The sequence below is a fragment of the Melospiza georgiana genome, chromosome 5 (genome assembly GCF_028018845.1).
Source record: "Melospiza georgiana isolate bMelGeo1 chromosome 5, bMelGeo1.pri, whole genome shotgun sequence".
NCBI classification, from domain to species: Eukaryota; Metazoa; Chordata; class Aves; order Passeriformes; family Passerellidae; genus Melospiza; species Melospiza georgiana.
The window spans coordinates 71,872,823-72,015,753 of NC_080434.1; the positions used below are offsets into that span (position 1 = coordinate 71,872,823).

At 46.0% G+C, this 142,931-nt stretch overlaps 4 protein-coding genes across 5 annotated transcripts in view; 1 reads left to right on the forward strand and 3 right to left on the reverse strand.

The window, feature by feature from the left end:
• The window catches only part of SUCLG1 (succinate-CoA ligase GDP/ADP-forming subunit alpha), a 16,823-nt gene extending 11,190 nt beyond the window's left edge, over nucleotides 1-5,633 (reverse strand). The window contains exon 1 of the mRNA XM_058024653.1: nucleotides 5,542-5,633. Within this exon, the coding sequence (XP_057880636.1) occupies nucleotides 5,542-5,593 (52 nt within the window). The 5' untranslated portion in view covers nucleotides 5,594-5,633. The remainder of the gene's footprint in view (nucleotides 1-5,541) is intronic.
• Nucleotides 5,634-24,187: 18,554 nt separating this feature from the next.
• RPIA (ribose 5-phosphate isomerase A) lies at nucleotides 24,188-43,836 on the reverse strand. Its single transcript, XM_058024308.1, has 9 exons — nucleotides 43,654-43,836; nucleotides 38,036-38,096; nucleotides 36,013-36,068; nucleotides 31,152-31,211; nucleotides 29,859-29,923; nucleotides 29,477-29,545; nucleotides 28,841-28,982; nucleotides 28,275-28,374; nucleotides 24,188-25,378 (listed from the first exon to the last, which is right to left on the reverse strand). Exons 1-9 carry the CDS (start codon nucleotides 43,834-43,836, stop codon nucleotides 25,281-25,283), a joined length of 834 nt encoding a protein of 277 aa, XP_057880291.1. The 3' UTR covers nucleotides 24,188-25,280.
• Nucleotides 43,837-50,616: 6,780 nt separating this feature from the next.
• On the forward strand, nucleotides 50,617-94,274 carry EIF2AK3 (eukaryotic translation initiation factor 2 alpha kinase 3). The gene is made up of 17 exons (XM_058024008.1): nucleotides 50,617-50,879; nucleotides 57,916-58,045; nucleotides 73,255-73,449; nucleotides 75,071-75,201; nucleotides 77,177-77,411; nucleotides 77,663-77,825; nucleotides 78,700-78,837; nucleotides 79,379-79,501; nucleotides 80,027-80,247; nucleotides 80,614-80,726; nucleotides 81,793-81,915; nucleotides 83,116-83,265; nucleotides 84,291-85,059; nucleotides 88,947-89,114; nucleotides 89,649-89,750; nucleotides 92,005-92,067; nucleotides 93,091-94,274. Exons 1-17 carry the CDS (start codon nucleotides 50,617-50,619, stop codon nucleotides 93,265-93,267), a joined length of 3,264 nt encoding a protein of 1,087 aa, XP_057879991.1. The 3' UTR covers nucleotides 93,268-94,274.
• On the reverse strand, nucleotides 93,520-110,474 carry LOC131083367 (octopamine receptor-like). 2 transcript variants are annotated; one of them, XM_058024010.1, is made up of 5 exons: nucleotides 110,083-110,474; nucleotides 103,490-103,988; nucleotides 99,010-99,186; nucleotides 95,613-97,338; nucleotides 93,520-93,606 (listed from the first exon to the last, which is right to left on the reverse strand). In XM_058024010.1, the coding sequence occupies exons 2-4, from the start codon at nucleotides 103,744-103,746 to the stop codon at nucleotides 96,666-96,668; spliced, it is 1,107 nt and encodes a 368-aa protein (XP_057879993.1). In that variant the 5' UTR covers nucleotides 103,747-103,988; nucleotides 110,083-110,474; the 3' UTR covers nucleotides 93,520-93,606; nucleotides 95,613-96,665. The 2 variants fall into 2 exon arrangements, with proteins under 2 accessions (XP_057879993.1, XP_057879992.1); XM_058024009.1 differs by having other exon boundaries at nucleotides 103,490-105,104.
• Between the last annotated feature and the right edge of the window lie 32,457 nt (nucleotides 110,475-142,931).

The window sequence follows — 142,931 nt, forward strand, 5'->3', positions numbered from 1 at the left end:
ACAGCACACTGCACAGGATTGTCCAGATGGTTCCTCAGTACCCCCAGGGAGGGAGACTCCACAGTCTCTTTGTGTGTGCTGACAAACTAACAAATATTTCTCTAGACCTTACAGCAGTTGCACACTCCCAGTTCAACTGCTCATTCCAGATCTATTCTCAGATATTTGTAACATTGCACAAGAATGTTTCTGAAAGCTCAAGTTTGCCAATCCTCCATTTTCAGAAGGCAGCATTAATATATTTTTAAAGGATGAAAAGCTTTTGAGCATTTTCTAAATAATAATAAAAAAAAAACTTTAGGCACTGATATCTACACAGCAGCTTAAAGTTTAAGCTTTGTATGGATTTACCCTTGAAAACCATATTACTGCATGGCCTTCCTTCAGAGAAAGGTTCCAAAATCCTGGCTATGGATTTGAGCCCTCTGCTGTCTCCACAGGCAGGCAGCTTGGCATAGCAGGTGTCTGCAGAGCAATATATTTCTGAAGCGATTTATGGACAAAAACCCTAAAAATCACCTGGCAGTCTCTGGGCTGGATAAGTCTGAGTTTCTGGGGTTTTTCAAATGGCTTCATACGGCTCTGTGCTTGTGCTCCTGCCCTGCCTGCTGCAGCAAGGCGTGCCCCAGTTATCAGCAGAGGGGGAGCAGCAGGGCCATGGGTCAGGATGAGCTCCTGCCCCACGTGGCACAAACAGCAAGCCCTGGGTGCCAGCAGCTGGCAATCCCAAGAGTTGAGACAGATACAAGATGAGAAGGAAACAGGTGGAAAGTGGGAATGGCATGCCCAAGTTCACAGCAGGTATGAGTCAGAAATAGAAGCCAAGTCTCAACTTCCACCCAGGACCTGCTTCACAACTTCCAAACCAGTCCAGACAATTGATTTTACTACCAAAACTACTGGGTGCTTAGGTGGAAATGCATGCTGCTTCATGAAGACTGGAGGAAAAAAAAAAATTAAAAATGCTCTTCAGCTGTGAACTAGCAAGGCCAAACCCATTGGTGATGCTATTTTAATGCTCACATCTAAATTACAGGCCAAAGGTGAAGGCTGCAGATGAAGTCCTAGAGCATGAGGACAATTCTTATCAAATCCAACTCTTCCCAAAGGCACAGGGAAAATGTTACATTTTGTCAAGTCAGAGTTCTAAGATAACATCAGAACTCCATGTCCAACAAAGGCCTGTAACAGACCTTTAACAAAATGTATTAAAAATAAAAAAAGAGACTGGATGATCTTTTCCAGGCACAATGTTCATTTCTGCCCCACCCCTGCTCAGTTTGTGGTTTAAAATAAAGTTATACAAATAACAAGATTATTTGTTTTGGCTTTTCAGTACTTTAATTTCTAGTTAGCTAAAAAGTGAGATGTGAGTACTGTGGCAAGAGCCTACTTTGGTCCATTGTACAGAAACACAGTTATGAAAAGTGCTCAAGTACCCAACCCCTGCTGTCTCAGGGGAGATTTGAATAGCAGTATCTAAATTTAGCAGTGGGGCATAAGCCTGTATGTGGAACACCAGCTGTTTTAGAGTCAAGAAACCTCATTACAAACTCAGGGACAAGGTCCCTCCAACACCACACACTGCTGCTGGCTCCTCTGGCCAGCAGGCAACGAGGCCCCAGCCAAGAGCAGAACTCCCTGCAGTACAAATAACTGGAAAAGCCACCTCATTTACCTCTCAGGAAAAAAATCTCACAATCCCAAGGCTCTAGCAGGACTTAAAGCTCACATGTGCATTACAGTTAACAAGGCTTTCTAGAAAAATACTCTTATTATTTATCATGGAGTCCAAACAGGAATTTACATGTTAAAAAGAAAAGTGATCCATTTACAAGGTATGTTAAAGCACACAGGGTATTTAAATACCATTTACACTGAACTCTCAGGCCCTCCTTGAGCAGCAACACAGTGCACAAATGGCATTTGTCTCAGGCACAAATGTAATTTAAAACAATGCAACCCAAGCTGGATTTCATGGAATCACACAATGGTTTGGGTTGGAAGGGACCTTTAGAGGTCATCCAGTCCAAGCCCTTCTCTATTTGGGTTGTGCAAAGCAGGTGACAGCACAGAAACTAAAGGCTGAATCTCTTCTTCACCCAAAACATACAAAACTCAAAACTTCCTGTTATCAGGACTTCTTGTAAGATTTCCTATGGACACAAATCCAATCAAAGTGTCTCCTTCTTACCCATATTTACCCCAAACAAAAAAAAAAGGAAATCTGGAAGCTGAGATAGCATCTGAGGCTGCTCATGAAACAAGCCCAGTATAAGAGGAAGGTGAAACAGCAGATTCCTCTCCACAAAGGCCTGAGCTGACACCTACATTGCCAGAAGACTGAAATTCCTCCTCTTTTACTCCTTGAAATACCCACAGAACTTGGAGATGAAGGAAGAGATTCCCTTTCTTTTCTATTACCTATTTAAGGAAAGAAGAATAAGTGAAATTCTTCCTCTACTGCTCCTTGAAATAGCCACAGAACTTGGAGATGATGGAAGATACTCCTTTTCTTTTCTATAACCTATGTAGGGAAAGAAGAAAGCCTTAGAAATCACATTGGAGCTCCAATGTACGTGAGGAAAATGGAGGTCAGCGCAGGGGAAGCTCAGGGAAGAAGAGAAAAGGGAGAAAAGGAAAGAGGAAAAAAAAAAGAGGGAGAAAAGCACTTTATTTTCCATTGTATGAGGAGTGCTACTTAAATTGCTGTGTCTTTTTTCCACACACACATCCCAACCCCCCCTCTTTATCTCCCATCAGTTATGGGCCTTCAGCTTGCTCCTCAGAGTTCCTTCCAATGTTTTCTGTAAGTTTAATTTACATTTTTATGACCATCTCTCCTTCCTCTGCCAACAAATGCAAGGCCTGAGGAAGACACAGGAGGAACAGCTCTGGGGAGCTCCTGGCAGTGCAGAGGAGCAGCATAGCCCCGTTCCCAGAGCTCACCCCTCAAGTTTTCAGTTACACCAGCAGAAGGTGCTCCTGGATGACAAAGGAGCCTTCATGCTGTTGAGGGATTGTTCCAAATATCCTTTGTGTAAGGGGATTGTGCACTCCAGGATTCCTGTTTATCAGCCCCCAGGTTCTCTTCTCTCACCCTCCCCTTGCCAAATTCCCGCTAATGATGGAAACCCAGATCTGTGACCGTGAAATAGGAGTTGAGGAATGAAGTAAATGAATCAGGCTGCAAAGGGCAGATGCAATGCCTCCACTACAGCCATCACGTTAAAACAAATCTACAACCAGTGGGAAATGACATCCAGAGAAATTTCAGTTCTTTCAACAAATCTCTCTCTCCTAATCAGTCTCTCCTCAGCACAAATCCAGTACTTCCTGCAAGCCAAGCTGCTTTTCCCCAGGTATCCTCCCCCAAGAATGCGAGCAGGTAAAGCTTTCTGAGCTTTCCTCCCGCCACACTGTTGATACAAAAACAATTAAGGAATTCTTCAGTTTGGGTCGTTATTTCTGCAGCAATCCTTTGCCAGGATTACTCACATAATTACTGTAATCTTTTAATCTGAGAGCTCTCCAAAGCTCTCTCTCTAACACATCCAGGACATGGAACCCCTAATCCTGACTCTCCAGTCAGTTCAGATGCCTACAAAAACTCTCCAAGGGTACGGACAAGCACAGGTCTCTCCTGATCCTGCCCATACACCAGCTCTGAGCTGACCTTTGAACAGCACTCACCATTTATTGACAGATTTCATACTGCATTTCCACAGCTTCCCCATCTCAGCCTTAGGGATACACACCCTGCATGTTTCCCTCAGCAATGCACCAACAAAAACAAGGTTTGCATCTCTTTTGCAACAGAACACACTGGACGCTCAGGATATCAAATCACGCAGAGAAGCAGATGTTAATTGTTAGTGAAAATGTACATACAAAACCCAAATTTAAGGTTTCAGCAGTCTTTAAAGGGTAAAGAGCATCAAACCAATGATTTCCAATGAAGAACTATTTCATCTTGCAGGAGTTTCTGTAAAAGACTTCAGCAACAGCTGCCAAAGGACACTTCTTGAGCCACTTCCTCTTTTTTTTCACTTTTCCCTTTCTATCCCTCAAAATTACTATTTTAATAACTATTCCCTGAATCTCTTACTGCTATTTGTAAAGGGAACAATGTGGAGTTTTAACACATAAAACTGCACTCAAGAGAAGCTTTGCTGGGTGTATAAATTAAACTAAATTGGAAGGTGCTACATTCCCATCTGTTCTACTCCATCAGAACCAATTCTTATTGGGCCCAGGGGAGCCAATTCAAAAAGCTGAAGTGGCAGAAATTAAGAGCATAAATAGTTTTCCATTATCCTGCTTGTGGAGAACAAGAGGCAGGAATGGATACCCACCTGGACAGGAGGTGTGCCACAGGAACCACTCAGACCAGCCTGGGGTTGTAAGATCACATTACCTGACCTGTAAATCACCACCTCACTGGACAAAAACACACTGTGTGCAGTCAAATGAGGAACGTTTGAGTTTGTTCATTCATTTTCAGCTACAAGAACCACATTAATGCACAAATTTCTCTGTTTGCATTCCTAGTATCTTCTTTGTGCCTGGGCATACCCACACTGATCTCACAGGGTGGTTTGGGTTGGAAAAGACCTTAAAGATCATCTCGGTCCAACCCCTTGCCATAGGCAGGGACACTTTCCACTAGCTCAGGCTGCTCCAAGCCCCATCAACCTGGCCTTGAATGTGTCCAGGGATGGGGCAGCCACAGCTCCTCTGGGAAACCTGTTCCAGTTTCCTCACCGTAAAGCATTTCTTCCTAATATCCAATCTAAACTTACTCTCTTTCACTTTGAGGCCACTATCCTTTTTCTATCACTATAAGTCTCCTTTTCAAGAGGATGCAGCCAAAGAAAAAGCACACTGGAAAAAAAGAAGAAAAAAAAAAAAGGAGGGAGAAAAGCATTTTATTTTCCATTGTGATGTTCAGAACAACACACATTACATGTTTCGAGCTGAAGTACCAGTCTCAGACTGCTCGAAATCTCCAAAAAGGGAAATTACAACCTTTATCTTGGCAACAGAAGGAACTTTAGCACGCTGTGCTGAAACCACAGGGTAATTCAAGGCCCTCCAGAGGGCCTCCAGCCCCAGCTCAAGGGGCTCCCTCCGGCCCTTGCCCTTTGGAGCCTTTCCGGGGCTACAAGGCCGAGAAAACCAGAAACCCTCCCGGTGCCCCACACGTGCGGCCGCCCACCCGGCACGGGAAACTTCCTATCCCATTTACAAACAGCTCCCTCGCAGCCAGGCGTGCCCCTGCCCCGAGCGGGGCGATCCTGCCCCGCTCGCAGCGCGCAGCAATGCCGGAGCAGCGGCGGCAGCAGCACCGGGAGCAGCGGCGGCGGCAGCGCGGGTTCCCCCGGGCACAGCCCCAGTCCCGCCCCGCTGCCCGCGGGCCGAGCGCGCCCGGCCGCGCTCCGCCGTGACCTTGCCCGGCCCCTGCCCTGCCCGGCCCGGCCGGGCCCCGGCGCTGCCCGCGGCCCCCGCGGCGGGGCCGAGAGGGCTCGTCCCGGTACTCACGGCGGAGGAAGCGGCCGAGCAGGCGGGCGGCGGCGGGGCTGCAGCGAGACATCGTCCCCTCCGCAATGACGGCGGCGGCGGCCCCGAGCTCGGCCCGCCCCGGCGGCGGAAGCGGCTCCGCGGGGCCTTCTGGGTGTTGTAGGCACGGGGGCCACGAGGGTGGGGAAGGACTCCGGGATTAGGGAGTCCCAGCCGCCACCTGGCACCGGTACGGACGCGGCAGTCTGGCCTCAAACACCGCCAGGGACGGTGACTGCGGGGAGCTGTGGACTCCATTAAAGGCAGGGAGGCCCTGCAGAGAGACCTCAGCAAATGTGAGGGCTGGGCAATCACCAACCATGTGAGGGTCAGCAGGGAAAGTGCCGCATTCTGCCCCTGGGATGGAGCAGCCCTGGGTGTACGGACAGCCTGGGGAGTGCGGGGCTGGAGGGCAGTGCCAGGGAAAGGGACCTGGGGCTCTGGGCAGGGGAAAGCTGAAGGAGAGCCAGCAGGGCCCTGGCAGCCAGGAGGGACAGCCCTGTGCTGGGGACATCAGGCCCAGCACGGCCGGCCGGGCAAGGCAGGGATTGTCCCGCTCTGCTGGGGCTGGGGCGGCCTCACCTCCAGTGCTGGGGCAGCTCTGGGTGCCACAAGGTAACAAAAACATCAAACTGTCAGAGAGTGCCCAAAGGAGGGCACGGGGAGGGTGAAGGGCCCTGAGGGGAAGCCGTGTGAGGAGAGGCTGAGGGCACTGGGGCTGCTCAGCCTGGAGGGGCAGAGAGGAGACCTCAGTGCAGTCACAAATTCCTCCTGAGGGGAACGGGAGGGACAGACGCTGATCCCTGCTCTGTGGTGACAGTGCCAGCACTGAGGGAACGGCCTGAAGCTGTGCCAGGGGAGGTTTGTGTGGGATATCAGGAAAAGGTTCTGCCCCAGAGGGTGGCTGGGCCCTGCCCAGGCTCCCCAGGGCCGTGGGCACAGCACCAGCCTGGCAGAGCTCAGGGGGTGTTTGGACAATGCTCTGGGCACAGGGGGTGACTCTGGGCATGGGGCTGGGCAGGGCCAGAGCTGCACTGGATGATCCTTGGGGGTCCCTTCCAAGTCAGCTTGTTGTGTGATTCTGTGACTCCATCACCTCACAGGATGGGTCAGGTTGGGAGGAACCACAGTGTGTTACCTGATCCAACCCATGCCATCAGCTGCCTCCAGAAACATTCCTGTAAATATAACCAGTACAAATAATTGTGTATTTATGGGCATAGATGGGGTGGGGAGGGCTATGGGAGTGGCTGGGAAGAGACAAAGTATTGCTTCAGAGCAAAAATAAACAAGCAAAAATAAACAAACAATCTGATTTCTTCCTGATTTATTCATTAATTGTGTCCCTAAAAGTGAGGCTGGAAGGAGGCTGTAATGAATGAAGCATCCAAATGTTAAGCTTCTCATGAAGTATCCCCTTAGGAGGACACACACACACTGATTTTATAAGGAACATCTTCACTACTAAAAGATTCATACCTGGATCCATTTCCAAATCAATTTTTCCTTGAGGCTTTCACTAAGACTCTCGGAGAGATTATGGAATTTGAGTTTGCAATGCATCGCCATTCTGTATAGAGAAACATATCACTTTTTTAGTGTTTTTAGTAGGATCATGTCAGATGAGGGTAGGAGTTGTTGGTTTGATGGCTTGGTTTTTTTAAACCTCAGTAGCAGAAACATTTCTTCAATCCTTTGCATTCAAAACCTTTCAAAACCGATTGTGTATAGAGTCTTGATTCTGTAATTAATATCAATGCAAGGCATCGTCACTGTAACTGTTGAAGTTTCAGGGTATGGAAACAAGCTGTACAATATCTAATTGGCCAGACATACATGGAATTGAGGAAAAATAAACTTATTTTCAATTTTTTTAATGCTGTGGTTTGGTTCCTGTCAGAGAACACTCTGTCCCACCAACATTAATTTTGCTGATTTATTCAGCTGCCTAGAAAGAAACCATTCAGCCCAGGGAGAAACAATGCAGCAATTATCAACACTCAGGTAGCAGTGACAGGGGCTGCCTCACAAAGCTCAGGTCAGACCCAGTTCTAGTGGCCCAAGGACTGCTCAGTGTCCTAGGACTGCAGCCCCTTATGCCACAAACATTGTGGTGAGTTTCCCTCCAGGCAGAAATCCTTCAGGATAATCTCGTTGCCCAAAAAGCTGTGAATTCCCCATCCCTGGAAGTGTTTGAGACCAGACTTGATGGGGCTCTGAGGTCTAGTGGGAGGTGTCCCCACCCATGGCAGGGGTTGGACCTAGGTGGTTTTTAATGTCCCTTCCAACCCAAACCAATCGATAACTGTGTGGCAGGAGTCACCCACTTGATCCATAACATATTAAAAAACTTCAGGTTGTGTTCAGCCTGGCATCTGTACAAACTACACAGTCAGTACAGGCACAAAATTGGCTTTGTGGGCAGGTATTTAACAGCATCAAAAACACCCCTGAGTTTCCATTCAGAATCTGAAGCAGGTTTCTCTCCTGGTGCTGGCCAGAGCTAAAAGACATCCCATTGACCAATGCAGGTTCCACAGGGAGGGTTTAGCAGGAAGGCCATCCTTGGAGGGGAAACCTGTATTTAGGGAATTGCTAAACCAGGGACAAGTTCTTGAGCTGCTTTAGCCCTTACTCACCTCAGTGATGACTCTGGACCTACATTTCTGGCATCAGCTGATGTCTGATTGCTGTCTGACGTCTGATCTGAGCTGATGTCCAATCTTACCCCCAATAAAACATCCCAGCAGCCTGAAATCCTCATTGTGGAGAGTTTAGTTCAAGCATGGCTTAAAGAAAAAGGCCATGAAGGCATACAGTTGAGAGAACAGTAAAAGGTAGTTGTAAAGCAGTTCCAAAAGCAGTTCCTAGGCTGATTTCTATAAACAATTAGGCTCTCTCAGGCATCACTTTATAAACAATAAGGTTCTCAGACAGTCTTCCCATAACAAGCAAAACACCCTCTCTGGGAAAAGATGGCACCCTGGGAACAGATATGGAAGTTTTGGGAACCTTTCATATCACAGTGGGAACACTGGTTCTGTTTTTAATAAACAATTATAGGTATTGTAAAACAAAAGGAGTGGTTAGAGTTTTCTCTGTTAGCCTATTGTGAGCTTGGATTTTGTAATATGCATGAAGTTAATTAACACTGTTATATAAAGTGGCTGATCGATCAATAAATAGGAGTTCGATGCATTAAAGGATGGTCAGCTCCCCTTCACTTCAATACCTCATGAGTCTTGTTAACTGTTAACTTCACCACCTCCTATCACTGGAACTTAGGGATGTGCAAACAAATTGGTCATTCCCCACCATCTCCCTGGAATTAAGGCAGGAACCCAAGTGTGAAGCTAAGCCCTGGCCTCATATCTATCCAGCTTGCAGCAGCTGAGGGGAACTGACCTTTCTAAAAACAGACAAGTTTGTGGGTTTCTATACTTTAACTTATAGGCTGTAAGTAAAAATAATCCCAACATCTCAGCCCTGGAAAGTGACTGGGAGGAGCTGGACCACTGCTCTCCTTTCCTTTGAAAAGGGCACAGAGAAATTCAGAGCTGAGGATTCCCTCTGGAGGGATTAGCCACACTTGTGCTTTAACCTGCTTTATTTTTAACCTGCAGCCTGTGGTTTTCAGTAACAGAGCTATGGCTGAGAGCATCTGCTAAGGAATTGGTTAGAAATTAACTTTGCAGGGACTTCTGTAACTCCAGAGAGCAGAGATAAGGACCAGTGGAGAGTTATAGCAGGGAGGGTGTAGGTGGAGCCAGAAAAGGATCATCCAGCTCGCTCTGTTCTGTGCAGTCCCCATTATGCTTTCAGCAAACAAATTCTATATTTCGCTTCTGAAAAATCCTGCAAACTTTTGTGCTACTATTAGTATAGTTTGGAGGGCTCAATATTATTAATGCCAAATGAAAATAAAGAAGCACCCAAACCCTACCCCTCATCCCCTGAGCTGTGGCTTGGTATTTCTAAAGAGGCTGACATTTCTACAGTGCTTCACAAACAGGAGATGAGATTTCAGCTTGGCACCAACTGTGGTCACAACATCAACATCGGAAGCACTTCAGTGAGAAGTCCCAAGGATGGACACCTGCAGCCTGTCAGCCCCAAAATGATCCTTTCAGGTCCATCATGGCTTGGATTTCTCCTGGAAGGGAGATGCTGCCGAAGACTTGTGGTGATCTTCATCTAAATGAGTTTTGTTTCCTTTGCTCTGTGATTTGAACCAAGTCTGGCTCTGTCACATATCAGAGGCTTATCAGAGCTTACTCATTTTATTCAGTAAATTCTGCCAGAAATGCTTCAGCAGCTCCAGGTCTTAGAGAAATACTTGACATTTGATGGGTTTTCGTGGCAGTTCACTGGGCTGCAGCCATTCACCTCTCACTGCCTGTGTCCCTGCTGGAGGCAGGGCAGCCAAGCACAGCGATGTGGTTTATTGAAAACAGGGGTGTCAGACCTGGGGCTGCCCCACAGCGCTGGGAAAGGTCACACCCTGCAGACCTGCACGTCCAGATCATCAGGTTGCACTGCTGGTAACGAGGAGTGAAGCAGACCTGAAGATGGGAGGGGTTCACAAAGGGAAAACAGCAGATTGGGACAAATTCTGATCTCAGAGACCCTGCATGGGGTTTTCCTGGTGTTGGAGCAGGATACAGGATCCTGCACAGCCTCTGCCACTCTGGAAGAAGCAGGAGCAGAATGGGATGCAAGTGCCTTGAAATGCACCTGCCAGAAAAGCCTCTGGCCATGGCTTGTCCCCCTGCTCTCAGGAAATGAGTTTGGCTGTTAATTATTTCATAGAATCATGGAATGGTTTGAGTTGGAAGGGACCTTAAAGGCCATTTAATTCCAACCCTACCTCTTTGCCCTGAAAAAGACTCCACTGAATACCATTGAATCTCTGTGTGATAAATAAACTCAAGTCTTCTTCCCAGGAGGCCACATTGGTTTTTAAGGTTTTGGGATTGTGGGGTGCATCTCAGCAGGAGTTAAGCTGAAAGCTGATAAATCCCTGACATCTAAGGGCCAGTGGAAATCAGAACATTCCTTTTGACCTCAGCATCCCTTAAATGCTGTGGTTCATGTGTCTGTACATAATTAGTCATGGAGAAAGGATTTTTTTTACCCCTGTGGGTTTTAAGAAAGCCATAATTGTGAACACGAGCATCAGAAAATAATAGAGTGGTGAGGACTGGGAGTACCTAAAAGCCACAGCCAAGAGGAAGGTCTCAAGCTGGCTAAATGTAGCACAGCCTACAACAGATCAGGTCTGGTCTGGTCTGGTGTCCCCAGAAGTCACAAACACATGGAACAATGTGTTCACCTTCAGCAGGGAGAGCAGTAAATCCAGCTCCTTCCCTTCTGCCCTGTTTCCCCATCACTGTCATCAGCCATTTCATGGGGAGATTGGTTGGGCCACTGCAGGACAGCTGGGCTGGGCAGGGCAGGGCTCTGGGCTCCTGCAGCAGGAACTGTGGCTTTTCTTATCCCCAGGTGACGAACTTGTCCCTCCAGCAGTCTCCTGGGGCTGTTCCCTGAGTTCCAGTGATGTTCACCCACCTCTCCTGGAGATGCACAAAAGCACAAAGAGAAGCTCGGCTGCAGCTCTTATTTAATTCTGCATCATGGAGCCACAGAATGCTTTGGGTTGGAAGGAACATTTAAAGGCACTCTAGGCCAATTCCCTGTCATGAGCACGGACAGCTTGCACTAGACCAAGTTGCTCAGAGCTCTGCCCAATCTATGTCAACACCTACAGAAATGCTGAGCTGATAAATTACACATTTTTACTCCCTTTTACTGGATGCCATCAGCTTATTTTCATGGTCAGACAGGTCATGTGCAGTCTGGAAATCCCAGCTTCACAAACACATCTGTTGGAATTTTTTACACTAAAATTTCTTTTCCTTTCAGGCACTGTGGGATTGATGAAGAGTAGAAGCTCTCTAGAATCCACGATTTCTCTGGAGGCTCAACAGCCCCAGAATAAAATATGAATATAGGTTTATTCCATGGCAGGATTTGTCTTGCACCTAAAGAAAAAAAATATATTTACTCTAATTTATTGTTACACCAAAGCCAGCTTTGTCCTTGCAAAAGTAACTGACAACATTAAAAAAACCCAGACATTTTCTAAAGAGAAGACTTTTATTTGAGGTTTTTAATTTTGCAGAAATTGCAGAAATTTTGCTGACACAGCAATGTCAGGGTGCAAAGTTCTGCAGGACCAAGTTAATGTTCCACTGAAATCCTTTGCTTCAGGACTAGTTCTTGAATGTCTACAAAATGTATCCAAATGTCTAAACTAAATCCACAGGGGCTAATCCTCATTTCACATCCTCGCAGTTAAAGTTGGAGCAGGAGGGGTGAAGGCGCTGCAGTGGCAGCACTTGGGAGCTTTGTGAGATCCCTCTGGCTGTTTATCCTTTAAAGCACAACATCAGTTTTCACTAAGTATACCTATTTTTCATTTTTAGTATTATTTAGTGTATATTTTCCATTGGCCAGAGAAGCTGTGCTTGCCCCGTCCCTGGAATTGTTCAAGGACGAGGCTTTGACCAGCCTGGTTTAGTGGGAGGTGTCCCTGCCCTTAGCAGGGGTTAGAACAAGGTGATCTTTAAGGTCCCTTCCAAGCCAAACCATTGCACGATTCCCGGGTTTTTCCGTGCATTGTAACAGCCACAAACACCACTAGATGTCACAGCTGCTTCACTGTTTGCTCCCTCCTGAACAGCCTCGGCTGAAGAACAACTTTTACAGGTTTAACTAAGGAGCAAAATACAAAGACAACTAAGCAAAACCAAGGTTTTGTCCTCAGGAAGTGCAGGGTGCTATAGGACACACTTTGCTTAAAAATAAAAAAAGTCATGTGTTTCTCAAATCCTCTGATTTTGGGCACAAAAAGGCTCTGCAGTTTGTTCAGTAGGAAGGAAATTAGTGTGCAGGACCACCCAGACCCTTTGAAACCACAACAGAAAGCTGTGGAGAAGAAGTGGATGTGGGACACAAACAACTGTGCTGGAGGCAGGAAAGCAAAGTGACCACAGGATATTATTTTTGCCTTTATTCTGATAATTTTGGTGCTGGCAGTGACTTTCCTGCACTTTCCCTGGGTGTAGCATATGGCATTTGTGTTGTCACTGTGGCTGTTGATGCTTGATGGTCCTGGAACACACAAGCAGCCACCCACCTCCTCCTCCTGAAATACTGAAGAAATAGCAATAACATCAACTGAACTTAATCAGGCCAAACTCGAGGTGTTTTCTGTTGCAGGAGCTAATTTTAGATGCCAAACTGCCACAGAGGCTGGCTCTATCTCTGCCCTATTTTAGCTGCTCGTGGCAGAGAGGCAAATGATTGGGAGGTGAAGGAGCAAGCACAGTTCCTTCAGCCCATGTGAAGGTCAGGGAAGATTATTCTTCCTCTGTTCCCAAGGCAATCTGATTTCTGTCTCTGCTGGTGTCATCCACAGGAATCTGTTCATCCTCAGGTCTTGGCACTGAGGTTGCCACAAAAGAAAAATGCATTGTTTTCAGGGGGAGGTTCGGACTCATTATCTCCCACAGGCTTTTGGAGAATTTTTTTCCCTCCCCTAAACACACTGTAGTCAGTGCACCAGCCTGTGCCATCATTATGTGCATGAAAATAATAGCAAAGCTGAAGAAAATTAATTCATTTATTCACTCTCTCATGACCAGTAATTGCTCCTGTGGATTCCTTTTTCACTCCAGTGACAACAATTATTGCAAACAAAACCAAAACTGAATTCCTGTGAAATTGCTGTTAAAGCATTCCCTGAAGATGAAAAAACAAAAACCAAAACTTAAAAACCAATAAAAAAGTAAAAAGAAAAAGAAAGCAAAAGTGATTGTCAGATCAACAGCACCTTACAAGAAGCAGTGAGTATCTTGGTGGGAGTGTTCTCACTGTGCTGAATTGTGGAAAAACTTCTTTTTGAGGGGACACCACTTCAGTGGGTGCCACAGAGGAGTGTTAGCTGTCTGCTCTCACACTCTACTGGAACACCCAGGCATGTTTACCCTCAAACTGAAATATTTGCAGTGTTTAAATTCACTGGGATTATTGACAGGTGCCCAGGTCCTGCAGGAGACCACAGTGAAGCACCACTCATACACCTGTGTGTGACAAAATATGATTTTTATTAGATTTGCCTGCGAGAAATATTTGAAAGGTGAGGTTTTAAGTGGCTGATTCTGGCTGTGCTTCCTCCAGGTTGGGGTGGACTGCAGAGGAGGAGGTGGATCACAGAGCAGGGGTGGGCCATGGGTTAGGGCCCACATCTCTCCACTGTAACAGGAACCCAGAGTGGCACAAAGGTGTGTGAGCTGCCTCAGGCCTGGGCAGAGGGTTCCCAGCCTCTCTACTTTCACCTAATTTGCATGACTTGCCCATCACAGGATTAATTATTACAGTGGCTTTAGTCAAATTCCTCTTCCTCACTTGAAAGCAATGTTTTGTTCATGTGATTCAGATGCAGCCTAAAACCAGCTGAGGCCAGTGAGTCTGTTCAAGCTGACAGGCTTTGCTAAATGAGCTTCTCTGCTGGACTCAGTGGTGCTTGCTTTTGAGATGCCACCAAACCACAGCTCTCCCAAGCCTGATGCCAGCTCCCTTTGTGACTGGAGGGAAGAGAAACTTTGCCCACAGTTTGCCTGGGAGAAAAGAGGGGAGAAAAGGGAGTAGAGAAATATTTTCAACCACGCCCCCCATCCTCAATACATAGCTCAGCTTTTTCTAAATCAATCCAACAAATCCTAGATGAAAACATTAATCATAGATATGATAGATATATATAGATAGATATAGATATATTAGATGCAGATAGATATAGATATATAGATATAGATATAGATATAGATATAGATATAGATATAGATATATAGCTATAGATAGATATAGAAGATATAGATATAGATTAGATGTAGATATATAGATCAGATATAGATATAGATTAGACATAGATATAGAGATAGATTTGATGTAGAGATATAGATATAGATATAGATAGATATAGATATATAGCTATAGATATAAAAGACATATATATAGATTAGATGTAGATATAGATTAGATATAGATATAGCGATAGAGAGAGAGATAAGATGGATGGATGGATGGATGGATGGATAGATAGATAGATAGATAGATAGATAGATAGATAGATAGATAGATAGATAGATAGATAGATATAGCCCCTCCTCTGCCCCATGTCAGCACCCTGTGAGACCCATGGAGGTTTCCTCCCTTTGGTGAATTCCCAAGCTGTGCCCATTGGACCAGCCCATCCTCAGGGCTTGGAGCAGAATCAGAGATGCCCCAAGTGATCATCCTCAAGACACCAAAGGTTCCTTGTGTGTTTTGCCTTGACTGTTTGGGCTGACCTCCCCCAGCATTGCATATGTTTGTGTGGAGAGGCCTTGCCTGTTTCCAGAAAAACAGGATGGTTTCAAACCATCTGTTTATCAGCAGGGGTGACAGCTACTATTGCCAGGTGAAAACTGAGACGCTCATCTCTTTTGTCTTCTTGGAACTGTATTGAAAAACAAACAGCCCCATGGCTGGTCAGGTTTGGTCACAGCCCAGAAATTCTCTTCAGCAACCTGGCTGCTGGCACCTGGGTGTGTTAAATCAGACCTTTGTGGGTGATGAAGGCAATGACAGGGCTGATATTGGATGTAGGGAGTGACTGGCAAACAGCCCCATCCCCAGCACAGCCACTGTCACCATCCCTGTGATGAGGAGATAAACAACACAAATTTGAGTGTTTTTGCTTCATCTCACTCTTCAAAAATCACCTGCTGTGTTTCTGCAGTGACCTGGCTGGTTCCCAGAAAGCATCCCCCACTCCCACACATTTCCATGGAATTTTTCAGCACATTAATCTCCATTTCCTTCCCCTGATCACACCTCTGCACAGAACAAGCTCAGTGAATGTGTTCCATCAGGGATCCTTCTGTGAAACACCTGGATTTTTAAAGCTGCATTTCACTCAGTCTTTCAAAACATCCTTCCTCTCCATCTGGGAATCCATCTGCAGCTGACAGTGATTTCTGGTCCATCAGCTCCACCCTTTCACTGGAGCTGTTCCTGCTTGGTGAGGAACCCTCACCATGGGTTGTCACCCTCTGATGAGAAGCCTTTCACTAGACCACATTTTCCTAGCAAGTAAGCAACAGCTTGAGCCAAGGTACTTTGTATGCTTGAGCAGATCTGAAAAAATCTCTCTGCATCTTCCACTGAATATTCTGAATTCAGGAAAATCTTGTAGCCATCCTTTCCACTTCTACACATTCCTCCTAGAATCACATTTTCTCCTCTAAGCAATGCAACACTTTGCTCAAATGTTATTACAGTTCTCTGGTGTTGAGAGACTTGTAGGCAGGAGGGGATGTGGGTTGCTTTTGTCTGGGGTGGGCTGCCCCAGGAGGTGAGGGGTTCTGCCTAAAATAGATGGGGTGAATCCATTTTGCTCTTTCCATAAGACTTCAGGTTTGTCCAAGCTCGTGTAGCTTTTGAGTGGGAAGTTATATGAGATAAATCCTATTACTGATGTGGGAAAAGTAGGAATAAGTTGTTCCTGGTCCTGCTCTATCCATCTGTTTGATCAGCAAAATGGGTGCAGAGATGGATCAATAGACAAATAAACAAATTATAGCAGACAGCATTTGTCTGTGTTTGGCCAGCCATCTGGCTAAACAGCAATATTGCTCCTGTAAATAATGACATCCCTGAAATACCTCACTTATTCCTCAAGCAATAAATACAGGCCTTAGGGTGTGAATTTCTCCAGTGAATTTTTCTTGGGGAAGGCAGCTATCCAACACAGAGTAACTGCAACATGTGGATTCTCTCTCACACATTGCTTTTATCTTATCTATTTCTCTTAGATTAGTCAAATGAAGACTAGAAAGCATCAGGCTTTTTTTCTGCCTCATTTACTGAATATTTGGTAAAGAAAAAGCACCAGCTTTTCTTTCTGTCTCATTTACTGAATATTTGGTTTGGAGCTCCGAGTATTATTACTTATTACCCAATATTCGGTTTGGAGCTCCGAGTATTATTATTAGTACTCAATAAATGTTTGAGTTTTCTAAGCATTCATCAACTAAACAAAGCTTATTTTCCCCTTTGTAACCAAAATATTCCCAAACTGGATGACCAAAATAAGCTTCAAGAGCTCACATTAGGCACTTGGTGACTGCACCACTTTTGGGCAGCTGAGTGGGAGAGCTGAGTTAAAACACAGAACACCTGCAGGAATGATCCCCTATGTGAGCTGCCCCCATCAAGGCTTGCAGAGGAAACAGGCTCAAGGCCGAGTCAGTCCTGATCCAGAGGGATCCAGGAGTCCAGCGGGAGGGTCTGGTGGGATCAGACCGGCCAGGGGCTCTGAGGGGAGAGCAGGGGCTGGCCTGTGCTGGGTGGTTCTGTGGTTGCTGGGGTGTCCCTTTGTGACAGGGTGTCCTTTGTGTCCCTCTGTGACAGAGGCATGTTCCAGGGCTCTTTGTGACACAGGGGCCCTGCTGTGCCCAGAGGCCATTGTGACCTCTGGCGGGTTTGTGGGCACGGAGGCCTGGGGCGCCACTGCCCCAGAGCGCCTTTCTCAGGAGGCAGAGAAAGGTTCTCAGCCTGAGAACCTCTGCAGGACAGCACGACAGACACACCCAGCAGGGAGAAGGTGAATCCCAAATCCTTGCCCACCCAGGGGCTGCTGAGCCTGAAGAGGGGAGGAATGAGCCTTGGGTAGGATGGAGAGGCTGGTGGTAGCACAAGGCTGGGCTGGAGCTGTGCCGAGACAGCCCCTCCATGCCATGCCTCCTCTGTCCCACAGATGGAGTTCAGGCAGCCCCAGAACGAGCCTAGAACGAGTGTCCCTTTGTGACAGTGTCCTTTGTGTCCCTCTGTGACAGAGGCATGCTCCAGGGCTCTGTGTGACACAGGGGCCCTGCTGTGCCCAGAGGCCATTGTGACCTCTGGCGGGTTTTTGGGCACAGAGGCCTAGGGTGCCACTGCCCCAGAGCGCCTTTCTCAGGAGGCAGAGAAAGGTTCTCAGCCTGAGAACCTCTGCAGGACAGCACGACAGACACACCCAGCAGGGAGAAGGTGAATCCCAAATCCTTGCCCACCCAGGGGCTGCTGAGCCTGAAGAGGGGAAGGATGAGCAATGGGGCAGGATGGAGAGGCTGGTGGTGGCACAAGGCTGTGCCAAGACAGCCCCTCCATGCCACGCCTCCTCTGTCCCACAGATGGAGTCCAGGCAGCCCCAGGACGAGCAGCACTCCCCAGATGCCCCTCCTGAGGCAGCAGCCCTGGGCGAGCAGGAGTGCTCGGCAGGGGCACAGAGCCGTGTCCCGCCCCTGCAGAGCTCCTGCTCTGCCCCAGGCCCCTCGTCTGCCCCGGCCCTCAGCGGGCCCGGCTCATGGCTGGAAGCGCCAGAGCCCGGGGAGGGCTCCTGGTCCAGCGAGGAGGAGCAGAGGGAGGTCTGCTATCCTCTCCGGCCGTGCCCGGGGTTAAACTACATCGAGCAAGAGCTTTCCCAAGGGGAAGTCAGCAGATCATGCCAGGGGGAAAACAACAGCAACAGAACATCCCCGCAGGAAAACCTGCGCCGGATCACGATCAGGACGGTCTGGGTGAACCCCGACTACCCGGAGCTCCTGCGGGACTCCTTCCAGGAGGAGGACGAGGAGGCGACTCCTTCTACCTCCGACGAGCAGGTGCCATCGGCAGGGACACGGAGCCCTGGCCCGGGCAGCCCCTGCTGCTCTCCCTGTTCCTCGGGGAGCCAGCTGGCGGCCCAGAGCCTGGGGCAGCTGCGGGGCACGGACAGGCAGCCCTCCCGGCGGGCTCTGCAGGCTCTCTGCACCCTGCTCTGGTGCTCCTGCCTGGAGCTGCAGCTGCATTATTAGTGCCCGCTGCCAGACTCAAAGCGGTTCACTTGGGATACTTTGGTGGTCAATAAATTTTTTAATATTTGCAAAGGGCTCTGGAGAATTGTCACTGTCTGTGGGATTCACACCTGAGAGAGGCAGTGAGAGAAGCGGAGAAAAGAACGATCAAAACAATTCTTATCTCATTCGCTGCTCCTGTGTTGTGCCAAAGTGGAATGCAATATGGAGATTGTTTACCCAGAGTGATGGTGTTTTGTTTCCTTGGCCTGTCAGGGCCAAGCACGTGTCCAAACTGTCTGTCAGCAGACAGTCACAAGATTCTGTGCAGTTGAGTTGGGTGCTTTGTGCAGACTCAGTTTAGATGTAATGTAATACAGTGTAATATAATATAGAATAATATAGTACAATAAAGTAATTAATTAGCCTTCTGATAATATGGAGTCCTCCTCATAATTTCTCCCTGCCACAGGGTCACCTTGTTTACTATAATTGTCCCTGGTTACTGCACAGAGACTCAAAGCACCCAACACCTTTCCTGCAGGAGGACGTGCCAAGAGAAGATGCTGATTTGCCAGCAGTGCTCAGTGAGCCACCTCCGGACCCAGATGGGTTCCAGCAGCACCAGAGATTTGAAAATCAGTGTTTTCATGATTTTGTAGCCAAGACAGCCACCAGTCACCACCTCACCCATGAGAGCCTCTCTGGGAGCAAGTAGCAAAGCACAGAGGGCACCTCTCCACATTACCTCCCCGAGATCCTCTGCCAAGAAGTTGTCATGCAGGTGTCTTGGGAATCTCCTGGACCTGTCTTTTCCCAGTTAACATATGCCCAGTGGAATTGCTCCACAAGGACAAGGGTGGTTGTGTTGGCAGTGTCCTGAGAGTCCTTACAGAATAATTCCAATATGCCATGTCCTGGATGGAACAATAATGAACAATATCCCCTGACTGGTGTCCAGGATTCTGGGCACTTGAAGTGAAGAAATGTCACTCTGAGATAAAGGAGCTTGGATGAAATATACCCTCCTGACCTGGAATATGGGAGATGTAATCAACTTTACTTTCAGTTCACTGTCTCTAGATCATCCATGATTTTTAAGGCTCAGGTATTAGATTTACTCCAGGGAAAAACATCTCAGCTAAGTAACCAGATGGGTTTTCCTCTTCACAACTCAACACAGGCCAAGCTCAGCTGTGGAGAGGGAACATGGAACTGTGCCTGCCTGCCTGCCTGGGAGCTTAAAAACATGTCCATCTGATTTTCAAAAAAAAAAAAAAAAAAAAAAAAAAAAAAAAATCCTACCTTTTTTATCCTTTATACATGGCCCAAAACTGATTTAGTTGAAAAACAGAAAAGGCAAAAAAAAAAAAGGAAATTGCCCAGGCAGGATGGATGAAATGACACTGAACCTCTGAGTAATATTTAGATGTGACAAAACTCCAGCTGTACAATCCAATGAGCAGAGAAGATTTTTTTTCAAATTATTCCACAGCTGAGGCTGTTCAATCTGTTACAAGTTTCTTGCTGATTTGCTTTAGAAGTGATAAAAGCTCTTGGCCAGCCTTGCTGCTGCTGAGGCCACGGTGTTGGTGGGGCAGAGCATCCCAGGAACTGGAAATGAAGCCCACTGAGCATTTGTGGGCATCAGAGATGTGAATTCCAGCACAGCAACTCCTTGAGCAGCTTCCAGGGATGCGATGAGGGAGCAGCAATGGCCCTGGGCTGCTGGGCAGCCTCTGGAAGGAGGCTGGAAAAGGCTGTTGATATCCAGGGCTGTCAGCAGCACGTCCACAGGAAAAACACAGAGCCTGAGCAGGAACCCCCAGTGCAGCCCCAAAGCCCAGCCAGGGTCAGCAGGTGCCGCTTGAGCTCTCAAATAGGCATGAAAGAAATGTTTCATGAATGATAAACCACAGCCCAGCTGCAGAGAAAGCTGCAAGGGCCCTGTCCAAGAAGGGGTGGGCTGTGGCAAAGAGGCTGAGTTTGCCCAAAGTGCTCATATGCAGTGGATCACACCCCAAAAACCCTCTCAGGAGAAAGTGTGATTATCTGCTTGCTCTTCAATTAAACAAGGTTTTGGTACATTACTTATGAGCTGTCGGATTCGACTCTTCACTCTTCCACCCCTCACTAAATTACACATAAAAGTCAAGGAAAGAATTATAATCTCTTCAAAAACTAATACTCATTTAAGGGTTAAAGGGTGGCAGGACTTTCTTTTTTTCCATGCAATAAATTAAGATAGTAAGAAAAGCATTCCAGTGTATCATCTAGATTTACAGCAGGGTTTTTCAGTTTCATTTGTCATTGCCAAATACATTACATTGGGATTAAACTGTACAGGTTATTAAATACTGATTACAAGAAGCCAGCGTGCTGTGGCAGGCAAATAAAACTTGCAAGTTACTGAAATTAAGGCATTGAAAATGTTTTAAGGGAATTAATGTTTAATTAGAGATTTTGATCTATAAGGCATTCTAGTAATAGCTTCAGTAGGAGATTACACAAACCTGTGAGACATTTCTAAGTAGAAAGGATACTTGATGTAGTATTTTCTTTAATTAATCCTGCACTGGAAGACCACCATGAGGGAATTTGGAGTTTGGTGTACAATAAAAAAGATTCCAGTCAGCAGGCACTTCAGCTTCTGTAGGGTTTTTTTGCATGATCAGATTCATGTGCACATAATTTTAACAATACAGCATGAGATGAACTTTGAATTTAGTGTGATTAAGAATATTTTTAACTCTACATCCCCAAGGGAACTTGGATATTTATGTGTTAGGAGGTTTAAGATCTGAGCTATTTGGCTTAATAGTCACTTTTTTCTCCTGCTGAATTTCATCTTTCTGTTAGTGACTTCCAGAAACAACATAAATCATCAAAAGCATTTTGCTTTCCAACATGATTGATGGTTTTATCTTTCACTCAGACATTCTTGTACAAAGTCTTCTGTTTCCACTAAAGAAAACAGTTTGTTATTTCCTCTAGTCAAACCCAGTGACTGATCCTTTTCTGTTTTGCTCACTGCATTTGATGTTGATGGTCTGACATGACTTTCACAAGGCTGGAAGTGTCATTAAGGAAGTGTAAGAGGTGTTTGTGTTGGTAGGTGTAAAAATACAAACAGAAAAGTCTCATGCTCTGAAAAAACATTCCTGGTCCCAGCTGCCAAGGTTATGGAGTTACAGGGATGATAAAACTCCCATTAAAGTTCCTGGAAGGGGAAGTGAATAAACTTCACAAGTTTTCAGTACAAAACCCCAAAATCCCAGTTTTAGGTCTTTAAGTTCATCTTTAATCTGAAATGCATCACCTTTCTGCTGATGAACTGAGTGAAATAAAGCTGCAAAGACATTTTTGAGGATTCAAAAAGCTTGACAAATTGGAATAATCACTTTGAAAATGAGGACATCTTTCCTTTTCCTCCTCCTTTCCGGGTGCAGCTGAACCACACACAGTGTCATTACACCATTTTTTGTTAAATCCATACAGTTAAAAAATGGATCAGGCTTTATGTTTAAAATATATTAATACATATTACAGCTTACTAATATTCCTCACAGCTAATTTTTATCACTGGTTATGCTATGCTGATTTTCTCCTCATCACTTTAGCTGTAATTGTTTGGTTTAATACCCAGAGCACACATCCTCTATGCTGCCCGCTTAATTATTTTCACCTTTTTGTGTCACATTTCTCAGATCAGTAATCATGTCAGATCATAAACCCCATCCTACACTGACTATAACAACTTGACAAATAGTAATACTTTCTATGTAACATGGAATAAGGTGAGTTGGTTTAACAAAACACATAATTTCTTTCTAGTTAGTTTAATTAATTTATCTTAATTATTTAACCTATTAACCACAGGTTAATGAAATCGAATCTGATGCACTCTCTTACTATATTTATATTGCTTTTTTTTTTTCCCTGAGTGGAACTAGTGTTTCATTACCTCAGTTGCTCATTAATTTTAGTGCTGCTGTTGCTCTTTCTTGAAACGTTTGTTTCCTCCAGGGCCAAGTTAATCCATAATTCAGAGTTAATGGTAAATCTCCCTGCATTATCCACCATGCACAGCCCAAAAGGCAGTAATGGGAGGGTGGGCTGGATCACATCAGGTAACAGAACCCACTGCAGGAATGCACCCTGAATAGCCACCACCAGCCTGCCTTGGCTGTAAAAGGACACCTCCTCCCAGCTGCTTTTGATAGCAATTTTTATCCCAATGCCATCTTCTAAAAATATATCCCTGCTTTTCCACCCAAGGTGCAAGGGAGCAGGGTGGGAGAGAAGTGTGAGCCTGTTCCTAAAGGCTTCTGAAGGCTCTTCTGAGGAGCACCTTGAAAACGAAATTCCAGAGCAAATGCCACAGTGAAACCAGCCAAGGTGGTAAAATCAAATTCAGCAAACTCAGGTGCAGGAGCTCTCAGGAGCAGCTGCACTGCTTCCACCCAAGGAGGTGACAGGGAGCTGCAGTGCCTGCCCTCAGCTGGAGATCCACCACAGCATGCCCATCCATGAACTGTTACCTCTCCAGAAACATATTTAATAATGGTGACAGCCTGGAAAAGCAAGGACCAGGGACTGGAAACACTCTGCTGCCTGTACACTTCACCTTCTTCAAACAGGCTTGTGGCAAGGCAGTGAGCATCAGTGTAAGCAGGCTGTGCTGGTGGCAGGGCAGAGCCAGGGCACAAAGCCACCCCAGGAGGGCATGGATGGACTCCCTGCACCACACCTGGGTGTGCTGGCAGGTGAAGATGAGGATGGCCATGACAGATGAGGGAGCCTGGCAGCCTCCAAGGGAAAGGACACGACCATTCCCAAGGGCCCCTTAAGTCAAACCCCATCTACTGACTCTGCAAATGTCAGCTGGGGGAGCTTGCACAAGGATTCAGACTCTGAATTTTCCCCAGGGGTTTTTATTGCCCACAGACATTTTAATTCCAGCTGTGTAGTGCCCATAACCCACAGCCCAAGTCCCACCCCAGCAGGGAAATCTGCTGCAAAAGCCCCCCCAGGATCCACCCCAGCACCCAGAGCAGCCCAAGAATCAGAGCTGCCCATCTCCAGGCCATGGAGCCCCTGCTAAGCACAAAGCTGAATGAGATCACAGCTGGTGCAGGGCCAGAAGTGTTGGTGCAGTAATGGGTTTATTGGCTTTTTGAGAAGGAGCTGTTTGATTTCAGGCAGAGGAGAGTCAACAGCAGCGTTCACTCCTGCTAATCTCATTTCCAGCAGCACACTGAGTGAGAAGGCACTTGGGCACAAAGCTGTGCTCGATTGCTCTCTGTTTATCCAGGATTACATTAGGAGCCCAAGAGCATCTGAAAACAGCCCCTAGCCAGAGCCAGGGCTTTGCAAATGGCTTCTGGCTCGTGGGAAAAGAAATCCCAGTGTTTCCAGCAAGCTGCTGGCAGTTTGCTCAGTACAAGAGCTGGATTTAGATGCACAGGTTTTAGGTGTGCAAATTGAAGACAGTGTCTGTTGAGGAAAGTACAGCAGATAAGAAGTGTTGACCAGATAATTTGGTTCATTTTAAATAATTCATTTACCTTAAGAAAATTCAAATGCAGAAAGGGTGGATTTGGCCAGGGTGAGGGATTCTTGCAAGGGGGAAGCTAGCAGACCTTGGTCTGACCACGATCTGCCCCATTATCCACAAAATAAGTTACTTTGAGAACAAAATTACCACCAAGTCTGGTATAAGAGCTCTTTATTTCAGTGTCTAAAACACAAAGAGAGGGCTTGCATTTCGACATCAGAACCATGCAAAGCACCTACACACCAAAAATTAGATACTGAACGCGTGTCTCTCTCCTGCTACATGTGGAAAATTTAGGCAGGAAGACTCCATTTTCCTGTGCGTTCTGCTCTATCCTTCCACAAATCAACCAGCTGAGGGGTGATAATTAACCTTCATTGCAAACCAGATCATTTGCCACTGAACACTGTTCCATGCTGCCCTAAGCTGCTAAAATATGCTCCTGTAAGTTCATCAAGCACCCAGTTCTGCTCTTTGTCTAAAAGGACAAAGTCCCAAACGTCTCCAGCTACAGGACAGACTTTAATCAGAGGTACTGAATTAAATGACAGCAGAGTTTGGCTCAAAGGATGAATGTCTCCTCCACACAGAAGCCCAGAAAAGGCCCTTAGAAGTTTCCCAGAGAGGGGATGTAGAGACCACCCTAGGCTCAGAGAATTGTCATGTACACAGAGGACAACCAGACATCCCGAACTATTATAAAACAGTGGTATAGAAAAATAAAAGGCATAAAATACTGAACCAAAAAGGTTCCAAATAAGGCATCAGCAGGTCCCAACTGGATGTGCTCCTGTTACATACATCACCCTCCCAGCCAGGATAGTTAGGAACGATGCATTAGGATTGTATTTCTGACTTCCACCATTAAGTGCTATGAGCAACCAGAAGGGTTCAAGTTCTCTTTGAAAAAAAAGAAAATAAAACCAACCAAACCTCCAAACACAAAACCAGGGAGAGTAATGTTTTTGGTTAAGTATTTCTTAGAAAAGAAAATAAAAACGTTAAAGCAATTCATTGAAACGACTCATTAAAAAAAGACAACATTCCTGTAAAGTAAAAATATATATATATATAAATAGAATCTATTTTTTGTTTGTTTGTTTTTCTTTAAAAAAAGAGACATTCAGTATCACATCAGCGGATCCTGATGGGCTTCCCCGCGGGTCTCCTGCGACAGCCGCCGCTCCTTAAGGCAAACGTGGGCTTGGCACGGGTGGGACAGCCTGGTCCCCGTGTGGCAGGGGCTGTCAGCAGGGCGGCTTCTCCCTCACGCTCACCGAGCCGTCCTCCATGCCAAAGTACACCCGCTGTGCCATGTCGATGAACAGCCCCGTCTCCACCACGCCTGGGGAACGAGAGATCATTTTACTGCCAGAGTCACCAGTACAGCACTGATATCCTGCACAGTTACTGCCAGAGTCACCTGTACAGCACTGATATCCTGTACAGTTACTGCCAGAGTCACCATTCCTGCATCCTGTACCTGTACAGCTCTGATATCCTGTACAGTTACTGCCAGAGTCACCATTCCTGTACCTGTACAGCACTGATATCCTGTACAGTTACTGCCAGAGCCACCAGTACAACTCTGATATCCTGTACAGTTACTGCCAGTCACCATTCCTGCATCCTGCACAGCACTGATATCCTGTACAGTTACTGCCAGAGTCACCATTCCTGCATCCTGTACCTGTACAGCTCTGATATCCTGTACAGTTACTGCCAGAGTCACCATTCCTGTACCTGTACAGCACTGATATCCTGTACAGTTACTGCCAGAGCCACCAGTACAACTCTGATATCCTGTACAGTTACTGCCAGTCACCATTCCTGCATCCTGCACAGCACTGATATCCTGTACAGTTACTGCCAGAGTCACCATTCCTGCACCCTGTACCTGTACAGCTCTGATATCCTGTACAGTTACTGCCAGAGTCACCATTCCTGCACCCTGTACCTGTACAGCTCTGATATCCTGTACAGTTACTGCCAGAGTCACCAGTACAGCTCTGATATCCTGTACAGCTCTGATATCCTGTATTGTTACTGCCAGAGCCACCATTCCTGCACCCTGTACCTGTACAGCTCTGATATCCTGTACAGTTACTGCCAGAGTCACCATTCCTGCACTGTGTACCTGTACAGCACTGACATCCTGTATTGTTACTGCCAGAGCCACCATTCCTGCACCCTGTACCTGTACAGCACTGACATCCTGTATTGTTACTGCCAGAGCCACCATTCCTGCACCCTGTACCTGTACAGCACTGATATCCTGTATTGTTACTGCCAGAGTCACCATTCGTGCACCCTGTACCTGTACAGCTCTGATATCCTGTACAGTTACTGCCAGAGTCACCTGTACAGCACTGATATCCTGCACAGCATTGATATCCTGTACAGTTACTGCCAGAGTCACCATTCCTGCACCCTGTACCTGTACAGCTCTGATATCCTGCACAGTTACTGCCAGAGTCACCATTCCTGCATCCTGTACCTACAGTACTGATATCCTGCACAGTTACTGCCACAGGCACCACCCCTGCCTTTACACTCACCTGAAAGACTTCCCTGTAAGAGATCACCTGCCTGACATTTGTTCAAATGTTAAAACTCAGCAGCTCTGGTGCTACCTCTGCAATTTGTAGCCCATTTGTAAATGTGCTTTTGATTGATTGCATTTGATTGTGGGGTGCTCTGCCACCCTGTTCTTCTAAGCCTCCTGATGTTTATATTTTTGTAAGGGAGTTTCTCACGCACTTTTCATGTAAATAATGATTGCTTTGCAGTCCTTTCTGGAGGAGGAGAGAATTGATGGATTGCTGGTTTGACCAGTGTGGTTGGAGAGGTGGCAATTTCATCCTCCAATCCACGGTCACTTTTGAAAGTCTATAAATATTGGAGTTTGGAAATAAACTGCTCTCTTTTTACCTTGGACATCCTAGCTTGTGTGTGTTATTCATTTTGTGTCCTATTGTGACAGTGCTCCTAACTTCACAGTGATCACTGAGACACAGCCAGAGGCCAGGAAGGTAGATAGAAATGGAGACAAGGGCTACCACAATCACAAGGTGGCCAAAACCCTTCTCCCAGCACTGCATTTAGGCTTTAACAGCCACACATTTAGGCTCATCCACTTCTGCGTAGAGAAGAAGCTCTTCTTCCCTGAGCAGGTCCATTTCTGAGCAGGAAACAGGTGCCATTATTCACTATTCCTTTCTCAAACAACAGGAGATGCAGGGAAGAAGCTCCTGCTGTGCACAGCAAGCAGGCACTGTCTGCCTCTTGCACAGGCACAGCTTTAATGGTACAGAGATTTGTACAGGCATGAGCAGCAACTGGGTTAGGATATGGAGCACTGCACTGGGGCAGCCCAGAGCACCAGAGATCCCTTCCAACCCCAACAATTCTGTGATTCTGTGATAAGCACTACTGAGGGAAGCAAAACCACTGACGAGAGCCTCTGCCTGGCCTGGGGTTTCAGTTGTGGAGCCAGGACAATACATGGCTGCTTTGTGGGGATGTTGGCAACTCAGTTTGTGCAACAAGATCCCTGTTCCTGCATGTTCTGTGAGGGCAGGACTTGAGGGACAGGCTTTGCCAAGATAACCAGAAAGGCACCCAGCTGCTGCTTCCCTGAAGCTCAGAGAGTGCCAGTGCCCTGGGTGGTGCAGAGGCAGCTCTGGCCTGGGCAGCAGGTCTCATGCCAGGCAGGGGTCCTTGCAAAGAGGCTGCTTTGTTTGCAAACAGAGCACTCAGCCACTGCTGCTCGAGCCCAGCAAGAGCTTGAGTGCACTTCATCCTCACAGCAAGGCCAGCAGGGAGGGCTTCCCAATGGGAATGGGATGCAGAGCTGTAAGCTGCTCCTGGAAAATACAGTGCAAACCTTCCCTCCAGAGTGCACTGGTGTTTCACCAAAGTCTCTCTCTAAAGGGGCACAAGGAGAGTAGGGAAGAGAACAGGACTGTTGTGCCTTATGGGAAACAGTGTCAACATCAGCCAGCATCACCCCAGGTTTTCACCACCATGTGGGAAAACCCCATGGGCACAATTGTACCAACTGAGCTGACTGCTCTCTTGAGTACAAACAAATGCAGGGACCTGCAGGAGGGCAGCAAACACACACACACACACACACACACACATTCCCTCCTATCCAGGAGAGAGCTGCCACAGTCCAGGTTACTATCACACACCAAGCCTCAGCCAGCTTTTGTGGCTTTTAAAAAATGAGACATCACCTGGTATCATTTTGATGGCAGAGTTCACTTCACGCCACTCGTGAACCTTGTCAAACTTCCAGTCCAGGATGAAGTTCCCATTGTCTGTCACCACAGGGCCCTGGAAGCAAACCCAGCTGTCATGGCATGAGCTCTGTGTCTCCTGATGCCAGCCAGGGACTGTCACAGCCCTCACAGTGTCCCCACTGCAGTGCTTTAGAGTCGTCATTCACATAAATTGTGAGTGAAACAATAAACCTGTCAGTGAAACCATCACCCCCAACCTGAGACCCTCTCTGGCAGCTCAGGCTGCCCTGCAGCCCCCCAACACCCCCAGAGCCAGGCTGGCAATCCCTCTGCTCCCTGCTCCACGAGGCTTCTTTAGGAGTCACAGCCAGAGAGGCTTTCAATGAGCAGCCTGAACACATAAATAGCCAATCCAGTAACCAAAGTACAGTAAGGAGGGATTACATGAGAAGTCACTTGTGGGAGTGAAAGCCCAGGTGTCACCAGATGAAATCTGGTCCTCCCTTTGCCCCTTTGCTCAGGAGGGTCCCCAGGGAAGCAGGGCTCACAGGGACACTCACTGCTTTGTTAACAGCCATCCGCAGCTCCACGACTCCGCCAAACTTTTTGGTCAGGGCTTTGGTGACAGGGACATAAGCCATGGGGATGACCTCGATAGGAACTCCCTTCTTCCACTGCTCCCCAAGGCTGTCAGATTTTTTCCTGAGGGCACAGTTTGAGGTGGGATTAGTGCTGGACATTACACTGCTGACACCATTAACATCACCCCAGGCCTTGGCAAACCCCTCAGGCACAAGGCTCGGGAGCACACAGGCTCAGTCCATGTGGCAAGAGCCAGTCTAATGCACAGTGCTCCATCCCCTCAAAAGCCCTGTTCTGACATGCTTTGGACAAGCAGAACAGGAGTTGTTTTCTCCACAGCCCCATGGCTGGAAAATTTATCCCATGCTGACAATCAGGGAGCTCAGAGAGCAGAACTGCCACTTCCCCACAAGCTCTGCTGACTCCCAAGCAGGCCTGCTGAGTTGAAAATTAAGAAAAAAAGATAAATTGAATTGCTGAAATACTGGGAGCCAGGCTCATTTCCACCCATTCCTGCTCTCCTGTAACCATTGGAATGACAATGAGGGCCTAGCACAGCACCATCTGAAACCTCCCATGGAGGGGAAAGGGATTATGAACAGCAATATCTTCACCTGTAATCAGCAATAACAATGAAGCACTTTGCAAATCCTGCCACTATCTTCTCCTGTGTCAAGCAGCCACTGCAAGGGGGAAAAAATAAAAACAAAACCAGAAAACATCAGACTGCTCCTCACTGTGCCTAATGGCCTTGAAACCCAGTGCCCTCTAATATGTTCTGGGTGGTTTTGGTGCTGCCATTGCCCCACAGCCATCCCTCACTTTGTGCCCCTTGTCCCTGGCCAGGAGCCATCTCCCACTGTGGGTGCACACACAGCCCTGCACAGGATCCCCTCCAGCCCAGCCCAGACACACCCAGAGCCACACAGGCATGCTCAGAGCCCCCACCAGCCCTGGGACAGACAGACAGACAGACAGACGGACAGCAAGGCTCACCCGCCACCTTTGATAAGGTTGAGGTCAGAGTCCACCTCATCTGCTCCATCGATGGCAACATCAAGCTGTGGGGAGAGCAGCAAATGGCTGTGGGAACCCCTCTGTCACAGACATCTTTTCATTAAAATCCTTTCCTTAGGACTTTTCCCCCTTCTGAGAAGCTGAGAGGCCTCAGGAACAAAATGTAAACAATGGCTATCTGCTGCTGTGGGATGCAGCAGGTGCATCTGTGATTGGTCTCATGTGGATGTTTGGATTTACTGACCACTCATGGCAGAGCTGTTCTTGCTTTCTGCCTGGACACAGAACTTTGCTATTCATTCCTTTTTTATTCTTAGCTTAGCTAGCTTCTGAGAACTTTCTCTCTATTCTTTGTAGTATAGTCATAATGTAATATATATCATAAAATAATAAAATCAAGCCTTGTGAACATGAGGTCAAGATTCTCTCTCTTCACCCTGAAGGCCCTTGCAAGCCCTGTACCACCCCTCCCCTCACCCAGGCCCTGCTCCTGCTCAGCTCCAGGGCTGGGGTGTCCCAGGCAGCAGTGGCAAATGTCACCAGAGCTGGCACCACCTTGGTGCAGCCTGAGCAGACACAAGTGTGTGCTGGGCCAGCCAAGGACACCCTGAGAGCACCCAAGCCCCTCCAACAACCCCAGGCATGTGAGAGGAACAGAAACCCAAACCCACTGCTGGCCTGCAAGGCACATCTCTTGAGCCTCTGGTGTTCTTTAAGGACCAGCATGAAAGATTTTACCAGGAAAAATCTTTGACAGTTCAGCACCACTCCTGTCTCAAGCCTCATCTTAATAGACATGCCAAGCACCTGGAGGCAACACAACCCAGCAGCCTTCTGTCATCTAAAGGGACAAGAACCAAGAAACAACTTGGGGGAAAAATAAACTAAACCTGTTCAAATCATTAAGGTTAGAAAAGACCTTTAAGATCACTGAGTCCAGCCATTCAACAAACCCTGCCAGGTCCCCACTAAACCATGTCCCTGAGCATCAAATCTACATGTTTTTTAACAATTCCAGTGATGCTGATTCCACCACTGCCCTGGGCAGCCTGTTCCAGTGCTTGACCAACCTTTCAGTGCAGAATTTTTCCCTAATATCCAATCTGAGCCTCCTGTGGCACAGCTTGAGGCTGTTTCCTGTTGTCCCAGCTCAAGTTCTGCAGTGTGGCTGCCCAAACTCAGCCTCAGGGAGGACTAAGGAGCCTGGACACTTTCTGAAGCACCAGGTGAGAGGAAGGTGAGCTGAGGTCTCACCTCTGTGGTCCCACTCACCTCTGGATTTCGGTCCAAGTCACTCAGGGTTAAGCCATTCTGCAGGATCAGCTGACGAGCCTGTGCACCAAGAAGAGAACAAACAGCATTTACCAGTGGCAGGACAGGAAAACAGACTCCTGGTGTCCTTCCCTGGCTGCAGCAGGAACACACAGCAAGGAGAAAATGATGCTTCCACACCAGAGCTGTTTAATCAAAAGAAAATCCTGCTGCTGATCTGAACTAAAATGCTCAGGTGGTGCAACAGAACTCCTGGGTTTGGGTGTCTCCATACCAAACTGCAGGAGGCCTCATGAGCTTGGTGGGAATCACCTGTATCTAAGCACTAAAGCAGATTTGGAATTTTGAAACCCTGTGTTGTTTCAGCTTGGACATCATTCTCCCTCACACCCATCCAGCCCTTCTTATCTCCTCCAGCTGAAAAATGGGACCAAGAAAATTAAGTATTTACACCACAGCAATGTGGAACTAACAGAGAAAACATTTTTCATATTGGAAATAAGCTAAAAAGTAAATAACAAATGCACAGCTCGTGGTAAAGCGTGGGAAGCCGCTGACACAGCTGCTGGGTGGCTCTGACCTGCAGTGGCCACGTGTTTCCCTCTAGTGGCAACACAACACAGGGCACCCAGAGCTGCCCTTGGCTCAATCCCTCAGCTTGAACAGGCACCCACAGAATTGTTCAGCCAGGTTTGCTGACACCGAGTGCAGCCCTTAACCCAGCACTGCCCAGGCCACTGCTAAACATGTCCCCAAGTGTCACATGTACATGGCTTTTACCTCCCTCCAGGGGTGGTGGCTCCACCACTGCCCTGGGCAGCCTGCTCAGTGCCTGCCCACCTTTCCAGTGAATAAACTTTCCCTGATATCCAACCAAAACCTCTCCTGGCACAGCCTGGGGCCGTTTCCTCTTGTCCTGTTATTGTCACTTGGGAGAAGAGGCCAAGGGGCTGCCCCTCCTGTCAGGGGGCTGTGGAGAGTGAGGAGATTGCTTTTCTCCACCCCTCAGCTGCCCCTCATCACACCTGAGCTCCAGACCCTTCCCCAGCTCCACTCCCTGCTCTAGACACCCTCCAGCCCCTCAGTGCCTTCCTTGCATGAGGCACAAAACTGAACACAGGATCCAGCGTGGCCTCACCAGTGCCCAGTGCCCAGGGACAATCCCTGCCCTGCTCCTGCTGCCACTATTGCTGCCACAGGCCAGGAGCCCCTGGCCTCCCTGGCCACCTGGGCACACCCTGGCTCATGGCACCAGCCCCCCAGGGCCTGTCCTGCTGGGCCACTCTCCACCCACTCTGCCCCAGCCTGCAGCTCTGCACGACATTGCTGTGGCCTAAGAGCAGACCCAGCACCTGGCCTTGCTGAAGCTCAGACCCTTGGCCTTGGTGTGTCCGTCCATCCATCCATCCATCCATCCATCCATCCATCATCCATCCATCCATCCATCCATCCATCATCCATCCATCCATCCATCCATCCATCCATCCATCCATCATCCATCCATCCATCCGTCCATCCATCATCCATCCATCATCCATCCATCCATCCGTCCATCCATCCATCATCCATCATCCATCCATCATCCATCCATCCATCCATCCATCCATCCATCCATCCATCCATCCATCCATCATCCATCCATCCATCCATCCATCCATCCATCCATCCATCCATCATCCATCATCCATCCATCATCCATCCATCCATCCATCCATCCATCATCCATCCATCATCCATCCATCATCCATCCATCCATCCATCATCCATCCATCCATCATCCATCCATTCATCCATCATCCATCCATCCATCATCCATCCATCCATCATCCATCCATCCATCACCCATCCATCCATCATCCAACCATCATCCATCCATCCATCCATCATCCATCCATCCATCATCCATCATCCATCCATCATCCATCCATCCATCATCCATCCATCCATCCATCCATCCATCATCCATCCATCCATCCATCATCCATCCATCCATCATCCATCCATCCATCCATCATCCATCCATCCATCATCCATCCATCATCCATCCATCCATCATCCATCCATCCATCCATCATCCATCCATCCATCCATCATCCATCATCCATCATCCATCATCCATCCATCCATCATCCAACCATCATCCATCCATCCATCCATCCATCATCCATCCATCCATCCATCATCCATCCATCCATCCATCATCCATCATCCATCCATCCATCATCCATCCATCCATCACCCATCCATCCATCATCCAACCATCATCCATCCATCCATCCATCCATCATCCATCATCCATCCATCATCCATCCATCCATCCATCATCCATCCATCCATCCATCATCCATCATCCATCCACCATCCATCCATCATCCATCCATCCATCATCCATCCATCCATCCATCCATCCATCCATCCATCCATCCATCCATCCATCATCCATCCATCATCCATCCATCCATCCATCATCCATCCATCCATCCATCCATCCATCCATCCATCATCCATCCATCCATCTATCCATCTCCATCCATCCCCTGCAGACCCTTCCTGCCCTCCTGCGGATCAACATTCCCACCCAGCTTGGTGTCATCTGCACAATCTCTAACTGGTTGAACTTTCCATGTTACAAATCTTCATTCAAGTGAGATTCCCTCCTTGCACAGACTCTGCTCAGTCTGAACTTGCCACCACGCTGCAGCTGGACCAAGAAACCCCATTTCAGGAGCCTGGATCAGCTGATTCCCCTGAATTCCACCCACTGACACTAACAAAGTGCATCAGTCACAGGTACTGCCATCCCAGAAATATTAGAATTAGTAGGTGGCACTCCTGGCAATGAGATTAGAATGGTTTATCATGGCATTTCATAGCATGCAGTTTTAACACCCATGGGCTGTGGGGCCCTAAGGACTCACAAAATGATAGGAATAAAAATCAGTGGGTTGGCATTCATCACGTGGTGTCCACAAAAGGAGATTTCAGGGATCTGGGAAACTCAAAGCATTGAAAACACCGTGCTGCACATGCAGGCCAGACCCTGAAGAGGCTCAGTCAGCAGTGTGGCAATGAGGTGGCTTGGCTCCCTCCAGCTCTGCCTGCCAGGCACGGGGAGCAGTGGCAATCAGCAGCAGAGCTCCCATCACTGAGGGAGGAGTGAGGAACTGCCCAGCCTGGGCAGGAGCAGTCCCAGGGAGCACACTGAGTCCCGGTGAGCAGAGACAACGCAAGGCCAGGGACAGATACTGATACTTACCCTGCTCTAGCTTTACTGCTGGAGATGGATTAGTGCCCTGACAACAGGGGAGGGAGGAGTATAAAAGCTCACTGAAACCAACTCTTCCTTGCCATGACCTCAGGCAGCCATCTACACCTGTACACAGTGAAAATAAAATGCTGTTTTGCTGAGCTGGGAACGCTCCACTCGGCAGTGGTTGAGGTCTAAGGGACTGCAAGAGATACAAGGCAGCCCCACGTTGGGAATTTGGCTCCTGCAGGTGTACAATCCCTCTCTTCCCTTTAACAGCAACTTTTTGTTTTACTGGTAAGAAACTCCATGGTGTTAAATGAACTATGACAACATTTCAGGGCAGGACAGGCTCCAGCCCACGCTCACTACAAGAACTTAATCAATATTTTGTTTAAGAACTAATGACTGAATTCAGAGTACTTTTCCTAAATTCCAAGGGGACATGGCATTTCAGGGTGGGAATCATTTGAGACAGATCAAAGACAGACTCTCACCACAGCCTATATAATCAACAGAAGTACCAATATAGGTTAATTTTCTTTTTTTTCACTTTCTGGCCTTTGAAGGGCCTTGCACCATACCCCAGCCACCTGCAACAGCTGGGAAGAGAGAGCCCTGTCACCCCCACACCTAAACAACTGCAGGATAGGAGGATGTTAGGTTTTCCTAAGATTCTAGGCTAATTCAGGTTGGTCTCCATTCATCCCACCTCCAGGTGAAGGCAGGGTCAGCTCCCAGGTTGCTCAGGGCTGTCTCCAGCCAGTCCCTGCACACCTCACAGGACAGGCTCTGCCCCGCCTGCCACACTGCCTGACTGCCCTCACGGTGACAGGAGTGTGACAAAAGCACAGCCCCCAGGCCCGTGGGAAGGACATATGCCCAATTCCTTGCCTGGGGTAGGTGGCAATCCACCTAGCCTTGAGGACCCTTCAGGTGGTCCCCACTGTGTCACCTCTGCCTGCCCAAAAGGAGGTTCCCACCTCAGGGAGCAGAGGCAAAGAGACCAAAGCCAGTTGCCAAGGGCATGGGAGATGCTCAGAGGCTTCCCCAGCACATCTGTATTCCACCACCAAGCCAGGCTCTCCCTCTCCCTCCAGCCCTCTCAACATCCAGCTTGGTATGAACCAATTCCTGCAAACAAGAGGTTAAGCCAATTTCTCTTCTGCAGTTTCTTATCAAATCCAGCTGATGCATGTGAAGCTCCTGCTGAAAACACAAGAGTTTCCCATTATTCTTTACAGCTGTCAGGGCTGATACAGACTCAAAGGAGACAAAGTGCCTCCAGTGAGCTTTGCACTAGGAGCCTGGTTCACCACTGAGCAGCATTTTCCTGCAGGTGGGATCCAGAGGAAGCCACACACCAACCCTGGCACAACCAGCCTCACCACACAGGCTCCAAATACAGCTCCCAGCCCCGGCTCAGGTCAGGGTAACACAGCACCTTCACCCTCTTTCTGCAGGCTGCACCACGAGTGCTCTCTCTGGTGCTTTTGGCTCACTCACAGCACTGTGACCCAGAGAGGGGCAGGGTGGCTCCCACAGCCCAGGGGGAGATGCCCTGCAGGAGTGTTTGGAGTGGCAGGAAGCAAAGGAGGAAAGCAAAGCACTCACCTGAAAGGATGTAGGGATGCAAACAATGGTCAGGTTCTCCTCCTTGACTCGCTCAGCTGCAGGCAAAAAGCAGAAGCCTTGGTTAGTTCATTGCACAAGGCAAAACCACAGCAACTTTCTCTTTAAGAAAGCTCAGTTTTCAGCCTCCCTGATCCACTGCAATTACTTGCTTGGCTTGCAAATAACTCAGTCACGCTCAAAATGCAAACAGGTGCCCCCTCCATAGGCTGAGGCTCAGTTTCAACACAAATGTTTCAACACCAGCCCAAGCCACCATGAGCCATTAACCTTTATGTCTCCAGCAAGAGAGGAGCCCCAGCAGCAAATCCTCACCTGGGAAAGGGGCCCCATCCCCTCTCTCACTCCACTGGACAGGTTTTTGCTGCTCTCCATGTAAACACAGAGCTCCAGCAGCTGTCTGAAAGGTTTGCTGGCTTGTTGCCCTGGGGACATCACATTAATTTATTATAGAACATTTAAATATATAGCAGGGAAAGAACTAATAAAGTACAGTATTCCATTAAATGGAAGGAAATATTTCCTCCCCCAGGCTAACCTCAAATGACTAAAATCTATTACTAAGATATCATTATGGATAAAATGTTATTTTAGTAATTACAATACCAGGCACAAGCCAACAGCCTAGGAGCCAGCAAGAGCTCATGCACCAGAGCAAGCACAGGAGCTACATGCTCCAAGGTAGTGCTGCTGCTGGAAGGATTGAACATCCAGCTCATGAGGCTGATGTTCTTACAAGCCACATCCCAGTTCTAAAGCAATCAGGAGACATGGAAAGCCAGAATCTGCAGCCTGGAACAGCCACTCCTCTTCAAATACAATAGGCATTTATTTAGAGACTGATTCTGTGCTCAAGGAGGGAGTGGTTGCAGTACTGAGCCAAGCCCAGGAGGCTGAACAGCAGCTCCCAGACAATGAAGTGATCACACACAGAGTGGGGAAATGGTGACAAGGGACAGCCCCAGCCCTGCTGTGCCCCTGTGCTCAGAACTCAGCTTGCTCTGGGCTGCAGGACAGCTCTGCCCAAGGGAGCTGAACAGGCAGAGCCACCCAGGTGGGACACACTGAACGGTGCTGCCCAGAGAAGTGGTGCAATCTTCACACCTGCAAGTGTGGATGTAACACCTGGGAGTATGGTTTGGTGGTGACACAGTGGTGCTGTGTGGGGTTTGAGGATCTGGGAGGTGTTTTCCAACCTTGATGATTCTGTGGTTCCCCCTCTGTACCCAAGCAAGACCCCAAGAGCAACAGGGCTGATCCTGCACTCCCAACCCACCATGGCCCCACAGCTGCTCTGCTCTGCACCCAAGGACATCCAAAGTTCAGCACCTCCACAAGAAGGGCTGGGACTGCCCTGCAGAGGAACTCTAAACCTCTGCACCCTCTGTAATGAGCCATAATTACCCTCACACTCACTCTGCAAAGCTGCATTTGCCTCACTTGAATATTTTGCTGAATTTTTCTGAATCACTCCCTGAGCAAAGCCCTGCACCTGGAGCAAGCAGGTAAACCTGGCTGCAGGGTGCATACATAAAACACAGCAGGATTTCACATTCCTCATTTTCATTACACCTCAGCAGGGCCCTCAGTGTGAATCCTGTGGATGTGGGGAGCAAAAGGAGCCCCAGGCACACGGGTTAAAGGAAGCAGAGCAGCTGCATGGCCCCGAGCCACACAGCAAGCCAGCACTGGGCAGAGCTGGCAAAGCTGGAACCAGACCAAGGAGCTCAGCTCCAGTTTGTGGTGGGTGCCAGTGCAGAGCTTTTCCTGGCTGTCAGGAACAGCTGGCAAATCATTACCTCCTCAGGACTCCCAGGCTATAAACTTGGAGCCCAAGGCTCAGTTTTAACCTTCAGCTTCAAGCAGGACACAGCAGCCAGTGAGCAGACCCAAGGCATCAGCTCTAAGTCAGCACACAGGTGATTCTGGGGTGTTTTTGAAGTAGTTGGGGCAGAAGGAAAGGGGGATTTTTGTGGTGGGAGGGACAGGAAGGGGAGCATCCTACCTAATCGCTGCACCGCGTGTACAATCGTAGATCCGCTCCCGATCCCAAGAACTTGATTGTTCTGCAAATCAAAGACAGAGGAATGCTGTCACTGATCAAAGACAGAGGAATGCTGTCACTGGAGGCTCCAGACTCCACTTCCCCAGCAAAACCGGCATCATGAGCACATGCAAGAGGAGCCCTGTCCAGGGATGCCCGTGGACACAGCATCTCAGCACTGTGCAGGCAAGGCAGGGAACGCGCTGTGCCAGCGAGGGCACGGCCGTGGTCTGCGGCCAGGGGATCTTAATCAACTCTGCCTCTCATTAAGGACATGTGCTTGCTAATTACCAGCACGGCCCCATCTCAGGGCGTTCAATGCACACTCACTGGCGGTTGCTGGCATTCCATGAAAGCTCTCCTGCCGGAAAGCTGTGAATTTCAGACAATACCACAGAGGAAGAAGGGGAAACAACCTCAAGATAAAATCTTCCCAAGGAAGCCACACAGTAAAAGGCTGCATTTGCTGCCAACCATATCATTAGTAAACAGCACAGATGCACCAGCAGCCAAAGCAGAGAGCACAGCAGCTGTTCCTGTGAATAATAAAGAATGTTTTCCAAAACAAGAGTGTAAAGCTGCCTATAGGAGAGTCCAGCAAAACTTGGAATGCGGGTGAGCCTGGCAGCATGTGCCAGGAAGAGGATGAAATTTTGTGAAGAGGATGAAATTTTAACCACAGCTCCATCCTGGCCTTTCTGTGTGTACTGCCTGATTCAAAGATCACTGCCTGTCACCTGCAACACAGATACACCCCTAAAAGGTGCTGCAGGCTGAGGGTGGCTGGGTGCTCTCGTGTTACTTGTGCAAGACATGTTCTCTGCCACGTCAGTCTCTGTTTATCATCAACTCAGTTTCCCATCCCCTGTAAGTGACCTGCAGCCTTCTGCACTTCCCATTTTCAGTGTATTTCATTTTCTTTGGATGGGATCCAAAGCTTAAATTGACTTAAAGAGGCCCAGTATCACCACAGAGACTTCAGATGAGGAACATATGCAGACAAGCAGAGACGCAGGCACAGGGCTGTTGTGCATTATCTCTCGGACATTAGACAGATCTGGAGCTCTTTCCTCGTGTGCAGCACATCCAGAGCTGGGCAGCTGTGGGAAAAGCCACACCTGCAGCACTCCAACCAGCTAAAATCCTGCTGTCACTCAAGTTTACCTGGAAAGGTGGAGTTCAAGACAGGTCACACTCCCCTAGGATTAGTCATTTCTCTTGCTTCTGCAAGTTAAAAGCTCAAAGAAAACAGAAGTTCTCCAAAACCAGAGGCCCAGCTTCCATCCCAGCCCTCACTAAGCACTGTGACTCTGCAGAAGCTGGGCACAGCAACAGGTCCCTGCAGCGTGGCCAGCAGGCACCCAGAGCTCCTGGTGCCCCCCAGGCAGCGGCAGAGCCAGGCAAGGCCAGCCAAGGCCGGGGCAAGCCAAGCTGTGCACAGGGGGCAGGACATGGGCAGTACCAGCGCTCCCAAAGGACTTGTTCTGACCCAGGAGAGGCAGTTCCTTCTCTTTGCCCTCATTTCTGTAGGGTGGGACAGCTTCTTGCAGCAGCTGGGTACCCTAGAGGGATGGGGAAAGCTTCAGCATGGGCAACTCCACTGTAACGAAGCAGGAAGAGCTCACAAGGGTCCCAGCCCATCCATTTATCAGTGGTTAGAGGTGAAGCAGCACTTTTAACCAGCCTAAACTGTGCTGCCACAGCCCCTGCCTTACATGACTCCCACCTCTCCCTCCTCAGCTCCAACCCCAGCCAGACCAAGGGCAAAACCAACCACAAAACATTTTAAAACCAGGGGCAGGGCAAACACTGGTGAGAAGCAGAGCACCCAGGAGCAGCACCTCATGCAAAAAAAATATTACATTTCATGTTGTTTACCATAAACCCACCAAACAAAACCCAGGCACTGAGCCACAGCACAGCTGAGGACCCTTTTGGGTGAAGTGGGCAGTGTTTTAACATTTTAGTAATTAATTACAGCATTTTCCCTGCCAACCCAAGGGCCTAAAGACACTGCCCAGCACCACAGGAGCCAGCAAGGCAACACACACAGAGCAGCACCAGCAGCACAAGGCACTGGCCAGTCCCACCTGAGCTTCCAAGGTCAGAGAGCAAAGACCTTGCTAAAAGCAGCAGATAAACACAGAGCAAAGCCCAAAGTTTGCTCAGTCCCCTCTGGGGCAGTAGGACATGGGGCAGTAGCTGTATTTTCATTTCTAACAGAGTGCTCACGGGGCCTGCCCTCAGAGGTGTTGTATAAAGGCAAAGCCTGCTCTCCCCAAGTAGCTTACAGCTCTAAAGCCCCAGCCTGTGCCAGCCCCACTCCCCCAGGCTGGCACAGCCCCACAGCCATAAAATAAAATAAAATAAACTAAACTAAACTAAAATAAAATAAACTAAACTAAAATAAAATAAAATAAAAATTAAAATAAAATAAAAATTAAAATAAACTAAACTAAAATAAAATAAAATAAAAATTAAAATAAAATAAAATAAAATAAAATAAAAATTAAAATAAAATAAAATAAAATAAAATAAAATAAAATAAAATAAAATAAAAAATAAAATAAAATAAAAATTAAAATAAAATAAAATAAAATAAAAATTAAAATAAAATAAAATAAAACCAGAAAAATTATCCTGTCCTAATCCCCCCTCGCACAGCCAGGTTTACATGTGGCACACAAGGAGCTGCTGTCCTGGCAAGGCAGGGATGGGGGTGAAGGTGGATCCAGTGCCAAGCTCCCGGTGCCACAGATTTATGGCACAGTTGTTAAGCAAGAGAGATTTGTCCAGCAGAACCAAGCCCTGGTGTCTCCCACACATCCCTGATGTGCAGGGGAAGCCCCAGCTTTGCTTTCAGAGGCAGCATTGCCCCCCTTGAGAGCTCTAAGAAGCAAACACAAACCTGTCCATTGCCAACAGCAGCTGCCCCCTGCCAGTGCAAACTGAGAGCTGAGACCATCCCGCTCCTGGGCAGTGACCCTGAGCTCCTGCTCCATTATTTCCTGGAGCTTGCACAACCATTGGGGTGTTACCCCAGACACTGCTCATTTACTTAACTGGCATCACAAGCTGGACATTGAACTTTCATTAGCTGGGAGACAGCCAGAAACATTATCCTAAATTTGCCTGGCGATAAAACAGCACAAAGGGCAGTGATTTCACTAATAAAGTCCAAAAGTACTGGTTTTACCCCTAATCAAAGGAGCCCCCATTTATGACATCTCACAGCAACAGTGGTGTCTTGGGTCATCCTTGTGAGATGGGTCCTTCCTCCCATGACTGCTCAATGCACAATTTGGGGCTTCCCTTGGGTAAGAAAATGGATTTTTATCAACTGCCAGAGCCCCCAGGCTCCCCCATCCCACAGACTGGTCACTTTTGATGGTGTTGGCCTGGCAGGGCTGGGTCTCACACACATGTGGCAGAACTTCCACGGGACACAAGGGAAGCCATCAGCAGCTGAACCTCAAAACACTACTCCAGCAAGGGGGGAGCAGGAAGGAAAAGGGATTTTTTTTCTCTCCCCTAACTGCCAATACCTACACTCTTAGCAGGAGCTCCTCGGCCCGATTTCGGCAGTGCCATTGCGAAAGGGCTGGCACAGAAGCGATAAAGCCCTGCGTGACTGCAACCGTTGATCCTGAGCCCCCCAAGCGGGCGGTGCCAAACCTCAGGCAGCTCCAGCCCTCGCTGACATTCACGGGGCTGACTCAAGCCCCGGCTGCACTGCCCTCCCTGCAGAGGACAAGGCAGAATCCCCTGCTCAGGGACCGTCGCTCCTTGCCTGGGTGCTCACAAATGGGGTGTAGCAGCAGTGCATCCTGGATTTGGAGAAAGGAGCAGCACCTGGCATTAGCCCGAACTCCCACCACAGCCCAGCTCGCAGGAGGGTGCACAGTGAAAGTTTGGAGGTGCAAGACATTACCCCAATACACAGTGCTGAGCTGGATCAGGCATGAAGCTGCTGCTGGGGAGGCACACACTGGGGAAGGAAAAGCAGTTTTCTTCCTTTGCCTCAGCTAAAAGGAGTGAAGTCCGAAGCAAAGGAGAAAGAGGCTCAGCAGGACCCATCCATGCACCCCAGGGTCCCTCTTTGCACCCAGGACTGTTCATGCTCCAAGTCGGGGGATATTCTCAATGCCCCCCACTGCATCCATGAACCTCGGCGCTGCTCTGTGCACTGCAGGAGTCCGTGCCCATCCGTGCCCTGGGAAGTTCAATACATTCCATGGCCATTCCGTACACTGGGGAGTGCCGGCACTGCACAGCCTGTCCCGCACCTGCAGCTGCCTCACACAGCCCCGGGTCTGCCCGTGCACTGGAAGGCTCCGTGCACCCCTGTTTTGCGGCCACTCTGTGTTTTGTGTGGTCACGGCAAAACCCCAGAGTTGCTCTGTGCACCCCAGGGTCCATCCAGAGATTCTGTGCATTCCACGGCCCCTCTGTGCATTGCGGGGTGCCAGCACCCTAAAACCCGTCCCTGTCCCCAGAGCCGCTCCATGAACCCAGGGCCCTCTGTGCTCGGGGAGAGTCCGTGGCTGCTCTGTGCTTTGGGGTGTCCCTGCACCCCAGAGTCGCTCCATGCGTCCCAAGGTCCGTCCGTGCACCGTGGGACTCTGCACTCCCTGTGGCCGCTTCGTGCCTTGGGGAGTGCCGGCACCCCAGAGCCTCTCTGTGTGCTGGGGGATCCCGCAGCCCGTCCATGCACTGGGAAGCTCCGTGCACTTCACTGCCATTCGGTGTACCAGGGGGTCCCGGCACCCCAGAGCCTGTCCCTGCAATCCAGAGCCACTCCATGCGCTGCAAAAATCCGCGTACCCCGCGGCCGCTCTGTGCTTTGTGGAGTCCTGACACCCCGGAGTTGCTCCGTGCAACTCTCGGCCCCTTCGTGCATTCCGAGCCCCAGCACCCCAGAGCCTGTCCCCGCTCCCGGAGCCGCTCCACGCAGCCCGGGACCCGTCCGTCCCTCCAGACACCCCGTGCACCACGCGGCCGCTCCGCGCATTAGGGGTCCTGACACCCCGGATTCGCTCCGTGCACCCCGAGCTCCGTCCGGGGATTACGGAGAGGTCTCTGCACCCCAGAGTTGCTCTGTGCACCCCGAGCTCCGTCCTGCACTGGGAGCCTCCACGCACCCCGTGGCCCCTCGTGCACTGGGGAGTCCCGGTACCCCGGAGCCTGTCCCTGCACTCCGGGATCTCTCAGTGTACTGGGGGCTCCGTGCACCCCAGAGCCTCTCCATGCACTGGGAAGCTCCCTGCACCCCATAGCCGCCCGGTGCACTGAGGGGTCCCGGTACACCAGATCCTGTCCCGGCACCCCGGAGCCGCTCCGTGTACTGGGGGTCCCGGCAGCCCAGAGTTTGTCCCGGCACCCCGAAACCGCTCCATGCACTCCACGGCCACTGCATGCATTGGGGAACCCCTGCACCCTGCAGCCACTCTGTGCTTTGGGGGGTCCCTGCAGCCCGGAGCCCCTCCCGGAGGTTCCGCGCACCCCGCGGCCGCCCCGCGCCCCGGGGCTCCGAGCCCCCCGCGCCCCGCAGCGCCCCGCAGCACCCCGGGCTGCCTCACCTGGACGTGCTTGTCCACGGCGGCGAAGGCGGCCCGCTTCTTGGCCTCCTCTGCCATGGTGCCGCCGAGCCGCCCGCGGGAGAAGCCGCGCCGCGCCGCCGCCCGCCCCGTTCGGACCCTCCCTGGCGGCCGGGCAGCCAGGGGCGTGCTCCGCAGCAGGGCGAGCCGGCCGGGGAGCCGCATGCCGGCGCGGCCCGCCCCCGGGGGGCTCTTCCTCACGGGCTGCAGGCCTGGGCCGTGCCGGCTCCTCTCCTCCTCCGCCTCCACCTCCTCCACCTCTTTCTCCTCCGCCGGCAGGCTGGGACTTGTAGTGCAGCGAGAGGCGAACTACAGCTCCCACAATGCCAGACAGTGCCGGAGCCACTTGTTGCATCGATGTGTAAGTACTGAGTACTCGCTAAGTCCCGAGAAACCCATTTCCAGAGGCTGGAAAGGTTCAGGCATTTCCACCAAGAGCAGAGGGATGCGGGGTGTCCCGCCGGGAAGTGCTGGGGAGGAGGAAGGATGGTGGCGGGGAGAGCCCCTGCAGGAGGCCAGGCAATGCACTGAGCTCAGGGAGTTACTGCAACTCTGGCCGGGCTGTCACAGCTTTTGAGGAAGAGCCTTTCTTGGACTTTCACTCAAACTTTAGCACGATCTCCCTCGAAATTAGCAAGATGGACATGAAAAATGCCAGGGGTCCTCTGGGCACATGGTATCAACCAGCACTTAGTCCTTACTCCACCCTGCAGGAGGGTCAGGACAAAACCCCTCGGAGATCTCCCGTCCTGAAGCACACAGAGCCGTTTTTTATTTACCATCTTTTTCCCCTCTAGCCTGGGCTGACCTTTGATTAAGTCGCTTCTGAAACATACTAGAGAGGCACAGCAACCTTGAAGTCCCTCTACAGCAGCATTTTCACTCCTGTGAGCGACATTAGGACCGTTCACAAGCACCTCAGTCTCTCTCCAGCTGCAATCCCACAAAGAGGGATGAGAATTGCAGGTATTTACCCCTTCACTACTCACTCCAAGGCCAGGCCACAATTCGTAGAGAATAATCTTTTTATTTGCTCAACAGAAAAGCTGCCGCTGACTTCTCTTTTTTAATTCTGTGTATGACTGGCTCGCTTTTGCTGCCAACCTCTGATTCTGCTGTGATTTTCAAGGACTAGAAACATTTCCTTTTGTTCTCCCTGGGCCGGCTCATCAGCCCCTGAACAATGGGGTGGGATTTCAACAAAGGCTCTATTATCATTGCCCGGGCTTATCTCATCTCGGTGAGGCCTTACCTTTCTGTACGGAGCAGGTGACTCGATTTTAAGAGCTGCACGTGGTTCTGTGCAGTGGTTCAGTGTTTTTCTGCCAGCTGGCAACGATTTTTCCTGCAAGTTACCCATTTGAAAGGGTGAAAACACACATCTAGTGGGATATATATTCAGAGGGAATCAGACCCAAGCACTGTGCTCTTCCACGATGCAAGAAGGGTAAAACTGAAGGAGCAGCTGACTGAGCTTGGGGAGACATTGCAAGAGCAGGTAGTGACAGGACAAGGGGGAATGGCTTTAATCTGAGAGGAGGTTTAGATTAAATATTAGGGGAGGAAATTTACTGTGAGGGGGTGAAGCACTGGAACAGGTTGCCCAGAGAAACTGTGGCTGCCCCAGTGTTTAAGGCCAGATTGGAAGGAGCTCTGGGCAACTTAGTGAAGTGGAAGGTGTCTGCCCACAGCAGGGGTTTAAACGAGAGGATCTTCAAGGTGTTTTCCAACCCAGGCCACTCCATGATCCTATGATGATTCTGTCCAGTATCCTAAGTATTTGACTGAAATGAAGAACAGTCACTAGGGTTTTGTGTTGACTCAGGAACCCCATCCTGGGAAATCCCACTGTTGTGGGCAGTGTCAGTGCACAAGTGTGGGGTGATAAACCTGTTGTACCCTCAGAGCAATGGCTGATGGCTTTGGCTTGAAAAACATCTTGCAGTGCCTGGGGAAACACAAACATTTCCACTTCTAGATAATGACCTTTCTGTTAGCAATTTATCTGAATCTGTTGGTGAGTTACAGCTCCAGTGAAAGCAGAAAATCTTTCATTTATGCTGTGCTGAGCCTTGCCTGTGCACTAAAAATTGGTATTGGGCAGTTTAGAAACGTATTTTCTGTGAATTTCAGCAATGACCAGCTCTGTTTGCAAACAGCTCAAAGTCCTTTTGTACAAGCCTGGTTTTGTCCCATGTCAAAGCTTCTCCAGGAGCCAACTCACCCTGTGTGCTTCAGTGCCAGGAGCAGTTTGAAGCTGCTTTGAACAGACATTCCACCTGTCAAACAGCAGCTAGGAGGTGTTAACCCTGACCAGAACCACGCTGAGGAACTGAGGAAAGGAGCAGCTCAGCCCTTCCAGGCTGCCAGGGCGACTGCGTGACTGCGGGCGCTGGATTCTGCATCTGAGGCTGAAATTACATGCTAGGGAAATTACATGGTAGCTGAGATAACAGCTTGCTGTTGACAAAAAGGGAAGAGCCTGCTCTTCACTGCTTTCACCATCCACACGCAGCCTGGCTGCAGTTTGTGCTGCTGCTGGCATTGCCACCACCCTGTGCTGATTCACCTTGCCACGAAGGCAAGAACAGGCAGCTTCTTCTTGCCAGGTGAGTGAGGTTGAATTGGGTCAGCCAAACTTAATATATCTCTCTGAAAGGGAGTTCTGTAACTGGCTTAAGCTGCCCTGGTCTAAGACAGGAAAAAAAAAGGAGCATTCCCACCTTATGGTCCATCACTTGCCAAGTTTTCCTGCTACTTCCATGTGTTGGCAGAGAGCTGCTCTTTCTGAAAGGTAAAGCAACCAAAAAATCAAGGTCAGTTTTCCTTGACCTTTCCTGAGGAAGGCAGCAAGATTGATCAGTTGGGAGAGGGAAGGCTGTGGGACCATCTCCCATGGCAGGCTTGACCCAGCCTAAACCAGCTGGAAAAGTGCATTCTAACCCGAGTGAAATCCTGGTGAAGGCACAGCCCCCTGCGTGGCAGATGGGTTGATCCAATTAACTACTCCTCTCTCACTGATTGGGCATGAAACAGCTAAAATCCAACACCCATGAAAGTAAAACTTCACCAACACACTAGTGGAACCAAGTGGGAGATGGAGATTTCCCAGACAAACTCTGGTTGGCAGCAGCACTCCAAGCCTGTCACATCCCTGCAATCTAATTTTTTATCCTGCAAACTCCAGTTCAGTGACATTTCCTCTGAATGACACCTGCCTGTCGCCGGTTTGATCCGTCGGGTGGAGAATTACTCGGTTTTATTCTGCTTGGACACGGCATCAGCAGGGGTGCCGGTGTGCTAATTACAACACGGGCAGATTTTGGGAGGTCTGCATTCTCCTGGCAAAGGGAGGCGCTGGGAACGGCCCTGGGCACAGGGCAGCCGCGAGGTGGCACGCTGGGCTTTCACTGCCGCGCCTCGCTCTTCCAGGAGCGAGTCATTCGGGAAAAGCAGGCAGCTCTTCAGTGCAGTTATGTAAAACATCATTCCTGCAAGAACAGGCTTTGATTTCCACACAAGTGGCTAGTTAGATCCGAAGTTATTGTCATATGACTGAAATAGATCTCTTATGTCAGTCAAAACAGAATGGAGGATGTGAGTCATGCTTTGCAAAAAGCAGGAAGTTTGGTTTTGTTGGCAAAAAATTTTTAATACAGAGAGAAAATTATAGGGCTGCATCGCCACGTTTGTCATAAGGATTCGAGAATAACGTTGTCCATCCTTTGGAGCAATGTTTCCAAAACAAGAAAAAATAATAGCTTCTTTGCATTCTGATGATTATTCATTATTCCTCGGTGCCACGGAAGGGAGGAGGAGTCTAGAAGGAAACGTGTGCTCTGGTGAGAAGCGCCAGATCCTCCCCAGAAGGAAAGGCTGCGATTGGGAGGCTGCTCCTGCTCGGGGCGGGGGTGGGAGGGAACGCCAGGGAATGAGGTCATGCTGTGGCGTTTGTTCTCCTCAAGGGAGAGAAACCTTCCTCACCCAGCACAGGTGCCACTCTAGTCATGAATATCCCGATATTCTGGAAGTTTCTGGGGTCTGTGGTTGTGTCTCTGAGTCCCTCAAATGACTGGTGGGACAAGAGATGAGTTACTGTAAAAATGGCATGGAATCAGCTTTTCTTCATTGTCCAGGAATATAATGGAGTTTAAAATGTAACTAAATTTACCCTTCAGTGTGACTGTTCCAAACATCACCATGCAAAAAAAAAAAAAAAAAGAATTTAAATGGAGACAGGTGCAAGGGTGGGCAAGTCAGAGCAGAGAGCCAAATGTGTAAGAGAAGAATTTTCTTTGGCTTGGTTTGCCCAGAGAAACAAGGAATTTGATTGCTCTTTATAAACATTTGAACGGGTAGACACTCAAGAGAGAGGAGTTACCTAATTAAGAAAATAGTAGCACAAGAACATATGGGTACAGTAATAAAATGTCATTTAAGTTACTAAAAATGACATGTGCCATTTGGCAGGTGGCACAGGGTAAGTTCTTTTGGACTTTGTTATAATGAGGGAAGTAAAAAAACCCAAACAAAGATCCCTGGATTGCAATTCAGTGGTTGGCTGGGGTGCAGTGTTTGTGACCTGGGTTTGCATACACCTGGTGCTCTAAAAGACATGTATTTCCAAATCATCAGAAAATAGGAGTGCAAGCAGGAAGAAAAAAAATAGGTAGAAGTCTAAAAATTACAATTATGAGCTCTTTTTAAAGAATTCTTTGGGCAATCAAAGAGCCACAACTTCAAGAGAGAAAAAACATTGACAACTCTTGTTTTATTAATGGACTGGAGAGTGTGAGTAAAATTAAAAAAAGAAATAGCCAAAATGGAGAAAGCAGGAAATAAGGAAGTGTTGGTATAAATGAGAAACTGAGTAGTTATTGGAAGTGAAGCACATCAAAGGAAATCCATAGCTGGCAAGGCTAAATCCCAGAAAACTACAAGTGAATGGTACAGGCCCATTACTAGATGGACATGATTAAAATGTCAATAACAATGCAGAAGTGTTCATGGAACATTTATGATCTGTGTTTGTAAAGAAGCAGGAGGATCCCTGTGTGGGGGTCACCTGACAGGGCTGTGATTCATTTCAGTGCATTAGTGACCAGTGGAGCTCTTGTCTTCCAGGGATAACTGTGGCCCAGGAGGCTGGAAACAGCTGACTGCAGACTTGTGTGTTGACATTCCTCCTTAGTGAGCCCTGATTGACCAGGGCAATTCTAGGGGGCTGAAAAAGTGCCAGGGTGGTGCCTGTCTTCAGGAGAGGAGGCTGCATGATATGGAGGAAATGTAGCTTTAATAACATCATATCTGTGGATAATGTTCTGGATAAACAGCAGAAAAGGGTGTTATGTCACTCATTAAAGAATTAGTAATGCCAGTCAGAGTCTAATAGAAATCTCATTTCATGCTTCTAAAAGACAACAAACAATTCAATTTCCTCCGAAAGGAAGGAAAGCTGTAATAAACTTTTAAAGGCAATTTTACTTAGAACTGCACAATGTTTTAATTAAACAGGGTAATAAAGCATCAGTGAAGAATACATTAAACACTGGTCACAGAGATTATTTTTTTATAAGTGGTTATAAATCACTATTGAATAAGGCTATGTCTGATAGGACCCTCCAGGATCATATGTGCTGTACTGCACACATACGTAATCAATATTTTCATTAGTCATTTGGAAGTAAATACAAAATCAGCCCTAATGCAATTTGCAGATGACATCCTCATCAGTCGGGTGCTGCCATCAGGATGACAAAGGACTGTTCTTCAAAATATGGTAAACTGATCTGGAAAAAACTGGGGGAAAACTAACCCTGAAGGGGGCAATTATATATCATATATATTGTTTATATCAAGTATACAATGAACAGAGACTCACAGAATGATTCGGGCTGGAAGGGACCTCAAAGACCATCTCGTCCCAGCCCCTGCCATGGGCAGGGACACCTTCCATAGCCCGGGTTCCTCAGAGCCCCATCCAGCCTGGCCTGCAACACTTCCAGGGATGGGCCATTCACAATTTCCCACGACAGATCTGTGAACACATGGAGGGAACAGGAGTTCAAGGTACCCAGGGGCTTTCTGGGGCTGCTACCACACCTGGGCTGTGTGTGCTGGGGTTGGGGGGCACAGAAAGCACTCACAAACCTGGGCTCACCTGGGGTGAGGTCACCTGGGGTCAGCAAAGGGCCCATTTCGGTACCAGGGTTAGGGTTACGTGTACCGCCCAAACAGCCGGGGGGGCACCACCGAATGATAGAATCAATTCGGCTGGACAAGACCGGTAAGCCGAGCGAGTCCCCGGTGTGTCCCACGGCCCCGGGGCACTCAGCGCCGTGTCTGCTCCGCCCTGGCCGCCCCGGGCGCTCCCTCCCTCACGGCCCGTTTCCCGCCCGACGGTTCCATTCCGCTCCGGTCTGGGGGGAGGCGCTTTCTGCACCGCTCCCCCCGCGCCGGGTGGTGCGCGCCGCTGGCCCCGCCCTGCCGGCGCCGAGGAACAGCCACGTCTCCAGCCCGGCCGAGGAAGGGGCGGGGCCGCGCCGCCCGCGCGCCAGCCGGCGGCCAATCGGCGGGCGGGCCGGTGAATCATGCGCTCGGCGATTGGCCGGCGCGGCGGTAGAGGAGGGGGGAGAGAGCGGCGTGGCTCCGATTGGCCCGGCGGGCTCTGTTGACAAACACCCCGCTCCTCCCCGCCTCCGGCCGCCGAACGCACCAATCAGAAGGGAGCGGCGGGCTGAGCGGCGTGGCGGCCGACCAATGGGGTGCGTGTCCGCCTCGCAGGGGCGGGTGCGCGCGGGGTGCCGGTACGTGGCGGGCGGGCGTGGCGCGGCGGGCAGGGCTGCGCGCGCGGCGGGCGCCCATTCTGTGGCGGCGACAGCGGTGACAGCGACAGCGGCGTTCATGTCCTAACGGGTGGCGGCGGCGGGCGAGCCGGGCCCCTCCATGCGGGGGCCGCGGGGCCGCAGCGCTCTGGCCGCCTTTGCGTTGCTGGTGCTGCTCGGGGTAGCGGCGGGCGGCCCGGAGCCGCCGCCGAGCGATGCCGCGGCTGTGGAGGCCGCGTTCGGGCTGGGGGCGGCCGCCGCTCCCGCCGCTCTGCCCGCTGGTTCTGCGGACGTGACAGTGGAGGACGATGAGGGCGGTGTGGCCCCTGCAGGGCCCGGAGAGCCGGACGCTGAGGGCAGCGGAGAGGCCCGGACCGGCAGCAGGTGAGCGGGGCAGGGCGGTGACTGGGATGGGGAGCGGTGACTGGGATGGGGAGCAGTACCTGGGGCTGAGGGGGGGGGTTCAGTGCCCGGGTGAGAGTGCGGGGTCGCTGTCTGAGGTGAGGGTCATGCCTGGGGTTGGCTGGGGAGAGTGTCGGTGCCTGGGGTGGCTGTCGGGGACTGCGGTTCCTCAGGGGGGTCAGTGGCTGGCTGGGGGTCAGTAACTGGATGGGGGTCGGTGTGGGGCGGCTGAGGTGCGGTCAGTGCCTGGGGAGGCTGAGGAGTGTCGGGAGTCAGTGCCTGGCTCTAGTTCGGGGGAGTATCAGTGGATACAGGGATGGGGGTCAGTGTCCGGACTGTTGAAGGATGTCTGTGACTGGGGTGGGGGTCAGTGGTCCCGGCGGGGAAGTGCTGGGGAGGGGATCGGCTCCGGTGTGGGGGTCAGCGCCTCAGGATAAGGGTGCAGTGTCCAGGGGGGACACCCTTGTGTCTGGGCTGGGAATCAGCAGCTGGCGGTGTTGGGGAGGGGGCAGTGCGTGGGGAAAGGGCTGCAGCGTCCCGGGGGTCGTGTGTGGGGAAGGGCCCGTGCAGGAGCGGCCTTGGACGGGGAGGGCGCTGGGATGGCTCGGGAGTGTTGGAGCGGGAAGAGGGGAGGAGGCAGAGTTGTGCTTGCAGGGTTATCGCAGATGGATTCGTGCTTGGGAAAGCGGTGAAATGCGGGTGTCGCAGGCTGGTGCGTGGGGCTGGGCTGTGGGACGCGCAGGACAGTGTCCCCGGGCCGGAGGAGGGCTGGAGGGGATGAGTCCCGTGCTGGCGCTGCAGGGGTGGATGGACGGGCTGGACCGAGGGCGAGGCAGTGACAGTGAGCAAAAGGAGCTTCGGGACCTCACCAGCGCTGAGGTGCTCGTTCTTTGCGCCGTTGTTAGCAAGGAGAAAGGGTGTCTTAGTTCTTAGACAAACAAGCTGCCGGATGTCACGCTATGCGACATCTGGCCCGCCTGCTTACCCTGCTATTACCACGTTCGATCCCTTCCTTGCCTTGCTCCCATTCTGTGCCTGCGGGAAGGAGACCCTAAAGCATCTGCAGTGTAAACTCTGCCCAATGCCCGCAGCTCGCAGCTGTTCAGAGCACGCTGTCCTTTTCTGTCATCGTTTTGTTTTAAAGAAAACGCAGTTCCCCCGAGTACTTAATTGTCTGTTCAGCGCAGCCACTGGGGTGTGCCTGAGGGGGAGCCAAACATGCCAGGCAAATTGATGAACAAGTTTCAGAATATAAGAAAGGGAAATAAAATCCTTAATAACTGCGTGTGGCGAGAAGCTCCGGCAGAAGGAAGACTTAGATGAATGACTCAAGTGCAGAAATGTTAGTGAGCTGATTCCAGTCTGCTTCTGAATTGGCTGGTAACGAAGAGATGACAAGCCACAGCCAGAGTGTAAAGGAAGAACAGCATGACTGAATGCCTGCTGTATTTGAAAACATGAAAATGAATAGCCCAAAGCTGGTTCTTAGTATGCCCAAGCATTCACTTCAAACAAGAAACCGGCTGATAACTTGGCACCCTGTTTTCTTGGAGGACAGTCTCACCAGTTAGCAACAGGATCATTCTTTTGTGTATGAGGTGATCAAAATACCACCTGCTTTATTGCAATTCTGCTGTATGCAGTTTTTGATAGGACCCTTGTTTGTTTAGCCTAGGAAAATTTTAAAAATATATTTTCTGTTTGTCTTCCAGAGCTAAGTAGAATACACTAAAGATGTTCAATGTAGTAAATTAAGCCTGAGATTAAATGTAGCTGCTCTGTAATTGATTAGCATGTAGGAACAGATTTGCTGTCATCAAATAAAAATAGAATGGCTGCCTGGCCATAGTGTTTGTGTGCATTTATTTTTTAATCTCTGTTTCTGAGATTTCCACTCATCTCAGCTAATTGTTCTTCAGCAATACACAGGCAATACAGAGGTCAGTATAATCTGGAAAAAAAAAAGAACAAAATCAAAACCCCAACTGTCTCTGCTGTGGGCAGATGAACATCATCATCTTGGTTTGAAGATTTCTTTTGTTTTTCTAAAAGAAAAGAGGAGGATTAGTGACTTACTGTGCTCTTTGCATACAGACATGCAGGGTTTGCTGTTGGAATGGCTGCTCAGAGTGCAAGTTTAACATATTTGCAATGGCCCAATGGACTTCTGAGGCTTTGATGATCCTTTTAAACTGAAACAGGAACAGTGGTAAATGTACCACGATGACCATGAGTTCTGCTTTGTTTTTCTAACAAAAACAACTGACTTGAATAAATGCAAAGTTTGGTGCAGTGAAAGGGTGTGGGTGAACTGAAGAATTGCTCCTCCTCTGTCCTGCTCACAACTCTCCTTGCTGTCTTGGCCCTTTTGTTGGTGGGTAAATCACACCTTCACTTCTTTGAGGTAGAGCAGTGCTGTGCTCAGGCCTCCTGATCTCCCAGAGTGGGCTGTGGTCACTGTGGGCACCAACAAAGGTTCCAAGGCCCAGGGCTGGCCTTTTGCCAGTGTCTGTGGAAGTTTGCAGTAGATATTTTGCATCGTTTAAAGGGGGAGACATTATCACTGCCCTGGAACAACAAGTTGCTGTCTGTGAGCACAAGAGGATAGGAAGTGGTAAGAAAACATTTTAAACATTTTCCTTCAGGCACAGAGCTGGTTTTGGGTGGTTGGGGTCAGGGAGATGTGTCCAGATGTGCTTTCATGGTGACAGAGTGCACATAAACCCTCACTGCACAGCACTGGCTTGTTCTGTGCCAGCTGCTCTGATCTCTGGATCTCTGCATGCTGCATCAACTGGCCCCTTGCTTTAGTCCTGCTGTTGGCCATCTGTAAGGGCCCAGAAGGATTTTCTTTTTCTCCATCACAAAACATTCTGCACCAGCAGCTCAAGGCAAGGAGAAGTGCAGGTTTTAATTTAATGATGTTTACTTTTCAGGTGTGGGATCATCCCAGGATTTAAGTGACTGCCTCATTTTGAGTAATTTCTTTTTGTATCTTTTTTGTTCTGGTCCAGGCTTGTGGAGACTACTGAAATATAATTTTGTGGTATTGGTCATAGGTTTGTTTTTGTCCTTTCTTTAGTATGCCTGTGATGTGATTCACTCCCTGATATAGTCTGAGACTTACTGTCAGCAAGGATTGACACAGCCTTGATGCTGTCTGTCTCTATCCTTTGTGTTAAAATTGTGATTTTTGACCTGGAGCTGGGTAATATTTTGTGTTTTCCCTTCTCAGAAGGGAAGGGTTAGGGTTAAGTAGTGTTCTCAGAAAAGCTGTGTGTTCTGAAGATGCCATCTTGGGTCCTTCAGCTTCACCCCAGTCAGGAAGTGATGTAAACAGAGCCAGCAATAGGTGCTGTTTTTCAGAGAATAAGAGTTTATCAGGCCCAACCACAATAGAAACTGAGTCAGGAGTTCCTTTTGCTTTCTGTTTGTCCATCAGTTGGCCCAAGGACACATCAAATACACACTTTTTGATGTAATGGAATTACAGGAGTTGCAGCCCTGACAAAGGCTGGCAGACAGGTGGCTGAAAGGACTCTGTTCTGCAACTGTGGCTGTATTCACCTCATGTTTGTAAGATTTTGATGTAAGAATTGCCATAACACACTGCAGTAAGCCACAGTGGCACCGTGGGGTGACAAAAAGCAAGCCATCAGCCTGTTTTAAAGCTCTGAAATATTTTCTTGAAGTAGTTGCCTAAATTGCTTTTATCATAGTGTGTTCATTTAGTGCTTGACTAGACTACCTGAGCAGGAGAAAGATCTCTGGTCACCACTTCGTGCTCCCAGTACACAAAGCTGCGAGCACTGGAAGCTCACAGAGAAAGGGAAGGGAAAATGTGACAGTGAGAAACACTAGAGAGAGTGTTGGGCACAAATTTCAGCTCTTGCACCAATCAGAGTTCAAGGGATGGGGTTTAACTTCCTGCAGTCCATCAGAGAAGAGGAAAACAGGTACTGAGATTTTAACTCACACAAACAGAGTAAGGAATGAAGGATTTTATCAGAAAAGTGAAGAGTTTTAGCTCTTTTTTCCTGGTGTGTGGTATCACTGAAGAGCAAGATGAAGCTGGAACTGTTGCCCAATTGATAAATGACACAAAACTCGGATAAGTTTTGTGGGTGCTTTATTAAGGGCTCACGTCCCTAAAACCCAAGCCCCCAAATTCACGTATGGATGCTTCCCTCTTATCCATGCAATTCACAACAAAGTCTCCAAGAAACAGTTCCCCATTCCCCTTGCCTGGTCACAGACCCCTTGTGATACATTCCTTGGTTCACAAACAAGATCAATAATCCTCTGCTTATCTTATTCTAAGAGCATTGTATGCTGCCTCCAGACAGGTTAGCATTCTTACTTTCCTGCACTAGTTTAAATATTTATTAAATCCCTAAGACTGCCTGCTGGGTTACACACAAAACCCAACACACTTTCAACGGCTACAAAACTACTTTTTAACAAACCAGTTCACACACAACTCACTATAATTAAACATTTTGCTAAATTTCATTTCTTTTCCAACAGAACCAGAAATGTGGCTATTTAGTTGAAAATGAATCAGTTATTTAAAAAGCAGAGAGAAAGGGATGTTTTTCTTACACCTAGTTCCAGTTCTAAAGGTAGCCACACCTAAGATTTAGGTACAGCTGGGCTGGATCTGTTCCTGTGTGCTCAGTGAGTGAAACAAAGTCCATTCCCCAGCTGGGACTGACCCTGAGTGCCCCTGCACCCAAGCACAGCCAGGATTTTTACATGTGCACAATTGGTTAAACCAGTTCCTCCAAGGTGTGCTGCTGGCACCAGGGTTCCCCACACTCCCTCCTCCTTCCCAATCAGCTGAACCTCAACTGAAGAGTGCTCACAGCACCCTTTGTGTGGCTGGAGGTCAGGGGGCAGCACAGATCCCAAAACCACTGTCTGGGTGGTGCTGGAGAGCCTTAAACAGCGAGGGAACTCCAAGGGAAGGCTGAGGTTTGTGTCTGCTGGGGGAAGATAACACAGAACTGTGAGATACAAAGGCATGAAACATTTGGTACTTGAGGGAGAAGTCAAAGAGGAAGAGTTAGATAAAGGAAAACAATGGGAGCACAAGGGAAGAAAACATTTCACAGTGATTTCAGGATTTGTCTTCTCTGCCAAAATTCCCTTCATTCTAGCTGCATTTCTACCTCTTTTTATAACCTAGTTGTCAGGAGGATCAACATAAAATTTAAGTAGACCCCCTTGGAATAATATTTTCTTATGCAGTGCTAGAGGGTTTCAGATAAATTGCTTTACCATAAAGCAAACAGATTGTGTTAAATATGTGTCCAAGGCCTTCAGTGTGTGAGCACTTGTTTACAGTACTTGAAAATAGTCAATCTCCTGCAATCTGGTTTATTATTAACCCAGTCTACGTTTCCATGCAGTTGGAAAAAGCGTTTGCAATCAGCTTATAAAAACTTATGTCTCCTACTGAGCAAATATTTGCACAATTGGGATTTTTCTAACAGTCTCTTAAACTTAGCTTTTTGAGGAATGGGATGTTTGGCCACCTTCAGAAGTAGGAGCTGCTCTGGCATTTTTGGAACAGGTTAAAGACCTCTTTATTTTTCTCTTTATCAGTAGTGTAGTGCTCTAAGCATTATAAAATCTATAAATGCTGTGGGTTACTTTAACATGTAAACCAGCCATGTTTTACATGACCTTAGCTGGAGCTGATGTCATGAGCCACTCTCTCTGAACATGATTCTAGATCATGATTTCAGTTTTTTCCATCCTTAAAGCAAACTAATAACCCCCATCATTCCTTCCCTAAATTCTGTGTTACTACACCATTAACTTTGGACAAGTGAAAATATTTGGCCAGAGCTCTAGACAATAATTTATTGTCCCTTATTGTTTAAAGTAAAGATTAATACACATGTCTGTGTGTGCACCACCAGCCCCCTGCCCTTTCACCCTCACCTGAAAGTGGTTAATCTCCCATCACTTTATTTGCACAGTTTCTTATTCTCATTGAAATCAGTGACTATAAAGGTCCTTCTGGGTCACTGGATCCAGCCCCCCTCAGTGCAGGCAGCCTGAAAAGTGATCAAGTTCTACTCCCTCAGCCTTTGAAGACTGAGCTGCTGCAAGCCAAACTGACACCACAATCTCAGCTTTTTCAGGTCAGAGAGAAACAATCTTCAAAGAAAAAAAAAAAAAAAAGCCCTTCAGAAATGCCTTGTCAGTGCTTTGTCTCTGATGTGTTGTTTATTTTCTTTGTTTGTTTATTTTAATGCTGGGGCTCTAGCCCAACCAGAAATGCTTATTCTAATTGTACAGCTCTGTAAGGAACAAGATTTACTGAACCTGAGGAGCTTCAGGCACTGTGGAAATCAGCAGCCAGCCTGCCATGGCCCTGTATCCCAGACACCAGGCTACTTAAAGCCAAAGCTGCAAAACCCACTTTCATTTCTTCATGGTCTGCAGGTGCTGGAAGTTTTTTGTAGTGCCCTGTGTGTGCCTTTGGAGGGACTTTTTTATTCAGAGACTTACAGAATGTCCTAGAAATTTGATGTTTAATCCAGAATTATTGAAAACTTAGTTGCAACTTCATATTTCTTACATCCTGGTCGGTTGGATTAATAGATTTGGGTTTAGGTTGCTTTGAAAGCTCAGTTTGGAAGGGAGTGGAAGAAGTGAGATCCATACTGTTTGTATAAATATCTCCAAAAAGATGATCTCATTCAGTATTTTAGTGGTAACATTTGCATGCAGGAGCAAAAAGTCAACTGCAAAAGTCAACTGCAAAAAGTCAAACTCCCCTGAATGTGAGCTCTGAAAGTGTCTTACAGCATGGAAATTGGTGTATGACATCCAGCTCTTCTACTCCATTCTTGGTCTGGGTAGAGCTACCCAGCTGAATTGCTTTTCTGCAGAATACAGAGACTTAACTTAAGGGTTGGGGTTGGTTTTTACTGAGCATAAAAGGCAGCTAAAAGGGGAAATCCACCCTGCTGCAGTTCTGACTGTGACTGTTTCCCCCTTGCAGGTCTCTGGTGATCATCAGCACTTTGGATGGACGGATTGCTGCACTGGATCCAGAGAACAGTGGCAGAAAACAGTGGGATCTGGATGTGGGATCAGGTTCTCTTGTGTCATCCAGCCTCAGTAAACCAGAGGTAAGGCTTAATTTCCTTCCTGACTAAATATTCAAAAGTACAGTTGTCTATAAGAAAAGAAATGCAGTTTTCTCCCTGTTTGGTAGCTGTTAGATAATGGAACAAACACTTACAAAACTTTGTCAGTACTATTCTCAAACTTTTTTGTTTTGAGTGCTTACATCATGTAGCCATTTCAAACTGGAGTGTGTCAGCATTTCAGCCTTGGGACTGATGTATTTGATAACTATCAAACCAGATGATGTAACTGAGTTGGGGAATTGTGTGTAATTGCTGATTGAAAACAAGTTACTTGTAATTTCAAGCAAATGAAAGGATCATCTGCCATGTATTACTAGGCTGTGTCTTGGCAAGTACTGGCTTTTTTTTCCCCTCTAGAAAAGCAAAAGTCCTTGTGACTTAATAAATGAACAAAGGATTGTTTTGGGTGTTTTATACTAGATAAGCAGGCTGCCTGTGAAATAGAATGTGTTAGCAATTAAACAGAGTGCTGAAGGTCACCCTGAAGTACTGAGTGCTGGAGGGTTGCATCACTTCTTTCTGATGAACTGTAAGAAGAAAATGTAGTTCAGTTTCTTGTTTGGTGCCATTGGCCAACATCAGTTTCAATAAACTAGGCTAAAAATTAGAAGGAAGTTTGTTTTTTTTTTCCCTTTTTTACCTTTTCCTGCACTGGGGAGATCTCTGATTCACTCTCCCCTAGAATTAGGAGGAACAAAAACCCCAGGAGTTAATTTGGGATGATAACACACCACAGAAGTACACAGTCCTTCCCTGCCAGGGATGGTTGGGTTTGATGAGCCATCCTGCATCATCCTTTGCACAGTGAGCATGAGAGAATGAGAGCTGACTTCAGGATTATTCAGGCTGCTTGTGGATTATTCATTCCTGCTTTTGTGGTTCTCTGTTGCTCTCTGTGGCCATGACCTCTCTTCTGGTGTCAAGAAGGCAAAGGAAAGACGTGGACTGTTGCTGTGAGAGCTGCTGATGAATATCTCAGGTTGCAGAAGTAATACAAATTCTTACTCACATTCCTTTGTTTCTGAGAGAGAATTTTATTTATGGATGCAGCTTTGTGAGATTCGTTCAGGTGTATTTTTGTGGTTTAGGAAAAACCCCGTAGGAAAGAAGAACTTTCCCCCCAAAATACATTTAAGAGCACTGAATTAAGAGAATCTAAAAGAATACAGGAGAGCTGTGAAGAGTAAGAGTTCTGTGAGGTGGAGGGTGTCAGTGATTGTGTGATCCTTCACAAGTGTTCTCAGCAGTAGATACATGAAATACTGGCCTGTCACCCGTTGCTGCAGGTAGTTTCTGCTGACCACATGAAAATGGAACCAGTGGTTATGAAAAGCACACGTTTGAAATCTGTGCAAATATAACTTTGTTTTTACACTACAAGTTAAGTCACAAGCCCATGTTTTTAAAGATTTTGGGAGTGCAAGCATTTCTAATGATAGAAGTGTTTTTGCAAGTATAGATTCTGTCACTCAACTGTCTGTCCAGGGTTTTGATATTTTTCCAACATGGTATGACTGTAGAAATGAAAGGTTGGGGCTTAGACAACAAAAAAATGCAGTTTGTCCATGTGGTGTTTAATTCCCTTGTGTGATTACAGGTCAGTAGGGTGTAATTTCTTTAAAAATTACATTTTTAAAGAGCACTTAAAATGGATGGAGGAAGTTGGGCTTTCAGATGGGCTTTCAAATAGTTTCATTTCTACAGCTGTGGCCAAAGACACTGAGGGATTTTGGCAGAGCCCATGAGAGAACTAATTTTGGAAGGAAAAGGTCATTTTGGCCTTTCAGAAGCTGTGAAGTGTTATGAATATGGGCCTTTTTAGACTTCTTACTGTCATGTAAACAAATGCTGTTAAGACAGAATTTAACAAGAAACATGATGAAAAGTGATGAATACTCTGAATAAACTGCATTTAAATATTTAAATATTTAATCTGCTGTCAGTAATCAGCTGAAAGACTTCATGCAGTGAATCTAAATACTTACTTGAGTAATTCACCTCATTAAAATTGCTGTGAAAATTCTGGTTTGGGTCAAAATACTGATGTGAGTATGTCACCTGTTGAGTTTTAGTCTCTCAAACTGAGTCTTGAGACTTTTCCCTCCTCTTCCAGCATTTCTGAAGTAACAAAGGTTTCTGTGCTAGCAACCACAGTGTTCATCATAAAGCAGTAACATTATGTAAGCTGTTAAATTACATCTTCTTGCAAGAAATGGCAGATGAGAAACTCTGCGTTACACTTGCAGAGACAAAGATCTGTGTTCTTTCAGAGCAAGGAAAGTGTGCTGCTGGCTCTGAATTGTTTTGATGAGGTTTTTTTAACTATCTCAAGTGTGACTACAATGAACTGTAGTTCCAAGTCCTGGTGCAAAAGCATGAATTTAATTCCCAAGTGCCTTTTAAGAATAGACCTTAGATCTTCAAACTTTCAGTGTTTAACAGAACTGTATTAACTTCCTTTACCTAACTGTAAAATGTCAACCTGGCTGTCTGGAGCTCGTGTGTTAATTAGGAAAGTGAGGCAGTGAAATTTCAAATGTTCCAGCAGCTCTGTCAAACACTTCAGATCTTGAAACTACTGCTTAAGACACTGACAAGTGAGATGTTCATCATTTGTCATATGAACCAGATCAATTAGAAAGGAAAGGCTGCTCAAGTATTAATTGTGTGTCTGGGTAACTAAAATGCTAAAATTCTTTCCTTGGCTCTAAACTCCAGCATAAACAAATCATGGTCAGGGTGTCAATGCTGAGAAGTTGACTCTGCAGTTCAGGCTTGTGTGTGAGAATTTAAAAACTTTCCCTGTCCATTGTTTTAAAATGGAAAACCTTTTTTTATATAAGCCTGGTTACAAGTCCAAGTTTTCCTGTTACCTGCACACAAAGATTGCCTGATGAAATTCACAGTAAAGTCATGGAATCACAACTTTTCTAAAAGGGGGCTTAATTTTAATAAAACCACTTTGCTCTTTAAAATCTGGGTTTGTAATTAATACACTGTCCATACTTAGACAAGAATACTTTGGGGAGAAGCAGCGTGTTGAAATAACGATGGTTAATTATAGTGAGAGAGAGATCTGCTGCAGAAGCAGTGGGAAAGGTTCACAGCACAGTTTGTTGACGAGGATGATTAATTCTTTTACCTGCAAGCTTTATACTAAATTACTTAATGAGCACCAATCAGAGTTGTCTCAGTGCTCTGGGCAGAGGCTGCACTGGGATGGACTCAATGATCACTGGTAGGCTTGGGCTGTTCCAGACTAATCCCTAAGTAAGCACCTTATTTCCTTATTTGAGCCATTGAAGATCATGGGACAAAATCAGTTTCAGCTCCCAAGGCTGACATTTATAGCAGAGTAAACATACCACTGTATCCTGGAAAAATGGAATCATTTGATTATGCCATGTCACCAAATCTGTCAACATCCTTGTTCCAATAAAGACTCTCGTGACCTTTGTATTTCATTATGTGTATGCATGAATATAGAGATGTACATATAAATATATCTTTTTATTGTGATAGCCACATAAAACCAACTTTTCTACAAGCCTAGACATCTGTGTCATCTTTTTTGGACATAGAAGTGGCATATTTTTATGGAAAGCCTTGTATTATGTTTTTTTTCTCCAGAGAAATATGGAGAGGTGAAGAAGTTTTATACTGAAGTCATCTGAAAACTCACTGCATTGTTGTTGAAGTGAACCCATAGAGACTTGGAGCAGATTGTTCCTTTTTTGCTTAGAGCAGTGAGTTGGAAAAGGATTTTGAAACCTCAAAAAACTCCACTAGTGACTGAATTTAATGTACAGTATGAGTGTATCTTCCTTCTTTTTCCCTCCCTTTATCTGCATCATTAACTCTTCCCAATATTCAGTGCTTTGATTTCCCAAAAGAAATACAGAATTCTGCTGTGAGGTGTCCAGACACCTGGGATTCACTTTGAGGTACAGACTTGCCTGCACTTTGGATAAGGAGCCTCTGTGCCCAGACAAGGCAGAGAGGAGCCCAGATCTGTCCTGGGTTGCTTTGGGAGCACAACAGGAAACTCAGCAATTCCCATCCTTTGACCTCTTACACTCTGGAATAGAAGAAAATGCAAAATCCACATTGAAATGGGTCAGGGCAAGGCAAGAGGTCAGAATGCCCTTTGAGGGGCTTGAATTGTGAGTTCTGTTGTGTGCCCTCCCAGAGGTTCAGGGAGAGTAAATAACTGAACAGTGGCTTTGAAAGAATTAGCAAAGTTTCACCAACCACTTAGAGCAGGATTTTATTAGTTTGAATAAAACTTACATGTTTGTTTGGCTCATGGCTTTCTATTATAGTTATTTTTCAGTTGAGTCACTGTCTGTAAATACCATCCAAGGAAAAGCTGATAGTGTTTGTCTTGGATATGGGTGGGGAACACTTCAGACTGTCAGACACTTGAGTGCTTTCACTGAAGAGGTTATTACAGCAGCTGTTAAATGCAGTGATGAATATTAGGAATTTATATTAATCCTGGATAAAAGTGTTCTGACTCTGCTAACATTCACTGGCCAAACAAAAAGGAGATGCTTTTCAAACTACACAGACATTCTGAGAAAATGTCTTTGTTCTGAATTCTGCTTAAACATGCATGCCTCTATCCAGTTCACATAGTGATTTGAACTCTTAATTTTGGGTGCATCTTGAAAGATCTGGAATGGGACACACCAGCAAAGGAAAGAGTATTTCCTGCTCAGTACTTGGAACAGTCTCTGTGCACCATCCAGGAGAGTCAGACTTCCATGTACACAGAATAGCAGGTTGGTTCTCTGAGGTGTTTGAGTGGGTACAAAAGGGTTTTAAAGGACAGTTTTACTCAGGAAAGAATAAAAATTTCTAAAATATATATCTGTGCTGTAAAATCACTTTCTGGCTGTGATATGTTCTGAGCAGATGTAAAGCACTGAATTGCCACTGTTCTCCAGCAGGCAGAGTGTAAATCAGTGGTCTGGTTATTGAGGTGACTAAAGTGGGGAAAATGCATTTCCTTGTAGGTAAACTGGTATCATTTTAGTTGTCTGGAAGAGCATTCTGGTGTCCTGTAGTGACCTTTATTTTTCTGTACTGCTGAGACCTGCAGAACCACCAGATGCTTAGATAGTTGGAGGTGTCATTCCTGCAGAGAAAGACTGGCACATCAGCTGGCTCTCAGTCATACAGGTTTTCTATAACAGACACGAAATTAAACTGTGCTAAATGAAATACAAGATGTGGGGATTGATAACAGTGGTTTTGTTGTTGAAGGCTGGAGGTGAGCAGTTTAAAGCTGAGAAAACTGTGCACTGAGCTATCCCGTGACAGGGAATCAGCTGCCATCTCCGTTCCACTGCAGGGGAAGGAAATGTGATTCCCTGTTGCCTGCGGGTAGAGAGAGACAGATCAGTGTCTTAAATGGTCCTGGAAAAGCTCATCATGAATAAGAAGTGAATGTCCAGAATTGTACTTCAAAGGAAGATAAATTCTAATTGCAATTGAGGCAGAGAAGGCTCAGAGCCATCACGGGGAGTGGAGCCTGTGTTTGCAGGAAGGAATGGATGTGACTGTGGGATCTCAGCAGCTCAGGACTGATGTGCAGAGTCACCAAGACCACCCTTGGGGGGCTCGGAGGTCCTGGGATGTTGCCAGAAGTGTCTGGTGGCTGGACTTTGATCCTGCACAGGAGACGACACCTGTATGAGGATGGGGGGATTTCACTGGGGTGAATGGTGAAGGGATAAGTGAATTAGAGTGTAAGACACAGGGTTTAGGATTTCTGTACAGGGGGGTCCAGAGAAGTAAGATGGAGGAATTGGGGCGTGTCCTGTCCTCCTTCTTCTTCTTCTTGGCCTCCATCTTCTGTGGTGGTGGTGGCACTTTGGGATTGGTTATTACTAAAAGTGCACTGGTCAATAAGGGTAAAAGGTATTGGGGAAAAATGATAAATATTGTATACGTAATTTCAAGTATAAAGATAGGTGACTGCCCCGGGGGCTCTCAGTGTGCTCATGGCTGGCTGCTGTGCAGACCTCTGTCGGGCCCAGAGAAAATCTTTTAGATAAAAACTAATAAACACCGGAGAACGAGAAAACACCTGAAGCCTCTTTTTGTCCTTTGGAGCGCGGGCTGCCCAAGGCCACCCCGAGCCTTTCCAGGCCATAAAACAGCCGAGACAGCGACATGTGACCACTCTGTAACTGCATGGATGGATTAGCATTCCTGATGGCACAAGTGGTTCTTTGCACTTCTGTTGCTGGAAACACACACATGTGCAAGAAGAGGTTACAGGCTTGGGAAACTTCACTAGAGACACCTGTGGATTTCTGAGTAGAGATTTTTGTTGCTTTCTTGGTGAAACTTAAAACATAATTTACAATTCTCCTGAAAATAAACTTCTAATGTTGTGTAATGGACAAAAAGTCATCTGCAAAAGACTTAATTGTTTTAAAGCACCCTGATAGCTGAAAGCTGTGCTTTTATAGGAAACACAACCAACTTTTTTGAGTAGGGAATGGTAAAGCTGAGGAAAAGGAGAATTGCTGACAGCTGCCTGAGGTGAGCTGGTGGTCAGTGTGATGCAGACCATCATACCATTATCACAAGCAGGGCTGTTGCTTAGGCAAGTGATGTTATGTGTTTATCCAAACTGCACATCTTCTGTCCTCTAGTTTGGTGTCCTGCTCAATTAAAAAGCCCAAAAGCCTTCCTGTATCTGCAGCTGGGTGGCTGCCTTGCTGACACCTGGAGTTAGCACAGCAAAGCCCTGAGGAAGTGCTGACATGTGTCCTTTCACTGCTCTGAGGACCCTTTGGAGGATGACAGCTTCCCTTAGGGGACACGTGAGCAGCTGCAGAGCAGGATGCTGTGGCTTGTGTGACACCAGAGCTCCCAGAGCAGTCCTCAGGTGATGCTCTGCCTTGAGCAAAGCCAGGAAAGTTTCTCAGAGTGCTCTGTGTACAGCCAGCTTTCATCTCATGCTCACAGCCATAGTCAAAATGCTCCAATATTGGAAAGGCTTTTTACCATCCCCATTGCCTTTGGTTTTTTATTCTCTTTACAGTAGAATAACAGAATGGTTTAGGTTGGGATACCCCTCTAAGATTACAGAATTAGAGTCCAAGCGTTGACCCTGCAATGCTGAGGTCACCACTAAACCACATCCTGAAGTGGTACATCCACAAAGCTTTTACATCTCCCCAGGGATGGTGACTCCACCACTGCCCTTGGCAGCCTGTTCCAATGCTTAACCATCCCATCAGTGAAGAAAGTTTTCCTTACAGCAAATCCAGACCTTCCCTGATAGAACTTGAGCCCATTCCTTCTTGTTCTGTTGTTTGTTTCTTGGGAAAAGAGATTGACTCCTCTCATCTGGCTAAAACTGTTCAGGGAGTTGTAGGGAACAAAAAAAAAAGGGAGCCTCCTTTTTTTTCCAGGCTAACTAACTGCAGTTCCCTCAGCCTTTTCTTGCAAATCTTGTGGTCTGGACCCTTCACCACTTGGGTCTGGATAAGGGCAGGAAGAGAGACTGTAATTCAGTTGCATATGGCCCACTGCATATATTGTATTGGCTGTTGAAGGGTTCTGCTGTTTACAGATAATAAAATGGATCAACTCTAGTGCCTAGATAAATAGCAGTTTCAGGTAATGGATAACTTAGTTGGAATTCAGCTGCCCAATACACAAAAGATTAATTATTCTGCCCTAGAGCCTTTTTTAACTTTCAGGCTATATCTTTATCTATATAAAGCAATTTGGACAGTTTAGCAAATCATTCCTCTAGCAGCACAGCCACTGACATCTCATTTCCTAATTTCTTCTGGACTTTGTGCTTCATAAGGAGGTAACTATTAATCTTTGTCAAACTCACTGCATGTTTCGTGCACTCTCTCTCTGCATCCTTGAAAGAGGAGGCTGTGATTTGCCATGTTCTGTTCTCCTCCTGTTTTGGGCTCTTTTCCTGTAGGAGCTGCTCTGTGCCTTAGTGTCTCACATGGACTCTGTGTCCTTCTCTACAAAACCATCCTGTCCATGCAGGGCCAGGGGAGGAAACACACAGGGTCCAGCAGAGATCACTTTGAATCCTGGTCTCCTTAAGTGCTACAAGAAGCTTCTGCTATTGCCCCTGCATGGATGCCAGGTGCCCCCCAAAGCCACTCTGTCACCTCCCTCCTCAGCTGGACAGGGGAGAGAAAAATCTGTTGAACGGGTTTGTGGGTCAGTATAAGGGCAGGGAGAGATCATTCACCAGGCACCATCGTGGACAAAGCAAACTTGACTCAGGAAAACCAGTTTTATTACCAATAAAAGCAGAGCAGGATAAGGAGAAATAAAACCAAATCTGAAGAACACCTTCCCCACCCCTCCCTTCTTCACCCTGATTTTCTCTCCCTCCAGCCCAGAGTGTTGCAGGGGGAGAATGGGGTGTGTAAGCTCATCACACCTTGTCTCTTGTCTCTGCCACTTCCTCCTCCTCAGGGGAGGACCCCTCACACTTTTCACCTGCTCCAGTGTGGGTTCTGCCCACCCCTGTAGCCCCCACCACCAAAGCCTTGCCTTGCAGCCCACATACAAGTGCCAGTTCTGCCATGGTGGCTGATGGACTGTGCTGGGCCTGTTTCTGGAAAGGCAAGGCTTTGGGAAATGTTTTTTGGCACTAATCCCCTCCCTTAGGTGCTGTTAGTTTCGAGGAGCTCAGTGAGGGGCTCGGTAGCAGCAGCAGCAGTTTCTCAGTGTCTCAGAAAGCACTGCGCTTAAGTTTCAGAAGACTTGCAGTCTTATTAATAAAACTTGCCATGTAAAAGAGGGGGATGGAATAATGTCAAAATAAAGTCTTTCTTAAAGCACTGTGCAGTTGGGTTTTTTATTAAGGAGAACAGTTTTTAAAAGTCTGTTACCATGGCAGCAGAGCAGGCTGGCATCTCTGTATCTCAAAACCCCAAGTCTTGTTTGACTGTGATTAAAGTAACTGTGGTCTTTCAGTTTGCTTGTCTTCAGAGGCAGGGTCTGTGTGATGGCACAGCAAACAGTGTTGGGTTCCTGATCTCTTTGAAGCTGGGGTGGTCTAGCACACTGCAGTTCCTCACGTTTCCTTTATGGCCCTTCAGGGGAGGGCAGAGCAGCAATAATTCTTTTTAAGGGCAAACTCAAGCTGAACAAGGTGGCGTGCCCCTGACATTGGAAAGGAGAGTGTAAGTCTCAAGCTGCTGTGCTGCTGTCATCTGTTGCTTTTTATACTGCTTGTGTAAAAGACAGTTTTGTTGGGACCCTGGTGCTTACACCTGATCAGATTTAAGATTTGAAGTGTAGAATCATGACAGATACCAGCTCCAGTCTTTTATTAAAGTTGTTGGGAGGATGTTGCAGGTGTTGCTTTGAAGAGAGAAGAAAGGAGTTTTGAAATGAGTTCTCTAGTACTCATCCAGACACAGGGTTACAGCATCACTTCACAAACTCATACAGAAAATACAGGCCCACAGAAGTTGAATTTATTACTCTTTTCTAGGTATTCATGAAAAATGAAACAGAAGCTAGCAGCTTGTGGAGTATGGGGGATGATGGAAGGAGAAGAAAGACAGTAATAGATATAAACTTGTGTCATAAGGTACTTAATGCAGGCAGAGTCAGGGACAAGGTTTTGTCACTTGCTGGATGCTGTGAACTGTTGCTGGGTGAGCTGTACAGCCTGATGGTTAAAATCAGCCTGAGCTGTGAGAAACATCTCTGCTCACTGTTGCTGTGCAGACCCGGTGTGCTCTTTCAGGCTGTCACAGCCCAGCTGAGATGAAAGCTATTTCCATGGCTCCTCTGATGTGCCGCCTCTCAGCTCTGCAGGGGAGCAAGGCCACCAAACCCCACCTCTGTAAACAGCTCAATAAATTCTGATTATCTGCTGTCCAGGTGCAGCCTTTCTCACAGCCCTGAGCTCAGAGATGGTTTGGGCATGTTCAGTGCTTATCAGGCAGAGGAGGTGTTCGGGACAGGTATCCCTTCATAAACAAGTGGAGTGCTGAGATCAGAGGTAATGGTGCTCACAAGAAGGAAAAATTCTCCAGACAAACAACAACCTGTTGGTATTTCCTGCCTCAGCTTCCTCCTTGCCCTTGAACATGTCTTAGGTTGTTTTACTGATCTAAATCAGGGACTTCCTTTCGCTGTCAGTTTTCTTTTTCCTGGCTGGTTGAACAGTCAGTGTTTTGAAGAATACTTTGCTCTTTTACCAGTGCTTTAGGCAGTGGAATCTTTTCCAAAGGTTGTGCTTGTGTCTGGGTCTTTGTTCCCTTAAGGAAGTGGGGGTGTTGGGCACCTTGCAGAAGTTGGAAGACTCTGGCTGGCCCCTTCATGCCCGTGTGCTGCTGTTTGATACGGGTTTGCCTGTTAGTAAGAGTACACTGTCATCCTTGCAGTGCCCTGTGCTTCAGGATTTCTGCAGGTCGCTGGAGGCAAAACAGATGAATCAGCATCCTGAAATCTGAGGGGAAGAGAAGAAATAACCTCTTCTGTTGAAGTTATAAACCCATGTCTCTGTACAGATAACCTTCCTGCATGCATAGCAAATAAAGAGCAGACAATAAATCAGTTCCAGACCAGCCCAAACTAGGGACATCTCAAAAACTGTGTGTATATGTATATCTCAATATGTATCTATATCACCTGAAAAATCTGTAAACAATTACAGTAAGAATACCTGTGTTACAGTCTATAGGTTTGTGGTTTTAATTTGTTTGTTTTTCTAATGTGGAGCATACCAGCTAGCTTTCACTTTCCCAGATTTCTTTGTGCAGACTCTTGTTTCTACCCTTCAGAATAAAGCTGCCATATGTGACTTTTAATATGTTGCCTAGATTAATTTTAAAGAGGCTTAAAAGACATAGTTCTCAGTGAGAAGTAGCTTTACTAAGACCATGCTTGATGTTGGCTTTGATCCTGTTTATTACAGTGATCCTATTGTAGGGATAATCATAGAGGGGGAAAAAAACTGGTACCTTTATCATTTAAGATCATGTAGGTTGATCTTAGTTAATTAGTAATTGGAATGAAGCTCTTGCAGCTTATAGTAACAGCAAGATTTGAAAACTACAAGCAGAAGTGTTAGAAAAACATAAAGACATCAAATCCTATTTTAAGGAGAATATTTCACTTGTGCGTGGTTATTTCCTTGGAGTCGGTAGATAGCCCAGCCCATCTGTAAACAATAATATTGACTGTTCTGGCACCAGACTTGGCTCAGATGTGTCTGCACGTGAGCAGCCTTGATTTTCGTTTCAGACGATAACGAGCGGTAGGAAGGGGGGAGAATGTCACGCTTGCTGTTAAACAGCTCCTGGAAGCTTTAGCACTTCAGCTTGTTTTGATCTCTGTTTACACAATTTCCCCTTTCCTTGCTTTTTCTCTTCTCCGCGCCGCTGTAAACCAGCGGCTTCCTGCACCGACCGACCGACCTGCCGTGGCACCTGGCGTACGGTGCCCTCCTTTCCCGTGAAGAGTCTAGACAGCAAATTCCCTGGCAGCCTGTGCCGCTCCGGATCGCTCTGGCTTTTTGCTTTTTTGCGGAGGCTTTTTAGAAACTGCATTACCTCACCCGTCGGCCTGGAGATTGCGCAGCCCGCGCCGCTGATAGGGCTGCGGAGCCCGCGCGGAGCCAATGGAGAACTTGCGCTGCAAACTCTTAATGAGCAAAAGAGCAGCGAGCGGCTCGATCCGGGCGCCGGAGTTAATGTGGGGGCTTTTTTTTTAAGCGTTACTTCTGAAAGACGAGCCACTTAACAATTATGTGCCATATTGCTGACCGGTGAAGCTGAACAAATAGCTATTTACATTGACAGATCAGAGGAATGTGTAAGTGCATGGTGGTAACCTACATTTTCTGTGCCAAGAGATTTGCAGCTGACTGCCTGGGTGACTCACTCCTTGGATTAGGAGATGAGGTAATGCTTTTGAGATACAGGGTGATGTCATTCCTTTACCTGAGCTGCATGCCGATGCCAGTCGCTAGTACTTTCAAGGAAAGTCCCTTTTCTGCTTCTCATGTGCTAGAGAATGAGCTGCATCATTCAGATAGTTGTTGTTATTAATGTCCTTCCGAAGCCTCTGGCTGAACTGCTCTTTGAAAACGGATGTCACCACAAGTGGCCACAAATGCCTTTTGTTACACAAGTATGTGGGCACCTGCGAGTGGCACATTTGCATACCTGTCCCATTCTTCAAATAAAGCTATTTTGTTAAAAGAAGACCTTCATGGTAATCAGGTGCTACCTCTTGTCAGCACTGTGTCATGTAATCCATTTGTAAATAAATAAAAGAAGGTGATTTTTTCCTGCTGTTCTGGTTCTGTAGTGAAATAGCTCATTTGTGATGGTAAGCAACCAAAATGTCTCACTTGCACTTAGGGTCAGATTAACCTTATCCACTCCTACTCTAGCATTGTCCTTCACTGCAGCAGCTCTTCCTGCCGTCCCTGCTGCCTTGAGCAGACAGAGAGCCACTGTCAGGGAATTCTCAAAGCCATAACCTGATTTGGTCCATATTTTGGGTGTGTGCTGCTGAGTCAGCTTCATGCACCTTGGAAATTCGGGTGTGGTTCCTAGAAATGGCCAATGTGTCTGTGTTGTTTGCTGGAGGAAAATTTCCTACCTGGGCCCTGGAGTGAGAGCCTTGGGACAGGGCAGGCACTTAAGGTGACATGTGTCACACTGTCCCCAGGGCTTTCCCACAGACAGTCTTCCTTGCTCAGCAGCAATTCCTGGGCAGTTTACAGCCCTGTCTCCATTCTTCACAAACCATGGAAGGTCTCCAGGCCCTGGAGCAGAGTATCTCATGCTGCCTGGGCTTTCAGACTGCTTGCATGTGTGTGGATCATGTGCAGATCCATTCAGAGGATTTGTTAATGCAAAGGAACAGCTGCATGGGCTAAAAGTTGTCATCAGAATTATTATGGGCTTCTGAAGGAATATATTACAGAAACGTTTTGTGGCATTAACTCCTCTGTGTTGAACAGAGTTTTAACAAGGTACTTCCAGCATGGTTACAGCTGCAATTTTGGCACTGGCAGTTTGGTTTTAAAAATGTGTTTTCCAAATCATCTCAGTCTCTTGTTTCTCAAGACTGCAAGATTGCTCTTGAATATGAATGTTTATATAAACCTTGTTTGCTTTATTTGTCCACCAGTCAGGTGATCTCTACAAATGGCATGCCCCACTCCTCATGGAATATTTCCTTTTTTGTGGGTTTATTTCTGTGTGTGTGTATAGAGCTGTGTGTGTTTATTTTTCCTCCCCAATGGCAGACCATAATGCAACATTTGTGTGTTACATGCAGTGTCTTTTCAGGAGGTTTGGCCTTTATTGCCATAAGGTAAATCTCTGAGAGGGAAAGAACACACCTAGTTTTGCTTTGTAAGAGCTTCACAGCTAATCTCAGGAGCTTATTTTTATCATCTCTTCAATTACACATTGTGCTCCTGAGAGGAGTTTTTATTTCCATTGTCTCTCATCATGAGGCTTTTCAAAGCTGGAAAGCTTTGGTGTTGGATCCTTTAGGGACCTTAAATACCAGCAGTGTGGGGTAACTCACCTGAATTTTCTCTAGAAATGAGGTGTGTGGAACAGTGGATGAGGAGATACTGCTCATGTCAGGCACACAGCTACAACATCTGTCTTTCCCTCCCTGTTCAGGTGAATCCCAACTTTCCTTAATGCTCTTTGCTCGATTCTGACCCAGTTAGAGGAATAAAAATTCCATGTTACATAGAATTTGAATCATGCAGAAGATGTGGTTTCACATCCTCACAGTAGCTCCAGAAATAATAACAAGAAGAAACCTTCCTGCATCTTTTGTACCACTTTGTAATACACATCTGTGCCTTGGAGTCTGAGCAGGAATATTTTTTTCCAAGTGACTAATACACATGTACCAGAACCTAATGTGTCAAGTATTCAAATTAATGTAATTATGTTGTAGGATATTGCCCAAATGGACAGAGGTTCTGAAGTAGCAGTAAAAGCTCCCATGTTAATCCATATCCTCAGAAGCTAAGATTATGTGGATTACAGTTTCTCAGTGTTCTTGATGGGCACAGCCTCTGTGGCTCCACAGAGTTAGTTATGGTCCATCATGCTGATAATGAGTTTCTTAATAAGTCCCTCAGTACTCACTGACAGTGACTCATGCCTCTGAACTAGGATCTTCTTCAAAATCTCTCTGTAATGGGTGAAATACTGGATCCCAGTGAAGATTTTTTCCCTTACTTGTGTTTTTAGGGAAAAGCCAGGCAATTTTTAAAGGAGCAACGTGCTTAAAGATAGGAAATTCCAAGGAGAAGTCAGATTTAACTGTCTGCAGAGGCAAAGGTGAAAATGTGAGCTCTGATCTCAGTGATAATGCCTCTCTCTGTGCTTTCCAGAAAGTCGGATATTCTGAACTAGACATTAATCATGAAAACAGCCTCAGTTGTACTTTCAAAATTACTCTATTTTGAATCTATCCCAAATAATCTGCAAAACTTTGCACTTTAACCAGTGCCTGTCTCTTGGAGAATGCTTCAACCCACATCATGTTTTCTGCAGTTTTGGATGAAACCTGTCAACTCATCGAGCTTTCAAATGTTTTGAAGAAGTGTCACACACTGAACTGTTTTTAAACTAAGAATAGAGAAACATGGGTTTGATTTGAATGCCTGAAAGTTTTCTGTCTTCACTATAACTTTGAAAAATAGGATGCTGAAGTATAAAACCAATAGGACTCTGAGATACAAAACCATTGGGACACTGGAGCATAACACACTACCCTTGCTTACACAGCATTTCTGTTGCCATTTGTGGTCTGTGTGCTTTTAAATTACGGTCATAAATAATTAAAATTATGGTTAAATCATAGCTAACTGTTGCTGTAGGACATGAAATAAAACAATGTGGACATGCAACTTTTTAAGGTAAAATAGAGGATGTTTAATTTCTGACTCTAATATTTATAGATTTTTAAAAGTGACAGTGGATTGGAGGATGACAGTGCTACTTCTCCAATGACACTGGACAAACCAATAGTTCATCAAATTTTTCCTCCTCTATAAAAACCACAAAACAATAAGTTATTTACATAAAGTGCGTAAGAAAGTTCATTATAAGAATGTAAACATCAGAAGGCTTCGAAAAACTTTAAAAAACCACAGCTAACCTTGAATTCACTTCCTTCAGGTGTTTGGAAACAAGATCATTATCCCCTCCTTGGATGGGGACCTGTTCCAGTGGGATCGGGATCGGGGCAGCATGGAGGCCGTGCCCTTCACGGTGGAGTCTCTGCTCGAGTCATCCTACAAATTCGGCGAGGACGTTGTGCTGGTTGGGGGGAAGTCTCTGACCACCTACGGGCTGAGCTCCTATTCAGGGAAGGTAAGAGCCTGAGAAGGTGTTTTGTGGCTGTGTGGTTTGAGCTGTGCCTTGCAGACGGGTAACTGCTGAGGTTTAACTGTGGTGCAGCTCAGGAGTTTAAGTGCAGGGCACAAAAGGGAGAGCCTGAGCCTCGAGGGCTGCAGCAGGAGGCATGGCCCTGCAGTCTCCTGCTGCCTGGGAGCTCCTGCTCTGCCCCTGTGCTGCCTTTGACCCTTGTCTCACTGTTTGCTAACCCAGCAGAGCACTGTTCACTTTTGACTGGATTTGTTTTGTGCTGGCTTAGCTCTAGCAGGGGATCAGGGAGTGCCAGAGCCAGCCCAAGGGAAGTGACAGGAGCTTTGTCACCAGTAGTGAGAGGATAAGAGGGATGACCCCTTTCTGTGGGAGGTCTTCAACTTTATCATCTAGCTCTGTTTGAAGGAGACTTTGCAGTTCAGCTCACTGTGTATCAATTAATGCTTTAGGTGACACCTTTTTTAAAACTAATTTCAGATTTTCAAAACTACTGAGAACAGAAAAAATTCAATATATGCAAAAGTAAAGGACTTTTAGTTGTTGTCAGTGTGCTTACTATCAGTTCTACTCCTTATAAAGTCTTATTTCAAAGTGAAGTTAAATGACAGATGTCATTAAAATGCTTGTAAATACTTTGTGAAGAACAGACATTTGATCGTTCAGAAACGTTGCATTTTAAAACTAACTAAAAACAGATTCAGTTAAAAAAAAATAAGGTTCCTAGTGTTTGTTTTCAGCAAAATCAGGGTGGTTTTTTGTTTTTTTTTTTCATTTTCACCACACATTTTAATGTGGAAAACTTCTGTGGTGTGGTGTGAAATCATCACTAATGATAAAGAGCACAGACCCCAAACCAGAGTTCATGAATTCCTTTTAGTTCCCTCACTGGTAGCAGAGGGCTCTGTGCACTAACAGGCTCTTCCTCCTCCTCCAGTGCTCAGAAGAGGAAAGTTTCATTTCTGTTTTGATTCCTGGCATGTGCTCACAGTAGCAAAGCTGCCTCTTAGAGGAAACAGTGCCTGACTCTTCCTTCCTAAGAGTTTGGGCAGTTTGATCTCTCTGGCATTGCCCATATAATGCAAGTTCTGTTTGAGATTGGGACTGTTGGAAACTGTGACTGTGAGAGTTTATTGAGGTTTGCTTCTCCTTTTGATAACTGACAAGGCAAAGGGGGAGGCTTTGTGGTATTTTATATAAATCAACAGTACTTCATTTGAAGCTGATGGAGTTATGCTGAGATAAATATGACATGAAAGCAGAATTATGCTGTGGGTCTTGCAGGAATGTTCTTTTGATGTCCACAGAAATAGTGGAGAAAGAGAGAGCTCAGAATTCTTTTTGTTAGAAGTACATGCAAAATACAGTCAAATGGTAGTCAAAATACCACAGACTGTAAACTTTCCAGAATCCTTTGAAAGTTTTTGTTCTGAAAAGCCGTTATCTCTTAAACCAGGCTTTTCAACATCCCTCCAGCCAAACATCTAAAGTCACGGAAATCCAAATTGCCTGCCTGCCAAGAGCAGGCTGTAAGGGTCGTTAGCTTTGAGTATTGCTGTCAATGGTGTTTGTTTTGAAGTGTCACATGCGAGCCTGCCTTGTCCCTCAGGTGAAGTACATCTGCTCGGCCGTGGGCTGCCGCCGCTGGGACGACGAGGAGAGCGAGCAGGAGGAGACGCTGCTGTTGCACCGCACCCAGAAAACCGTCCGGGCTGTGGGGCCGCGTAGCGGCAACGAGAAGTGAGTCTGACCTGCCCGGGACCCTCCCGTGTAGGTGGGGAGGCAGAAAAGATGGGAGTCAGGTCACATTGCTTCCCTCGTCCTCACTCAGCTCTGTCGCAGTAGGACACGAGATGAGCGACGCGAAAGGAACGACGCTCGTGCTCTGAGATGTTTAAGGCAAAAAGAGCACGTTTGTTTTTCAAGTCTGATATTTATAGAATTCCAAAGGTAACCATGATCGGAGAATGAAATTGCCACCTCTCCAACCACACTGGTCAAACCAACAGTCCATTAATTCTCTCCTCCTCCAGAAAGGACTGCAAAGCAATCATTATTTACATGAAAAGTGTGTGAGAAGCTCCATTACAAAAATATAAACATCAGGAGGCTTAGAACAACTTTAGAAGAACAGGGTGACACACCTCAGGAAAGTTTGTCACTGCTGCACTGCACAGGGCAAATGTCACTGTAATGTTTGTTCTAACTGCTGCTTTTGTACAAGAAGAGTTTAAAAGTCTTCTTATAATCTACTCACTTCAAGATGCTTTACCTACTAATGGTAACTGTCGCTGGGGAGGGAGGTTATACATGATGCCTTTTCATTTTAAGTTGATATTTTAATCCATTCCTAAAGTTATGTTTTCCTTCCATAATGTAGGTGGTCTGTTCTTTCTAAGCTGTAGAAACTGATTCAGTCTGTGGTTTTTCTAACGCTGTCATATTGAAGTTTTAATACATCAAAATTTCTGTAAAATCACAAACACGTATTTTCTGGGGAAAAAAAAAAACAAACCCACTTCATAAAACAGACTTAAATAGATGGGTTCTGTACATAGATACAAGTAACTGCCCAGCAACATAGTGGAGAATCAGTCATTCCCTGTTCCCCTGCTCCCTCTTCTGTTTGCAGCAGGATGTGACAAGTTGTGAATTTGTAGCCTATCAGAGAGCCTAATGAGAACTCAGTAACAGATCAGATGTCTGAGAGGATAAATCTTGGTTTCTGTGTTTCTTGGAGACAGATATTAGCCAGGAGAGGTATGTCAAAACCATAGTATTTAGTCTTGTGTCCCAGAATCCTCCTGTCTTTGTGGTGAGAACCAGAGGTGCTTTCCTGGTGACACGGAATGGGTAGGAAACATCTGGGGTTTTAATCCAGAGCAAAAAAAGTTTTGTCTTTAATAAATTGAGTGTATAAAATATGCCAAACTCTTACCATAAGGGTGTAAATTCTTTAAAGAGCCAGTTTGAGTTCCTGGTGGTTGCCAGACTGATAAGAAGCTTTAGGCAACCAAATATACTGTTCAAGAAATATTTACCCCTTCATGCTGTCCAAACTTGCCACCCTTTTCCTGTCTGTATCTTTGTAGGTTTATAAGAATTGAAGAGTTTTTTGCTGTGCAAGAAAACCGTGCTCCTTACACATTTCATTATACATTTGTCTTTTTTTGGTGTTAACCTATGGGACATGAGCAGTCCTGGTTTCAAGGGATCTGTGTTTGGTTGTATGTGGGGTTAAACTGAAAAAATCACAGTCCCTTTTCCAGTTTGAAAAATCTTATGTTTCCAGTTAAATCCACTTAATTAGTGAAGAGAAAAATGGTTTGTTGGAATGCTGCTTGCTAACAGCTTTGTACTTGCTGCTTTCATCAGCTGCAGAGTGTTTTCTTAATAGGCAGACCTAGCTCTAGTACTTAATGATTTTAGTTTTCCCCTTCATACACTAAACCTTTAGTGCCATTGGCCCCTGCTTTACCAGTTTTTTTCTCAGTTCACCCATCATGTTGGAGAATATTTCTCAAATATTTGATTTGTGTTCTGGATTAGCACTCCCCTCCTGCTACAGTTTGGTTCATTTGACACTCTGTGAGTTTACTGTGAAAATATGGGCCAAATTCAGGTAATTCAGTTTAGAAGTCTTCTGCACAGGGCACTTGGGACTTCCTTGGAATATAAAAGCTGTTTCTACAAAGGTTTTCTCTTTTTCTTTGAGGTGGAATTTCAGTGTTGGTCACTTTGAGCTGCGCTATGTCCCAGATATTGAAACTAGAGCAGGATACATTGAGAGCGATTTTAAATCAGCTATGAACAAAGAAGAAACAAAAATTATTTCAGAGGTGGATGAGCAGGAAGCTATGATGAAAGACACAGTGATAAAGGTCTCTGTGGCTGACTGGAAGGTGATGGCTTTTAACAGACGAGGAGGACATCTGGAATGGGAGTACCAGGTAGGGGGAAAGACAGAATATTAAATATCACAAAAGTAGATGTTTTGAAGATGCCTTTCATCTTTGGTTTCAGGCACTGTCTTTGTAAAGGAGCACACATCTGCTTGTAATTTTTTAACTGAAGTTCTGACTTTGAGCTGCTGCATCTGTTACAAAAATTTAAACAAGAAATTTAAGCACTTTGGTTTTTATTCTTATTTAATAGCTCATTAATACAAAATTCATTTTCCAATTACCTCTCTCCTCTTCAGTTTTGCACTCCAATTGCTTCTGCATGGCTGCTTAAGGATGGCAAAGTGATTCCAATCAGTCTGTTTGATGACACAAGTTACACAGCAAATAACGAGGTACCAGAGGATGAAGAAGATCTTGTGGAAGCTGCCAGAGGGGCCACAGAATCCAGTGTCTATTTGGGTGAGACACCAAGTGCAGCATTTTCTGTAGTAAACATTACTCATTTCTCTGTTGAGGCTGTAGTAAAGCAAATCTTTTTGTACTGGTAGGTTTCAAACTCATATATCTTTTCCATCTTGATTCTGACATGTTTGTTGCTTTGTAGTTTCAGTACATTGGAGATGACTAAAAGTCTTGAAACTTTATAAGACAGGTTGGCAGCTAATAAAACAGCCTTACTGCCCATTAATTTGTGCACTGATTGCAGTAACATACTGTGAAGAAAATTCAAATAAGATTTTACATGGCTTAGTTTTCACCCAGCTGTCAGGATCCATTGGATGAGGTGTGTGACACTTTGAAATAGAGTGGCTGCAGAGCCTCCTCCTCAGCTGTCTGTCTCTGGGAGGTAAATGTGCTTTAGTTTCCTAAGACTTGGTTTGCCTTAAGCCTTTTTCTTCAAGTCTTTGCACCTTGTAGCTTTGCAGTTAATGGTTAGAATAACAGATAAAGAATAACACTAGGAAGAAGTTACAGCCTTCCTGGTAGTGGCTGTTTTGTGCAGCATTAACAAGGGTAGGAAGTTTGAATGAGCTCTTACTTCTGCAAATCCCAAACTCATTTATAGCTCTTAAAAATGTCTGGAATTTTCCTGTAGCACCAGCTTTCCAGCAGTAAAAATGAGATGTTCTGAACTCTTGCTTTCCTAGAACAGAGGGAAGATGTTACTTGAATTCATCCAGTTTAGCAGTCACAGTCAGTATCTCAGATTCTCAGAATAAGAAGGAATATTTTCAGAAATGTTGTTAACCACGTGTTTTGACTAGGCAGTTTTATTCCAGGGCTGAAGAAAACCAAATCTAAATACTAATACACTTCCCTGTTTATTACTTAGGTATGTTCAGGGGCCAGCTGTATCTTCAATCATCAGTCAGAATTTATGAGAAATTCCCAACCAACCCAAAGGCTCTGGAATCCAGGAATGATAATGCAATTATTCCTCTTCCCAAAATCAAATGGAAACCTTTAATCCGTGAGTAACAATTCAGAGTTGAATTTATTCCCTTAGCTCAGAAAAGACAGGGCATCTTTCTGCTTTCCAGTATGTTTCAAACTAGTCTGATATTTCCAACTGTAAACTACTTCAGGAGTATCTCTGTGCTTTATTAAGTGTTTATTTTTTTCTAATCAGGTATTTAATGTCAGTTTTCTTTTACTATGGATTTGACAGGGTCTTTGTTAGTAATTAAGTATTGGGTCTTTTTAATCAAATTTTTCAGCAAAAAGAGGAAGAAGTTTTTTGCAGTGATGTGAATATGAGTGAATTGACTTGTCAAGGGGGAGAATTACTAAGTAACTGTTACCTTAAAGTACCTTTCTTAATGTTTCCTTCTATGAAATTTACTTCTCATTACCTGATTCCAGAGGCATTTTGTAATATTATGCAATTTGAGTTCTCTTTAAATTAATGTGAGAACAGAATTTTACAAACAACTGCCATTTTGTATACTCTGCAGAAATAGCAGTCTGTTCTTGAAATGAAGCTCAGAGAATTTTGTCTTTTGTGTGCTTAGAGTCCCCTTCCAGGACCCCAGTGTTGGTGGGCTCTGATGAGTTTGATAAGTGTCTCAGCAATGACAAGTATTCTCATGAGGAATACAGCAACGGAGCGCTCTCAGTTCTGCAGTACCCATATGGTAGGTGAAGTTCCAGACTTTGAAGTGTTTCAAACACCCAGCTTTTATTATCTGGGAATTTCAATAAATGACCATTGGTTAGACCTTAAATATGTGTATTTTTAAAAATATTTAATGAACTAGAAAATTACTGCCCAAAGTAGAGTTTCCAGATTGCATTGTAGGTACGACAGAGTACCAGGAATTGCCGCTGGAGAGCTGTTGTGTGTGCTGCTGTTGCCACTGAGAGTTGTTTGGAGTGGAAGAACCTTGGGAATTACTTTTTCCAGAATTTACTGACAGTGCTGGAGACTCAGGATGGTTGTCACAAGTTTTCCATGTGGAAGATATTCTGATTTAAAGCTAGGGAGACCTGGTTGCTGTCCACAACCTTAATTACCTGAATTTGCTTATGTGCTATTTAAATCATGGAAATAAAAGCACTCCCTGTCACATCTGTTGAGGAGACCTGTTCATGAGAAGGCAGGGTTGTTTTGTAGGCACCTGCAGGTAACTCTGTGTTCTCTCTGTGTGTTTTACACACAGATAATGGTTATTACTTACCCTACTACAAGAGGGAGAGAAACAAGCGCAGCAACCAGATCACGGTTCGCTTTTTTGACGACACGAGTTACAAGAGCATTCGCAAGAAGGATCCTGTTCTGCTGCTGCACTGGTGGAAGGAGATTGTTGGCACCATTTTGTTCTGTATCGTGGCCACCACCTTCATTGTGCGCAAACTCTTCCACCCCCACCCTTACAGCAGAGTAAGTTTGTGCAGAATCAGAGTCATTTGCAGAGTCAGAGTAATTTTTTTCAGAATCCCAAATACAGAAGGAATTCTTTTAGCTGTTTCTTTCAGTTTGGGCTCTGCAATGAGTAATATTAATAAGTTAATAACTAATGAGATAACCAAATCAAAAGCCTAAATTTATTGTTTGATCTGTGTGTGAAGGCTGCCAGCTGCCACATACAATTTGCTTAACTGCTTCAGCAAGCAGATTAGACTGCTTCTGACGTATCTGGAGATATTTATTTAATGCCATATCTGGGGTACAAACCAGGCTCAGGCACTCAAGGAGTTGATTTTGTTTGTTTGTTTGTTTTGTTCTTGTTTTGGAAATCCTTGTTAGCTGCGGAAGGAGTCTGAAACACAGTGTCAGACTGATTGTAAGTATGAGCCCACTTGTGGAGACATTAAAGACAACAGCTGGAGTGATGCCAAGAACTCTGGATATGTGTCAAGGTGAGGTCTGTTCAACACAACATAAACAGGGTGTTTAATCAGTGTGGCTGCTAATGCTGTCTGGAGATAGAAAGAGTAGGTGTTCACCTGTTCTTACCTAGGAACTCCCAGTCCTCTGACTTCCCAGGACAATCAGCAACTGGCTCAAAGGACTCTGTGACCCCATTACTCGTGGGAGATTGCAGTTATGATTAGTCTCAGAAATTCCAGAGAGTCAACAGGTTACATGTGATCAGAAGTATTGCTCTCATACTTCTTGCTGATAAGCAGAATGGGAGATTGATCCTTGTAGGTCTTAATCAGTGTTTACTCCATCTGTTCCTGTGTTTATGGTGTAAGGCAGAGAAAGGCAGTTGCAGATGGAAGCAGATGACATCTCATGTACTCTGCAGAATAAACAGTCTAAACTTGAAATAAAACCTTTATTGGTTTTACAAAGGAGTTGGTTAAGACAGAAGGCTTAATAGGGACATGCCATTATGTCCAGAGCAAATGTGACCATTTCCTGTACATTTGTAACTCAATGAATGTAAGAACTGGAGTGTTTAAAATGAGGAAGAGTAAGAAAAGTAGTGATATATAAGAACAGTGATGTTTTGGATGGGATATTCTGCTGGTTTTGCATTAATTGATTTGTGGTGAGGAGGGAAAAACATCAGAACTAGAAGGACTAGTTGCAGAAACAGTTACTTGGGGTAGGGTTAAAGGCAAATCATGATTTAGAAAATACTCAGCTATAGAAACATGGGCTGTATACTCAGGATCCAGCAGGCATGCAGCCTGGTATTCTGAAAACCTCTCCAGTTTGTCCAGTGCATGCAGAATGGATCCTGCTGGCCTGTGAAAGGCTCTGCATAAATACACATTTAGCAACTGTCCATTTCACAGATAGGGAATTGCTCACAGTGGGTGAGCTGGGAAAAAGAAGAAATTCTGCACATGTTTTGCCTGTACAAAACTACTTCAGTTGTGGTCATAAATGACTTTGGTTTTCTGTCTGTACTAATGCATTCTTCTCCTCTATCCTCCCTTCTTCTGTCCCTTCCTCACACCCCTCTCTTCCCAGATACCTGACAGATTTTGAACCAATCCAGTGTCTGGGTCGTGGAGGTTTTGGAGTGGTTTTTGAAGCCAGAAACAAAGTAGATGACTGCAACTATGCCATCAAGAGGATCCGATTGCCCAACAGGTACTTGTTGGGAGTGGATTTGTTGGGAATGATGAATGAATGGTGGGATCCCATCCTACACAGAGCCATCTGCTCCTGAGCTCATTTCCCAGACCGTTCATTAGGGTGAATGACACACTTCTAACGGGGGCTGTCTGTGTTGGCACGGAGAACTTGGCATGTGCAGTCCCAGCAGAGCTGACCTGCTTGGCTCAAACACTCCCACTGCAGATCCCTCTGTGGGGATGCTGCTCCACAGGGATTTCCTTGGTGAATGGAGCCTTTGCTAACAGGACCAGTTACTGTAGTGCTGTTAATGTGCTTCTCTCCTTCCTCTCCTTACCTTTCTGCTCCACCTCCTCCTTCTTTTCTCTCTCCCTCACCTCCTTTTTTGACTCCATTTGCCCATTTGTTTCATTTTCTGGTCCCACCACCCCTTCCTTTTCTCTCAGTCATAGGTGGTCAAGCCATGCTGCTGGATTACCCCACCCAGAGCTTGCAGCACTTCTTTTAGTGGGAGATGGGAGACACTGCTGCTGAAAATCTCAAGTTAGCCAGAGGGAGGGGGTAAAGCTATGAAATCTAGAATTACTATTTTATTGAATGTGTTAAATAAGCATAACTATTTAAGATTAAAGGTTTTGTTCAGAAACTTAAGGTAGCCAAAATTAAATTCGTCTTTTCCAAGCATATTCAAAGCTATTAAATAAAACCATCAGACTTTATTTGATCTTATGAAGAGAGATAAATTCCTTCAGTAAGACAGGAGGCTGCCTGCTTTCCTGTCCACAGAACAGAAATAGTCCTTATGCAACCTCCTTACCTATTGCCAGTTAAAAAACAAATACTAAGGTATTGCTGTCTGTCTTGTCTGTCAGTGTCTTCTAAATCCCTGTAGAATGTTGCTCTTTAAAATCTTTTTTCTATCCTTGAGAACAGTTAAGAGGAAGATGAATTTCTTCTTGTTTTTGCTGCCTGTAATTATGTGAAAAGGGAAGACTAAATATTGAGCCATTATGAGCACATTCTGCTGCTCCACACTTCTAAGCTAAAGGAGTTACTCTGGGGAATTTAAGACACATTTTAGTTTTGATGTGAAAAGCAATGCTACTGGCCTGGTGTAGACTGGGGCAGCTTTGATTAAATTCCTTTGCAGAAAGGTTTGTGCTGTGCTGTTGCATTTTGTGACCATGTCTCTTTTCCTCCTCCCCCACACCACAGGGAGCTGGCTCGTGAGAAGGTGATGAGGGAGGTGAAGGCTCTGGCGAAGCTCGAGCATCCGGGGATTGTTCGCTATTTCAATGCGTGGCTGGAAGCTCCCCCTGAGAGATGGCAGGAAAAGATGGATGAGCAGTGGCTGAAAGATGAGAGGTAACTCATGGGGCTCTTTTTAACAACGAGTTTGAGATTGTATGTCAGGAGAACTAGAAAACTGATAGAGGATGCAGGAGCATGGAGAGACTATCTACAAGAGAGATGGTTGTTACTTAGCCTGCCAACTTTTCAAATGAGCAGATAAAAATATATCACACTTCTGTATAAAGTTCTTGATTTATGGGTCCTCTCTTGTGTTAAAGTCCTTCTTTCAGCTTAGGAAACATTATGTGGTTCTTAGTTGAGCTTGTGTAGCTGAACCTTGCAGTGTTTGGAAGGTTGGAACGTTGCTGCTGTGATTCAGTTGCAAACTTTGGCATCTCTGCCTTCTTTGTTCCTTTCTACTGTTTTCTTCCTCTTCATTGCCTTGAGTTAAATGGACCTGATACAGTACTCCAAGAATTAAATAAATTTATTTCACTAGAAATACATGAGGGATAATCAGACTGAGGATTTTTGAACCTTGGTATAGAAGTAGGTTAAAAATGGAAAAGTAGATAAAGGAGAGAACGTGAAGAGAGAGGAAAAAGTGGGTGTGTGCTGGCATTTACAGAATGAGGCCTAATACAAGACTGCTGGCTGGTTTCATAATAACAACTGAACATGCCTCACAATTTTTAGAATACAGCGACCTTTATATTTCAGGCATCAAATTAACATTTCACAGCTGTAATTCTTCCAAGGCACTTTAAATAGTCCTTGCAGTGCCTGTTCCAAAGGGCTGGATTTTTTCAAACTGAAGATGAGCCTGATTGCACATTAGGAATCCAGGCAGAAGAGCTTGTTAAATATTCCCTTATCAGCACTTTTGTCTCAATGAGAAAACCTTATCCTTGCTAAGACACAGATGCTAAATGCTGGTTATTGGTGATTCCCACATTGGGTAGTCACTCCTTGTTGCAGTGTGATGCAGGTGTCAGGGGTAGCAGTTGTTAAATTCTGGGCTTTCAGAAGTGCATTTCTAGTGAAATTATTGGAATCTACTACAATTTCTCTAGTATTGATCTCTCTTTGCCTTCCAGCACTGATTGGCCACTCAGTTCTCCCAGCCCAATGGATGTCCCATCATTTAAGATCACAACAGAGCCATTTTCAACAGAGGAGCACATTGAAGTTACTGCAGCTTCATCAGAGAGGGTGAGGTCTGTGGGGATACCCTGTGGTCAGTCAGATTCATCTGGAAGCCAGTTTTCCCCTCTGGAGTTTTCTGACACAGACAACAAGGACTTGCAGCACTCAGAAGATCCCCTCTTAAACCTTCAGGACAGTGTCCTTACAGGCTGTGATGTAGAAGACAGCACTATCAACAGTAATGAGCTGGGACACTCCTTGGAAATTTGTCCTTCAGCTGTTCCTGTTGTACATCTGAAGGAAGGGACCTCCTCCTCTATTGTGTTTGAGGATTCTGGCTGTGGAAATGCCTCCAGTAAGGAAGAGAAAGTTGATGTTTCACATAATGAGAGTCCTTCTGAGGATAAAGGGAAAAGTACAAAGGAATCTGATAACAAGAAATCTGCTTCAGGAAGTCCCCTCTCTGTTTCTCCTCCAAGGCCAACGAGTTTAAGCCTGGACCTTTCTAAAAACACTGCAGAAAAAGTGAAGCCCACCTCTCCAAAGGTGTATCTGTACATCCAGATGCAGCTGTGCAGGAAGGAGAACCTCAAAGACTGGATGAGCAGGAGATGCACCATAGAGGAGAGGGAAAGGACAGAGTGTCTGCAGATCTTTCTGCAGATTGCTGAAGCTGTTGACTTCCTGCACAGCAAAGGATTAATGCACAGGGATCTCAAGGTTTGTATCCATAGGTTGCTGTATGTGGGAGGAATGTGGCACTGCAGGCAAAGCCTGCCAAAATAGCTGACTCCTCTCAGTGACCTCAGCATGGCTGTTAAAAAAGCTGAATTAATGTCTGTTCAATAATCTGGAGGTGCAGTGCTCCAGGAAATAAATATTCATCACTTGTTACTGCAATTAAAGTCTTTGTTACAGCAAGACTTCTTGTACCTGGCACAGATCAGTGGCATTTGTCCTGTGGTATTTTGAATTCATGTTCTTTGTACAGGGTTGTTCAGTGCTGAGCTGTGTGACAAAGCTACTTTGGATCCTGTTCTACTATTTCAAGTGAAGCAGATAATTGGCAGTGTGGAGCTTGCAGTTGGACTTGATCTTAAAAGTCTTTTCCAACCTAAATAATTCTGTGATTCTAATTCTGGTATTTTCCTTCTTTCTATAGCAATGCAGCCTAAAAGGAGCAGTGTAACTCTTGGTTAGAGAAAGTAAAAATTAAGCAATGTTTCTCTGGGATTGAAATGTAAACTGTCCTGGAGCAGAATTGTGAGCCAGTGCCAGCTATGACAGTGAAGCTTTCTGAAGGATTCACAGTATTTTAATGTCTCATAGCATCCAGACAGGGAGGGCTGGGAAAGGTGGTTTGCACCTCTGGTGTTCAGTGCAGCTGAAGTCAGGAGTAACTTCTACCTTTCCTTTCATTTTGTTCATGGTCCTCCCATGCTAGTGCCTGATTTTGCTGTAACTTAAAGCACTGGAAGTGTCAGTATGTGTTACCAAATAAATAAATTTAACTGAAGAGCCCAGCCAAAGTCAGTTTTATTAGGCCCAGCTCTGAGAAATGGATCCCTTTTGCCAAATGTGGACAGTTATGTTTCCCTGTGCTTGTTTGAGGAGGCATTAGTAGCCCACCTCAGTGGAGTGATTGCTGAAATGATTGTGGCTTCTCAGATGGTAATTTGGCATCAGCAGAAGCAAAAGCTAAAAAATGCCATGTCAGAAGTGGCAGGAAAAGGAGGTTCAAATTAAATAATCCTCAAAGGATATGTCAGAGTTAGAAAAACTCTATCAGCCCTTCCAAGTGTTTGCTTTTCCCATCAGCATTAGGCAATTACCTTGAACCATTTATCTGACAAATCTTTAGTGCTTGAGAAACTGACCATAAAAGTAATTAAATCCCTGTACTAATATGTTGCTAGACATGTTAATTAATAACCTTTCTTAACAATACTGTCAGGTGTAGCCCTCTGCAGTCTTCACTGAGCTCACTGTTCAGTAAACCTTATGTAGATCTCCTAAAACTGTATTAGTCTTAATCAGGTGTGGAGTGTTTTGTTGGAACATCATAAAAGTTCAGTGCTGGCAGCAGTTTGAACAAGAGATTTAATTTTGTTTACTTGGTATAACCAACTTGGAAACAATCTCCCTGGATGAACACCTTCCTCCTTCAGGAAACTTCCTATGCTTGTATAGGTGTTATTCTTGGATCCCAAAGCTTATTTGTATGTTATGTGTTAATTTGGTCAAAACAACGGCCAAACTATTTATTTAATTATTTTCTCTACTTTTCAGAAGCTCCTAGGAAGAGATCTCATCTAATTTTGTAATTTGTCCAGAGGTTGCTCATGCAGTCCTGAGTTGGTGCCAGCACAATAACCTGCAAAGCTGCTTTGGCCTGGCTGCAGGCAGAGCTCAGTGATAGCAGAGGCCAGTTCTTGCTCCCTTTGGCACCAACAAAAGCTGGTAGATCTGTGTGAAAATAAATTTCTATGAGGGCAAATTAAAAGATCCAAGAAGTAATCTAAATATTTAAATTACCAGTGCACATTAAAGTGCATTAATTAGGCTCCTGCTAATCAGGGATGCTGCAATGACAAGATGGCAGGAATTTATGTGGGCAAGTGAAGAGGTCAGAGTTCAAATTCTTTTGAAGAAAGTGAAGTGCAGAAACAAAAGTGTGCCTGTCAAGTGAATTTACTGTTATTCCTAGGATAAGCTGTCGGTCATGCTTGGCAGCTCAAAAGAAATTATCAGTTTCACAGAACTGCAAGAACAGTCTTGGATACATTTTGCAGCATTAATTGAATTAAACAGAGTATTCCAGATGTATGAGAAGCTTATTCATGTGAAAAAATGAGAATTCTTATTCTGACTGAAGAATATGGAGAGAAATTTCTTTGTGCAGGCGGCAAGATAACCAAACTAGAGGGTGGTTATATTTGATTGTACTCTGCTTATGATTTAAATCAAAACTGTGTGCTTCTTCCTTAGACTTTTTCTCCTCCCAAATCTGATCTTGATGGTTTCTTTTTGCTGGCATTTTGCAATAGCAGAGTGTCCAATCCCCTTATTTGTAGAAACTGTGTGCAAGCCTGTTCAGAGACAGTCAGAGTCCAGCCAGAGAAGTATTAAAATAAACTTTGTTATGAGGAGTTTTTCCCCAGGAAGAAGACAAGTCTTGCCTTGTTTGTAGGAGGAGAATGGAGATCAAGGCAATGGGATAGAAACTCCTAATGGAGATGTTTGTTCCTTGAGCATTAAAATTCTCATATCAAGACTTCTGATCATGTAGGTGTGCACTGAGGGTGGGTGCTCTGTAAATGCTTCAGCCAGAGCCTGGAGGCACTGTGGATTTACAGGGCAGTGGCTTTTGTGCCCTGAATGCACTGTGACTCCAAAGGGCTGGACACTCATTACAGGGAAATACAGAGGGGGATAAGACCTGCCTCAGAAGGCACAGGCAGGCTGTGGGCACTGTGGAACTGTTTCTCTAGGGCTTCCCTCAGAAAAGAATCCTTTTCTCTGCCTTGTTTCTTGAGCACACAGTGTGTTTGTCTTTAACTGAGGAAGTCAGGTGGACTTTGAAATATGGTCCTTTATCTTGTGGGAAAACATTGCCCTCTATGTGTCTGCCTGCTCCTGCTGCAGGGCTGATGTCAGCAGAGCACAGACCATGTTGTCCCAGCCTTGAGGGCCCAGGAGCTGAGAGGAGCTTGCCCAGCACCACCTGCTGTACAGCCTGGCCCTGTACAGCATCCTGCTGCTTCCTTCCCCTGGCAGGATCAGTCTGTTCTCATCCCCAAACTCTGTATTTGTAACCCAGCTGGAGTGGTTTTATTTCAAGGGAATAATCATTCTTTTGGTGGGTGCTGTTCTATCAGGCAGGAAGCAAATTTCTTGAAAAACTGCCTTGGATGTGCACCATTGGCCAAGGGACAGCTCTGTTCCAGCCTCTTTTATCAGTAGGCTAAGCCAGGGATGGAGGTGTGGGCAAACAAGCTAAAGGAGAGTCAAGCCAGATCATCACTATTGCTGCCTCTATGAATTGCAAAGTTCTTAAGCTTCTGTCAAAAATAAACTTTTCGTTCTGTTATGCAAACTGCTGTTCTGTGTTAAACTGCACATTACACTGAAAAGCAGACCTTTTTCCCACTGTATCTGTAATTTAACACTGGGATGAGGTGCTGTGGGCTGGTTAGTAATACAGCTAGCTATATAAACTACTCTAGCATTTAGGGATTAAAGTACAAAAGCACAGGAGAAGGAGCTGCAGCATGTGGTGTGCAGGTGTCAGTGTGGGCTGGATCACTTACCTGTGCTGGTCCCAGCAGGGTTGGCTCTGTGTGTGTTCCTCAGCAGAGCTGTGTGCTGCTGGTGAACCTCTGCTGAGTGACAAGAAATGAGCAGTCTGAGCCTCAGGAAGAGACAGTGGTTAATGCAGGAGAAATTCCTTTTATCTGAATAGTTACAATTCTTAACTGCTGTTCTTCAGCTTTTTAATGATTGTTTTTAGCCTTGACAGCTTTGAGTTAGAACCAAGTGCTATAACCACTGAAACACAGACATCTGTTTGTTACTTACTTTTTTTTTTCACCTCTTTGTTTTCTCAGCCTTCCAATATATTTTTCACAATGGATGACATAGTAAAGGTTGGGGATTTTGGACTGGTGACTGCTATGGACCAAGATGAGGAGGAGGAATCAGTTCTGACCCCAATGCCAGCTTATGCCAGGCACACAGGACAAGTAGGGACCAAACTCTACATGAGCCCAGAACAGGTTTGTGCTCTCTTCTCTCCAGCTGTCCTTGGCAGTGCCCAGAAGAGCCCTGAATTTTTGGGAGCTCTAAGATCAGGCCTTCCTAGTAAACCATTGCAATCAAGTCACTTAAATCCTTTCTCATAAAAATAGAGTTTTGAGCTAAATTGAGTTCTAAAATGAATATTTAAATGTATGTATTTGTTATAGCAAAACCAGTGGCTAATTATTCAGACTGAATGCATTCATTTGTCATGCTTTTAATGCAGTATAGGAAGGTAACTGTAAAAGATTCCACTTAATTGAGGAAGGACACACTCTCGTGCATGAGATTAAGTAAGGTGAAACATTTTGCTGTGCAGCACAGAGGAGCTGAGGATCAGAGCCTTGCTCCCTGGTGCTCATGGCTGAAGTTCACCAACGTGCCTGTGCTGCAGCTTCCAGCTCTGCACAGGGCTGGTGACCTGCCCAGGTGAACTTGCAGGGCTGATGTTTACTTTGTAGATAATTGCATGCAGTACCTTGACTGCCCTGACCCTGACTTTGCCTTCTCAGATCTGTGGCAACACCTATTCTCACAAGGTGGATATCTTCTCTCTGGGACTGATTCTCTTTGAGCTGCTCTACCCCTTCAGCACACAGATGGAGAGGGTCAAGGTATGTGTGGTGTTGGGTTATCTTCAGTTTGAGCATTTGTTTAAAACTGCTGTTTGCTTGGTGAAAGGCTGGCAAGAGGTTCCTGTCCTGTTTTCTTTGGAGAAAAGCCTTGCAGCCAGGAGCACAGCTTCTTTATCAGCCTTGTGCAGACCCCCTGAATCACTGAAAATAAACTACAGTCTTCCTAATGTGTGTGGTTGAATTGAGGCTTTAATTTCTTTACAAAGCTCCTCTGTTGTGAAGCCAAGAGAAACTATTGAACTACAATATCCAAGAACTCAAGCAATAAATACAGCTTGTGACTTTAAGCCTACCAGCTTGGTTTTCACTCAAGAATTGGAGCCATGCTGTGCATTTTGATTATTTCTTCCTTCATTTGCATCTGCAGTGCTTTTTCCCCCAGAGCACTTGGTGAAAAGTGGCTGTTCCTTTTCCTCTGGTGAGTCTGAGCTGTGAGTCTCACTCAGCTTCAAGCACAATCTTCCCATAGCTGCTGCCATTCATTGCAGCAGATGTGAGTTTGGGATGTTTGATGTGAATTGGGGATGTTTGATGGTGCATTACAGCTCTTGCTTGCTGTTCAAGTGTGAGATCCATCTTGCTCAGGAGCAAGTTCATGGAGAACAGGGGCCTTTCTGGCCTCTCCTCTGTGACCACCAGTGACCTGTGCAGGAAAGGAAGAGTCATTAAAACTTGTATTTATCATTTGAATGTGCTTGGGGGTGTTACATTCTCAGGTGAAGATGGAGTGGGTTTAGCAGAGAGTAAGAAACAGCTTGAACAGCAGCCTGACCAAGTGCTTCATCTCTTGCATTCTCTTGATTAAGATGCTCTGGCTTTTAATGGCACAAACAGTACAGTCTAGAGGAGGAATTGGTGTTAATTTGAACCTCTGGCACTGAAATCAGTTTCAGTTTCTCTAAATCAGTTTTACTGAAACAAAATACCTGGGGAAGAGCCATCCTGGATTCTCAGATCTCTTGCAGCAGTGATTACAGGCTTTGCCCTTCCAGTTTCTCTCCTAAGAATAGAAGCAAAGCAGATAATCAGAATGAAGCCTAAATTCCATCTAATTCACATTTTTTACTTGAAGAGAATGTTAAAATGAAACCTAAATTCCATCTAATTCACATTTTTTACTTGAAGAGAGTGTTAAAAGAGTGCCCTGCCTTTCCAGGATTTTCACTGTCATTTCACTCTTTTTGCTAAAAAGGAAATTCCTGCCCTTTCATTGCTGGGTTCTGGAGTTTGGCTGCTTCACTGGCTATTTCTGAGTTGTTACCCTGAGGTTTTCTTTGGCCTCAGCCAAGCATTAGCACTGCTTGCTGAAGCAAAACATGCTCTGCCTGACCAAGTAACCCAGCAAATTCTAGGAATTTGTGACAACTGGCTGGAAAAATCCCCAGAGGTGGAGCGTGAGAGCTGCCTCTGTCTCAAGCTGTGAGCAGTTAGTCAGTAGCAGTGCAATTTATTTCCAAGTGACATGCTGGAGAACAGATCACTAAATGCAGACTGAACTGACAGAAAAGGAGAAAAGTTTCTGAAGCATTTTAATGTCATCAAACTCAGTTCTCTTGACCAGGAGTTTGGCTGTTGCCCATCACTATTAACTGGTCATTTTATATTTCCAGTGGAGTAATAGTGAAATGAATGATGATTTAACTTTAGAATTCTTGTATTTTGTGCTCAAATTTTTGTAAAAGGAGATCCTGCCAAGAAAATTGAAGTGCTAAATGCTGAACATGGGAAAAACACTGTCACTAGATGGAGCCAGTGGCCTTTGTATGAAAGGAGCACAGAAATACCCAACACAACTGCTGATAAATCTTCTCATTCCTCCTTAAAAGTTCAACAAAGACAGGTGCTTATATTGGTAATGCAGAGACAATAATTTCATGTGTCTTGATACTGGTGAAGGCCATCCTGGAGTTATGGGTGGTACACAGATTTGTTGATTTTGTTCAGCTAAAGTGAGAAAGTTCAGGTTCATGTATCTGACTGATTTAAAACTGCAGAGATCACAATTCTTGTGGCACAACTCCTCCCAATGCAGGCTCAGTACCTAGGGAAGCAGCAGCTCACCTGTTCAGCTAGGTTGTGACTTTCAACCACTAAAGCAACACTTTAAAACAAAGGGTTTTCTTTCCAGCAGGCTCATTTCTTTGCATAATTTGCGTGTTTTTGAAGGGTAGGTTGATATTACTAAGGAATGATATTTTGGAAAAGTTACATGTCATTCTTCATATTTTTGCAGACTTTAAGTGATGTTCGAAATTTGAATTTTCCACCATTGTTCACTCAGAAATATGCACAAGAGGTAGGTACAGCTGATGTGTTAATTGTAGCCTTTTCATTAATAATTGTAGCTTTTTTCCTTTGCTTTGCAGTTGCTTTGTAGGTGAAAATGGAGAAACCAGGTAGCTTTCATGTTGTTAAGGTGCATTTCCCTATCCCAGTACTTCTCTGCATTTCAAAGCTATAACATTGCAATAATGGGCACGATGACACTCCTGTCACAGTGTTCCTCCAGGAATACATTTTTACCTGGCTTCCCTTTGTCACTTACAGCCAGTCATTTCACATACATCCTGTCATGGCTCTCTGCAACAAATCCATATTCCCAGAGAGAAAATGCAAAGCTTCAGCCAGGTAAAGGAGAGGCTCTAGGTAGCACCATGGCTGTACGGGATCCCCTCCAGAACATGAAATCCCCATGAGTAAATTGTGCTGTGTTCTCATTAGTCAGGTCTGTAAAGTGATGTGGTGGCAGGTGAAGAGGAGGTGATGTCCAAAACCTCCCCAGTAAAAAGCTGAGGTGCTTTCAGATGTTCAGGGTAGCTTCAGACCAGTGGCCAAATGAGACCAGCCTTTCCTGCTTTACAGCTGGAAGCTGCCTGGGAGAAGGGGCTGTGCTGTGCTCAGCTGGAGCAGGACACTAATTCTGATTAAATTTGAAACAAATATTCAGACTACTTGTACATTTAAAGGAAAAATTCTAATTTGCCATGAGAGAAATTCAGTGTGGCTAAACATGAATCTAAAAATTACATATAAATTATGTATCATATATTTAACTTTGATTGCAAATAATGTGAAGTTTTTTATAACCCTGTTAAACCTTGACTCCGATGACAGTAAAGACACTTTTAAGAGATGCACAGTGATACATTTTAAAATATTTAGTGCACATCTACCTACTGAGCCAAATAACACCCAAACAACTCAAAAAGCAGCTGGGGTTATTTTCCACTACTTCACACAGCCACAGCTGAAGCCAGGACATAAAATGAAGAGGAGTTTATGGATTGGTTCATGTAATTTGTGTTGTCTTTTCTTTCAGTACACCATGGTGAAGGACATGCTCTCTCCAAGTCCCACTGAACGCCCAGAGGCTGCAGCAATCATAGAAAATCCTGTCTTTGAAGACATGGAGCTGCCCCCCAAGCCCGTGCTCAGGCAGAGGTCACGGACAATGAGCCTATCAGGAAATAAACATTCCAGACAACCAAGCAAATAACTATCCTCAGGATCACTTCTTCCACTCGGCAGGTTTCACAGGGATTGTTCAGCAGAAGGATCCTATGATGCAGAATGTTTATCTTGGGAATAGTTTACTTCAGCTTTTTTTGCCATGTTTAATGTATAAGACATGTTGGACAGATTTCTGTTTACTTTGACAGCCAAGGAAGCCCAGTAACCAAACCTTTCACATTCCATTTTCCTTACCTTTGCTCTCCTAAGCAAACAGGTCCAGCTGCTGTGCTTGCCAATGTTGTGCTCCATTATCCTTTTTTTGGGGGGTTTCTTGGGTTTTTTTGAAGCTTGTAAATGTCAGCTTGCTGGGTGAGTGAGAGATCTGTAACATGTAAATAGAATTAAAATACTGTATTTTTATAGAGCAAATTACAGTCTCTAAGCCTAGTGAGTGTCTATCCGGGTCACTTGCTCTTTGGTGAAATGAAGATGATTTTGAAATTAACTTTGACTCCATTTTTGTCCCTGGTGGGTAAACTGGGAATCTGCACTATTTTTAAAGCAAAAAAGTACCACAGTTGTACATATTGTCACTGTCCATAGCCTGTCATTAGAGGAAATCATTTCATACTTCTGCACTACAGTAGATCTTAGGGAATGCATCTTACACGGATGAAGCTGTAGAGAAGGAAAAGGAGCTTTTTGCCATTAAATGGGGGGTTTTATAGGCAGTGGTTGGAAGAGCCATAGTCAAAATTATGTACAAAAATGTTGTGATTCTGAAAATTTAAACCTAATGAAGTCATACATGTCGTATGTAATCTTGTAGATTTGTACTTTTTAAAAAAATCAACTGGTAGGCATTTGTGTAATCTGCTAATTTAACTGCCTAATGCCATGCTTTTATTTCTCACTGTAAATATGTTAATTTTTATTTATAAAATACAGAATCAATCCATTTGGGTTGGTGGTGTACAGGATGCACTTGTTGTAATTGCTGAGTGCATTGAATTACTGTGACTTCTTTCAAGTCTAAATGATTTAATAAACTTTTTTTATTTATAAGACAAAATAGTAGTTGCTTCTGTTGGAAGCCTGCATCCGTGTGTGCTGCAGGTGGCAGCCCTGTGCAGTGGGAACAGGATGGGCTCTGCATTCCTGAAACTTCCTTTGCTTCCCTGTCTCACACTGGCCACAGCGTGTGTGATGACGCAAAACCCAGTGTGCTGCTTGGAAGGGAGACAGGATCTGGAGAAAAAAGGGAATTGAGCTCTAAACTGGGTGGATTATGGATGCAATTGCTCACCAGAGAGGGGAGAAGGGATAATTCTTATGCTGTTACAGCTGGTCTTGTACAATTTTATTTTTTCTCTTTTACAGACTTAAATCTGGTAAAGTGTCTGAGCTCAGTTTCTTAAAAAGATAATGGACTCAAATCCTCCTGGGGATTACTGTGCTGTGGTGTGACACTGTGACAGCAATCAAACCAGCTGACACCCTGCAGCTTTGTGATAAGGCAGAAGTGGATTACAGTGATTGTCTTCCACATCCTCTTGGATAACTCTCCCAGATACTGGCTCGTCCAGGTGAAACCAGAATGCTGCAGTGAGTGTCTGATCAGGAACAGAATTTGTGTTTAGCTGGGTTAAAAGAGGAGGGTTAAGGGTGTCCCTGTTTGCATCAGCAGCACAGTAAATGGCCACGTGTGGAGCCTCTGCCTTCCCTGCCAGCTCAGTGATTACAGGTGGAGCACAGGAAATGAGGATTAAGGTATTTTTAACTTGCTGTGTATCTGGATGTGGGTAGCTGCCTATTCCAAGGGCCCTGCAGCATTTCAGTACCAGAACTGGCATATGTGTTCACACCAGGTGTGTCTGCATATTCTGGATTGTTACATTTGCCCTCAAAGGGGTGGATGAGTCCTCCCCTGCGGGGTCCCTGCCCAGCCACAGAAGCATCTGGCCTTGCTCAGCTCTGAACTGCCTGGTCAGTCTTTGCTTCTCTCAGCACTGGAGTGTTGTCCCTGCTTCTGGCCCATTATTGCTCCAGGGTTTGACAGAGAAAGGCTCTTCTCTAACCTGGGAGGTTTTCCTCTGAATGATGTGTACTTTCCAGCCAGCTATTTGTGGAAGAAAACCCCAAACTGGAATAGCTGTGAGCTCACAGCCCTGCAGAAGGGGCTTTGGCCTGGGGTTCTGCTGTGCTGTCCCATTGTTCCACAGGATATTGCCATCCCTCAGCTCCTTTCCTCCCCCATAGCTCTTGGGAATGAAACCCCATTCCTTGTGCTATCATATCAAAATGACCTGGGTGGCAGCAGCAGGATTTCTGCCCTGTCACCTTTGTACCCACAGGATGCTTCCCCCAGAAGAAGGTGTAGGTAGTTACCATTTCCATGTTGTTGCTGGAGTCTGGAACACCTCACCCTCTCCATGGAGAGCCATTTCACAGGAGAACCACTGTTGAACCCCAGGTCAGGGATGTTTTTTCCACCAGGCTCTTGAGACAGAATTCCTGACCCTTGTGCTGGCATCTTCAGTAACTCAGCTGCTCCAGGCAGGTCCTACTGCATTTTGATACCTCCGAGGACATTCCCCTGATAGCTTTTCAGAGTAACCCTTCAGTGAGGCACTTGTGGCTTTCCTGCAGGGAGCCAGTGCTGTTGGAAGTCCAGATGAGCACTTGGCAGTCGTAATAATAATTATTTCCATTTATCTTTTTTTTATGTCTCTATGGTAGATACCACAGTATACACACAATAATTCCTGTTCACATCCCATCTTCAGCCACTGTAGCTTTGAAACTGCAGTGCTCCTCCTGTTACAGCAAGTCTCTGTCATCTCCTGGGGTCTGCCACAGGGAATGTCCCCTTCCAGAATTAACAAGGAAACCTACAGATAATTCACAGAAGGCCATGGAAAGTTCTGAATATCCAAATGTTGCAGAAGCCAGTGAGCTGAACCTTAAGCAACAGCCCAGGCTGCAGAGTGGATGTGAGCACATCCCTCCTCTAATTCCCATACACACACTGGCACAGGTGGAGTTATTAAAACTGGTCAAGTCTGTAATGAAACTTCAAGATGAAAAGCTACAGTGGCTTGACAAGAAACACTGTCCCACCTGACACAGATCACCAGGATGTGCACAAATGTAAGGTCATGTTACACCATGCTAGTTTGTTCTTTTTACCCAACATGAAGGTTGAAATTTGTCTTAGAAAATGCTCATTAGAAAAATAATTATCCAGGAATTAATCAGTTCCATTAATATATAACAAATTGCCTCTAAAATATCTGAGTTCTTCATGTGGAAGGTGAAGAAATACATCTTTGTTGTATTGTAATATTCCAGCCCCTGCTTCCCCTCTTTTCCTACCCTTTGTTTTTCCACTGGGACATGCTCCAGCACTTTCTGTGTCACCACCTCCAGCGACTGCTCCTCCTATGACTTGGGTTTGCCCCTGGGGGCACCGTTGGGCACCGCCGCGCTGTATTCCAGCTCCGGAGCGGTCTTGGAGAAGGTGGCTATGGAAACCATGTCTTCCCCAACATCCACCTGAGACCTGCGCCTGCACAGGAGCAGCTTCTTGAGGGCGTGCTGGAAGTCCCTGTTGAGGAAGGCGTAGAGCAGGGGGTTGATGGTGGAGTTGCAGTAGCCCAGCCAGGTGATGATCTTGAAGGTGCCGAGCAGCACGGAGCTGGTGGAGGCGCTGCCCCTGGCCGCCAGCCACACGTTCAGCACGAAGTAGGGCAGCCAGCACAGCACAAACACGGAGATGATGATGCTGATGGTCCTCGTGGCCTTGTTCTCCAGCTGCAGGTGGTTCTGCCTCTTGCTGTTGGGGTGGTAGTGGATCTCCAGCGTCTGGGACATGATGCGGGTGGCCTTGAGGCGGGAGGCTCGGTAGATGAAGAAGTACATGCTGCACATGACCATGAAGGGGAGGAAGAAGGCCAGGGCAGAAGCCACGATGGCAAAAACCCAGTTGGTGACAAAGATGCATTCCCTGCCCGCATCAAAGTCCACCCCGGGGATCTCATTCCAGCCTTGCATGACGGGAAGGAAGGAAATGAGGGAGGAATACACCCAGACCATGCAGGTCATCACGATGCATCTGCAAAAGGAAAGAGAGGCAGAAGGGAGGGAGGGTCTGAGTAATTTTGGGCTGAGAACACGCTGTACATTTCAATCCCCATGGTAACCTGTGTGGGATACCGCTGCTGAGCAGTCCAGCCGGGCATGCAGAAGGGAAAAAGCTGGACTATAACCAGTCCAGACTTGTGTATCTCTAACAACTGGGTAATTGGTCTGTAGTCGACAGGATTGGAGTCAGCTCAAGGAGTGCTCAGAGCTGGCTGAGCAAAGATGAGGTTAGGTTTCACAGAAGATGTTTGTTAGTATTTGAAACAACAGCATGTAGATATTTTTGCTTTCAGCTTTAGTACCTGGCCATTATCTCACCCTCTGGGGCCTGATGAGGATGGAGCTGATGGGCACCAGATGGCAGAATCTGCAAGGGGGGGGGACACAGAGCCCCTTCCTCTCTTTGCCTGTGATCCACAAATCACGCACAGCAAGAGTGACAGTGGGGAAAACATGCCTGAACCCACCCTGTAAAGCACTCCACTGCTGCAGTGTCCTCTCTGCCCTCCCTCAGATGACTTTCCCCACCCTGCAGTCCTCATTTCACCCTTTCACATGAAACCCTCCTGGGAGCTCAGGAACTCTCCTTGTTTTCCCTGAATATCACTTCAGAAAAGATGGTGAGTTTAAGAGGGAGGACTACTGCTACCTGCACCCTTCTGGGTCTCCTTTCACCTAGTCCTTAGAAGTCCTTCCCCATCTCTGCAAATGTTTAAGGCCAAGGCTTGAGCAACCTGGTCTAGTGGAAGGTGTCCCTGCTCCCAGCAGGGGGATGGAACAAGGTCATCGTTAAGGTCCCTTCCAACCCAAGCCATTCTGTGATTCTATGAAATTCCCGTCAAATGACTGCGCAGGGAAAATCCTGTAGGCCCATCTCAGCCCATACCACTGGTTTCTACCCCATTTTGCAGCCCTTCCTTAGCTGAAAAAATATTCTCCCTGGAGCACCATCCAATCCCCTCAGCTGCATCCACCTTGTTCCCTCCTACACCACATCAAGCGTTTTCTGCAGTTTTAAATGGTGAAAGTTCCTTTCCCCACATCACTCTGCTTCTGGGCAGCACCTGAATGATCTGAGCTCATCCAGCCTCACATCAATGTAGGCTGCTGTGGTATTTTCAGGATCCTCCAGATGGAGGAGGAATTGAGAATCTGACTCCATTATATTATATTATATTATATTATATTATATTATATTATATTATATTATATTATATTATATTATATTATATTATATTATATTATATTATATTATATTATATTGTATTGTATCGTATCGCACTAAAACTATACTAAAGAACAGAGAAAGGATTCAGACAGAAGGCAAAAAGATAATAATGAAAAACTCAATACTCTCTCCAGAGTCCTGACACAGCTGGCTGTGATTAGTCATTAAGTCAAAACAATTCACATGAAACCAATCAAACAATGACCAGCTGGTAAACAATGTCCAAACCACAGCCCAAAGCAGCAAAACACAGGAGAAGCAGATCAGATAATATTGCTTTCATTTTTCTCTGAGGCTTCTCAACTTGCCAAGCCAAGTAATCCTGGCGAAGGGATTTTTCAGAAAATATGAGAGGGACAGGCCATGGCCAGTGACAGGCTGGAGGGAGCCCAAAGGAGGAGCAGCTGCACTCACCTGCCCCGGGACATCCTCCTGGAGTAGTGGCAGGGGGTGACCACGGAGCAGTACCTGTCCAGGCTGATGAAGCACAGCGTGACAATGGATGCGGTGCAGAACATGACGTCGAAGGAGATCCAGACTTTGCAGAACAGCTTCCCGAAGAGCCACATCCCTGTCACCTCATAAATGATGCTGGGAGAGAAAACAGGTGGAAATCAGAGCTGGAGGGGCTCTTTGTGCAGCCCCTGCAGGTGTATGAGGCCAGGCTGGGGGAGCAACCTGGTCTAGAGAGAGATGCTCCTGCCCAGGGCTGGAACAAGATGATCTTTAAGGCTCCTTCCAACCCAGCCTGTTCTGTTTTTATTTCCTTGTGACTGAGGAAATGCTGTATTTTATCACACAGGTACTAAAGGTGGGCAGCTCAGACAGCAGGGATTCATCCTCCAAGACACAATCCAAAAAAGGAGCACCCTGTGGTATTTTCAGAGTCCCCAGGATGAAGGAGGAATTGAGAATCTGATTCCATGTACTTAGAAGGCATATATATTATATTATGTTATATTATGTTATATTATGTTATATTGTGTTATATTGTATTATATTGTATTATATTATATTATATTATATTATATTATATTATATTATATTATATTATATTATATTATATTATATTATATTATATTATATTATATTATATTATATTATATTATATTATATTATATTATATTATATTATATTATATTATATTATATCCATACTAAAGAACAGAGAAAGGATACAGACAGAAGGTTACAGAGAATGATAATGAAAACTCGTGACTGCTTCCAGAGTCCAACACAGCCTGACTGGTATTGGTCATTAAGTTAAAACAATTCACATGAAACCAATCAATCAATTACCTGTTGGATAAACAATCTTCAACCACATTCCAAAGCAGCAAAACAGGGAGCAGCAAATCAGATAATATTGTTTTCCTTTTTCTCTGAGGCTTCTCAACTTCCCAGGAGAAAAAATCCAGGGCAAGGGGATTTTTCCAGAAAATATGACAGTGACAGCACCCCACACCTAGAGCATGACTGAACAAGAGCAAAGCTGTGCTTCTTGCAGCCTAAGTGCCTTGAGAGAGGTGCTTTGCCCCACAAAGCTCCCCAAATTTACATCTGCACAGCTTTATTTATCACAGCCTTTTCCCAGTGCCTGGCACAGCACAGTCTTTTATGATTTCTGCCCAGTTCCTGGGGCATGGGACATCTCCCGGAAACTCACTTCACACCCAATCAAATGCTTCAAAACCAGGAAGGATTTCCACTCTTGGTTTAAAAAATACAAAACAACAACAGCCTAGGAGGAAGCCCATGCAGCCTGTACATTATGAGGCTCATAAATGCCTCAGCAAGGTAAACACAGCAGCAAAAACAGACACAGCACCAAAAATATTGCTAACAAAGTCAAGAGGGGCCTGTGAGAAGTGAGCAGTGAAGGAAGGAACATATGGCAGCTGTAGGAAGGCTGATGCATGTTTCTGTGGCAGTCACTGAGATGCCATTTGCTTCTTTCTTTCTCCAGCTTTCTGCAGCTCCCGAGGTGCTGCTGAAGTCACCATTGTCAGGGAATTTAATGGGTAACTCCCTGGTCCTGCAAAGCTTTAATTATCCTGTAACTCCCCAGGTTGCTGGTGAAACACAGTGAGCCCAGGGCTGCTGAGCTGCAGTGCTCAGGTGTCCAGCAAGGAGGAAAGATTCACCCTGATGGCAGAAAGCAGTGCCTGAGCTACATCTCATCTCACCAGCTCACTAAATGGATTTGTGAAGGGTGTTCCAGAGCACAGCAACTGCTGGAGATGGGGACAGTGCTGCTGAAGGGTCCCAGCCCTCAGCAGCTCTTTGTCATGTGGGATTCCATGCGAAAATCCAGGCAAGCTACAGCAGAGCCTGTCCCTACACCTTGGGCAGCATGGAGGATGCACAGCACGCTCATGGAAAGGTTTCATGGCTCTTTTACAGAGGGAAATGAGGCATTGAACTGGAGCACAGGTTCAGCTCTGGACTTGGGGGCTGCTCTGCCGTTGCTCAGAGCCCTCCTGAGCCCCAGAGATGCTGCAGAGCTGTGGTGTGCCCTGAGGGAGATGTGCTGCTGTGGGGACAGCCTTGCTCACAGATCCCAGGTGAGCAGGTGCCCAGTTCTCACCTGCACACACCTGGCCTGCAGACATCCTCACAGTGGGGAGATGGACACCTGAGCCCTCTCCTCTGAGGTAAAAAGTCTCTGCAGCTTGGAAATGCTGCTGGAGAAGAAGAAGTTGTAAAAGGCAAAAAAGCCCCCACACAATGAAGTCACCCCTGCCTTGCCCTTTTCCTTGCAGAGGAAAAGAATAGCTGGAAACATTCAGCCTGGAAATGACAGACTGGCTGGGGTACTCAGACAACGAGCCAAGCTCACTCCTGCAAACCAGCCAAGACAGGAACAAAAGAAAAATCTTACTCTTATGAAATTAAGACACCAAGGACAAATTTGTTTTTCCCTTCTGCCACATTTTCCTGAGCCAAACTGCCTCCTGAGATCATTTCTTTCCATTCCCTTTGGCACTTAATAACCTGCCAACCGAGGAGCAAACTGAGATCCAAAGGAGCAGCGCGGATGTGAAGCCGAAGCAGTGGGAAAGTGTGGAGCAACAGGAGCAGGGCTGGCCAAGGCTGATGGAGCCAGCAGGGTCCCTTCCTCAGCAGGGCCCCACCAGGAGCTGCCAGGGATCCCCAGCAGGCAGCACCAGGAGGGGCACAGAGCACCAGCCACGCTCTCATCTGTGCTCCCCCTTGTGTTTTTGTTCTTTGGGTAAAACATCACTGAAAGTAGATTCAAAATAGATAGAGGAAGACATTTGTTACAGTGGGGATGCTCAGAGAAGCTGTGGCTGCCCCATCCCTGGGAGTGCTCAAAGCCAGGGTGGATGGAGCTCTGAACAAGCTGCTCCAGTTGCCTGTGTCCCTGCTCAGTGCAGGGTTGGGTTAGATGACCCCTGAAGGTCCCTGCCAACCCAAACCACACTATGGTTCTGTAATTTCAGAACCTGAGCTTTAAATTCATCAAGCACAGAATCTAAGTTAGTAGCAAAGGTCTTTCTAAAAGAACATCATTAGCTGCTTTTTTTTTCACCTGATACTATGACCTTTTAACTCAGTTTGTAATTGCTTGTTAGGACAATGCTTTTCAGTGCCAAATTCAAAGAAATAGGCAGCCCAATGAGAACTCAAGCATAGAAAATGGAAATAGTTCAGCTTCCTCATATTGCCCCATGAACTCAGGGCGCAGCTCCCTGATTTACACAAACCTCTGGCTGCTTTGCAGGACAAGACAGCCAGGACCACAAGCCAGCTGCTTTCTGCTTTTGTTTCACTGTTTTAGCCAGGTAGTGAAGCTCCCACAAATATAAACCTCATGCAGGGACACCTGCCCTCTCCAGAGCCTCTTCCTCCATGAAATGTAGGGGAAGCCTAAATTACCCAGCTTATCTTGAATAAATCCCTTACATCCCATATGCAGGGCTGGTCCTGGAAGGGGGAGCAACGGCTGGAGCTCCACATACAAAGCTGGAAATCAAGTTCAGATCAGCAGCCAGGGTCCCAGGGAAGCACACACAGCCACCAGCCCACAGCTCAGCCCTTTGGAGAGCCCAGCAGGCGAATCCCAGCCCTGCTCTGTGGTGCTTGTGAGGGGCTCCAGGGCGAGGGAAGAGATTAATCTGACTCCATGTTCTCAGAAGGCTGATATATTAATATTATATTTATATTATGTTATATTATATGTTATATTATATATTATGTTATACTATATTACGTTATGTTACACTATATATTATATTATATTATATTATATTATATTATATTATATTATATTATATTATATTATATTATATTATATTATATTATATTATATTATATTATATCCTATTATATTATATCATATCATATTATATTATATTATATTATATTATATTATATTATATTATATTATATTATATTATATTATATTATATTATATTATATTATATTATATTATATTATATTATATTATATCATATCATATCATATCATATCATATCATATCATATCATATCATATCATATTATTCATACTATACTGAAACAATACTAAAGAATAGAGAAAGGATACAGACAGAAGGCTAAAAAATAATAATGAAAAACTCATGACTCTCTTCAGAGTCCCGACACAGAGGGATGGTGATTGGTCATTAAGTCAAAACAATTCACATGAAACCAATCAAACAATGACCAACTGATAAACAATGTCCAAACCATATTCCCAAAGCAGCAAACACAGGAGAAGCAGATCAGATAATATTGCTTTCATTTTTCTCTGAGGCCTCTCAGCTTGCCAAGCCAAGCAATCCTGGCGAAGGGATATTTCAGAAAACACCACAGTGGCATTGCTCAGGGGAAAAGGACATTTGTGCTGCTGTGCTCCCAGGCTTTCCTCACCTGAAGGGCATCACCAGGCAGGCCACCAGGAAGTCAGCCGTGGCCAGGGACATGATGAACATGTAGGTGACCGTGCGCAGCCGCTTCTCCACCACGGGGCACAGGAACACCACGGTGTTCCCCAGCAGCGTCACCACGTCGATGAGGGTGAGGACCAGCCCCACCAGCACCTCCTGGAGCCCAACCCCTCCCCGTGCCAAGGAGGAGGCAGCAGAGGAGAAATTGGAGAGCCGGGATCCGTTCCTGTCCGTCAGCATCTTCCCGCTGCTAAAACCTGAAAATCAAAAAGGGCAGAAGCACAATTACATCAATGATGGTTTGTAGGTGTGGGAAAGGGAGGATGGAAATAATATTTATGCTTCATTTTCTCCAGGAAAAATCCACACACCCTGCTGTGGCTGTGTCCTGGGTTAGCAGCCCATTAGAAGTGTCTGAAATCCTGAGGGTGAGATAAATGTGAAGCATTGACTGAAGTCCTTCACAGCAATTAAAAGCCCTCCTGTGAATGAAAATGCATCATCAGATGAAGCATGAGACCAGGAAAAAAAAAAATAGAAATGTACTGAGAGCAGAGAGAGGGAAAGAAAACAACTGAAATCAAAAAATGAAAGCAGCTGGGCTAAATCCCACTGAACAGCATGCCAAGTCCACATAATGTGGGGGCTGGAACTAAATGATCTTTGAGGTCCTTTCCAATCTAAACCATTCTGTGGCTCTCTGTTCTCATCACCATCTTTGCCACCCCCAGAGCAGCTGGGGCTGCTTGCCCAGCCCCACTGCTCAGTCTGTGCCGTGCCCTGGGTTGTCCTGGTGCTGTTTCACACTCTGAATTTTGGGGGTTTTTTAGTGCCACAGCGGGCAGCTCCATCCTCCAACCTGAATGGCCAAGCAGGGCTGCCAGCAGCTCCACAGGGAGCAGAACTGTGCAATCACAGAATGACTTGGGCTGGAGGATCATCGCACTGAGGTGTCTCAGGTGCAGCCCTGACCCCACAGTCTGTGCCCTCTGTGCCCAGATGGGAGGTGATGCTCCCAGCTCCTTCATTGGGGATTTTTCTGTTGAGGAAATCCACATGTTTGTGTCCACAGCTCAGCTCCCAGACTTTACAAAGTGGTGTCACAGGTAGGTGGGAATGATGCCCTGCAGAAACTCCAGCACTTCAAAGCTCACTGGTGTAGCTGAGGGAACACAAAGGCAAAACTTGTGGGGAAAAGAGAGTTATAGAAATATTTCCTGATGAAAAGTTGCTGTATTTAAATATCACCACTTCTCCTGTGACCAGGATCTGCTTCCACAGGACCCTCAGGTGAATCCACATCTCCAGGGCATCCTTCTGAGTGCAGTGTGAGGGTGGGCCTGGATAACATCCCTGCAGCCCAACTTGCTTCACCTCACAGGGGACCAAACTTTGTCTTAGGATGGGTGTAAGAACAAGGCAGCGAAATGTTCCCAACATCTCTTTGTCATTCCTGCAGCCTATGGTCCAGAATTACCTCTTAAGATGGTTTCAATGATTTCTGAATCATGAAATTGTCCTGCTTCCCCTCTGGCCCAGCAACCTTTTAGCATCCATCACCTCCTACAGCAACAACTTCCACAGTTCAGCTCTGCACCCTGCAAAGAAACACCTCCTTGTGTGGGAATCCATGAAATCAGAGGGTTTTGGGAAAGCTGCAGAAGGCAGCTTTCTCTGTGATTAGAGATAAGCAGCAGCCATGAGATTGGTCAGCACAAAAAATATGTAAGAAGTAGAAAAGTAGGGACAAATAGAACAATGGTCTGTGTATTAACACTCGTCTAGAATAACTCCCTAAGCTGCAGAAGCGTTTATCTAGTGAGATATGAGGAAGTTCTAAGCTTGATAATGGAGCTCTGTGCATTGTGTTTGAAGGCTCACAAGCAGGTATTGTATTCAAAATAAGCAGCATTGTTTAACCAAAGGTACCTGTGCTTACAGTGGTTGGATAAATCTACTGTCAGTGTGCTTCTGCTTTGTGTGATTGGTCATAAAGCTTTTAAAGGGAGTCTGTAAATATCACCATTTCATGATTCACAATCTCTAGAACCCAACATATCCCAACCCCTATCATCCCTGTGAAGAGCATCCCTGACCTCACTGTGAAAAATGCTTTTATTTATGATTGGCTTTTCACAAATATGAAAATGAATATTATATGTGTTATGTTAGAAAGTTATGCTGTATTAATTTTCTTAAGTAGTGCGTTGAATATAGTTTTAGGTTATAACATAAGGTTAAAATAGAAACTGTGCTATGTAAGATACTGCTTTTAAAGAGAGGACTCGCACTGAGATAGCAGGCACAGGACACCTGAATCTTCCAGAGAATAAGAATTTATTGCTCCATTATCAGAAGAAATGAACTTCTTCCCACCTTGCTCAGCCCTGAAGACGCTGTCAGGATTGAGAGGAAGAAGCTGACACTGACCAGACAGAATCCTGTGTTTGAATGGAATTTATGCATCATGTATGAGGCGTATGAATATGCAACAGGCTGTTGCTTTTAAGGGTTAATCCTCTCTTAACGTGGGTCCTTTTTCAGGCTTATTTTGCCCAGAAAGAGGTACCAGGACTGTGTGTAACTCTTTGTTCTTATTGTTCTCATATTGCCCCAAATTCTAATTGTCCAAATTATAATTACTCTAATTATATTACTATTTTTATAACCATATTACTACTATTAAACTTTTAAGATTTTAAAAACAAGTGATTGGCGTTTTTCACACTCACCATGCACTTACCCCTCCTGCATGTCGCCTTTCAGACAAGTATTTTAATGTGGGAAATGGATTTGTAGATCTCTAAGAATCCATTTCCCACATTTTTTCCACACAGGGAACTTTCTTCTTAATTCAGGGCTATTACACGTCCTTAAAAGCCCCCACCATGAGGGATTATACTGAAAACATTCCAGAATTCCCACATCACCCAGGTGTTTCTTTTCCACCTGCTGAGCTCTTCCAAGCATTCCTACACAACTGTGAGGCTGGGCTGCATTTTCTGAAAGCAATAGTGCCCTTGTTCTTGGATGTAATTATGTGCTCACGCACCAACTCATCCTTCAAAATCCTCAGCTCCATCCCCTGACTTCTGTTTATACGATGGATTTAGCGGTTTCCTTTCTTTCAAGTAAAAAATATAAAAAAAATAAATTTAAAAACAAAATTAAGAAAAGAGTCAAGCTGTCTAGAAAAGAAAAAAATAAAGAAGGAAAACCCTTCCTCATTGGAGCTGGGAGCCGCTGGCTGAGACCTGAAGCTCTGCTGCTCCTCCAGCACTGAGAATAATCAGGTTTTTTGGACATCATGTCAGGCAGCCCCCTGGGCCAGCACTGCTCAGAGTCTGCAGGGTGTCTTAAGTACCTCAGTCCTAATGAAAATATTCCTTGGACAACATTCCACATCCTGGTAACACCCCATAAAAAATAAAATAAAATAAAAAATCCAGTCTCCAGCTCTCCCATAATTGCCAGGAGAGAGGATGATGTGTGCCATTCTTCCTAACTGCTCCACTGAGGGTGGCATCAGGCTGGAGGAGCTCCTGTGGAACAGCTGGGTTTCAGTGCAGCCACATTTCCTGGCAGAACGGATTGTTCAGGCTGTTCTCCTTCCTGTGTGTGCCACACAGACAGCTCGGGGACAGCGGGGTGGGAAATGCACAGGGACGGGGTGGGAAATCCACAGGGACACAAGTGGGAAATGCACATGGACATGAGTGGGAAATGCACATGGACAGGGGTGGGGAATGCACAGGGACACGGGTGGGAAAACCATAGCGACAGGGATGGGAAATCCACAGGGATATGGGATGGGAAATCCACATGGACAGGGATAGGAAATCCACATGGACATGAGTGGGAAATCCACATGGACATGAGTGGGAAATCCACAGGGACAGGGGTGGGAAATCCACAGGGACAAGGATAAGGAATCCACAGGGACAGGGATGGGAAATGCACATGGACACAGGTGGGAAATCTACATGGACAGGGGTGGGAGATCCACAGGGATATGGGTGGGAAATGCACATGGACACAAGTGGGAAATCCACATGGACATGAGTGGGAAATCCACAGGGACATGGGTGGGAAATCCACATGGACACAGGGATGGGAAATCCACAGGGATATGGGTGGGAAATCAACAGGGACAGGGATGGGAAATCCACGTGGACAGAGGTGAGAAGCCCACATGGACAGGACTGGGAAATCCACATGGACAGGACTGGGAAATCCACATGGACAGGACTGGGAAATCCACATGGACAGGGGTGGGAAATCCACGGGGACACAGCACATGGCCACACGGGAGCCAGGCTCCAGAACCCGCCTCTCCAAGGGCCATTCCCTGCTCCACAGCCATCTTCCATCTCATCTCCCACACCTGCTGGTCTCCTCGACAAGATCTGGAAAATGCCCTCTGACCCCACCTCGAGTTGACCCTAACCAGTTCAAACACTTGGACATCACCCTATGAACCAGAAGTTCTCCCAGGAGAGCATGCAGCATTAGGATAGGCTCCTGAACAGGAACAGCAAAACATCAGGTTTGATGGAAAATCAGTGCTTAAAAAAACCCAAAAAAACTATGTCAAAAATTAAAGTTTAAAACATTCAGTCTCGGGTTTTTAAAAATCACTGTCAAATTTTTGTTCATGGGTAGATGAGAATGATGGATGAGAATTCTGGATGAATTATTTGAGGTTTTTTAGATGTAACACCGAGACAAGAAGGTTTTGAAGTCACACCTTCCTGCAAAGAATGACTGCTCCCACACGGTCATTAAGTTTGTATCAGCCTTAGAATGACTCCAATTAAAGCAGATCATTACTCACAGTGCTCTGTGCACACACACCACTCTCAAACTTGGAGCAGAATTAGGACATGGTTATTAGAACTCCTCTTTGCCAGCTCTTTGTGCTCCTCAAGCACCATCTCAGCCTGGGTTAAAGGTCTGCTACAGTGAAAAACTCACAGCAGCATTGTCCTAAATGCAGGACACATCCAGGAGTATGGCAGTGCACCAAACCAGACGTGTCCACACTCACAAAACCCCAGAGAAACACTCTTTTGTCACTTTTTTTTTTTTCTTTTTATCAACACAAAGGGACTGAGGGACTGGAAATAAGGCTGTCTTTATTTGACATCCATGTCTCCAGCTATAAAACCAAGAGATGATGTATTCTTGAAACTTCATGTTTGCACCTTGAACTCTAATTCAGGGTGCAAAAAACAGGATCCTGCTGCTCCTGATCCCTTTTAAAAATCCCCTGTCAGAGCCCCTGGAATCTCATCCCCAGTCCCTGCCAGAGCCAAGCAGCCCAAGGTGGGTGTCTGGATCCTTTTGCCTCTGACTGAGAAGCCAACCTTTATCCAAAGTGTGCTAAATTAAATAAGTTAACTAAGAAATGCTGCTCTCAAACTGCCTGGAGAATTGTCATCACAGGGAACCCAGGGATGACACCACCTTAACCTCTCTGTGGAAATTATTGGGACAAATCAGGAAATGCCATCTTTCCCCACTTCCTCAGCTTAAAATACTGGAGCTCTTAAATACTCCTGAGAGCTGCAGCAGCCCCTGTGGTTACACTGCTGGGATAGCCCAGACTCTTTGCACATCAGTCATTCCGTCTTTCCTGTAAGAGAAACCTTAAACCAAAGGGATAAATGCCCAGTTGTACCATGATGTGGGATCTTCCCAGTTTTCCTGGGGATCTCAGATGCTTTAGAGTTTTCACTGGTTTTTTTTTTGGGGGGGTTTTTTTTTGTTTGTTTGTTTGTTTTTTGTTGTTGGTTTGGTTTGTTTTGGTTTTTTTTTTTTTTTATGGTTTTACCTCCTTTCAAAAAACCGATGGCTTGGATTCTGCTCTGAGGCTGCCTGAGCAAAGCAACTCCACCATTTCTGCTCCCCTTCAACATCCAGAAAGTTTGACCTAATGTATTCAGCAGACAAATCCCAAGCTAAAGGTTAATTTCATCAGTGAAAGGCATATTTTGACGGCAAGAGAGGGAGAAAAAAAAAAAAAACCCAACTCTGCAATCTCAAGGCTGACTGCACTTTAAAAATCTTAGAGCAATGATGAAAACTGGAAATATATTAGTGGGAATTACTTGCTGCCAGGCTCTGCTCTCTGCTGGATCAGGCACAAACCAGCAGGGAGCAATGCCTGCCCCAGGACCTCACACACCTTTCCTTCCTCTTCCTCCTCCTCCTCCTCCTCCTCCTCCCCATGGGAAAGCTGCAGCGCTCGGTGATTGCTGAGCGGCGCCAGCGGTTCGTCCAGCTGTGGGAGGCGGTGATAAAGGAGGGGAAATGCCTGGGGATGCTCCCACCAGTGCAGCACGCCCTCGGAGCAGCAGTGAGCCTCTGCACTGACCCTCCTTCCCTCTGCCCAACTTTCCCCTTGCAAGGACAGCGTTTACCAGTGCGCGATTTCTTTCCAGCCCCAAACCCGCGCTCCTGCAGCCTCTCGGAGAGCCGCGGGGTCGGGAACACAGCGAAACACAATAAACCACAATAAACCACCATAAACCGCAATAAACCACCATAAACCACAATGAACCACAATATCCTTACCTCGGGAAGTGTCGGCCGAAGCCGCCCCGCGGTGTCCCCAGCCCGGATCCCTCCCCAGGGAGCTGCTCCCAGCCTGGCTGCCCGGGGATGGATGCTGGTTCCTGCCCCGAGGCGGGATAAACTCCTCATCCACCGCCGGCACCGCGACTGGGATCGCCCGCGGCGGACGGGAGCGCTCCGGCACAGCCTCGGCAGCTCCGCCTGCCCCGGAGACACCGCAGCAATGAAACCCGGGGCGAGGGCAAACCCGCGCTGCAAACACGGGGTGCTCATGGTGCGTATCGGGAACTGAGCCGGGGTGCCAAAACCCCAAACCCTGGGGTGCCAAAGCACCAAACCCTGGGGTGCCAAAACCCCAAACCCTGGGGTGGTAAAACCCCAAACCCTGGGGTGGTAAAACCCCAAACCCTGGGGTGCCAAAACTCCAAACCCTGGGGTGCTAAAACCCCAACCCTGGGGTGCAAAAGCACCAAACCCTGGGGTGCTAAAACCCCAAACCCTGGGGTGTCAAAACCCCAAACCTGGGGTGCCAAAACCCCAAACCCTGGGGTGCTAAAACCCCAAACCCTGGGGTGCTAAAACCCCAAACCCTGGGGTGTCAAAACCCCAAACCCTGGGGTGTAAAAGCACCAAACCCTGGGGTACCAAAACCCCAAACCCTGGGATGCCAAAACCCCAACCCTGGGGTGCAAAAGCACCAAACCCTGGGGTGCCAAAACCCAAACCCTGGGCAGACAAACCCCTCACCCTCTGCGGAACAAAACCCCCAACTCCTGGAGTGTAAAACCCCCAATCTCTGAGGTGCAAAAGCCCCAAACCCTGGGGTGCAAAACCCCCAAACCCTGGGGTGCAAAAGCCCCAAACCCTGGGGTGCAAAACCCCCAAACCCTTGAGTACAAAACCCCCAAACCCTGGGGTGCAAAAGCCCCAAACCCTGGGGTGCAAAACCCCCAAACCCCTGAGTGCAAAACCCCCAAACCCTGGGGTGCAAAAGCCCCAAACCCTGGGGTGCAAAGCACCAAACCCTTGAGTGCAAAACCCCCAAACCCTGGGGTGCAAAGCACCAAACCCTTGAGTTCAAAGACGCTACCCCGGGGTGCAAATCCACAGCCCCGGGTGCCAAACCCACCCTCCCTGGGGTCAAACCTCTTGGGGTAAAACCCCCAAGCCCCAGGGCAGCAAAACCCCGGCCCCAGGTAGGGCAAAACGGCGAGGATGCTGCGGAGCATCAGCCCGGGGCAGCGGGGCTGGGGATGGGCAGAGGGGATCTGTGGTGGAGGTGGGGAGGAAGAGGAGGGAGCCCTTCCCCAGGGGGAGACCGTGTTCGAAGGGGCTCTGCTTTGGGCAGAGGGCTCAGGACGTGCTCGGGGCAGCCACAACAGAGGGGTATCCCACCCGGAGCGGGGAGCGGCAGCGGCAGCCCTGGCCGGGAAAGGGAGTCAGGATCTGCCCGGGGATGGGGATGGGGATGGGGATGGGGATGGGGATGGGGATGGGGGATGAGGATGGGGATGGGGATGGGGGATGAGGATGGGGATGGGGATGGGGATGGGGGATGAGGATGGGGATGAGGATGGGGATGAGGATGAGGATGGGGATGGGGATGGGGGATGAGGATGGGGATGAGGATGGGGATGAGGATGAGGATGGGGATGGGGATGGGGATGGGGATGGGGATGGGGATGGGGATGGGGATGGGGATGGGATGGGGATGGGGATGGGGATGGGGATGGGGATGGGATGGGGATGGGGATGGGGATGGGGATGGGGATGAGGATGGGGATGGGGATGGGATGGGGATGGGGATGGGGATGGGGATTCCGCCGGCAGCACTTACCGAGGCAGGCAGAGGAGCCGCCCCCTCTCTCCTCCGCCCCGCAGCGCCCGCTCCTCCCGCTCCAGCCGGGAATCCTTCCTTCCTTCCCCCGGGAAACGGGGCTCCGACAGGGAATCCTTCCTTCCTTCCCCCGGGAGACGGGGGTTCCAGCCGGGAATCCTTCCTTCCTTCCCCCGGGAATTGGGAATCCAGCCGGGAATCCTTCCTTCCTTCCCCCGGGAGATGGGGTTCCAGCCGGGAATCCTTCCCTTCCTTCGGGAAACGCTGCTCTCCGCTCTCCCGCTTCCAAACCAGCCCTCCCCACTCCCCCTCGGCAGCCGCGGGTGACCCGATGCACGAAAACAACAACAATAATAATAATAATAAAAAATAAGAGGCGTTCCGTGGGTTTGGCTGCCCTGTTGCCAAACAGGGTGGTTTGTTCACAAACTAAACGGGAAAAATCCGAAAAATCCCGGGCTGGGAAAAGGAACCTGTGGAACGAGGTTGGTGAGATGTCCCCTGACCAGCCCTGCTGTGCCACTCCACGAGGATGGCAGGGTTAGGGTGGATCTGGGGAGGGTTGGGAAGGCTGGGATGGCTTTTGGTAGGGTTGGGATGGATTTTGGGAGGGCTGGGAGGGCTGGGATGGATTTTGGGAGGATTGGTAGGGCTGGGATGGATTTTGGGAGGGTTGGGATGGATTTGGGGAGGGCTGGGATGGATTTTGGGAGGGTTGGGAGGGCTGGGATGGATTTTGGGAGGGCTGGGATGGATTTTGGGAGGGTTGGGATGGATTTTGGGAGGGTTGGGATGGATTTTGGGAGGGTTGGGAGGGCTGGGATGGATTTTGGGAGGGTTGGGAGGGCTGGGATGGATTTTGGTAGGGTTGGGATGGATTTTGGTAGGGTTGGGAGGATTGGTAGGGCTGGGATGGATTTTGGGAGGGTTGGGAGGGCTGGGATGGATTTGGGGAGGGCTGGGATGGATTTTGGGAGGGCTGGGATGGATTTTGGTAGGGCTGGGATTGATTTTGGGAGGGTTGGGAGGGCTGGGGTGGATTTGGGGAGGGTTGGGATAGATTTGGAGAGGGCTGGGATGGATTTTGGGAGGGCTGGGATGGATTTGGGGAGGGCTGGGATGGATTTTGGGAGGGTTCGGAGGGCTGGGATGGATTTTGGGAGGGTTGGGATGGATTTTGGTAGGGCTGGGATTGATTTTGGGAGGGTTGGGAGGGCTGGGGTGGATTTTGGGAGCTGGCAGAGGGTTCTTTAGGCTGAGCTGCCCTGGGCAGGACCAGTGCTGGTCCCAATCCCATTCTCGGTCCAGGCTCCTCGGGGAGCTCAGGTGTGAAAATGGGGTTCTTTGGGTGCTGGGGGAATGTCCCACACAAAGGAGGGCGGGTGTAACCCTCAGCCATGGCTCCTGCCAAACACAACCTCCAAATCCTGCTCAAAGGCATCAGCTCTTCACTCTGAACGGCTGCCATCAGCACGTCGGGCTCCTTTTCCATTTGTTTTCCAAAGACTAGTGCAAAGGTTTTGAAATTTGGCTTCACCCACCACCGAAAATGACCCTGGAGAATTTTTTTCAATGAGTTTTTCAATGGATTTTCTCTTGATCAGGGTTGGTGGAAAGTAAAGAAACTCAGATTTATTGTCCTCTCCCTGGAATAGCTCCGCTCCTGGCTGGCAATCGGCCTCTCAGGTTTCAGGCTTGTCTGTGATATTAACACACAAACTGTGATGGAAGAGCATGTTTGGGTCATTTTGTGTCATATTTATTGCTTCAGAAATAGCCCTTTGAACATAATAAATTCTTTAATTTAAAATACTTTAAATTATGGATTTTCTCGAGAGAAGGAAAGGGAAAGGGAAAGGGAAAGGGAAAGGGAAAGGGAAAGGGAAAGGGAAAGGGAAAGGGAAAGGGAAAGGGAAAGGGAAAGGGAAAGGGAAAGGGAAAGGGAAAGGGAAAGGGAAAGGGAAAGGGAAAGGGAAAGGGAAAGGAAAGGAAAGGAAAGGAAAGGAAAGGAAAGGAAAGGAAAGGAAAGGAAAGGAAAGGAAAGGAAAGGAAAGGAAAGGAAAGGAAAGGAAAGGAAAGGAAAGGAAAGGAAAGGGTGAGAGAAAAAGAAAGAAAGAAAGAAAGAAAGAAAGAAAGAAAGAAAGAAAGAAAGAAAGAAAGAAAGAAAGAAAGAAAGAAAGAAAGAAAGAAAGAAAGAATTATTTTACAGCCAAACACACCCTCTTCCCTGTATTTTCCTTTAATAAGAAAAAAATATTTTCTATAAAGCAGGAGAAATAAGTAATGTGTGAACCAGAGTTTTCTGTGAAGTTAGATTGATTCCATTACTTTAGTCAAAATAAGCTTCCATGTGTTTCTGAAAAATCAGCTTTGACAACTTCGATGCAAATATTTTAAATTATTGTGTTTATAGTTGTCTTCTAATTTACATTTAATTTTAAGAAGTTTCAATAAAACTTGAAATCTGAGCAAAATATTTTATTTCTGATCAAAAAGAACAATGTTCAAACCTGAAGGAAAGGTTTCCCATCCTCTTTGAAAGCTGAGCTCTTGAAGCCACCTTCTGATCTCCTTCCTCTCTCCTTTAATGCCACTGAACCAAACAGGAGCATCTGACCAGGGAAGATAAGCAAAGGGGTAGAAATTTTACCTAAAAGCTTGTAGCATGGTCTTTTATTTCTCCATTTGCTGACAAACATCAACAAATAGAATTAAAGTATATATATATACATATATATGTATATATATATATGTATATATATATATACACATATAAATAAATTAAATTTTGTATCATATTAATATATTAAAAGCATAATTATAAAATATATATATTAAGTATATATAAAAATATATATTTATATATTATTATATTATATATTATTTATATATATTTAATATATTTATATATATAAATATATTAAATATATATCAATATATTAAATATGTATAAATATATTTTATATATATATATATATATATATATATATAAAAAAATGTATTAAATTGCAGAAACAAGAAGAAACTTGTGATTTTTAATAATATCTAGTTTATGGCGGGTTTTGGTTTTGGTGTTTTTTGGGGGGTTTTTTGATAGAACACTCCTACAACCTACTTTTTCACAGGCCCATAGAATCACAGAATGGACCTTTCAAAGTCACGCAGTTCCAACCCCCCTGCCATGGACGGGCACCCCAAACCCTTTTTGTCAGAGCTGCTTTCATTCTGTCCATCCCCCAGCCTGGACTGACAATGGGGCTCAGCCCCAGCACCTGGCCTTGCCAAAACCCCCTTCTCTTCCCCTATTTCCCTTTAACTCAGGGTAAAATCTAGCCCAAAACCCCCAAAGGAAGCTGCCTCATTCCCTGATTATCATTAATTGCCCGTTCCTGGGGGCTGGAGGGGTCTGTGCCCCCGTCTGTGGTGCCAGGGGTTGGCACAGCTGGGTCCTGGCTTTCCTCTGGCTGGGCCCTGCTGCGTCCTCCTGGATTCCAGGCAGGCTGTCAGGCTCCAGTAATTGAGTTTTTATGGAGTAGAGAATAACAGCAAAGAGCTGCAGCTCTCCCAAAGCACCGGTCTCAAAAGAAATGACAAAGGAGAGAGAAAACAGCAAGAAGTAGTCTGGACAGAGTGCTGCAAATGCTGCGTCAGCCACTCGTATTAATGTGATCAATTCACCTGCCAGCATGTCACAAACCATCAGAAAAAAACATGACAAAATTTAACATTTACTGGAAATTCAACGATATTGTCAAGCAGGGATTCCGGGATGTCATCTCATGGGTTATGGGGTTCTGGTTTTACATTATATTTTCATTATATTTACATTATATTTTTAATGCTACCTGGAAAGGGAGGAATGAGGGAAAATGGCGTTTATTTAGCTTTCTGACCTTTACAACAAGGAGGGCAATAGGAATGCACATTTTGGATCCTTTTGCCTGTCAAATGCAGCTTGATCTTAAAAGTTTGAGAAGGAGGAGAGCTGTTTGTGCAGACACTGAGGGGCAGCTCCTTAAACTGGCAAAGAAGGTGGTGGAGGGAATAGTCAGGAATGGTTTGAGGCTTCATTTACACTCTGTGGCCACTTGGACAGCACTGTTAAATCCCTTGGGAAGGAGCTCAGGCCAGCGTGGTGTGTGTGGCCAAGAAGGACACAAGGAAGCTTGGTGGGATCTACACCTCATGGCTCAGCAGTGCAGACGCTGCTGTGGCTGGTGATAAGCACACCATGCACAGAGATTCACAAAATGCACAGAGAAGATAAAACGGACCTGTAAATCACATGGCATGGGGCAAACAGCCCCAGAAGGGTGGCAGCTTTGGTGTTTTCCTTTGCCTGCTGAGGGGGAGCCTGTCCCGATGGCTTCAGACCGTCCTGATAGCGCTGCTTTTGCTCCAGCCCCTTCTGAAGGCAGCAGCATGAGGAGGAGGAAGGAAGGAAGGAGCATTTGCTTGCTTGATTCAGCCAGATGTGGACCTGTACAAAGAGCTGTCCAGACAGTCAAACAGCTCTTTCCTAACGCTGCTTGCTGTGCCCTGTGCCAGGCTGCTCTGGCACACTGCATTCAGGGTGTGCCCTGTGCCAGGCTGCTCTGGCACTGTTCAATGGGGCTGTGCCCTGTGCCAGGCTGCTCTGGCACTCTGCATTCAGGGTGTGCCCTGTGCCACCATGCCAGCTCTGCTCCCTGGCCGTGCTTTGCCAGGATCTCATGTGCTGCAGCGTCTGAGCCATTCCTTGTGCTTGATGAATTCTACCTGACAAATTCTCTCTCTCTCTCTCTTCCTTCATTATTTATATTTTCTTTTTCAGGTGGGATTTGTAATCTTTCTGCTTTGGCATAATCACTCCTAAAATGATTGCTCCTGCTGCCTGTGGCAGGCTCAGCTCTTCTGGGCTGCTTCCACTTGACCCTCAGACCCTAAAAGTGGTTTATCTTCTTTCCAATGGATATCTAGGGGGTATACACTCCTAATTTTTTCTGTCTTAACACTATGGAACTTATATTCTGGACCTAAATAATACAACTATTCCCACTACTTTCCAACAATATTTATGCTGGTTCACTTTTAACCCTGCAAATGCCTTCATGTCTCTGGGTGTGCCTCAGCTGAACAGCAGCCTGTGTCACACTGCTGAAAAATCAGGATCAAGGGAGCTAGAGAGACCCAAAACATTCTTGGTGAAATCCATGGGAGCTACTGGAGGTTGAGATAGTTTATTAGACATTTATTATCATCACACCCATTAATTCAAGGCAGTAAGATGGATATGCAGTTACAGAATTATAGAATTTAAAAAAAAGAGAATCAATCCTCAAAATATTGGCCAATCAACCCAAACAACCATCACCAGAGTCCAATTAACAAATTACTCTTGGTAAACAATCTCCATAACACATTCCACATGTGCCAAACAACAGGAGCAGCAGGTAGAAATGAGAATTGTTTCCTCTTCTCTCTCTGAGCTTTCTCACTGCCTTCCCCAGGAAAAATCCTGAAAAGGAGAATTATGTCTCTCTCTGTTCAAAGAGTATGTGAATACCACACTTGATGATGAAAACGAGTTCCCAAATCCTTTTTTCTCTCACTCCCCGTGAGTTTCCCATCGGTGCAAAGCAGCCATGTGTGTTTTCCACAGGGACCTCTGGTCGCTGTCCCCAGAACTCTGCTGACAGCAGGGCTGCAGGTACTGAACTGAGTCAATCAGAACGTGAAGGTTTGTGTCCAAATTCTGCTCTGTCATGGATCTTCCCTTGAGCTAGAGAAGAGTTCGAGGCTCCTGAGGTCTAAAAGCACATCCAGACAAGGAAATGGCCCAGCTCTGCCTCCCGAGTGCTCTGGAATGTCTGAGCTGCTCTTTGCAGCTTTGCCTCAGCCACACTCTGGTGTCACTCACTGCACACGGGAGGGAGCAATTCCAGCTGAGCCTTCCCCACTGCCTGGGGAGACCTCGGGCATTGCATCCCAGAGGGGGATAGTGGATCTGATACTGAGAGCGCCCTTTTCTGACACCAGCTCCCAATCCAGCAGATCTATCCCGCAATGCGAGCAGAGGCATCCAGGGCTGCCAGGGAGCTGTCCCTGAGTTTTCCTGAAGGCAATCATGATTTTTACAGCTGTTGGACATCAGGAGACTCTCTGGGAGCCCTGGACAGCTCACACTGCAGTGTGCACACATCTGCTGGCTATTCCCATGGAATTGCTCGCTCACATCTCTGAAGTGGCCTGTTTATCTCCCCGTAGCTGTTGGGCAGATGACTTTTACTTGTGTGGGAGATCTCCCCAGAAGTTTGATGGCACTTCCAAGCAAAGTGTTTTTCCCTGCACAGGGCATGTCCCAGGGTTTCACCATGGTCATGCTCCTTGCCGTGTTCACGCCACGGCATTTTCACCTGAGGATTGTCATGTTCTGTGCAAACAGAAACCCTTTGTCCAGAAGGATCCTTGGTGTTTTTATCCTCAAACTGAACCCCAGTGAGTAACGTTCCCCAAAGTGCTCTCTAGTTATGGGCTCCTCCATTCCTAAGCTTCCAGACTGGGCTGGGCTTGCAGCAGGAGTGTGCAACTGAGCTCGGTGTGTGCTTTGAGCTCCAGAAAATTCAAAGACCACCAGAAAATTCAAGCCCTAGAGATATGAAAATGCTCTAACTGAGTCATCAGAAATGAGTGGAGATTTTTTTAAGCCTTCACTGCCTGCCAAAAGCTGCACAATGACTCAACATCATGGTCTGAGGCAAAGCCTCTGGTTCTGTGTGTTACCTATCAGACCGTGTCGGATGTGAGGGATGGAGAAAATTATAAATCCAGTCAGAAATCCCACTGAGGAGACACCAGAGATCTGCTGCACAGACCACCAAGGAGAGTTGCAAAGGCTTTTGTTGATCTTGGCAGAAAAGACAGCATTGATACACAAAACAGTGTCCTGAGAGAGAGGAGAGCACTAAACACCCACACACGAAACCACTGGAGGACAAAACTCAGGATATCCTACATGCTCTATCAGGACACAGGATCTATTTGAATAGCTGCCATATTTTAATTGCTTCCAACAATCCTGGTTCTTGGCTCTGTTGTGTATTTCTAGAAACAGTGCTGAAATTATTGTATAACTCTGAGGAAAAAAGAGAAACTTATCAAGGGAACCACTTGTCAGGCTGAAATAAGTTGCCAAAGAAAATTTTCTTTTTCCTTTTTATTGCTCTCCAGACAAGCTGGGCAGGGGCTCTTTTCTGTCATGCTGAAAAATCTAATTATATACATACATAAAAAAATAGATAGCACTAACCATTTGTCTCGCATGACTCACCACTGTCTGCAAATGTCATAAATGCTGGCAAGCAAACTGCAATCACAGAACACATTAGTGCCTCACAAGGCTGCCTGGCTTGATTACAGGCTGGCAAGGATTAGGCTGAGTAATTGGGAGAAGATGGGAGGGAGATTTCGCTGGACATCTGGGATTATGGTGCGCAGGGATCACGGCAGGAGACAAACACCAAAGGACAATCCAGTGCCTTCAAGGGCAATCCCTGCTGCAGGCTGGTCCCATTTGTACAGCCCAGAAGAGATGAAAAAACAGAGCCTGTAATTTAAATAAATGGCTGTGAAACCCTTTGTTCGTTTATCACTTGGGCCTAGTGTTTTAAAGAAGAGCCAGGCCAGAGGAGGCCAGGAAGATGCTCAGAGGGCTGGAGAACCTCTGCTGTGGAGACAGAGAGCTGGATGTGCTCACCTGGACAGGAGAAGGCTCCGGCGTCGCAATAGGACACAAAATGAGCAACACACACAAGATGAGATGTTTAAGGTAAAAAACAGGGCAGTTTATTTCTGAACTCTAATATTTATAGACTTTTAAAAGGTGATTATGGATTGGAGGATGAAATTGCTACTTCTTAGTTACAGTGGTTAAACCAACAGTCTATTAATTCTTTCTTCTTCTAGAAAGGAATGTAAAGCAATCATTATTTACATGAAAAGTGCGTGAGAAACTCCATTTCAAAAATGTGAACATTAGAAGGCTTAGAAGAATTTAGAAGAACAGGGTGACACTCTGGGAAGACCTTAGGAGCTCTTTCAGTGCCTAAAGGGCTACAAAAGAGCTGGAGAGGGAGTTCTGACAAGGCATGGAGCGGCAGAACAAGGGGGAATGGGTTCAGACTGAGAGAAGGCAGGGTTAGATTGGATGTTAGGAGGAAATTCTTTACGGTGAAGTTGGTGAGGCCCTGGCACAGGTTTACTAGGGATGCTGTGACTGTCCCAACCCTGGAAGTGCCCAAGGCCAGTTTGGATGATGCTCTGAGCACCCTGGTTTAGTGGAAGGTGTCCCTGCCCGTGGCAGGGGTGTTGAAACCGACTGATCTTCAAGGTCCCTTCCAACCCAATCCATTTTATGGTTCTGTGATTCTGTGCATGTCAGGGCAGACCAGAGCCACAGAGGAGTGCCCTGGGCTGAGCAGATGAGATTGCAGGAGTAAATCTCCGTCTCAGAACATCAGACGTGATGGATCTGCTATAGATAGGCTTTAATAAGTAGGCAACTGTTCTAGATTGCAAGGCAATGTGTGTCCTATTCCCATCCATCAGAGGTGGGGCAGTTCTCTGCTGTTCATTGGGCAGTTTTCTTTATATCTTCCACACCCAACCCTCCCTCCAGGAGATCTCTGCTGTTCATGGGCCATTAATTATTAATTATCTTCTGTCCATGGCCAGTGAGTGTCCCTGCAGGGCTGATCCAATCCCAGCATCCCATGGGGAGATGCTCCGCCCAGGGGAGGAGCCAAGCATTCCTGCCTGGATCCAATCTGAGGTTTGGGACACCCCAGCAGCCTTTGCCCCCTGCATTGCCAGAGGAGCAGCTTTCTGCTGCCCTGCACGGCCAGAGGGAGCCCAGGCCCATCTGCAGCAGCCCTGGAGCTGCAGAGGAAAACTCCCCCCTTGTGCAGGATCCCTGCTGCAGCAGAGCCACAGCTGGCACTGCAGGAGGGCTGAGCCCCCCTGGGATGGGGCTGGGACACCCCCTGACACACAGGGGGCAGGGACTGCTCTCACTCTGGCAGGGTTGGTTTGCATCACTGCATTTTTTATTTTTATTTTTATTTTCTTCCCTAATAAAGAACTGTTGTTCCTGCTCCCACATCTTTGCCTGGGAGCTCCCTTAATTTCAAATTTATAACAATTCAGAGGATTGGTGTTTACATTTTCCATTTTAGGGGAGGCTCCTGCCCTCCTTAGCACACACCTGGCTTTTCAAACAAAGACAACAACTTTTTTAAAAAACAAAGCTACTTCTAAAACCCTGGAGAACTCTGAAGAAACTCATCCTTTCACAGTGAGATGGGCAATGAATTTCTGAAATACAGGGTTTCTAAAATGCTCTTACTCAACTTTCATGGCACTGATGGACCAGGACTTGTCCCAACAAGAGCCAGTCTCATTTCAGTTTTACAGTCCCATTTGAAAATGCATCCCCTCTGTTTAATTTTTGAACTTTAGTCCCTCGATTAAACCCTTGTTTAGTCCCTGAAGCACTGCACTCAGTCCCATTCACATGCACAGCATTTCCTGGGCCAGGGACAGCTCCTGAGCTGTGAAATATGTTTGAAATGTGCAAAATGTGTGAAAAGAACTGTGTGCATTCCCCAGCTCCTCCGATGTGCCTGGAGCACAGATTTTATCTTGCTGGATGACACCAGGGCAGTGATGCCTGATTTTTTGAGAAGTTTCACAGTAAAACATGACAAATCAGGAGGAAATACTCATGTGGAGAGGGAGATTTTGGACAGGAAAAGAGCCACACTCTGGCTGTTAAAATCTGAGGCCATCCTAGGCTGCGTTGGGAAATTGTGCTCTTCTCTACAAAAAGCTGTGTTGTGCTTTTTGCATTTGACAATTAGATCAGTGGTTTATTTTTAGCTTTAATTAAGTATTCTTTCAAATGTTACCACTGCCCACCCGGAGCAAGTGGAGTGGCATAAATACAGACACGATGTAGAGTATCTTATGCTGAAGAGCACAGCAACAGCAATTAATAATCTTTCTTTTTCCCAAGCATTTCATCTTGAATCCAGGAGAGGACTTGTTTACTGATCTGGTTCATTAGTTGAAGAATGAAATGTTGTCTGGCAAGGTTAATATTTCACATTTTATTATGGCTTTTCGCTTGAGGATCTAAAAATCTTTTACAAGACTCAAAGCTTGAACTATAAACTTTATTTTTTTTTTTTTTTTTTGTAGCAAATTGTGGCTGCCCTTTCCCTGGCAGTACTGAAGGCCAGGTTGGATGGGGCTTTGTGCGACCTGGTCTAGTGGAAGAAGATTGGTTTGGCTTTTTTTTAGAACATTATTTCCCTTCCTCCATACTCCCCATTACTTAAACTATCAAAAATTTTACGTATAAAATCATAATTAGAGTTACAAAATAATTTAGAGCTGTATAACAAAACACTATACTTTTACCAAGTTAAGCAACGTGTTATTCTCCAAGGATTTTTCTCTTGGCAGGATGTGTGAATATTAAATCTGGGGATATAATATATATTAGATATTAGATATTAGATATTAGATATTAGATATTAGATATTAGATATTAGATATTAGATACTGTATATATCAATATTATATATATAATAACTAGATATATAGAATATATATAATGTATTATATATAATATTATATCTATATTATATATCGATATAATATATATTACATCTGGATAGATACAATATAATATATATTATATATAATATGTATATTATATAATATGTATATGATTGATATGATGTTATATGATATATTATACATATATAATATATAATATATAGTTGATTATATTATATATTATATATTATACATTATATAGATCTAATATATCTGTATATATTATATATCATATATAATATATATCCATCTATATTATATAGAGATATATAATATAAAATATAAATTATATATATGGGTATATCTTATATATAACAGATATTATTTTGTATATATATATATATATATTCTATCCCTTTTCTCTGGCAAGGGAAGGGATAGAATACAATTGCAGGCCTGGGGAAGGCAGATGGAAAATTGGAATGGTTTGAGGGGCAGCAGGAATCACTGCACGTGTTGGGGGGTTGCTAAGGGCATGTGTTCATGCTGGCACCTCTGCTGGGGATGCCCAGCTGTGCCCAGCTGTGCCCTCTGCCACCCCACAACTGCACCTGCTGGGTCTCAGAAAGAGCAGGAGAGAAGGAAACTCATCTGTGGGTTGTGATATAGGAGAGGATGAATAGAGGAAAATACAGCCTGTCTGCTAGGATGATGAACTTCTTTCAGCTGGATTACACAGCTCTTCAGGGGCAGGACAAAAATCCATCAAAAGCTCATCTTTTCCAGGAACAGATATAAAGAAAGTGGGGAAGGGAATGAAGATCCTCATCACAGATGAGAACAACAGAAGCTGGGGAGGGGGGTGAGAGTGTGTGCACATGGCCCTGCCAGACAGCCATGCCCACCCAGCAGATCTCTGCATCACCTCACTGCCTTCTCATATTTGCTTTTTTGCCCTTTTCCCCCTGTTCTCACAGCTCAGTAATTCTTTCCCAGGAATTCACATTAAATGGTGCACCAGGTGCTGTCCCCAGCCAACAGCTAAGGACAAAACCCAAAAATGTATTTCTGTTGACAACTGTGTCAGACTGATTCTCAGGACCACCAAAATCCTCCTCTCCCAATAACAATCTGTCTGCTTTCCACTGCCTGCTCTGTAATACCAAAACTCATTTTTGGTTGTTCTGTTCTTCATGTCTGGCTTTGTACAAGCCAGGCTATGTTTGTTTATTTGACACTGACTTGTGCTGGATAAATATGATCTATGCCAGATAAATATAGGTTGGATTCAAAGAATTGGTATCAAGGCTATTTATGTTAGCAGCTTGCCTGAATCAGTTTTAACCAAGGTAAAAAGTAAAATCTGAATATGGAAAAGGAACCAGGTAATAAATAAGAGCAGCTTTCATGCATTTTTTTTTTTTGCAAAACTGCATTTTTCTGACCTTTGTGATGAGGTTGCCACTCATCCCCTTTAGATCTGACACCATCCATAGCCACAGAGCTGACATTTCCCAAGCCAGGGGCATCCACAAAAGCAGATGGAGGTCACAGTGTCCTCCAGGCTCTGCTTTGCTCTCTGCTTTTGCCCACCCAGGCTGGGCAAGTCTCCCCTTCCAAAAGCAGGAGAGGCAGCCCAAAGAAATCACAGCTGGCAGAGGCTCCCCAGGAGCCTTTGGGCAGCGAGCTGGAAGCGGCTGCATTTTACAGAAATTCATGGTCAAAAATTAGTGATTATCTATTCAAACCGTGGCCGAAGCAGCGTCCTTTGGCTCTGAAGGCTGAATCCACATTATTCCAGGAATAAAATGAGGAAAACAACCTGATCTGAAACCACCACCACAGCCAGCAAAGTCTTCCCAGGCAGCACAAGCAGGAGCTGCCGGCTTCTGGTGCTCCCAGCGATGGGCACAGCCCAGGGGGGCTCTGAGCACTGAATTTAAAACATTTCACATTCTCTGCTCCAGTAGCTGGGAGAGATAAACACCTTCCTGCAGCCTGGGGGAGAAATTCCTGCCTGCAGACAAGGTGATGGGTGAAGGATGAAGGCAGGGGCACCTTCCACTGTCCCAGCTTGCTCCAAGCCCCATCCGGCCTGGCCTTGGACACTTCCAGGCTTGAGGCAGCCACAGATCAGATTTTATGTACATTAATCAGATTTTACGTAGATTATTGCAGAAGATTAAGATACACATGAAAATGGTTTTTCTCTGATAATTTGGTTTTTTACTTTTTTTTTTTTTTTAAAGTATATAGTTCATGTTGCAGAGAGCATTGATGGAGAGCACTGCATCCTGTCCCTTTTTTAATGAACACCCAGGGTGTGCCAGAAATTGCTCTAATCAGAGCAATTTTAGTGCTTTCCAGTAAGGTCACTGCTTGGGAAGTGCTCCATTAAATAGAACAAAAAAATATCACCTAGAACCCCACTCACCCCCAAAAAACCCCAAACAAAATATAAAAACAGTTGTTGGGGGACAGAAAACAAGAGTTTCTGGCAAGAGAAAAAGCCTCCATGCAAATCAGATTCCTCAGCACTGCCCAGCTCAGACTTTTGCCTGTTGGTGCTGCATGGTGCTCTGTTAGAAGCCTTCATTTTTGGGAAAGGAAATCCTGTTTTTCTGGCTGGCGCTTGTCAGGATGGCCCCAAGGGAGCTTTAAATATTCATTTACTTTACCAGAGTTCAGAAATACTTAGCTCAAACCAATTAAGTTTTTAATTAAAATGCATTAGAAGGGGAATCTTGCATATTAAATTTCTCCTTTTATTTTCTTTTATTTTTTTTTTAAGAGACACAGCAATCAGTAGAGTTTGGCAGCCCCTGTATTACAACAGGGAGAAGCCCAATAACATTTTTAACCTTTGCTTGTGAATTGCATGAGTCACAGAATTGAAACTCACAGGGCAGAACCTTGCAACTCCATTTCCTTTTCCCAACGTGCTGGTTTATGTATTGACCATATTCCCCAGCTCCCTGGGACAGAAATGTTGTCATTTTAAAAAGAAGCAGGGTTTCATCTGTGGCCACCGTGCTTCTGTGCATTGCCAGGCCAATATCTGCAATTCTGTTAATGTAGGAGCTGCTGCAGTAATTGATCTGTGCCACCACTTGAATGATAAATCCATGTTTGAAACAAACTGCTCTAAAAAACTGCAGAGAGCCTGGCAAAAAAAAGAAAAAAAAAAAAAGGTAAAAAATAAAGCCTGGAGAGAGCTAATAAAGAAAGATAATAAAATAAAATAAAATAAAATAAAATAAAATAAAATAAAATAAAATAAAATAAAATAAAATAAAATAAAATAAAATAAAATAAAATAAAGTAAAATAAAATAAAATAAAATAAAATAAAGTAAAATAAAATAAAATAAAAAAATAAAATAAAATAAAATAAAATAAAATAAAATAAAATAAAATAAAATAAAATAAACTGTTGCAGAGCCTCCTCTGTGCAGTGTCTTGGGAGGGGAATTGTGTATGGGGTGTCTAGAAGAGGAGAACAATGGTATTGATTTAAAAAAAAAAAATTAATTTCAGTCTTATTGTTCTGTGCTTACCCAAAACACACAAAATCCCATACTGGGACAGCAGGATACAGAAAACATTGCTATTAGTGGGATGAGTCTGAAATTCAGCTTTTTGTGCTCGTTATTAGAGATAGGAAAACTTATTTGCAGTCTTCATAAACTTGATTTAGTGTGAGGATTTTGATAGAAAATGAAAAATGCCACTAAAACACAAAAATACTTTTAGCTCTGTTGGAAAACAAATTGTGTACAGTGAAAACAACCATCTCCAAAGTAAGAATGAGAATATTTTATCAAGATACATTAATCTCAGGTGAACTTCTGGTGAAATTGCTTTTCTGTAAGGCCAAAACTGTAAGAACAAAAATAAAGGGAAAATTTAGTGCTCATATCTTCTGGAAGGAGAAAAATGTCTGTATTTGAGCATTTTCTGGACTCCTCAGATGGAGACACCTGGCAGCACCTCCTCACTGGCTCACGGTGCAACATAAAATAATGAAAATATCTCACTGCAGGGGCAGAAATGTGTCCTCAGAGGTGGGGGATGAGCAGCAGAACTCACCCAAAATACAACCCCAAGGGGCCCAGGAGAGCTTTCCATCAAAACAGAGAATGCACTGACGGGCTTTGAGTCTAGGATTAAAGCAGCAGCAGTTCTCCACGCAGGAGAATTGCATTTAGAGCAAAGAATGTTTTTAATGTTACTGCCTTCTAGGAGAGGGAAGTGCAAGACAGCCCTGGACAATTTCCCAAGAGGTTTCTGTCATTGCCATGCTCTTTGACAACACAGCTATAAAAACTGACAGAGCACAAGTTTCCTTTGAAAGCCAGACTGCTGAGGGGTTGCACAGTGATTACCTGAGACTCTGAAATACATTAATTAACGAAGAAAAAAATCACTGCTTAATAAAAAGTTCCATATTCAAAGTGTCTGCTGGGTGTGCTTTGCTTTCAGTGCTATTTTTCTCCCCGCGGCAGGGAACAGAATTTCCCACCGTAATCAGGAATACTGCTGGCACTTCATGCCTGAATGGGGGACCAAACACAAATTACAGTGTCATCAATCTCTTCAAACTTTTGTGAAGGGTTTCCCCTCCCTCCTTGCACTCGAAAATGCTATTTTAGCATTAGTGGAGGTGTCGGTTGTTCCTTTTTCAGTTTTGTTGGCCTGGCCCTCTGTCCTGTGGCCCCTCATTACTTCAGAAATTCTCCATTTGTAGGTTACAGTGGCAGAGTCACCCTTGGCTGCTCCTGGCAGGGATAAATGTGGAATAAAAAACTGAGGCGAGAGGCAGTCTGCATTTTTCATTTCACACTCTGACACATGAAACAGAGCCTGTGTCAGCTCAGTGCTTGGGTTTTAAATTTACTCATCCAGCTCTGTGTTTAGGCAAAAAAATCCTCTTTGCTTTTTAAATGTTTAGTTTTCTGTTGTTCACCATCCTTTGTCCCTTTAAATTGGGGCCCATTGGTACCTTTTCCAAGTTGGCAAGAAGACTGGGAAATACAAAACCTGAAGACATTTTTATTTCTAAATTGGGAATATATTCAAAAATATTTAAAACATATATAAAAATATATGTTTATATAAAAACAAATGTTTATATGTTTATATAAAAACAAATGTTTTCTTTTTTTTTAATCTGGTAGCACCTAGAAACTTGGTTTGGTGAACAAAGGGAAGGAGTCAACTTTTCAAATGCTTTTTCATAACTATCCAAGTGTCATCTCATCCCAGCCATGGCCCTCAGCACCAGATCCCAGCATCAGGAGTCATCCCTGGCTGAGCTGGAAAAGGAAAAGATCATGAACAGGACAAGGAATGGGAGGGAAAATGCAGATTTCACGAGTTGCTGTTGGAACCCTGGTTAAGTAATATTGTGTAATTAAATGAAAAAACCCACATTGTGGGCCACGAGTAGTTCACTATTGAGTTGAAAGTAAAAACTATATATGTGTCATTTCTTAATTAGACAATTTATCCCTAAAAAGGCTTAGAGAGAGAGAGAGAGGGGGATAAAGCTCCATTTTTAGTTCGTTAAAGTACTATGAAACTCACAGCTTGTAAAAATATAATATAAATAACATCTGAGTCTGAACAAAAAAATGCCATCTCACACATTTAACCCTGACCCTAACAAAAAAAAAAAACAACAACAACAAAAAAAAAAAACAAAAATAAAAACCAACACAAAAACCAAAACAAAACAAAAAAACCCAAACAACAAACAACCAAAAAGAAAACCACACTGAAAACAAAAATCTCCACAAGCTGCCTGTAAGAGCTGAAATGAGGGATGCAGGACTCCAGGCACCTCTCTAAAATGCAGTTTATTCTGTCTAAGAGGTTACAGCAGTGCAGGGTGGTGTGTGACAGAGCTGTGCCCACAGCTGTCAGCTCCAGCTGCAGGCAGCCCTGCAGACCCTGAGTTTAGAATATAAATTCATTACAGACTTTTCTTTTGGTTACAATGCATTATAGACTTTTCTTTGGTTACAATGCATTATAGACTTTTCTTTTGGTTACAATGCATTATAGACTTTTCTTTGCTGAGCATCTTCATACAGCAGAACCAGTCTATGCCTTAACTTTTATCTCTAGCCCATCATAACTACTGTAATTACCATATGCATGTCACTGTTCTCCAATCACTAAAAGTCAGTGCATTACAGTTTAAGCTTGAAGGTGTTTTTCAGTTTTCTTGCAGTGGAAAATTCTCAGACCTTTTTTCTACTTGCCGCATTTGCTGACTTGTTTGCCTGTGCTCTCTTTCTGCTTGGCAAAAACATCTTCTTGTTTGGGGTGGGTTTATCCTTTGCTCTAAGCCATAAAAACCCCTTCTCACTAACACACCCTCTGCCTCCTTGGTTATCCAGTGAGACTGGCTCAGCAATTCTTTTCTTCTATGTCAAAACTTGCTTCTATCTCTGTTCCTTCATCAGACTCTACATTCAAAAATCTGCCAAGCACACATATCTGTGAGAGTTTCTTGTCAAACTTTCATCCTTCCCAACAGTTGCCAGTGGAGATTTGTGTTCCCTGTTAAAGCTCTGAGCTTTCCTGCCCAGAGCAGAGCTGCTCCTTGTCACAGCAGGCTCCTGGCACTGATGGATCTCATCAGTCCCCTTTGGGAATGCAGCAGTTCAATGTGCTCCGTGCCATGCTGTGTCACACACCTTCTCATCCTTTCTCAGCTCTGCTGCCAGAAAAACTCCTCGATGCAGGCTGGGGGAGATGGGTGTTTGTTATTGTTAAACCACGAACAACATTAAATAAACCTCTGAATAAATGTCTGGGAGTATCAAAGTGGGCAGGGGTTGGCTCACAGCAAGAGGTGCTGTACAGGGTCAGGTGTGCAGCCAGGAGGTGCCAAGCATCAAAACTTGAATTCCCAAAGCAGAGCTCTGCCAGGAGCTGGCCTGCGTGTTAAGCAGAGAGGTAAAAACTTGAATTAATGAATAAATTGTGATTGAAGAATGGCTGATGGAGGTCTGGCATGGTGCACAAGGGATTGGGTAGTGTCGCTATAGGACACGAAAGAACACAAGCTCACACTGCTGTTCTCAAGGTGAAGGAAAAAGGGAAGTTTATTTTCTGGCTCCAACATTTATAGTTTTCCAAAAGTGGCAGCGGATTGGAGGGTGGCAGTGCTCCCTCTCCAATGACACCGGTCAAACCAACAGCCCTTCAACTTCCTCCTCCTTCATAAAGGAGTGCAAAACAATGAGTTATTTACAGAAAGCGTGTGACAAAGTTCACTACAAGAGTGTCAACACCAGAAGGCTTAGAAAATCTTAAAAAACCAGGGTGACAGGTTAGGAGATGGGACGTTGGGTTTCTGGCATGTGGGGTGCACGAGCTGCTCTCCCTGCAAGCACAGAGCTGTGCCTGGGGTCAGGCTGGGACACACACAGGTGCACACTCACACACTCACAGAGGCACACCCACACAGTGCAAACAAAAAAATGCTCAAACCCAACCCCTGGCCACAAGGCTGGGCAGCCAGATCCGGCTTTCACCCACACCAATTGTCACTAATCCTCTACAGCAGCTTTGTCTTGCCGAGTCGTGGGCTGAGCCCAAATTCAGATACTTGGACCACCCTGTTCCAGTGCTTCAGCTGATTTCCCATGCCCTCTGATTTAGCATCACAGAAGAGCCTTCAGGATTCCTTTCAAACCCATTCTCCATAGTCTGGTTTAGTGTGGAAATGATACAATAAATAAAGACAATAAAAATCCAACACAAAACAAAGCAACCCCCCAAGAAACAGCTTTCAGTGCTATCTACCAGACAATATTATTTATTATACATATTGCTCAAAGTTTTGAGTGATCAACAAATGAAGGATTGGGTTGCTGCCTTCTCTCACCCCAACAAGCAGTGTTTGAATAGGAAAACATCTATTACAGGATGTGCAGCAACCATGGAAAATGTGAATCCAGGAGCGGCTTTGTGAGGGCTGACTCAGACATTGGTCATCCCCAGAGGAGTGGTCAAAACAGTGAGGGAAGAGTGGCAGGAAAGCACCTGCATTGCAGAGCTGAGTGACTCATGGAGAGTTTCATCTCCAGCCTCACACATTTCTGTCCTGTCCTGCAAGTCCCATCCCCAGGAGCATCCCAAATCCATCCATCTGTCTTCCCCTACCAGCTGCAGGTGTGAAAGTTTGGGGCTCACACTCAGAAACTTTTCCCTTCCTTCCCAGAGCTGAAATTTTGGGGGAAGAGTGGTTCCCCTTCCATGCAGTTTTTTCCTTCAGGATGAAAAAAATGTTTTGGCCACAAAACTATCTGAAAATTCAGGTGGGTTTCACCAAAACCTCCCTGCGAACATGGTCCACTCAGCAAGACAGTCAGAGGCACTCTGCCTGCCCCCAGGGTTGGTATTATGTTGATTAAAGGAACAGCTGATTCTGCCCTGAAAAAATGTGGATAACCAAATTAGGTCCAAAATGAATGGGAAAAGGGAGTTACCATTTTCTAAAAGTCCAAGTATTGTCTTTTCTCCAGTTCCTCTGTTTTTCAGTCTTCATCTTCAAAAGCTAGAAATGTGCCAGTGAAAGGAAAAGGCCTGGCTCAGTTCAGACTGTTCCCACACTTCTTTTAACCTTGAGCAACTTGCTCCAGAAACCACAGAGCTCCCCAGCCTTGCCCTCACCTGACCCCCCAGACCTCATCGCAGCCAGGACGGGACGGGCTGGTTCCCACACCCTGCCCTCCTTCCCCTCTCCTGGGCAGCTCCAAGCTCTCCATCCCTCACCAATGCTCCCCCTGTCTCACCAGGGTGGCCTCCAGAGAGCACTGGAGTCAGATATTAGTGCTCTCCAAGAACTGCAGAAATGTTGCTGGGATGCTTTTCGTCAACGCAACAGAAAGAACTGGGATCAGAAAGAATTGTATGAGAAACCAAAGAATCGGAGCTGGCGTTTCTCCATCTGGCTCGCACAGCTCCATTTGGAGTTTTAAAAGCCCATTTATTTGGTATTAGGCAAACAGGGAACTGGTACAAAGCAACACTGGGTGCCAACCACCTCTTATACGTGCACTGGCTGGGTTCCAATATTCCTGATTCCCCAAGAACATCAGCTGCTGCTCAACTCTCCTGCTTTGCACCACTTCTTGATTTCTCTGCTAGTCTTGAAGTAACTTTCCCCACCTCTCAAGATTCATACTCCTCCAAAAGCCTCAGTGCAAAGGTTTGGGGCTCTGTTTTGGGCCAGTGCCCCAATTTTGGGGGTTCTGTTATTGTGCCATCTTTACTGCCCCATCACACCTGGCAGCAGCATCATGTGAACAAGGGTAACTCAGCCCCAGCTCCTTGCACAGCCAGCCTAAAGCAGAATTAAAGCCTTCAGGCTGGTATTTGTAGCAGCAAGATTGGGTTTGCTGATTTTATGGCAGGAAGCTCTGACCACTGCCAGGAACAGTGCAGGGGAGGCAATGGGGAAAGTGAGCACTGTCGGCTGTGGGACTGCAAAATGCCACATCAGGGGGCTCCTCTCTCTGATTTTTATCAAATTTACTTCTATTTTTTTTTTTTCATTATTTATTTTCTACAAAGCCCGAGCCTCTTGAAATAAGTGGAAATTTTTCCATGGAACCCAAGAGGCTTTGGATGCAGTTTTCAGGGTGTGTGAGCCCACCACCACCACAGTGAGAGATGCAATGGGATTTTGGGAGCCCCTCTGTCACCTGCAGTGCAAATACAGCTGATCTGGCTCTCTCACTCTACCAGGTAAGGCAGGTTTTTGTCACAGCTCGATTGAAGAAGGTGCAGGTGATTGCAAAAACATCAATCACAGCCTGAATCTGCTTTTGAGGCAGTGTGATTGAAATAAAATGCTGAAGTGCTTGTTTTCACTTTTGGTCATTATTTATGTCTTTCACACACACATTTCCTGGATCAATCCAGTGAAATCTCACAGTGGGAGCAGTGATGGAAAGCAGGAGCAGCTGGCAGAGGAAGGAGCAGCTCCCAGCCTGGAATACCCCCACATGTTGATTAGAGCAGGAGCTTCCTGATGGGGCTGTTTGCCCTGCTGACCTGCTTAATTAATTGACCCATTATCAGCAACTCCCCCAGGAGCCATCAAACATCACCCACGAGAACACTTTCCCCTGATATCCATCCCCACAGAGAAATAAAATCTACTTATTTTTCACATTTCTCTGGCATATCATTTTCCTGCTGAGTAGCACACACAGCTGCATGTTTCCATGGAAGGATGAGAACTGAATTTGCAAATATTGCAGCGTGTTTCCATTTAAAAATTGCCTTTTAAAAAAGGAAATATTTTATATTTAGTTCCATGTAAGGGTGGCTCCTCCTAAAGGGGATAAGCCTGGCTGTATGTCACCACTGCTCACAGGGAGAGCAGCAATGCTCAGGTCTACAAAGGCCACATGATCCCAGAGCTCCTGAGATGTGTCCAAGAATGAGCTCCAAGGTAAAGGAAAGGCTCAGGCCACCCAAAACCCAATTTTTTTCAATGTCCAGTGACCAAGGAAATGAAGAGGAAAGTAAAATATGTGGGTCAGCATCACCCTGGGTCGAAACACTTTGTTTTGGACTCGTGGAAGGAGAACTGAAAAATATGGGCAAAATCAAAACGTATTACAGATTATGTTGCTTGTAATTTAAAAACAAAAACAAAGTAGTATCAGTGGAAAATTCTAACAGTTTTACCAGGTTTATATTTGATGGAGGCAAATCCACCAAGCAGCTTTCAAGCTGAGCACAGAATCACAGATTAAACTGAGTTGGGAGGGACTCAGAAGAACCATCCAGTCCATCTCCCGGCCTCTCGGAATCTCTGCTGCTCTCAGTGACCCCAAGATGTGTTAGAAAGTCTCTTTTTCCAGTCTGGTGCTCGAAGAAGGAGTCAGAGCTCTTCAGTTCTCGGTCTCAGCGTTGTTTATTGTTCCTTATCTATAAAATCCTTTCTCCTGTCTCGCCAAGGTCCTCTCAGCAAGACAGTCAGAGGCACTCTGTCCTCCTCAGAGGTGGTGCTGTCTTTTTATACTAAACACTACGTGTACAATATTTACAATTACTTCCCAATGCCTATCACCCATGTTAGACAGTGAGCTTCTACTCTAAACCAATCTGAAAGTGCCACCATCACAGCAGAAGATGGAGGCCAAGAAGAGGAAGGAGAAAGGCTGGACATGCCCAGATCCCTCCATCTTGCCCCCTGAACCGCCATTCTAAAATCCCCAAAAATCTATTTTTCACCCTGTGATAATTTTACTATCATTCTACTTAAACTTTGGTGGGTTGTAATTCTTCATATAAAGGTTGGTAATTGTTTATTCCGAGGGCTAAAGCAAAGGCACAGGGGTCCTGGGCTCTGTGCCAAGGTCTCTGAGCCCCCTGGGCAGGGGCTGGAGCCCTCCAGGGCAGCCAGAGGAATTTCCTGGGTTCTGATACTGGCTCTGCCCAGCCCCATGCCCAGAGTCACCCCCTGTGCCCAGAGCATTGTCCAAACACCCCCTGAGCTCTGCCAGGCTGGTGCTGTGCCCACGGCCCTGGGGAGCCTGGGCAGGGCCCAGCCACCCTCTGGGGCAGAACCTTTTCCTGATATCCCACACAAACCTCCCCTGGCACAGCTTCAGGCCGTTCCCCCAGGCCCTGACAGCAGGAGTGTGGTTCCTTCCAGGAGGAGGACATCTGAGGAGGCAAAGCCCTTGGAACCACCTCTGAGCTGGGCACAGGTGATGCAGAGGACTTGTCATCCTCATGGAGTCATTTATAGCTGCAGTCACTTACAGCTGTAAACTCACTTTTATCTTGCAGCAGCATCAGATGGATCTGCTCACCATAAATGGAGTCATCCCATCCAGCAATACATCCTCTTTCACTTTCTGTTGATGATTCATGTGGCTTTTAACCAAAGCAAAGAAGCCTTCTTCACCTAAGCAAGCTCAAATAAAGGCAGTGAAGAACTTTTAATGGTTTATGAAGGTTGTGTCCCAACTTTTAATGGTTTGTGAAGGTTGTGTCCCAAATTCAAGCCCAGCAGACTGTTCCCAAGTGCTGACAGCACCTGAGCTGCCACAGAAACAGCACACAAACAGTGTGGAAACAGGCATGAGGCCAGCTGAGTCTGGTTGGAAAGCAAAAGACCTGGGTTTAGGGAAAATGGGAGGAGTGGCTGGCACTTGCTTTTGTTCTGGACTGCTAAGCCATCACGATAAACCTTTCACACTTCTCTCTGTTTCTCTCAATCTCTTTTGAACTCCATCATTAGCCCAAGGAAGTGCCAATAAAACCATACTACTCAAAAAGAGTTGTTTGACCACCGTCCCTTGACAACATTCAATTTAGAAAAACGTGTTGATTGGCAAATTTGGTTATAATTTCTGCTCAGGTTGGTGGCTGAGCCAAGGGCAGGGCTGACCTGGCTGCAGCAGGCATGGCTTTGCATCATTAACTCCCTCTCTGCTACCATGAAGCATTTGCTGAATGATTTATTGCACAATTGTGAGTTGGGGGGCGGGCATGGGAAGAGTTTTGTCCCAGACAGGAAGAAAAATTGATTTCTCAGTGATGGGGCTGAGGATCAGCCCTTGAATGTCCTTCAAAGCTGTGGTGGCATTCATGGACAGAGCTGTTTGCAGAGCAGTGGAGGTGACCAAGCGTTTACTGCAGGTGCTTCTCTTTTATAAATGTCACATCATGAAACCACAATGTTTTGTTCTGCTGGGCTAAATTAATCCTCTAACTACATTTGTAGGAACAGCTCTGGAAATTTGTGCCTGTTACAGCACAAACCAGCAGTTCTTCCCAAGCAGGCTCCTCCAGGGGAGCTGCTGTGGGATTTCTGCCTGTTCCCATGCAGGGTGCAGGCAGCATCAAACACATCTGAGGGTTCAGTCATTCCTTGGCGAGGTGGGTGCTCTGTAGTGGTGGCCACAATGACCACAGACATATTTTAGCCTGTCTTTCAGCACTGTGAAATTCATTTAGCCATTCTGTGAGGATGTTTTGCACCTCTGATTTACAATGGGATAATTTGTGGAGTGTTCTAGAAAGACTCAAAGTAGAGAAAGTCATCAATGGATTAACTCATGATAATTTTGAATTAATTTTTCCATAAAGGATGCATGAAGTAAATTTAGAGTTCAGTCAGTGCTTCCATGCTGGGAAATAAAAAGGACAAAATTAAAGATGGAAAATGCTACTTCAGTGTGACCGTGTTCACAGGGGTCTCAGGTTGAGGGAAGAGACAAGGATCTGACTCCATGTTTCAGAAGGTTTGATTTATTATTTTATGATATATATTACATTAAAACTATACTAAAAGAATAGAAGAAAGGATTTCATCAGAAGGCTGGCTAAGAATAGAATAGGAAAGAATGATAACCAAAGCTTCTGTCTCAGACTCTCTGTCCGAGCCAGCTGACTGTGATTGGCCATTAATTAGAAACAACCCCATGAGCCCAATCCCAGATGCACCTGTTGCATTCCACAGCAGCAGATAATCAATGTTTACATTTTGTTCCTGAAGCCTCCCAGCTTCTCAGGAGGAAAAACCCTAAGGAAAGGATTTTTCATAAAACATGTCTGCGACACTTCAATATTTGTGATGAAGATGAGGGATGAACCCAGAGCATCCTTTTCCTGGCACAGACATCTCCATTATGAATCCCAGGGAAGACAATTCTTTAGCAGCTCAGCAGGACCAGGCAGGGTGAGGGATCCTGATGCCAATTGGGATTCTAATGGCTGAACAGCCAAGGGAGTTCAGTTCCACTTCCAAAATGAGAATTTCCCCTTCTACCCAGGAGGTGGCACTAAGGCATTCAGGTAAAAAGCATCACTTCAACCTTACTAAAAACCTGGTTTTTTCTGAAGCTGGAAGCTGGGAGGGAAAAACTGCAAATTTTACATTCACTGGGTTGTGCTTCTTGTGATGGGACCAACTGAGTGTCCTGAGAGGGAACAGATTGTCCTTCTCATGGCTCCAGTGATTCTCCCCGGAGCAGAGCAGCCTCCATCCAGGAATGTTCCTCTGTTCTGGACACAGGGAAACACCAAATACTCTGAAGAAATATGTCCATGGCTCAGCCATAGCAGTAATGAGGCAACAGGATCCTGGCAAACATCTCCTAATCCCCCCCCAGCCACTTCCTGACCCATGCCCAGCTTGTTTCCCTGTGTTGTTTCAGGGGTTTTCTCTTGGATTTTGTTACTTCTGTAAAACCTGCCTGCATCACTTTTGGAACCCTGTAGAGCTCATGGCTGGCGTCATCTTGGTGCTGCAGAAAAAGGACTGGAAATGGATGGTGTTAGCCAGTATTATCTAGAGCTTGTCACGTCTTTTTGGCCCCAGTGCTCTTCAGTGTTAACCCTGTGTCACTCACATGAACAGGATCCACCCACTGAAAAGCCTTGGAGCCTTTAATTTGAAAATGAAAGTTGAAAACGTGATTCTGTGTCTGCTCCCTTCTGCCATCTGGTGTGATGTGTTCACAGGGGTCTGAGGATGAGGGAAGAGATGAGGATCTGACTCCATGTTTCAGAAGGATTGATTTATTATTTTATGATATATATTACATTAAAACTATACTAAAAGAATAGAAGAAAGGATTTCCTCAGAAGGCTGGCTAAGAATAGAAAAAGAAGGAATGATAACAAAGGCTCTGTCTCAGACAGGCTGAGCCAGCTGACTGTGACTGGCCATTAATTAGAAACAACCACATGAGACCAATCACAGATGCACCTGTTGCATTCCACAGCAGCAGATAATCAATGTTTACATTTTGTTCCCGAGGCCTCTCAGCTTCTCAGGAGGAAAAACCCTAAGGAAATGATTTTTCATAAAAAGATGTCTGTGACAATCTGGATCTATTTGCACACAGCCTGAATGTCCCCTGAAGGTGTGGGAGCCTTTTGGTGTGTTTGAACTGCCTTGGCACCATCACAAATCCCATTTCCAGGGAGCTGGGGTGGGGTAAAAGCACTAACAGCAATCACTGCCATGACACACAGACTCATATTTGGAAGGGGCAATGAGGGCTGGAGAAACCAAGGTTTGAAAGAAAATTTTGGGAAGAGGAACGGCAGGAGATGAGCTCGCAACAGGCTGGATCCTTTGCTGGGGCTGAACTTTCAAAAGCTGCATCTCTCAGCCTGGTCTCCAAATCTGGGAAGCACCTGAGCCAGGATGCAGCCAGAAAAATGAGGAGGAACATTTATCTCTAGCACCAGCAGCTTCCTTCCCTCTCCCTGGCATAAACTTAAGGACCCCTTCAGCAAACCCAGCATCCATCTGCCTGATTGAACATCCTCATTAGTGCTCCTGACAGCACAAACCCACTGTTTTATCCAGCCATCTTTTCACTGTGGGTGTGATTACAATTTAGCAATATGCTTTTTCCTAGTGATATTACCTTGTATATGTGCTTTGAGAACTTTATACAGACACAGCCCCCATCAGTGCAGCAAAACCCAGCTGAGCAGGGTGGAAATCAGTTTGAGGAGCCCAACTCCAGCGTGGGGAGACAGGAAAATGATGATTTTTTATAAGAGGAAGTTATCAGTAAGGCCACAGGGTAAATTTTAAATGGTGTAAAAGCACACATTTCCCTTAAGAACACCCCAATTCTCACAGTCTTGCCTTCCTCAAAGAAGTCAAACTCTGTCTCCTCTCCAATCTAAGCAAGTATTTTCCCCCTATTTTTAAAGCTGAAGTTAGTTTCATTGTTTCTGCCCTCCAAAATTGCCGCCAGTCCACTACACTCAGCTACAGAGGAAACCCCAAATGCTGCCTGAGCTGTGGTCAGCAGTGCCCCACACCAGAGCAGCTTTGAGAAACACTGGCCCATTCTACTCCCTGCATCATCCACTTGTCTGCCAGACATCACCTTGCTAAACCCTGCAAATTTACATTATGAACTCCTTGGGGCAGGGACCAGTGTGCTGCTGTGTCAACACAGGTCCTGTCACTAACAGGTCTGGGGATAGCTGAGCTCACTGTAAAATAAGCCATTTGTTCTCATTATTTTTGACATTTTAGCTGTTTATCTTGCTCATCCCTCAATACTGCGAGGATGCCCTTTGAAAGGAATAACTTTTCAGGTGTCAGGGAGAGGTTTCCCTACACCACCTACTCTGGGATAATTTTGGCATCAATTTAGAAGACCCATTCAGGCCACTAAAGGCGCAGCAGAAGGGCTGTCAGCCCTTTCCAGGTCTGGGTTCAGCAGCTCTCCATTGCCATCTTCAGGCTGGGAGCAGCCTTGAACCCTCCAGAAACCTAAAATTCCCGAATGGACATGGCAAACTCAATTCCCGTTTGCCCAGCATTAGCTGAAATTAATGGTCAAAAACTGGAATAAGTTGTTAAATGTAATGGAGGGGAACGAGCTCTGCTAGGCTGGTACTCAGCTGCCCTGGAAAACACGGGATATTTCCCTCCCTGTAAGTGGAAAATGTTTTAGAGTAAATTAACACCAACAATGCTGTTTAACACACAGTGCTTCTTGCTGGGAGTCAAAGTTTTATCATCAAGTTCTCTTTAAAGTACATAAATTGAAGCTGCCACAGTGATTTTAGCTCTGTGCCCTCCATTGTCCCCTCAAAAAAAACCCCATTTTCTGACAATGATAAAAGCTGAGGTTCATGGGAGATTTTAATCATAATTTGCACTTAAAGAAGTCTTTGCCAAGCATTTCACATCTGACAGACACGTGGTGGGTTTAGTAGTGATGAGGTTTCCAAGGCTTTCGGGGTCTCTGATGAGCAGGATCACACAGGCAGCTTGGAGGGCCAAAGAGCTGTAATCACAGAACAACATAGGTAACACATCCTAAAAGAAATCAGAAAAATGTGCAATAATGTGGGTGTCCTGGTCCAACAGCCTAGAACAGGCTCCTCAGACCCAGCATTGTCACCCAGTGAACATCTCCATGCCACTCCTCACCTCTCCAGTCTCCAGACAGTGTCTGACCACCCTCACAGTGAAAAACATCCTCCTACTTAGATCTGGTTGGGAAATCACTTTCTAGGAGCCCAGAAAGTCTTAGAATGGTTTTGGTTGGAAGGGACCTTTGAAGGTCACCTCTCACCCAACCCTCCTGCCCTGAGCTGGGACAGAACAAAATCATGGAATGGTTTTGGTTGGAAGGGACCCCTTTGAAGGTCACCTCTCGCTGAACCCTCCTGCACTGAGCTGGGACAGAACAAAATCATGGAATGGTTTGGAAGGGAGCTTTGAAGGTCACCTCTCGCCCAAGCCTCCTGCACTGAGCTGGGACAGAGCAAAATCATGGAATGGTTTTGGTTGGAAGGGAGCTTTGAAGGTCACCTCTCGCCCAAGCCTCCTGCACTGAGCTGGGACAGAGCAAAATCATGGAATGGTTTTGGTTGGAAGGGACCCCTTTGAAGGTCACCTCTCACCCAACCCTCCTGCACTGAGCTGGGATAGAACAAAGTCATGGAATGGTTTTGGTTGGGAGGGACCTTTGAAGGTCACCTCTCGCCGAACCCTCCTGCACTGAGCTGGGACAAATGCTGCTCCTCAGAACATTCCAGCAGCCAAACTCTCAGCTCTCATGGTAGTTTGCACCAGCTCCCAGGACTGTTTATTCTTTTCCCCACCACCCCCAGCCCTGAGGGCCAGCGTGGATGGTGCTGGTGCTCACCACAGCCACCCTGGCAGCGCTCAGTTCCCGATCAGTTTCCAGCGCGGCGTCCATCGCGCGTCCTTCCCGAAGGGCAGCCACTGGGCAGAGATGGGAGAGGACCAGTCCAGGTTCTTCAGGAAGATGCTGTAGCTGTCTCCATACTCAGTCACCCAGCGGTTCCTGCGGAGGACACGGAGAAGGGCATGAGGAGAGCACCTCCACCCTGTGCTTTGTGTGCCAGGACAAGGGACCTGCCTCCCCTCCTGCCTCCCCTCATCAATGGGTCTGGGGATAGTTGATTCCACTGTAAAAGAAGTGATTTGTTCTCATTATTTTTGACATTTTAGCTGTTTATCTTGCTTATCACTCAATACTGCAAGGATGCCCTCTAAAAGGAATAACTTTCAGGTGTCAGGGAGAGGTTTCTCTACACCACCTACTCTGGGGTAATTTTGGCATCAGTTTAGTAAGACCCACTCAGGTCTTCAGCCACGCAGCCAGGAATCTGTGTGGGGCAAACAAAAGCACATTCAGGTGGGACGGAGGAGAGGGGAACAACCTGTGTCCATCAGGAATGGGCAGATGCTGACATGGCTGTCACCAGGATCCATCTCCACCTGGACCAACCATTGCACGGGCACAGTCTCCACCCCACATACAGCTCCAGGATCACAGATTAAAATCTGCAGTGCAGAGCTGAAATATATGTGTGTTTGGGGGAGGTGGGGGGCATGAGGCAGCGGGGAGGAATGGCCTTTCCAGTGAGAAACGAGAGCTGAGGAGCAGTTTATGCCTGTTTGGTTCATAGTGTGCAGGTGAGTCACGTTGCAAACAGCTCCTGCCCTGTTTGATTTGAGAGAGCCCTTTCCCAGGGGAAGCCTGGGCATGGAAATGATGAGACATGCCTCCTGCCCCAGCCCCATGGGGATCTTCTTTCCACAGGCTGTCCCAGGAGTTGTCTCCCCACTCCTATCAACCCCACTTTTAAATTTTCTAAAGAAAGGCTGATCAGGCTTTGGGAGTGGATTCTTCCCCTAGGGAATTTCCTTGGGCTCATTGCATAACATGGACAAGGAGAAATAAGCTTGAGAAACACCTTCCAGTGCCAAGCAGCTCCAAAACCTCCCTGAGCTACTCCTAGCCTGTCCCCCAGCCCCAGGGCACCCTCTCCTCCCATCCCAGCCCTCCCTTACTCATTGAAGCGGAGATCTTCAGGGAAAATGGGAGAAGGCCTCATCGCCTCTGTGAACAGCCCAGCATGGATCCCTCTCCGGGGCTCGAAATCTTGCTTGTAGGTACTTTTCCAGTCAAGGTCAGAGCAGTCTAGTGAAAGAGAGTCCAAATAATTTAAAGACTTTTTTTTTTGGAATTCTGTCTCCTATATTGCACAATCTGAGTGTTCCCCTTTCCCCTGAGCTCCACTGGCTGTTTCTGCTTCCAGCTCTCCTGTTGGAGTTAGCATGATGAAGGGATTAACCAAGGGAAAGTGGAGGAATTGCTTAGATGAGATTATTCAGCCCTTATTTTCTATAACCTGTGTGAGGGAAGCCGCACAAGGCAGACCTGGAAATGACATCTTGTGATCTTCCTGTCTGGATATTGACTTGGCACCTGGTATACATTTTCCCATGTCTACTTTCTCTTCCATCCTGCCGCTCATCAGGGACTAAACCAAGGAAGAGGATCACCACATCTGCTATAATATCTTCCCCAAAAATCCCTGTGGGAGCTGGTTTGGAGAGGCCCCATCTCCCACCTGCCTCTCCAGAGATGTCTCATCGGTGTGTGAACAGTGTGTCCTTCTGATCAAGCAGATCTAACTGGGGGTAAACATGCAGGGAGGACACACAAAGAAGAGCCACCCATTGTAGAGAGGTTTTCTGGGTGTTTTAAAAATGACACATTCCCATAGTGAGTAATTAGTGGAGTATTTTTGTTGTTTTCACTGGGGCTGAGGTCTCAGGTGTCTCACACGTGCATGGCCATGTCAGGCTGTTATACAACCCAGCTCCTGTCTTATGGCATTATTTCCAAGGAGACCACACTGAGCTGTTGTTCATGGGATGGGCTGTCTGGAAATTGGGGTGAAAGAAACACCATTTACAGCACTCCAACCTCTTCTAGAAGATAACTGTTTTTCCTCTGCCCTGCTTCCTCCCCACCCATGGGCAGATGGTTACAGGGGATCTGTGAACCCTTCCTGTGTCACTCATTTCCCCTTCACCCTCTCCTCAGTCTCTTCTGGAATTATATTAAAAACCATAAAACCAGGCTGAAGGCCACCAGTTGTTCACACGGGGCAGTTTCCACAGCCTCCATCCACTGACCTTGCAGCAGAACACATGAGCTCGTATTCTTGGTTTTGTATTTATCAGCATTGGACAGCACCTCCTTGTACAAATCCTGGGCAAACTGCTGGTAGGTGACCACGTTAGCAGGTGGTGGTGGCTCCCTCGGCTCCAACACCCCTGAGACTGGGAGGAGAAGAAGGTGAATTAGTCAGAATCACCATCAATAACTCACCCCGATCCTGCCCTTTGGATAGGGTAATTGGAGTCCCAGCTGGCAAAAATCAGGGGAGAGCCAGTCACTTCAGCAGAGCTTTGCTGGGGTGCATCAGTTTTGGTGGTTTGTGATTCAAGTAGGGGAAGGATTTATGTTGGTGCAAAGCAGGGGGAAGGAGCCCACTGCCTCCACATTGCTAAAAGGAGACCCTCTGCAGCAGGTCTGTGTGTGAGAGGGGGGAAAACTGCA

Excerpts from the sequence above, each read along its gene's own strand:
- EIF2AK3 (XM_058024008.1), top strand. The coding sequence starts at position 50,617 with ATGCGGGGGCCGCGGGGCCGCAGCGCTCTGGCCGCCTTTGCGTTGCTG. Across the intron at positions 58,046-73,254 it reads CCAGCCTCAGTAAACCAGAG|GTGTTTGGAAACAAGATCAT; the intron begins GTAAGGCTTAAT and ends CACTTCCTTCAG. Across the intron at positions 83,266-84,290 it reads CAGTGGCTGAAAGATGAGAG|CACTGATTGGCCACTCAGTT; the intron begins GTAACTCATGGG and ends TTTGCCTTCCAG.
- LOC131083367 (XM_058024010.1), bottom strand. The coding sequence starts at position 103,746 with ATGCTGACGGACAGGAACGGATCCCGGCTCTCCAATTTCTCCTCTGCT. Across the intron at positions 99,187-103,489 it reads TGCCTGGTGATGCCCTTCAG|CATCATTTATGAGGTGACAG; the intron begins GTGAGGAAAGCC and ends TTTCTCTCCCAG. Across the intron at positions 97,339-99,009 it reads AGGAGGATGTCCCGGGGCAG|ATGCATCGTGATGACCTGCA; the intron begins GTGAGTGCAGCT and ends TTCCTTTTGCAG.
- RPIA (XM_058024308.1), bottom strand. The coding sequence starts at position 43,836 with ATGCGGCTCCCCGGCCGGCTCGCCCTGCTGCGGAGCACGCCCCTGGCT. Across the intron at positions 31,212-36,012 it reads GCATCCCTACATCCTTTCAG|GCTCGTCAGCTGATCCTGCA; the intron begins GTGAGTGCTTTG and ends CTTGGTGCACAG. Across the intron at positions 29,546-29,858 it reads AACCTTATCAAAGGTGGCGG|TGGCTGCTTGACACAGGAGA; the intron begins GTGAGCCTTGCT and ends TCCCCCTTGCAG.